A 116,312-nucleotide genomic window follows, 5' to 3' on the forward strand; every position below is an offset into this window, starting at 1 on the left:
AACTTTTCCTTATGAGAATGTTTGAAAACAATCTGTAACCTCAAAATACATGGTATATAAACGGCATTCTCCATGCAATGCCATAGTCAATAAAACTTTTCAAACTGTAACTTGGTTCCCTTTGACCAATTTTCCTTTTCCCAGCCTTCCTCTGCCCCCACCAGCCTCTGGTTACCACTTTTCTACAGGTTCTATGAGATAGGCCTTTTAAATTTTACACAAGTGCATTCACACTGTTCTCTATCTGCACTTGTCTCATTCCACTCAGCATGGTGTGGTCCAGTTACAGCTGTGTTTCAGGTGCCAGCATCCCCTTCCTTATAAGCCTGCAGAGACTTGGGGGGGAGGGGTGTACACACTCTCATGTGTACTACATAGTTTGTTCATCCACTGATGGTATAAGGATGGAAAATTTAGCCTAACTCTCCCTAGACTCTGCCCCCTAGCAGTGAGTAGGCAAAAGGTCACATTCGTGACAGGGAGGTTTAGGACAGCACCTGTGAGTGAATGAACACAGGAAATGAGCCTTGTCACACCACCCAGAAGCCCTAGTGAAAGCAGACTTCCTGAGCGAAGTGCAGGCTTGGATAGTTCAAATTGGTTGGTCCACACTGGATACTATGAGATGATTGGTTTGTGATGTGCGGGCTTTGTTGTAACCCTATAAAAGCTGTCTAAACCCTGCACCCAGGGTTCCCAGTCCTCTACCCCACGTGGAGTATGGCTGCTGGCCCCAGTGCACTGGAATATAAAAGACCTCATGCTTTTGCATTAAGACCGCTTCTCGTGAGTGATTTGGGGGGGGGGCACCTTTTCTGAGTCAGGGCGTGAGGGTCCACGCCCTCTGCGGGTCTTTCAATGGACACTAACTGCTCGTAGCTACTATACATAATGCTAAAATAAGCATGGGAATATAAAGAACTCAACTCCATAGCAAGTAATAATAATAACCTAATCAGCTGTGGGAAAAGAGCTAAACAGGCCTTTTACCAAAGGACAGGTGCTGTGGAAAAGAGGTTTTGCAGAGGTACTCAAAACCACTAACCATCAGAGAATGTAAATTAGAGCCACAATAAGATGCCTAGTAACACCTCTTGGAATAGTAGCAAAAAGGTGAGTGCTAGGTTTAGTAGTCCATAGTATAGTTCCAATACAAAATTTAAGACCATCCTGATCTACATTAATAATTCAGGGCTCAGCCACACCTTTAATCCAAGCACTCAGGAGGCAGAGTCAGACAGATCTCTACAGAGTTTGAGGCCAGCCTGTTCTACAGAGTGAGTTCCAGGACAGCTAAGACTCTGTTACACAGACAAACCCTGTTGGGAAGCACACACCCCCCCCACCCCACCCCAATAAAAATCTTCAAGGCTATACAGCAAGATCCTATCTCAAACAAAGCAAAGCAAAACTCAATAAAACAACAAAACCCCCAAGCACACACACACACACACACACACACACAAAATGGCTAGTAAAGCTGGCATAGTGGTATTCAATTCTTTTCATTTCAGCAGAGACAAGTGGATCTCTTTTGAGTTTGGGGTCAGCCTGAGCTACTTCATTCCAGGCAGCCAAAGCTACACAGTAAGAACCCTGTCTTAAAAAATAAAAAAGAAGCCTGGCCTTGGTGGCACACGCCTTTGATCCCAGCACTTGGGAGGCAGAGGCAGGTGTATCTCTGTGAGTTCAAGACCAGCCCAGTCTACAAAGCTAGTTCCAGGACAGGCTCCAAAGCAATACAGAGAAACCCTGTCATGAAAAACAAAAAAATAATTAATTAATTTTTTTAAAAATGAAAAAGAAAGAGACAAAAAAAGAAAGGCTGAGACAGGAGGATCATTATGTGTTTGAGTCTAGTTCATACTATGTAGCAAGATCTTGTCTTTAAAAGAATTGAGGAAAATAATTATGTACATCAAATTTGGAAAATAGTAGCAATTCCTCAAGAAAATAAACAAGGAATTACCAACATGATCATTTCCACAAATATTCTACTTCTGTGTATACATCCCAGTGAGGTGAGGTGCCTGCACGCTTCATGTTCAACATTTGTATGAAATCTTTGATAACATTTTTGTCTTCGTGTTTCTACCTTTGAAATGAAAGCCCTTGAAACCCCTTAAGCATGTCGTCCGTCTCAAACATACCATGAACTCACTCCCAGAGTCTTTGCTGCTTGAGAATGAATAGCTTTCTTATGACCAAGTACTCAGCCATCAAAAATGACAGACAAGGCAAGAAAATACTAAATATGTAAGAGTGCATGTTTTTGGAAGCAAGCATGATGCAGCTTAAGATCTCACAGTGATGCAAAACCTGTAAGCCAGGCAAATTTAACAATGTCAGCTTTATCGTGTGCGCCATTGAATATCAGAAGCTGCCCAAGAAACCTTTCAATCAGTCTTTTGACTATATTTACTTCTTCAATATGCCTTCTTGGGCAGTCATTTCGAGTGTGCGAGGGCCCGTGAAATAACTAGTCATTCAATAAAATTTCTCAAGTGCCATGGGATACAAAGTCCAGTCTTTGATTCTGGAAGCCCAGCTTCCCCCATCTGTTACAAGTTTGCACAACAACACTAAATTTTGGAGAGATAAACAAAATCACAACTTTATTATTCTTTTTTATTGTTGATTTATTTTTTACATTCCAATCCCAATTCCCCCTCCCTCCTTTCCTTCCACTCTCCCCACTCCCTCCTTCTCCCATCAGCTCCTCGAAGAGAGTAAGGCCTCCATTAGGAAGTCTACTAAGTCTGTCCCATCATCTAGTTGAGGCAGGACCAAGGCACCTCTCCACCCCCACACCCCTGTATTTAAACTGGACCAACTTTGTTATTCTACTATTAGAACAACATCAAGACAGACTTAATGCACGCAGCGTTTCTTATTTTGTTTTGTTTTTTTAATGTACACAGCATTTCTTGATGGAATCCTGATTGCTATGTAAATAAGAGCTATTATTTTTTTAATGAGCAAAGCAGGAAGTGGTTTGAGCCAGCTTTTCAAAATGGGATATGAAGGAATCTATAGGAAACTCAGCACCTAAACCTTTTTCAACATTAAACAGACAAGAAAGAAAATAGTTAAAGGAAAAGTTAAAGTCAAGGAGGAATCCCTGAGCAAAACCTTAAAGGCTTGGCACCCCATGATTAGACTCATTTATTTAATCTTTACCAAACACAACTGTCAAATTGCCAGGCCTTTCTTGCCATGTGATTAGAACTATGTGAGGTGGGAGGGCACAGCCACTTAAGCTGTCTTTACATACAGTTCCTGAGCAAGCAAGCAAGCTATGTGTCATAGTCACTGACTTCACTTCTTAATTTCCCACTCCTGTCTCATCCCCCACTCTACCTGGTTTCCAGGTTACCAGTCCTGCTACGCCTCTTTAAGTGACATTATCACTAAATCCAGTGGCCATTTTCCAGGAAATGTATGCTGCATTTTGACAGCACTGATTCCTCTCTCTTCAGATTCATTGTCCTATGTAGGAAACACTTGAAGTTCTCTTTATGACTGCCTCCCTTTTTGTCTGCCTCACCACATAGTTCAGGCTAGACTCTAACTCACCATCTTCCTGCCTCAGCCTGCCAAGTGCTAACATTACAGGACATCACACCCTGCTCTCCTTATACATTCCTGATACTATTTAGCTATTTCCTTCACGATCTTTGATAGTCCACCTTTAAGAAGTGATTCCATCTATCTTTTAGTAGCAGTGTACTCTCTTCAAGAAAGTTGCTTAGTCCCCTAACTTTAAATACTTTCTCTATACGCAAGACTCCTAAATGTATTATTTCTACTTCAGATCTCACCCTTGAGCTTCATAATTCAATTGTCTATTGGACACATACACCTGCTTTTCTGAGAGACTGTTGGTCACACTGTCTGTGGCCAGGCATCTGGAAAGCAGGAAGATGTGCCTGCTTTTACATTTGTATCACACACACACACACACACACACACACACACACACACACACACACACACACAAATCCTCCACCCAAGACCAGTTTCTCCAATATAACTCTGATCATATTACAAATGTAAGTTTTCCAATGCTCCTGGCCATTTGAAAAGCGAAGCTTGAGACTCCTAACATGACATTCGAGGTCGCTTATAATCTGGCCCTGCCTACTCCAGCTTTATTTCCAACATTTCTCTCTTTAAAATGATGGATGTTAACAATTTCCTCCCAAATACCTTGCTTCAGGTTCCACATCTTTGCTCACTTGAAATGGGTTTCCAGACTTGAGATTTTCTTTTCTTCTTGTCCTATGTCTGTAATTGTACTTACCATATGGAATGAAATATACCTGTTAGTGTATAGGTTTTCTGCATTCATCACAAAGCCACAAGATAACTCCTGGGTGAATTGATGAATGTACAATTAACAAATCTAAAAGGGTAATGACAGCTTAAGTAAGGTATCACAGGGCAATGTGTTGTTTAAAAGAAAAAATTAAAGCAAATACTGTAAGCTTAGAGGACAAGAGGCCGATTGCAGTTCATTAGAGGACAGTAATAATTTGGGGTGAAGGTGAGAACACAATAAAATTGGGAAAAAATTTACAAAAGGTACAGATGTAGGAAAAATGATGGCAAACTAGGACTCCAACTACCAGTTGATTCAGTATATGGAGCTATCCAAGTTCATTCAGAGAATTTTTCAAAGCCTGGATTGTGCAATTGTGCAGTCAATGACTACTGACTAAGTATGATGGCGGGAGGGAGGGGCAAGTTCTGAACCAAACACCAATGGATGAATGGATTTTGTGGAGACACTGCTAAAACTCTACCCCATACCACCTGCACTGTTCACACTCACTTCCCACTTCCCCCATCCTACCCAACTTTTTATTCTGTTCTAGAGTCAGCCCAGGCTATATAGTGACACCCTAACTCAAAACAAAACAAACAGAAGAAACTAAACATATAACAGAAATAAAAAAAATCTTTGAACTTGGAAGCCTAAGAGGTATCTTGACAGAATGCATACTGTTTTTACAGAGGACCCACTTTTGGTTATAGGCTTCCACATCTGTTGGCTCATAATTGCCTGTAACTCCACTCTAAATCTGTAAATCTGATCAAACTACAGCTTTAAAATTAGCAATGCTCCCAGATGTTTGAAAGTTTAAGACTCTCAACATGATAATGTTCCCCAAGATCTGGCCCTGCATACTCCAGCTTCATTTCTAACACCTCTTTCTTTAAAACAAGAAATTTCTAACAATTATCCTATTTAAAAAGGTGGAGGGGGCTTCACACATTAAGAAAAAACATTTAAGAAGTGATATAAAAGCCAGAGGGAGAGTAAATGAAATGGGAGGGCCAGCAAGATGGCTCAATGAGTAAAGGCTCCTCCCACCAAACTTGATGACCTGAGTTGAGTGTCCAGGACCCACAAGACAAACCACCTGGGGCACCACACACATGCCCACATTAACACACAAAATAAATAGAATGCAATTTTTAAAAAGAGAAATGAAGATAGGTGGTTGTGGTGCAGGACTTTAATCCCATCGGAGGCAGGCAAAGCTCTGAGTTCGAGGCCATCCTGGTCTATACAGCGTGTTCCAGGACAGCCAGGGTGACATAGATAAACCCTGTCTCAAAAAAAAAAAAAAAGTGTGGGGAGATGAAAAACTTAAAGGATTAAAGAACAGAATCTAGGCACCGTGTGAAAATGTAGAGACAGAAAAAAAAAAAAATGACCTGAGAACTAATCAACAAAAAGAGCCAAGCTAGAAGGATGATGACTGCCTAGACTCAGGGTCCACCGGGTACCCAACACAGGGATTGGAGAATTTCTCTATGGGAGACCAAGGTTTAGAGTGAAAGACCAAAAACTTGCTTCCTTATAAAGAGCCAAGAATCAGAAGAACACAGTAGAAGCCACAGGACAATGAACCAGGACCTTCAAAGTCTTGAGAGAATTATATACCCAGACAAACTGTTAATCATATTTGAAGGTAGATTTAAGATAATGTGTACTACTTTCAGGTCAGGGATGGTAGGCAGTTGTGCATTTGTAATTCTTTGGGAAGCTAAGATAACAAGTTTGAGGCCATCTAGCTGCACCTGCCCTCCATTCCCAACAAAAGAAAAGAATATTTATGCCTGGTGTTATGGTACATGCCAGGAACCCCATAGTGTTTTAAAAGATTATCTTTATAAATACTTTGATGAAAACAAGAACTATGGCCATACTACCACTCCTCCTATGATTCATCTTGTCTGATTAAAATAAGGATATTTCTCAACAGCCTAGGAACTTAGTTCACATTGTCACCTAAACATCACTTAGCTACAGACACACCTGATTAAGTGCAGTTTGGTAGATATGTGGAGTACATGCATGGGATGAAAACTTCTAAATACTTCAAAGTGTACTAGACACCCATGGCACATACCTATAGTTACCAGATAACTCAGATGGCTGAAGTAGGAGGGATTATTTGAGTTCATGAGTCTAAGAAGTGTTACATCCAAAGGAAAAAACTAAAAACAAAAACAAAATCTGGGGATCATATGTGATATGTGAGCAAAAGTAGTTGATATTTGCCTATCTGGTACTATCTGCCAAATTCTCTCTTTGAAAAAAAAAAGTTTCTGTTGTACCTATCACAGTGTAACAGTTAACCCCCACAGATTCATTACTTTTAAACCACAAACATTTCATCTCACAGTTTTGCTGGGCCAGCAACTAGGGGCTGATGTTGGAGCAGAGCTACATGACTCAGTCTCATGCTGTTGCAATCAAGACTAAGGTTGCATTCCTCTGAAGTCATCCTAGGGCTGGACATCTTCAGCCAATACAACAACTCACTTGCATGACTATTGGCAGGAGGCTCGGTTCCCTGATGACTGTTCTTTCCACGTGGGACTTTCTGCTGATGTGTCCTCATGGTATGGGAGCTGGCTTCCTCCAGAGGAAGTGATCTAAGGGAGAGTAGAAAGGGAGCCTCAGGTTTTTATAATGACCCAGACTCAACAGGTGTATGCTGCCACATGCCCTCTAATCATCAGGAGGAAGTCACTAGTCTCAGGAAGAGGAATCAGGTTCCATTTCCTAAAGTGGTGAGTCAAGGCTGTGCACACATTTTAAAATCACCATACCCATCAGCACTAAATTATAGGAGTGTTGACTAGAAGACTATGTATGCTTTATGACAGCTTAAATCTGTTACTTCTTTAAAAAATAATTTATCTATTTGTATTTTATTTACATTGATATTTTGCCTGCATGTATGTCTGTATGAGGCTGTCAGGTCCCCTGGAACAGGAGTTATAGACAGCGGTGAGCTGCCATGTGAGTGCTGGGAATTGAATTTGGGTCCTCTGGAAGAGAAGCAAGTGCTCTTAACCACTGAGCCATTTCTCAAGCCCTTAAATGTTACTTAATTTAAAATTTTGTTTTTACCTTTTTTTTTCCCAAGATGGGGACTCTGTGTAACAGCCCTGACTGTCCTGGAACTCACTTTGTAGACCAGGCTGGCCTTGAACTCACAGAAATCCACTTGCCTCTGCCTCCCAAGTGCTGGGACTAAAGTCATACACCACCACCAGGCTTAGATTGTGTATGTGTGTGGAGGGGGATGTTTTCTCTGCATATATATATATATATATCTGTGTGCATGTATGCAGTACCCATGAAGACAAGAAGAGAGTATCAGAACCCCTGGGACTGGGACACAGATTGTTTTAAGCTGCTATGTGAGTGCTGAGAATTGAACCCCTATCCTCTTCAAGAGCAGCCAGCCAGTACTCTCAACCATTGAGCCATTTCTTTAGTCCTCTGTTGTGCTACTTTTAATGACTCTCAAGTAAACCAATACTATCCTATATTTTCATATCTCTTCTATATTATTCTGATATTTAAATATTTGAGTATTAGTGACATTTCTTAGCCTGTTTTTGAGATTTATTCTTCTAACTGTGTGTGTGTTTGTGTGTGTGCACTCACATGTGCTCACATGCATGAATGCAGTTGCCTACAGAGTTCAGAGGAGGACACCAGGTGCCGTGGAACTGGAGTTCAGGATGTTGTCAGCCACAGATAGAAAGCTTGGTTTTGCTCCTAAATTGCTGAGCTAGCAAAACTGTGGGACAAAATGTCTGTGGTTCAAAGTACAGGACATATTTCTGAGCCATCTCTCCAGTACCTAGATATTTTTGTGAAATATCTCTGCTTAGCTGTCACAGTGCTTGACATACTCATTTACATATTTCTGTACATAAATATACATCAGTTCATTTATGGGATTACTGTGGGAAGTTAAAATTTTGTCAAATGAATAAGAGAAAAAAGAGGAATTGAAATGGTTGAAGAGAAAGACGTTAAAATTACATTCCAATTTATGCTCATGTATTTTTTTTTAACTCAGGGAATATACCTCTACTGTATCTTATATATATGGATTTTTTAGATTTATTTATTATGTATACAGTGTTTTGTCTGAATGTATGCCTACACAACAGAAGAGGGCTTCAGATCTCACAGAAGAGGGCACTGGATCTCATTATAGACAGTTGTGAGCCACCATGTGTTTGCTGGGAATTGAACTCAGGACCTCTGGAAGAGCAGCCAGTGCTCTTAATGGCTGAGACATCTCTCCAGCCCTGCATATGGATGTTTTGTCTGCATGTATGTTTGTGTACCACTTGCATATCTGGTGCTCATGGAAGCCAGAGTGGGGCACTGGATAGAACTAGAGTTATGGAGATCATTGTGACCCTCCTTGTAGTGACTTAGAATTGAACCCAGGTCCTCTGGAAGAGAAGCCAGTTCTCTTAACCACTGAGGTATCTGTCTAGCCCTTGTATGCTATACTTTTGTCGAACTGTACTGAATTGGTCTGCTTTTTATAATCTGCCTTCTTCTTCCTCCTCCTCCTCCTCCTTCTTGATGTTAAAGTTGACATATATTGGTATGGACCTACTCATTTGATCAGAATAGTTATAACAATGTGGGGAAAAGGATAATCCATGCTGAAGTGTCTTTATTTATTGTCTACTTCAAGACCCACATTTAGAAAAAAGTGCAACAGAACACTAACATAATATCCACACCATCTTATCCTAATACATTTGGAGGCCTATGTCACTCTGCCTGAGTTTTACAAAGATATCACAGCCCCTACTACAAAAAATTGAGACGGTCCTAGCAAGCTTGAAAGTTCCAACCTCAGTCACTGCAGAAACCTGATCTTGTGTTTCTCATCTCTATCACCCCTTCTTCCAGTCCTGCTGGCCAGCCTCCTTTCACTGCTACAAGTGAGCCAAGCTCTTCGTGACCTCAGGACCATGCATTTGCTGCTTATTCTGTTCAGAAGGCTCCCTGGATGTATTCATAATTCATTCTCCTCTTTACCCCGTAATACCACTTTCATTTCCATTGTAGCATTTATTACTTTCAAATAATTTTTGTGACTCATTGTTTATGCATCTGTACTTGTGGGTTTTCATGCCACCTTTAAGTAGGTACCATGAATCCAATTCAGGTCACCAGGCTTCCATGACTGGCACCTTTGCTCACTGAATCATCTCTCTGACCCCTACTCAAATCATTTTCAATCTCTTTATCAGAGCATAAGCAGGCCAGCACTTTATCGAGTGACTAGAAATTGCCTATTCTGTACATGCAGGTGACATCAAAGGCTGTATTTGTAGAGTGTATTCATTTATTTTTAGGGTACTGGAAGTTAAACTCAGGGCCTTCTGTATGCTAGGCAAGTACTCCTCCATTGTTATACTTCTAGCTGGCAAATAATTAAAAAGATAGAGATAGCTCAGAGAGTAAGCATACTTGTTGCCCTTTGTTGTTTTTTGTTTTGTTTTTCCAAGACAGGGTTTCTCTGTGTAATAGCCCTAGCTGTCCTGGAACTTACTTTATAGATCAGGCTGGCCTCAAACTCACTGAAATCCGCCTGTCTCTCTGCCTCCCAGGGGCGGGGATTAAAGACGTGCTCTGTCACCACTATCCAGCATACTTGTTGCTCTTGGCAGAGGATCTGGGTTTAGTTCCCAGTACCCACACAGTGGCTCACAACCATCTGTAACTCCACTTTCAGAGGATCATGTGGCTTCTTCTGATCTCCTCAGGCACCAGGTACACACATACATACAGGCAAGACATTCATATGCATAAAATAAAATAAATAAGATTAAAAAAATCACAGCTGCTTGTAATTCCAGTGCCAGGAGATCCGATGCTATCTACTGGCCTCTGTGCACACTTGCAATCCTGTGGCTTACACAGACGCACACATTTACACATAAATAAAAATAAATTATTTGGGTAAGAAAAAGGCTGTATCTGGAAAGGTAATGAGCTGGAAGAGTGCTTGCTTAGCATGCAAGAGACCCTGGATTCAATTTCCACACAGCATATATACCTGATTTGCAATGCACGCCTGTAGTCTCACTAGGAAGCAGGAGGACCAGAGTTCAAGTCCTTAGTTACATGGGTGAGAGCGGAGTCAGCCTGGGTTACCAAAAAGACACTGTCTCAAAAAACAAAAACAAAAACAAAAAAAACTTGTCACTTCCCCTTCCTTTTCAGTTTATTACAGAGCCTTTGGAGGTTCTAAGAAAGCACTGACCCAGAACAGGAAGCTACTCGATAGTCGCGCCCGGCCTTGCCCACTCTGGCCTGCAGGGGACAATGTACCGGGAGGCCTCCGTCAGCACTTTCCAGGCTTTTCGGCCGCTCTAGGCGACTCAAGAAACGACTTGGGCACCAGGAGTGAGAGACGAATCAACCGGAAGGGGCGGATCCAGCTGCGACCCCGCCCTCGGACCGCCTCTGCGCCCTCGCCCCGCCCCCTCCCCCGCCCGGGCTGCCATGGCCATTCCCGGCATCCCCTATGAGCGACGGCTTCTCATCATGGCGGACCCTAGAGATAAGGCGCTTCAGGACTACCGCAAGAAGCTGCTAGAGCACAAAGAGATTGACGGCCGTCTTAAGGAGCGTGAGTGAGCCTTTCCACACTCCCTCATGCCTAGACCCGCTTCCGTCTCTGATAGAGCGGAGGCTTCGGCAGAGCCCGAAAACAGCGCCCGGCTTGGCAAGGCCTGAGACCAGGGACAAGGCGCTTTGTCATCCCGCCCCGACCTGGGGTGCAGCACAGCCTCGACTATGGAAATGGCCCAGTCCCAGTCCGGGTGGCACAGTTCTGAGGTGGAAAGGAGAGGAAGTCTAGAGGAGTGAGGATCAAGTGGGCTGGGGACATAGCCCAGGTGCAAGGAAAGCAGGATTGGGGTCTGGGGACCCACGGACGCGAAGACGCTTGGGTCAGGATTTGGGACTCACTGAGCAAAAAGGCAATCGTGAAGCCTTAAAGAGAAAGGGCCAGGTGGCCGTAATAACCTTATCTTTCCTCAGGCTTCACACTAGGTGCCAAGTACGCCCACCTTGAGCATTTGTGTTTTAAAAAGCATGCATAGTTGAATTAGATGAGAAAAGACCTCAGCCTATAATGATTCGGTGAAGAATTGCGTTGGTTGATTTTATTCAGTATAGACAACTAGGTAGTAGTAAGCCCATGTAGTATTGAAAGATCTGACTCACACATTATCATTAATTTTGTAGTAAATCCGAAGGTGGAAGGATGTCATTTTGTGGTTTGATACGGTGGGTATGGAGCCCACATAAAGTGAAAGAGACGAACGTGAACATTTTAACGCAGCTATTGTTTAATTTAAAATGTTGACATTTTACTATTTCAGTAAGGGAACAATTAAAAGAACTCACCAAGCAGTATGAAAAGTCTGAAAACGATCTGAAGGCACTACAAAGTGTTGGGCAGGTAGGTCATAAAGTGAGTGAATAATTTCCCTCTTTTTAAAGCTGTTGGCAAAAGGTAATGTGACTTTTTTCTTTCATAGATTGTGGGTGAAGTGCTTAAACAGTTAACAGAAGAGAAATGTAAGTGGATTAACTTACTAATTAGTTAAAAAGCAAAAACAAAAATCCCCAAGTTCCTTCCCAACTTTTGGAATGCTTGTCATTGGAAGCTGTTTTAAGTTTTATTACATTTCTTTGTGTGAGGATGTGTCTTCATGTGCTATACCACACATGTGGAGATCAGAGGACAACTTGTGGGAGTTGGTTTTCTCCTTTCACGCTTGTGACCCAGAGACTGGACTCAGTCAGGTCAATGGGCTTGGCTGTAAGTGCCTTTATTTGATGAGCTATCAGGGTAGCCCTGAAGTGCCTCTTATTCTAGTGACAGCAATGTAAGAAGTTTGTGTTTTCCATAAGCTAGATTTTGTATTTACTGTTCTTGAAGGTCAGAAATAAAACGACACCCACCATAGATGTAGATATATTTGTTTTCTAACTTTGTTTTTTAATTTGTTCTTCTAGTCATTGTTAAAGCAACAAATGGACCAAGATATGTCGTAGGTTGTCGTCGTCAGGTAATACTTTCCATTTGTATAGGCTTTATAACTGAAAAAAAAAAGTACTCTCATGTAAGTCACTTAATTCTTAAAATAGACAGGTCAGGCATTGTACCTAAAACTCCCAAGAGTGGTTTGTTCAGACATAGCAAATGATTACCAAAGTCTGAATTCAAGTCATAGATTTTACTCCTGGAATTCCTTCATCCCTACTATTTCACATTGTTTTAGTCAGATATGACTACTTAAAAATCATTTTAGAACTAGGAAAAAATTGCTTTAATTTATTGTCTTTCTTGAAGAGGGTTAAAAGTGTTAGGCTATCTGTTATTCAACAATGTTGCTTATCAGCTCTACAGTAATTAATTTTATAGGAGGTCATTTAGGCCAGAATAGGCAGATTGAAATATCATTGAATTTCATTTTGTAGACATCAGAAAATGCCCGAAAGTAACTTAGAATGATCCATTAGCATTTGCAGTCTATATACCATTCTATTCTTTAGGAAGTGTTTTTAAGTGTTAACTGGAAGACTTTTTCTGAGTATCATATTGAGTATATGTTTTTGTTGTTGGTTTTGTCTTATGTAACTGGATCTTGTTATATAGCCGATATTGACTTTAAACTAATAATACTGAATGCCAGGGTAACAGGTATATGTTATTATGCCAAGTTCGGCTATTAAAACATTGATAATGCATGACACTAGAATAGTATTTAACATTGAGACTAAATCTTATCTTAGAATTTCAGCATAAAACTAGATAGTATTCTAATCAAATATTACACATCTGGGAGCTGGAGAAATGGCTTAGCAGTTCAGAGCACTGGTGCTCTTCCAAAGAACCCAGGTTTTGATTCCCAGCACCCACAAAGGGGCTCACAATTATCTGGAACTCTATCCCCAAATGATCTGACATCATCTTCTGGTCTCTGCACCAGGCACTCTTGTGTTAACACAATGTACATGCAGTCAAAACACCCATATACATAAAACATTTGGAAATATTACAGACCTAGGATCACGGATGTAGTTCAGTAGCAGATTACACGACAAGCATATGAAAGACCTGAGGATCAGCCCTAGTAATGTGCTTGGCTTTTTATAAAAGTGAGGGAGATGTGAGGTTGAGTCTTTCCTCTTGAAAATAAACTGAGCGATTTCCTTAGCCCTTACTTCATTTTGAGATAACTAAGAAAACACCATTCTCTCCTGGTGTTATTTTATGCCTGCCTGGCCACTTCTCAACCTTATCCCCAAACAACCACATTTACCTTGACAATGCTTCTGGGGCTGTCCACAACCTTGATCATGGTCCAAATGTATTACATAGTGTCTGGAAGATTTTGATGGGCCCTACAAAAGAAGCAGATGTTATTAGGCAACTCCAAATCCCTTACTAATCACTCCCACCCCACCCCTAGCCCTGATGTAATTAAGGTTTTGTCTCTAAAATTCAGCTTGGGCACCAAGAAACTTTCCAGAGATGAGAGCCCACTCTTAATCTGGCCATTAATAAAGGACTCAATACTTTAATTGATTTAGTCAGTACCATTATCAGTAACTATCTTGCGTGGATCATTTCAGTATTTTTTTAAAGGTATTCTTTTCTAAAAAATAATTTATTTAAATTTATGTGCATCAGAGATACAGACAGTTGTGAGCTATCATGTGGGTGTTGGGAATTGAACTTGGGTCCTCTGGAAGAACAGCCAATGTTCTTAACTGCTGAGCCCTCTATCTCTCTAGCCCAGATAATTTCAGTTTTAATGAGCACATCCTCTTAAATTTGTAGCTCATTGTAGACTCTTATACAAAGTAAGTTATGATTCTGAAAATGTAATGGCAAACAATTTTGAAACTATTGGAAAGTAACTATATTTCTGACAAATGTATCAGTTGACTATAATAGCCAGTAAGTTATTATGTAAAGGTGTGCTAATAAATTATTCAACCTAATGTATTCAATATAAGGTCTGTTGTATAAAAGTTGAGGTAGTTTGAGCTTTTTGTTTTGTTTTTTGCATTTCATAGTATTTGGTTTTGTTTTGTTTTGTTTGAGATTGGTTTGGTTTTGGTTTTTCAACACAGGGTTTTTTGTGTAGTCATATCTGTCCTGGAACTCATTCTGTCTTGAACTCAAGAGACCCTCTTGCTCCTACTTCCCCAGTGCTGGGATTAAATGCATGCACCACCACCATAAGCTTGCCTTCCTTAGTATGTTGATGAAAATATCTTAAGCGGAAACAATGGTTTCTTTATCTTTTATGATTATGCATCTACATGTTTAAGTAATGAGTCTTGAGAATTAAATTCCAAAGTCTATCCTTTCTTCAAAAACATGGCCACTTTAATGGATAAAGACGCTTGCCATCAAGCCTGACCACATGAACTCAATAAAGAACCCATAGTAATGGTAGAAGAGAACCAATTCCTGCACATTGCCCTCTGACTGTATGTGCACACTATTGTTACACACACACACACACACACACACACACGTTAAAAAAAAAGTTTAAAAAGCTAAAAAGGCAATTGTTACCTCAGGTTTTATGTATTAGTGATCTCTGACTTCATAAGAACACCCTTATAAGGATCACATAGAAATAACTTTAAAGTTATTTATTAGCTGTTCTAATTAACAGGGCATTTATAATGTGATATTTGTATCTTCTATGATGTATAAAAGTATATATGGCTTCTGTAGTGTTTTCCTTTTTAAATGTTCGTATAACTCTTTTTGTTTTATAAAACCAGCTTGATAAAAGTAAGCTGAAGCCAGGAACAAGAGTTGCTTTGGATATGACTACACTAACCATAATGAGGTTGGTTTCATAATTCTTATTGTTTAGTTTGCCTTTCATTTTCAGATGGAAGGTTTTCTAAAAAGACATGATTTGTGAATTCATCAAAGATTTTACTAATTCTTATCATTAACTTATTTATTAAATTAAATATCTTTAGAAGGTACTTACAAGTGCTTGCATAAGTAAATTGTTTATACTTACTATGTAAGCTGAGAGAAAATAAGTCTTTTGAAAGAAAGCACCTGTTTTTTCATTTTAGGTATTTGCCAAGAGAGGTGGATCCTTTGGTTTACAACATGTCTCATGAGGATCCTGGAAATGTTTCTTATTCTGAGATTGGAGGGCTGTCAGAGCAGATTCGGGAGTTACGAGAGGTGAGTTCTAGTTCTCTATCTGAGACTACTACACTACTGCTTTTAGGATTCTTGAAAAGAGAAACAGGATGCAAAACATTTTTTTTTTTAATTTGTGTATATTATATAATTGAAACTCTGGCTGAGAGTAGCAGTGAATTTCTAACTATCGACATAGTTAGTACATGTTATTTTGGAGATGTTTAGTGTTAGGAAAATTCCTTTTATGGCAAAAAAAGAAAAAGGAAGTAGGGGAAAGTGAAGAATAATTGATATAATCTAATGCCCTTGCCATTTATAGTTTTCACTGCCTTTAGTGTACTTAGGTTAAAGCACATAGGGCAACACACTATGTGGTTTTTCCATAAAGCTAGTAATGTTGACATCTCACTCAGTACAATAGGAATTATTGTTACCATTGCCTTACATGTTTTTATTTTATTCAAACTATTTGTTGCACTTTAGGAAAGTACTAGCTATAGAAGTGACTTAAAAGTTTTTAGGCTTTTTTTATTATTATTTAACATTTTGGGTTTCTCTGTGTAGCCCTGACTGTCCTGGAACTATCTTTGTAGACCAGGCTGGCCTCAAATTCACAAAGATCCACCTGCCTCTGCCTCTCAAGGCGAGAGCCACTGCCATCCAGCTGAATTTTTAAGCTTTTAAGGGATGAATCAGATTAGGATTGGCTGGTTTTATAACCCAGGAAGTTACATTGTCATGTTGATTTATTTTTCCTGTTGATAACCTAAGTATTTATGAATGACTGAGAAGGGTTGGTTGTAGTAGTTCATAGTGGTTCATAATTTTTAGACGTCAGCTCGTTAAACTTTCTGAAAAGTATAGGCTCCTTGGGCTATTAAGAGAGCCTTGCCAATAAACGTGCTTGCCATCCAAGCCTGGGAACCCGAGTTTGATAAACTAGAAAAGCAGAAATGACTCCATGAAATTCTCTTCCAGTGCCTACAAGTGTGCTGTGGCACATCACTCACCTCCTCCCCATTATGTGAAAGTGCACATGAACATGTATATGCATGGGTGCATGTGTGTGCACGCATGCGCACTCACACACACACACACACACACACACACACACACACACATCCACTTTTTAATCAGACTTTTTAGAGTGTTGGTGTTTTTTGTTTTTTTCACGCTTTCGTTTATACTAACCTTGCTTTCTTTATAGGCATAGTTGTCACATAGACATTATCTCTTATAGTTGGTATTATAAATAAATTGGACAGCCAGATCCTCTTTCTCTTCTTCCTCTTCCTTTTTCTTCCTCTTCTTCCTCCTCTCTCTTCCTCCTCTTCTTCCTCCCCTTCTTCCTCTTCTTTCTCTTCCCCTCTTATTCCTCCTCCTTTTCCTCCCACTTTCCTCCTGTTTCATTCTCTCCTCCTTGGAGACAGTATCTCCTGTATCTTAGGCTGCATTGGATTCACTGTATCTGAAAGTTACTCTGAACTTGTGATCCTTCTGCTTCCAGGTCCCTAGTACTGAGGTAGCCACTCACTACCACATTCTTATGCAAAACTAGATATAGACCCCCCCCCCCCAGGCCTTGGGGCATGTTAGGCAAGTCCTCTACCAACTGAGTTTATGTCCAGCTCTTCATTTTTCTTTATGTGAATTAAAGAGTAGAAAATAGAACTGATTTTTGTTTAAGGCTGTAATACAGTGCCAAGAGAGGAAATTTTATATCTTTTCTCTTAGTGACCATTTGACATAAAAAACATTCCTTGTTTTGTGACTATTTTATTGTATTCTGTAAATTATTAAAGATCTTTTTAGTTTTTGCTGATTATTATTTTATTACTATTATTATTTACTTATTTTACTTTTATCTGTTTTTTTTATTGAGGCAGGGTTTTTCTGTGTAGCTGTCTCTGCTTTGGTACTCACTCTGTTGACTAGGATGACCTCAAACTCACAGAGATTCGCCTGCCTCTGCCTCCTGAGTGCAGGGATTAAAGGTGTGCGCCGCCACCACTGCCTGGCTATTGTTATTTTTTAGTATGGCAGTTCAACTTAGGACTTCACATTTGCCAGGCTGGTGCTCCACCACTGAGCTGCACTCTAGTTCTTTTTCAGCTTGTCTTCTGAGACAGGGTCTCAGTAAATTACCCATTCTGGACTTGAACTTGCAGTCATCCTGCATTGGCCTTCTCGGTAGTATGTATTATAGGTATATGCCACTAAGCCCAGCTCCTCTGATTTCTTTATAGTATAATTTTTATTGAAGTGAAATGTGAACCTGATAATACACAGGTTTTACATATGCATTCCTAATACATTTTTATAAAGTATATACTTGTGTATAATCAAATAAATAGCTTGTTAAAACCAACCATTTTTAATTCTTTAGTTTTAAGTTCTTAAATAAAGCCAATACTATTTAAGTCATTTCTTATAGTATGGAAGTGTAGTTCTCATAGATTATATAACGTGGTATTAGATTTTAAATGTCTTAAAATATATTAAAATTTTTACTGTTTAAGAAACATGCAACTTTTTTTCCAGGTAATAGAATTACCTCTTACAAACCCAGAATTATTCCAGCGTGTAGGAATAATACCTCCAAAAGGCTGTTTACTATATGGACCACCAGGTTGGTATCAAATTGTCATTACCTCTTCAATAAAGGAGTAGATGAAGGAACAAAGAAGTAGTAAGATGGGAATTAATGTAGGGAATTCCAGTCTCCACTCTATTGAGAGTAAGAAAGAGGTAAGGGTTGTGCATCTGCTGTTCCCTCAGGCATGGAGAATCCCTCTGTGCCTTGTGCCAGTCCATGTAATTCTATACCATAGTCGTTAAACTGCAGTTAATGGATATGGATATTCCCAAGTCATTTTGATGGAGCCTTCAAGATCAGAGCTACTGTCGTCAAACTGATATATTATTTGGCTCTTTCCTAGTGTTCCTAGTGCCTAGTTTCCTAGGCATTGTAGGTAAAGTTGCTCAGCACTGGCATGTAACAGTGTTAATAGTCATTGCTGTTAAATACCATAGGCTTGCAGTATAAACAAAATGGCTGTTTCACTCTGAAAGTGTTGCTACTAGATGGGTAAAAATTAACTTTATTAAATTTGCAACCTTAAGTGTTATGTGTGATGAAATGGGAAAATATATAAAGTCTGTCTGTACAATTGCATGCTGAAAAGTATAGTTGTTTAAGAAAAGCATTCATTTAGTTATTTGAGTGCCATCTAAGTAAGAGGCTTTACCTGGAATAGCTTTTACTTGAAAGGACAGACTGCTTGTTGCTTACTGGTGATTAGATATTGGTTATTTAGGCTAGCAATTGATTATTTAGCCTACATTTTTTTTTTATGAAATGAATGGTACAAATTCATAAAATTTGAGTGTCATAAAATTTAAGATATCAAGTGAAATTAAAGTTTTTCAAAACAATTTATTTTAATGAATGTGTGTCTTAGGGTTTCTATTGCTGTGAGAAAACACCATGATCATTTACAATTCAGAGAAGAAAGGGTCACATTCCATTGCCGAGAGATATCAGGGCAGGAACTCAAACAGAGCAAAAATCTGATTGCAGGAGCTGATGCAGAGGCTGTGGAAGAGTGCTGCTTACTGTGCTTACATAGCTTGCCCTCTTTCTCTCTTCCTTTCTTTCCTTCCTTCTTTTTTAAGTCAGGCTTTCTCTGTATAGCTCTGTCTGTCCTGGAACTCATTCTGTAGACCAGGCTGGTTTCAAACTCAGAGATCTGCCATTCTCTCTCTCTGCTGGGACTAAATGTGTACATGTGTGCGCCCCCACCACAGGCCACTGCCACCACTGGGCACAAATAATTTTTTTTTTAATAAAAAGCTCTGTTCAGTACGCATAATCTGTATCATAAAAATATTTTTTATTTATTTCTAAAGTTCTGTATTATGCCTAAAATTGCAAGATGAGATGCTATTGCACCTAATTAGAATGACTCTTACCAAGAAAGGAGTGAATGGATATCTGGTGTTGGCAAAGATACAGAGAAAAGAGAAATTTGACATTACTGATAGGAATGTAAATTGATGCAGCCATTTTAGAAAACAGTATGGAGCTCTTCAGGAAATCAAAACAAAACTACTATGTAACCTAGTAGTCTTGCTTTTGTGTGGGTGTGGGTGTGTGGGTGTGTGTATGTATGCGTGCACGTACGCGTGCATGAGTGCAAGGTGGCTGAAGTCAGTATGTTGAAGACATTTGTACCCCCATGTTCATTGTAGTGCTATTCATGACAGCCAAGAGAAGAAAACCTCAAAATCCCTCACCGTATGAAATGATAAAGAAAATGCATTACGTACACAGTAGAATATGGTTTAGTCTTGAGAAAGAAGTAGAGTCTGTCATTTGTGTCACCATGGATGAACCTTGGGATAACACTTAAGTGAAGTGAGCAGGCCCAGAAAGACAATCCACATTATCTCTTTTGTGTAGGAGAGTTTTAAAAGTTGAACTTGTAGAAAATTGTTTATTTAAGGGGCTAGGGAATGATGGATGAGTTGAATTTACAGAAGATTACAAAAAAATATTAATTGACTGCTGCTTTATTAGGTATTTTCAGATTGATGAAAGAATGTTCTCACCACAAAGTAATAAACATAAGAGTTGATAGATATATTAATTAGCCTAACTTAATCATTCTACAATATATACATACACCAGTCTCATATTTTTAATGTGTACAGTTATTTCCCAATTAAAATCAGGAAGGATATTTCAAGTTAAAGTTTTAATATTGGAAGTATATTACTTTAGGATCTTAAGCAGAAATTCTATTTAGGATTTAGCTTCAGTTTTAGAAAATTTATTACCAACAGAATTATGTTGTCATTTTATATGTATCTGTGTATCTGAATGCCATAGGTGGACTTGAACTAGAGTTGCAAATGATTATGAGCTGTTTAATCAGGTGCTAGGAACTGGACTCTGGGCCTTGGGAAGAACAGCAAGCACTTTTACCACTGAGCCATCTCTCCAGCTCTAAGATGATATTGTTGAAAGGCTTTTAAAAATGATTGTGCTTTTAACCTATTGACATTTGATATTTCTAGGCACTGGGAAAACACTTTTGGCACGAGCTGTTGCTAGTCAGCTGGACTGTAACTTCCTAAAGGTAAGGGAACATTCTTTTATAATTATTGAAATGAAATGTATTTGAACTGTCTAATTTATATTACTATTTTTCTTTTAATCAGGTTGTATCTAGTTCTATTGTAGACAAGTACATTGGTGAAAGTGCTCGTTTGATTAGAGAAATGTTTAACTATGCCAGGGACCACCAGCCGTGCATCATTTTTATGGATGAAATAGATGCTATTGGTAAGAATGACATGATTTAAATCTTATCATCAATGTTTTTTGTGTTAGAGGAAGTTATTTTAAAATGGAAAGAACTAAAAGGAAAATAATGCCTGGTGGTGGCGGAGGTGGTGGTGGTGGTGGTGGTGGCAGCGACGGTGCATGCCTGTAATCCCAGAACTTGGGAGGCATAGGCAAATAGATCTCTGAGTTCTAGATCAGCCTGGTCTACAGAGTGAGTTTGAAACCCCTGTCCCCCTCCCCAAAAACGAAAAACAAAGAACCTCCTGCCTGGCCAGGAGTTATGACTTGTGCAAAGTTGGTAGCACAGTGAGTGGACATTCTCAAGGTACCTGTCTTCTCAGGACTTCTCAGAGGTTGGAGAGTGTGACCAGTTTTAGTAAATATCCTTGAGCAGTAACAAAATGAGAACTATTTCAAAGTCATTTCTCACTTAGTATAATTCTATTTAATTTCTACTTAGTATTTTTAACATGGGTACTATTACATTGTTTTATTAAATGATGGGCAGAAAGCAAAAGAGTAATGTGTTATACATTTTCAAATTTATTACTTTAGGTGGCCGTCGGTTTTCTGAGGGTACATCAGCTGACAGAGAGATTCAGAGAACTTTAATGGAGGTAATATTTGGTAAAGAGGATGTATATAAACAGTTACTAATGAAAAAGTAAAGATAGCATATTTGAAATTAAAAGTGTATATAGCAGTTTGGTTGAAGAATTAAACATGAAATTTGAAATGTTGCCAGGAATGAACACATTCATGTGTCATAATCCCTAGTAAGAAAAATTACTAGTCTGTTGTCTGGGACGATGATTCAGTGGGTAAGAGTGATTGCAAGGGTGATGATCTGAGATAAAAATCCCCAGCACTCATGTAAAAACTTAGCTTGGCATATGACTTTGTGCTAATTTGGTGATGGCGTTGAGGAACATATTAAGATTCTCAGCAGTAAATAAGTTAGAGTTATGCTTGTGGCTATTCTAAAAACTTCATTGCTCTTTACTGGCAAGTAAAATAGATTTTTTAAAAATACTTTTTATTCTTTGACAGCTTTATTATGCTACCCTTACTTCTTCATTTCCACTTCTTCCAAACACTCCTAACACCACACCACCTTCATATTCTCTTTCTGTTTAATAATTCAACAAGTCCAATTACTGTTTCCTGCTTGAGCATTGGCAATATACTAGGGGCCACACCCTTGAAGAAAAATTATTTTCCCAGCTGTCATGGGTTTCCTATAACGCCTCAGTTGTGTTGGAATTATTGACTGATTTGATCTTGGGTATGTAATCACAGCCACTCTGAGTTCATGCCTGCAATTCCATTTCACATCCAAAAGATCCCATTCTCCAACTCCTCTTTCCACCCCATCTTTCACAGTGGTGTCTGAGCCTGGTGGGGTAGGCTATTTGAATAATGGAGAAGATAGGTGATAAAATGCAGAAGGTACATAAAGCAAGATCCCATGGGCTGCAAATGGAAACTAGGTAGCACAGGTCATTCAATTTTAATTCTTTTTTTATTGTAGTGTTTGAAAATTACTTTTCACAAATTATAATGATCTACTCAGAAGACCAGTTTGCTTTCGCAATTTTAGACAGGCTATCTTCTGTGTAGCTTGACTAGCTTGGAGCGTCTAAGGACCAGTCTGACCATGAACTTAGGACTATCTTTATATACAGTATTTTAAACTTAAAATATAGTCTTAGAAACCTTAAATTGGGGTCCTGGGAGTATAGTGCAGTGGGTAGAGTTTTTGGCTAGCGTGTGTGAAGCTCTGGGTTTGGTCCCAGCTCCAAATAAACCAGTTTAAGTGACCCATAGCTATAATTCAGTTCTCTGAAGGTAGACTTAGGAAAATTCGAAGTTCAAGGTTATCTTAGCTACATAGGAAATTTGAAGCTAGCCTGTGGTACATGGGACCCTGTCTCAAAACAAAACCCAAAACCATAAGAAGTATTTTAGAACACAATTATTAGTGTTATTCATATAACAAATAATGTTATCAACTAACAGGCATCGTCTGTTAGCTAGTTATCTTAATTATTCATTAACTTTTGTTGTGTATGCATATACATGCATGTGTTTGGTAAAGTCTATGTCTTAATTTTTTATTTAGTTACTAAATCAAATGGATGGATTTGATACTCTGCATAGAGTTAAAATGATCATGGCTACGAACAGACCAGATACACTGGATCCTGCTTTGCTTCGTCCAGGAAGATTAGATAGAAAAATACGTGAGTTGCTTTCTTATCTGCTGTGTTTCTCTTTGTCTGTGTCTTACCCACCTTCCTCTCACCTTATTAAACCAACAACTGGAACACAAAGTAATTTCTTGTTATTTTCAGATATCGATTTACCAAATGAACAAGCAAGATTAGATATATTGAAAATTCACGCAGGCCCTATTACAAAGCATGGTGAAATAGGTAAGAAAGTAGAGTGTTTTTTTCATATATATATCTAGTTAATAAAGCACAGCACTATGGAACATTGCTCTTGGTCTTCTGTTTGTTTATGGTTTTTTGAAGACAAGTTTTCTCTTTGTTGCCCTAGCTGTCTTGAAACTTGCTCTGTAGACCAGACTGGACTTGAACTTAGACATTTGGCTGTACTGGGGTTAGAAACATGCATCACAATGTCTGGCTTGAACCTACCGTTATATTAAACAACCTGGTGGTTTTAATTGAGTAAATTTTTGCTGAGCATATAGTGAATGCACATAGCATATAGTGAGTTAGAAGTGCTAAGAATGGTGTGGCAGTGAATGAAACAAATTCTGGCTTTTAGAAAACTTTCATTATTGTCATAAAAAAAAACACATGAAATGAGTGAAATATATTACAAATTAGATGGAGATAAATGGTGTGGAGAAAAGTAAAGCAAGGGGAAAGAGATGGGAAGTATCAGGAGATTTTGAAATGGGGGAAACTGAAGACTTTACCAAGTCTTCATATGTATGTATGTAAAGTGTTTGTGTGTGTGTGTGTGGGTAGACATGTACTCCTCTGAGTGCAGAAGCCCATAGAAGACCCCATAGGTGTCAGGTGTTGGGTTCCTCGGAGCTGGAATTTCAGGTAATTGTGAGCTTCCTGATGTGGGTTACTGGAACCAAACAGATAATAAATAAATAGCCAGGCAGTGCTGGTACACGCCTTTAACTGAGAAACCCTGCTTTAAAAAAAAAAAAACTAAGTAAATAATAAATACCCTTTGCATATATACCCATAACATAACATATGAATAAATATATTAGGGGAAAATGAGAGCTATGATATCCTGTATGATAATTTAAGACATTTTTAATCAAATGCTGGCACTGTGAGTAGATCTCAAGGTCTGATTATGCAGGCTCTGGTAGCCCCGTCACAAGATATTTGGGAGTGGCGGCAGTAAAAACTCCCAAACTTTTTCTCATTGTGATTATGAGGAGAAACCATTGGGTTTCAAGGATTATTCCTCCCCGTTTTTCAAGACAAGGTTTCTCTGTGTAGCCCTGGCTGTACTGGAACTCACACAGAGATCCACCTGCCTCTACCTCTGGGGTGCTGGGATTAAAAGCAGATTCTTTTTCTTTTAAGATTTATACATTTGTTGTTTGTGTATGTATGTGCCTGCTTGAGTTTATATGTACTACATATATGCAGGTACCCTTGGAGGTCAGAAGAAGGAATCAGACCCCCTAGGACTGAAGTTACAGGTGGTTATGAACTGCATTGTGGGTGCTGGGGAACCTGAACTAAGGTCCTCTGCAAAGAGCAGTAAGTGCTCTTAGCCACCTCTCCAGCCCCAAGATTTCTTTTATGGAGTTCTGCAAAGAAGGCAGAAGAAATAAGAGCTGTAGCTGGATAGGAATTAGAAATGAATGTTTGTAGAGCTTTCTATTTTCTTCCTTCCTCCTTTCCTAAGACAGGGTGTCATGTAGTGGAGGGTTAGCTTAGAAGGTGCTGCTGCACCTCTTGGCCTATACTTTTCCAAAGCTGTGTCCTTACTTCTGGTTTATGAATGCTGGTGATCACACTCTGGCCTTTGTGCATGACAGGAAGGATCTCTTCCAACTGTTCTACATCCAAAGCCCCAGAGTTTCTTTACGATGAAAAGGTTTACCACATTTTCTTATAATGCTGTTAGAGAAGGCCTACAAGAAAAAGGAACTGATAGGGCATTGTGGAAAGGAGCTTGCAGTGACGTGGACATGATTAAGTGTTAACTAACTAATCACCCAAAGATTGCACATAGATATTTGTCTGTTATGGCCATGATCTGTTATTTCCCTCACTGATCTCTGTCAGACTCATAACTAGCACAAAGCTGAGCTCTTCAAGTCATGTTTATTTTGTAAAGAAGTAGAGACTTCACTTGTAATTATTACTGTTATTCCAGATCTGATATAATTTGGAATTAGCAAAGAAAATCAGAAAGCTAATAAATGCTCACTTTAGCATTTAAAGGTTCCATTTTGATAAAATGATGTCTGCCTTTAGTATATTTTACATTTGCTCTCCATGACTAAAGTACATTCATTTAATGTTACTGGACTCTTCAAAAATATTTGTTTGTTTATTTATTTTGGTTTTTTGAGACAGGGTTTCTCTGTGTAACAGCTGTAGCTGTCCTGGAAGTAGCTCTGTAGACCAGGCTGGCCATGAACTCACGGAGATCCTCTTGCCTCTGCCTCCCAAGTGCTAGAATTAAAGGTGTGTACCACCACTGCCCCACAGTATTTTGTTTTTATTGTTTTGTTTTGTTTTGTAGGCAGTGATTGAACTTAGGACTTTAGAAAGGCTAGTCATATACTCTACCATTGAGCCATGCCCCTACCCCTACCTTTTTGAATTTTTGTTAGAATACATTAATTATAAATAAGAATGGGTTTCATTGTGCCATTTTCATATGTGTATGTGTGTTTCTTTTGTATTTTGATCATATTCACCCCGTTTCTTCTTTTGTACCCTTTCCTTCCTCTAGATTTTATTTATTTTTTTATTTTGTTTTGTTTTTTGAGACAAGGTTTTTTTGTAGAGCCTTGACTGTTGTGGAACTCACTCTGTATACCAGACTGGCCTCTGCTTCATGGGTGCTGGGATCAAAGGCATGCATCACCATGCATGGATGACTATTATTTTATGTGCATGGTTATTTTATGTATATAGTGTTTTGTCTTCATGTATGTCTGGGTACCATGAGTGTGCCAGTGCTCACAGAAACCAGAAGAGGGAATTTGGAGCGCCTGGAACTGCGATTATAAACAGTTGTTAACCACTTTGTGGGTACTGGAAATCAAACTCAGGTCTGCTAGCAGACACCTTTCTAGTCCCTGACCCAGTGAGTTTCATTCATACAAAAGTATGAATACTTTTCCAGTGGTTTAAGCCACTGAATAAAATATCTCTCCCTCCTGTAACCATTAGCTGCTTATAGATTTGCAGGAAAGGGCCTTTATATGTGTGTCTGGAGTGGTGGTGGTTGAACTGAGGTCTATAGTGATGCTTTCTTCACTAGGAGCTTTTCTTCCTGCCATTCTTCCTGAGTCTTGGAGTTGATTACAGGTGTGTAATAGGTCTAATGAATGAGTCACAGCTTAGTAGTTACTTTTTTTTTTTTTTAACTGCTTAAAAGCAGGTGCCTTCAAATCTTTGTTCATTTTGTTGGTTTGTTTTTGACATAGGCGTTCTCTTTTGTAACAGCCCTAACTGTCCTGGAACTCACTCTATAGACCTGCTGCCTCCCAAGTGCAGGAATTAAAGCATGCACTACCATTGCCTTCACCTCTTGATGACATTTTTTTGTTGTTGTTGTTAAAAAATCAGAAGTATGTCTCTTTAGTTTTTATTTAGTTTTAGTTGTTAATGTTGCAAAATAGTAGCAAGGGTAATGCTAATCAAAATCAAATGAACTATTCCATTTAAGTTTTCACTGTGGGCAAAAACTAAGATTGGGTCTTTATTATTACTATTATCTTATTAACTTCTATTTTTCTTTTTCTAAACAGATTATGAAGCAATTGTAAAGCTCTCAGATGGCTTTAATGGGGCAGACCTGAGAAATGTTTGTACTGAAGCAGGTGAGACTACAAAGCATATTTTTACCACTGATAATGTAAATTTATCTAAAATCTTGACAGGATCTGTGTTGTTGTGTTTTGTGATTTGATATCAAGAAGCAGAATGAACAACAATAGTAGTCAATTTTGATTTCTTGTAAGGGGTCTTAGAGAAACCCACACAGTTCCTTTGAGGATTGTGGGGCTAAAAAAACATTTATTTACCAGCATTCCTCTCTTAGTGGACGAAATCTGCCCTTGGGGTTATCTCCTAAGCACTTTCTGATGGCCCACAAGCATGATGTAAGAAGACTGAATTGCAGGACTGTAGGCTGAATTGCAGAACCAGTTCCATGGATATTTGAAAGGTTTATTTTTAAAAGTTTCTGGCCCTGCAATTTGTTTAAAATGAAGTTCTTAAATACAAATCTGGATGATGATGATGATGATGATGATGATGATGATGATGATGATGATGATGATGATTATTATTATTATTATTATTGAGACAGGGTTATAGCACTCAGTGCTGATGTTGTACCACCTTTTTACAATCTAGGCATTATTCTACTGACTGCTATATCCCCAACCTTAAGCCTTGCTTAGTGACAGGTAATCATTACCAAAATTATTGAAAGTTGGTTGTTTAGTTTTGCATTGCCGGCAATCAAATCCAAGACCTTGCATATGTTAAGCAACATCCAATCTGTTGCACACCCCTAGCCTAGGTGTTTTGTTCTTCTGGAGAATCATTGTATATGCTGCTAAGAAACTTCAGCCTAAAATGTGTAAGTCTTGATAGTTTTGGATGTTTTTAATTAAGAATTACCATGGAGGGCTGTAGAGATGACTCAAAGAGTGCTGGCTGCTTTTCAGAGGATCTGAGTTTAATTCCCAGCAACCACATATTGGCTCACGACCATTTGTAATGAGATTTGGTGTCCTCTTCTGGCCTGCAGGCATACATACACACAGAACACTATACATAATAATAACTCTTTTTAAGGAAAAAAAAAAAAGAATTACCATTAAACAATCCAGATTTAAATATTCAGATAATTGTGTTATATGCTTCATTTAAAATGTAATGCTTACTCTACTTATGAAAAAATTTAAATGGAGAGAGTGACTTTATTGGATCAGAAGCAGTAACTATACATCCTCACATTTACTCCACAGAATTAAGATTAGATAGTTTTCTTCATCTTTTCTTTTGAGAGCAGGTCTTGACATGTTGCCCAGGCTGGTTTCAAATTTGCAATCCTCCTGTTTCAATCCCCTAAGTGCTGAGATTATTGGCATGTGCCACTGTTCCCAGCCTGGTTTTCCTAGGCATATATAATTCACATCAGATAAGCTGCAATTTTGTTTTGTTTTCCACAGGTATGTTTGCCATTCGTGCGGATCATGACTTTGTAGTTCAGGAAGACTTCATGAAAGCAGTCAGAAAAGTGGCAGACTCTAAGAAGCTGGAGTCCAAACTGGACTACAAACCTGTGTGATTTACTATCAAGGTTTTGATGGCTGCATGACAGACATTGACTTAATGTAAAAATAAAGTTAAGGAAAATAATGTATGTATTGGCAGTGATCTCATTAAAAGTGAATAAACATGTATGAGCAACATAATAGTATGTAATTTAGTAATTCTTTTAAAATTGATACAGAAAAAAGTTGTATGTTAATGTTGCATTTACTGCAGCAATATTTACAAAAGACATGTTGAAGCTTTTCATATTTGCTTTGTGAGCATTTTGTACAACATTCAAATGGTTTGAGATAGTACAGGAGAGCATTTATATTTTGTGTTCCTCATCCTGAAAAAAATGGAATAAAATGTTTTAGTTATCCTATATATATTCTTGTCTTTTCTAAGAGCACATTTATTCTAGTCTTTCTGGTTCAGTAAGTAAATGATTTGAGAGCGTGGTTGAAATTGAAAATTAAGATAGGTGTTTGAATTTTATTCAAACAGTACAAAGTCCACAAAATTGTCTTAGATGTGCATTTGTATCTGCCAAGAAGTACTTACTCTTCACCTACTGCAGTTAGGCTATTCAATGGTTAATTGTAACTTGTTTATGATTAGAAGTACTGTTTATAGTTAATTTTGTCAATGTGAAAAAACAATAGTTTCCTTATGATGGTGTTGTGTTCTGGATCCAGGAACAATCTGTATTACATAGATACATAATTTTGTATATACATGATTTCTAGGCTCACCAATGAATTCTATAAATATGTTTACTTTAGGGAATGTTAATGTCAGAAATGTTGAACAGAAATTCTGTTAGCTGTTGAACAACTCTTTTTGATTTCATGTGGTAATCAATTATATAAGGAAATCATCATTGCCTAAAGATTAACATTATTTGTAGTTAAGAGTATTTAAATAAAGGACATCAAACTTCAGTTTCTAAATACCAAAGGACTAACCATAAGTGACCTTGCTAGCTACCTAATTTTTTTTCCCCCTTTCTTTTAGAGACAGGTTTTCACTATGTAGACAGGTAATCACTATGTGGATTAGGCTTTGCCTCTACTCCCATTCTCCAGCCTCTGCTTCCTGAGTGCTGAGATTATAGACATTCACTACCATACCTACCATCTGATTATTTTTTATGAAAAATTACTAGCAGGGTATTCCATGTCTTCTATAATTTTTAAAGCTGGATATTAGTCTGTAGTACTAGAGAACATGGAACACTAATTATTGAACAATTCTTCTGTTTGAGCATCTATGAAACGAGAAGAAGAGATTGAGAGTAAATCTAAGTTAAAATGCCCATATAGGTCTGACACTTTTAAAAGGATGATTTTTAATAATAATTAAGTCCCAAGGTCTCTAGAAAGTACTCTTTAAAATACAATGAAAAATGGCGAGTGTTACACACCTTGTAGCCAATCAATGCTCCCTTCAGTAAGACCTAAGTTTCTCCAGAAGTTATAGCAGGGTCTGATGGTGCACACCTTTAGTCCCAGGAGGCAAGTAGAGCTTGTCAGTTTAAATACCAGCAGCTTCGTTGACATAGTGAGATCCTGAGGAAGTATTTTTTGTTCATGTTTTTTTGTTTGTTTGATTTTCGACACAGGGTTTCTCTGTATTGCTTTTAGGTTGACCTGGAACTTGCTCTGTAAACCAGGCTGGCCTCGAATTCAGAGAGATCAGTGGTGGTGCTTACAGCACATACCTCTGGTGGCTCTCTGTGAGTTCTGGGCCAGCCTGGTCTACAGTGAGTTCCAGGACAGCCAGAGCTACACAGAGAAACCCTGTCTCGGGAAAAAAAAAAAAAAAAGAAACTCTAACAGAAGCTGTCATACACTATCATGTTATATGTTGAAATCTAACTCAAAGGGAGAAATCTTAGTTAAGTGAGCTATCATTAGTGGTGACTTTTTCTATTCATCATTTTCTGGGTAATCTGAGTTGTTTACAACTCCGGAGTATTACTAAGAGACCACTTTAAATTGTTTTAAGGAGAAATATATCTCGTTTTCTGCGTAGTCTAACATGAATTTAAACTAGCTCTTCCGTTTTGGGATATAACTTCCCCCACGGATTGGGCAGCATTCCTTCTGAGTCCTGGCAGGCATTGTGAAGGGACTCAGCCCTGGGAAGGCCTAGTTGACTTGACAGCCCGCGGCCTTCACCCGGGACCTCGCCTCCCTTCCTCCGGCCGCGGCCCCGCCCCGCCCCGCCCCGCAGGAGGCCCCTCCCCCCGCGCGTCTGCGCGCTCGCGGACGGGCTGGGCGGAGGCGCGCTGACACCTGGCGGCGGCGGGGGCGGGCCGTCGGCGAGCGTGGGCTGCGATTGGCTGTGGCGCGTGGGTGGGGGCGGGAGGAGACGGTTATGGGCTCGTGCCTGGGCCGGATCCCGGCTGTCTGAGGGGCGCGAAGACCTGCGGGAGGGAGACGGCCGCAGCATGGCGGCCGGCAGTACGCCGCCCTGCCCTCCGCCTTCCTGTCGCAGCCGCCCGGACCCCGTGGTCCCCGAGTGCTCGCTGTGAGCCCGCCGTCCGCCTGCCCTCCTTCCCTCGTTGCCTCCGCCAGCCCGGGGGGCGGTCGGGCGCACCGCTGTCTCTCGCGCCGCGCCCACCCGCTGGGGCCCTGGGGCCATGGAGGACGTGAAGCTGGAGTTTCCTTCGCTCCCACAGTGCAAAGACGACACCGAGGTGAGTGCCCGTCCCGCCGCAGGCCGCCCCCGGGACCCCGGCCGAGCCACGACCCTGGCCCAACCGTCGTAGATGCTTCTCTCTAACCCTTGGTGGGCATCCGTGAGGTCCTGGTGGAGTACCCAACCTGAAGAGTACCCCTGGCCTCTCGCCTTCGGCGTTGAGGATCTATTGAAAACAGACTCATTTTTGATTGCCAAAGCAACACGCTGTGGAGTTGTTTTTAATCTGAGGTTCACATACCGGACACATGGCCCCACGTGTGGAATAGACTGGGGCGTGAACTCTGGAATTGCACCCACTTAATAGTTCCCCCAAGTCAAAACAAAACAAAACTATATCCAACTGAAAAGTACAAGTCACAAAACTAGCTTCTTTGAATTTTAAAACTTTTAGTCACAAATCATGCCCTTAGAGGAAAGTTTCTGTTGGGAGCAAAATACCTTGACCTCCCGATTCCGTAATTCAGAGTTCTTTCATCTCACCTTGATTTTTCTTTACCTAACATTTGCAGAGATTTCCCCCTTCTGATACAAATATTTTATGGTATCAGAATTAACTTGGAGTTCACTATAGGTTGTTGGGAACACGACAAGGATTCTTAGCTGGGACACTTTGTAGAGTTTTGTGTTTTGAGACCAGGTCTGCTACATTGCCTTGGCTGCCCAGGAACTCACTATGTAGACCAGGCTGGCCTCAAACTCACAAAGATCCACCTGCCTCTATATCCCAAGTAATGGGATTAAAGGTGTGCACCCTTTAGTCCCCCTAAGGTATTTGGGCCAGGGCATGGCTGCCAGATTCATGTATTTCCACTACTTGGGACGTGGAAGGAGAAAGATGAGAAGTTGAAGGCAGTCTCAGTTGTATAGCATGTTTGAGTTACATGAGACCCTGCCTCAAAAAGTAATTGCTATTTTTGGATTGAGTTTATACCAAATACTCAATTCTATTTAATGTCTTCATTTGATGTTTACTTTTTTGTGTTTGTTTTGTTGTGGTGGTTTTTGAGACATGGTCTCTTTGTAGCCCTGGCTGTCTTGGAACACTCTGTATGTGTGCAGCAGTCTGGTCTTAAACTCAGAGGTCCACCTGTCTCAGTCTCCTGAGTACTGATATTAAAGGTGTGCACCACCAAACCTGGCTTCTTTTTTTTTTTTTTTAAACGATTTTTAATTTTAAGACAAGGTCTTGTATGGCCAGAAATTTGCTGTAGCCAAGGTTGTCCTTTAACTCCTGATCTCCCAACTAAATTAGAGGCATTTGGAAGGCCAAGGATGTCCTTTAACTCCTGATCTCCCAATAAAATTAGAGGTATTTGGAGGATTCTCCCTTATTTGTAGTGTTGATGCTTGAGACTTGGATATATTTTAAGTTGAACCATAAAAAAGGAAATTGTACTGTGAATAAGGGGTATACTTTTTTTTTCTTTTTTGGTTTTTGAGACAGGGTGGTTTCTCTGCGTAACAGCCCTAGCTGTCCTGTAACTAGCTCTGTAGACCAGGCTGGCCTTGAACTCACAGAGATCCGCCTGCCTCTGCCTCCCAAGTACTGGGATTAAAAGCATGAGCCACCACTGCCTGGCTGAGGTATACTTTTTTGTCTTCAAATAACAATAATTTCAGCCAGGCTGTTGTGGCTCACACCTTTAATCCCAGCACTCAGGAAGCAGAAGCAGGCATATCTCATGTTAGAGGCCAGCCTGGCCTCTACATAGAGAAACCCTGTCTCAAAAAAAAAAAAAAAAAAACACACACACACACACACAATTTCAGTTCTACATGCAATTTCCTTTGTGTTGGAATATGATGGGAGAACCAACTCCCACATGCAGCCTTCCGATCGACCTCCACTAAGGCATTGGTTGGAACAAGAGCACATAGGAGCGTGTGTGTGTGTGTGTGTGTGTGTGTGTGTGTACACATAACGTGTGCACGAATGTGTGTCATAGTACATAGTGACCTGAGAATCTTGACTCCTAGTTCTTTAAGCTTTTTAAATATGCTGTAATTCTTCCCTCCCCTATTCTTAGAAGTTGTATTTAAAATTTTCACCTTTTATTGTGTTTATCGTATATTTATTCCCTGCAACAGCTATAACTTCTTACTGGGAATAATAGGGTATATCTAATTAACATCCATTTATAATTTCCCAGTGATATATGTAAGGCATCAAAAACAACCAACAATTTTCTTCCACACACACACAAAAAGTGTAAGTTAAGAAGAGAGATTTTAAGTTGAGCATGGTAGTGCACACTTCTAATACCAATATTCTCTACTCTTGAAGAAGAGGCAGGCAGATTTCCACCAGATTGAGACTACCCTTGTCTATATACATAGTGAGTTCCAGGATAGCCAGGGCTACACAAGAAATGGGGTGTGTGTGAAGGATTCTTCACTGCTTAACTTGACTTAAGTTTAAGCAATACTTATTTTATTTTTTGCTTGTTTGTTTTTCGAGACACAGTTTCTCTCTGTATTCCTGGCTGTCCTGGAACTTCATCTCTTAGACCAGGCTGGCCTAGAGATCTGCCTGCCTCTGCCTCCCAAATGCTGGGATTAATGGCATGTGCCAACACCACCTGGTTTAGACAGTACTTCAGAGAAGCTTTTCCTGTCTTTTGCCAACTTTTCTTACCCTTCTCTTTGTCCCAGACCACTTTAATCTCCCATACTACTACTTCTCACCTCTGTATATGTATGTATACATAAACACACACACATACACACATCTATATCCCCCCCCAAAAAAAAAACAGTGAATAATTGAAAGCCAAGCATGATGGTTCATAGCTGTAATCCCAACATTTGGGAGGTGACAAAAGGATTGGCACAAATACCATGCCAGACTGACTACTCTGGGCTAATAGTAAGTCCTATTCCAGGCTTACTTCAGCCTTGATGCAGGACACCACTACCACCCCCGAAGAGAGACAAGAAAAAGTAATGGGCTGACGATATCTAGCCCAGTGTAGGATTTTTGTTGTTTTTTAAAGACTTATATGGGCTTATCCTCAAGTGCAAGGTCAAGGGCCTTCATCTAGTAATTGCCTTGTTGGTAGAGACCCCAGGTAGTACATAGCATCATATTACAAGAGACAAAGAATGACACATGTGTGAGTGTGTATGTGTGTCTGTCTCTGTCTGTATAGCCGTTAGTCTGTCTTGTCTGTCAGTAACCTGCTCTTCCTCTTACTCAGGATATAGTCATAAGGCTTATGCTAATAACACTATTTAAACCTAATCACTTTTCAGAGGCCCCTCCAGCACTGTAGTTGTACTGATTTTCCACCTTTGAATTTCTCCTAATAGACATTTCAACACGTATTCCTTGGTGAATACTCTCAAACCATACCCAAAACATAACTAACTGTAGGATTAGGATAAGACAGCTCTTGAAGATTGGGATCTGATGATGGCAACAGGAATAGTTTCAAATGAAATTTTCTCTGGACATTTCTAGGTTTCAAAGATCCATGTTTTATTTTAGTGAGGCTTGATATTCTCCAAATAAGGTTATATATGTATTTGACCTGTGAATGGAAATGGCTTTCTATCCTCTTCCTGATATACAATTTGCTTTTCACTCTTGTGATTTATTTTTATCATTATTATTATTAATAGTAACAGGGTCTCTCTTTGTAGCCCTGGCTGTCCTGGAATTCACTATAAATTCACCAGGCTGACCACAAACTTAGAGATTCATTTGCCTCTGCCTCTTGGATGCTGGGGTTAAAGATATATGCCACCATGCCCTCCTATAATAACTTTTTTAACATAAATATGGAGACAGTGTATCATGGGTTATTATCTACAATCTTAGAAAGTTTGAAATGAGTTTGAATATTGGTTTTGTTTAAATGAGGTAAAGAACCAGGCGCTGCCATATGCCCTTGAGTTTAAGGATCTCTGAGTTTGAGGCCAGCCTAGGTTGGTCTACAGAGGAAGTTACAGAGGACAGCCAAAACTCACAGAAAACCTTGTCTTGAAAAACTAAAAGCAAAAAAAATTTCATCATATCATTTATGTTCCTTTTTTTTCCCTTTTAATAGCTTATCATTATTAAGTTATCTCCCTATACCTAATTAAATCTTTTGGGGAGGGGAAGTACTTTAAAGAAGTACTTTAGCTTTGAGTTCTAGCTTCTAACTAAATTGAAGGAGTTTGGGAAAGTCCACCACAAAGTAATACTGTACAGGCTACTTTGATATATATATAAATAGCAGATGTAGAAGAGGCTTCCTGAATGCTCCTCTGTTGCCTAGAGATAGATCTTGCAAAAGGAATTTAGTTCCTTCTCAGGGAGTTTAGTAAATGACAGAAACTTAACTTACTTACAGAGGAAAAGAAGTGGATAGCAAACCCAGATTTATCACAAGCTATCACCTGTTCTAAGAGTTCATTCACATCTGATTGTCTCTTAGAATGCGCGCGCGCGCACACACACACACACACACACACACACACACACACACACACACACACACACACACAAAATCTCAAAGCTGTTAACTATCTTATCTCAGACTCCTAAGTGCTGTGATTGCAGGCAGGTACCACCATGTGCTCAGCTTAAAGCTCCTAAATTATCACTTGTGTTGGATGTTTACTCTGTGCACCTAACATTTGTGTACCTTTTTCTTGTTAATCTATTTACTTCATAGTCTCCATTTTTATCATACCCTAGAGCAGTGGTTCTCAACCTGCGGGTGGGAGGGGGGCATCAGATATTTGCATTACAATTCATAACAGTAGCAAAATTACAGTTATGAAGTAGCAAGAAAATACTTTTATGGTTGGGGTCACCATATTATGAGGTACTGTATTAAGGGGTCACAGCGTGAAGAAAGTTAAGAACCACTGCACTAAAGTATAGAGAGATTTTTCTCTCCTACACAAGTATCCCTCAGAAGATCTGTACACTATTTTTTTAATTGATTAATATTTTTATGTACAAGTGCTTTGCATTTATACCTGCATGCCAGAAAAGGGCGTCAGACCTTATTACAGATGGTTGTAAACTATTATGTGGTTGCTGGGGATTGAACTCAGGACCTTTGGAAGGGCAGCCAGTGCTCTTGACTGCTGAGCCATCTCTCCAGCCCCTGTACACTATTTCTATATTGTTATTTATTTATTTATTTTCACGTTTTGGTTTTTCAACACAGCATTTTTCTATGTAGTCCTGGAACTAGCTCTGGAGACCAGACTGGTCTTGAACTCAGACATTTACCTGTGTCCACTGCCAAAGTGTTGGGATTAAAGGTGGGCACCACTACTACCTCCCCATCTATTTTATTTCTTTAACTACACACAATAGTTTTCATTTTACGTAACCCATTTCTTAAATTGCTTATTTTATAATTGTAACAAGTAACTTCAGGAAATGTTTGGCTATTAAGTGAGTTGAAAGTCTTTGGTACATACCTTTAATCCCAGAACTCTGGAGCAGAGGTAGGCAGGTGGGTCCCTGAGTTCCATGCCAGTAGGTCAGCCAGTGCTGCAGAATGTCAATATTAGGGATACCATCATTAAAAGACAGGACCTTTGACCTAAATTATTAAAACTTTTTTATGTAAAAGATAACCATTATCTACTGGTAAATGAAGAAGCAGGTAAATTTGAAGTTTGGATATATTGTCTTTGTAATGACTTGAAAATCACATGCTCTTCTATTCTGTTAGCCTCATTATTTATAATTATTAATTTTGTGCAATCAGTCTTGGTTTTAAGATATATTTTCCATAAGGTTCTTTTTCACATTGAAATGCTGAATAGAGATGTACTGATTGGGAGATCAAAGTCTGGCCAGGCAATGGTGGCACATGCCTTAATTATAGCTCTCAGGAGGCAGAGGCAGGCAGATCTCTTGAGTTTGAGGCCAGCCTGGTCTGCAAAGCTACACAGAGAAAGCCTGTCTCAAAAAAGAGAGCAAAGTCTGGATCCAGGTTATCTAGACTCAGAAGTAAGATTCTCAGGGCTGGAGAAAGGGCCCTGAGAAAAGTTAAGAGCACTTGCTGCTCTTGCAGAGGACCACCTACATAGTAGCACACAACTGTCAACACCAATTCCAAGAGATAGATGATCTCTTCTGGCCTCTGAGGGAACCAGGCAACACATGGTACACACACAAACATGCCAGCAAAGCACTAATACACATAAAACAGTAAAAATTAATCTTTAAAAAATAAAATTCTAACTCAGGTGGTGGTGGTGCATGTCTTTAATCCCAGCACTTGGGAGGCAGAGGCAGGTGGATCTCTGTGAGTTTGAGGCCAGCCTGGTCTACAGAGCTAGTTCCAGGGCAGGTAGGGCTACACAAAGAGAAACCCTGTCTTGAAAAACCAAAATAAAAGTGTCATGAATGTGGCTTAGGGTAAGACCTTGCCTCAGAGGTTAATTGCACTGGCTGTTCTTCCAGAGGTCCTGAGTTCAATTCCCAACACCCTCATGGTGGCTCACAACCATTTATAACTATAGTCCCATGGAATCTGATGTCTTCTTCTGGTGTGCAATTATACATACAGATAAAATACCATATGCATAAAGTTCATAAATAAATCTTCCAGGTTGCTCTCTATAAGCAGGCACAGGTGAATCTCTGCATTCCAGGTCAGCCTAGTGAGTCCAGTACACAGTGAGTTCCAGTACAACCAGGGCCACACAGAGAAACCCTATCTCAAAACAAAACAAAATTAATAAATAAATGAAAAATTTTGGAGCCCCTCAAGGGTGGTGGAAATCCCTCAAAGGCTGACCAACTCTGCAGACCCAGATCTAGCACTTTGAGTTGGTTCATCCCAACATTGCCATCTACAAGCTTCTGGAGCACATGGAGGAACTGGTCCTGCAGAACCAGATGTCATCATTGAATGCTGTGGTCCTGGGCCTGCTGGCTGTCTCCAGCCTAGAGCAGCCTGCCCTTTTTTGAGAGGAGAGGCAGTGGTACTGCTTGCAGGCTACAAGCACAAAGGTAGAGCAGAATCACTCTGACTCTGAGCAACAGCAGAATATCTATGATGAGTTCTGGCATTGGTCCAATATTTATGGTGTGACAGAAACCAGAGACCTTGAACCAGACCAAGAACTTATAGTCATGTTTGCATGTAAAGCTATTTGGGCAAAATGATGTGCTGTGTGACACACTGTAGTTTCCACTGTCACTATGAGGAAGGAATATAAAATGGGAGAGGTGGGAAAGATGGAGGGACAGAGAGGTGCACATGCAATGGAAAGGCTAACTAGAGATTCTATAGTGATGACAGGTGTGAGAGAAGGCTCTGTGTTACCACTGAGGGCCATACAGATGTCTGTTTCTACTACCAGCAGGAGGTAGGGGGGTCTGGATATGCAGGGACTTACAAAAGGCCATGCAGATGTCCATAGTCTGTGCTGTTGATGTTTGTGGGCCATGCTGCTGCTGCTGAGGGCCCTGTTGCTGTTCATGGGCTGGGTGCTGCAGGGGACCATATTGGTGTTCTTAGCCTGTATTGCTCCTGAGTCCATGTTGATGCCACTGAGGGCTGTGATGGCCTTTGGCTCATTTTTTGACAGAGAGCTGTGCTGATGTCCGTTGTCTTTACTGCCACCAGAGACCATGTGGATACCTATGATCCATGCCTTCTGACTATAAAAGGCAAGGAAGCTACTTTTTCAGTGGCATCAGTGACTGCAGACTTAGTTAGAAAGAGGGACATGGAAGATTTCTGTAACAATTACTACTCCAACCCCCCCCCCCACAAAGTGACAGCCTAGACAGGAACTGTTGAGAACTCTTGGTTTTCGAGACATAGTTTCTCTGTGTAGCCCCTGCTGTCCTGTAACTCACTCTGTAGACCAGGCTGGCCTTGAACTCAGAACTGCCTGCCTCTGCCTCCTGAGTGCTGGAAATAAAGGTGAACACCATCATCTCCTGGCTTTGAAGAGAACTCTTGAACATTGTGGTAATGATGCCGAAGTATAGCAATTCTGCAACTGAGGGCTTCTGGCATGGGTGCCAGTGGGGAAAGACTTGGTTTTCTTTAAGGGGATGGCTACTGGGAGTTTGAGCATGCTCTAGTGAGTATGTAGGCAACACAAATTAGTCGTGTTTTGTTTTCTTCCCTTTTTTGGTGGTGGTGGTGGGGTTTATAAAGTAGCGGATAGACCTGGGAGGACTAGAAAGTGAGTGTCATCAGTGTGTATGATGTGAAATTTCCAAATAAAATCAGTAAAAGTAATAAGTTGGGGGGAGTTTGGGACCTTTCATTTGCTTTACTTATTTATTTATCCATTCATTCGTTCGTTATGAGTAGTTTCCTTGCCGGTCTGGCCCCAGAGCTGGGCCAGCCCCAAATAACACACAGAGATACTGTATTTGTTATAAAGCTGTTGGCCAGTTACTAGTTTCTTATTGGCTAGCTTTATCTTAAATATTAACTCATTTCTATCAATCTAAGTATTTCCATGTGGTCTCATCATACCGGAGAGAGGGCCTGACATTCTGCTCTCTGTCCTCCATGTTGAATCTCCTCCCTACTCCTTCCGGAATCTTCCTTGTCTCCTAGTCCCACCTATCTTGCTTTCTTATTGGCCAACAGTGCTTTATTAACCAATACAAGAAACATTTTCAGAATGACATCTCCAATCATTTATTTATTTGTTTGTTTATTGAGACAGGATCTCACTACGTAGTCCTGGCTGGCCTGAACAATGTGTAGACCAGGCTGGCCTTGAAGTCATCGAGAGCCACCTACCTCTGTTTCCAGAGTGCTGGGATTTAAGGTGTGCATTACTATGCCCAGCTTGGAAGAAATCTTTAAAGTTTATAAAACCTTATCTGTGTGCATAAACGGTCATGTGTATGCACACACAGTCCTTTATCACTCTGCCTGTTCTCAGCAGGGTCACTGCCTCAGACTGGGTCTCATGTTTTCTTAGCAAAGCTAGAATCTAGGAAACTCAAGCAGTCCTTCTGTGTGTGTCTATCTCAGAGCTGGAGTTGAATGGATTTTGGGTTTTCTGGCTTGTGACATGAGCACTGGGATCAGAGCTCTGGTCCTGATGGCTGAGCCACCTTTCCAGAGATATTTTTGTATGTCATTGCCTTCTGTTTATTCTTGTGCTTGAAAAAAATGGGTTTTCTGAGTTTGTAGCACTGATAGTTAAGGTACTGTGCTGCTAATTTTATATTAGCTTGACACAAGCTATACTCATCTGAGGAAGTACACTGAGCAAGCTGTGAGGAGCAAGCTAATAAGCAGCACTCACTCCTCCATGGGCTGGGCATCACCTCCTGTCTCCAGGTTCCCCTCTGGTTTGAGTTCCTGCCTTGACTTCCCTCAGACAGGCTTGCATGTGGCAAGCACCTTTTACAAGCTTGCTATTTGCTGGCCATGGATCTTAATTTTTTGGTCACATCTTTGTGTTTTATTGTTGTTTACAGTATGTGTTTATTGTTGTTTACAGTATGTGAGTGTGTGCGTGCGTGCGCGCGCACGCGCGCATGTGCGTGTGCTTGAGTTGTGTCCAGGAAGCATTTGGAGATCAGAGAATAATTTTCAGGATTCCAGTCTCTTATCATCTGGTTTCCAAGGATCAAATTCAATTACTAGGCTTGAGTTATCTTACTAGCCCATGATATTTTTCATGATACTTATTTTTATTTTCTTGTTTTCCTTTTCAAGGAGTGGACTTATCCTATGAGACGGGAGATGCAGGTACAACAACTTTTAATTTATTCAAGACAACCCCCCCTATTATTAAATAACTAACACTTCACAAAGGAGACCTGCTGGCTCATGATCTGTAGATTTGTCATATTTACCTAGTTATGAATATTATATAATGTATATGTGCATTAGAACATCACATGGTAAATATGTGCTATTTGTGTCAATAAAATTTTAGTATGTGAAATGAATTATTTATCTATTTTGGATTAGATTCAAAGTCAGAACACTGCATGGATGTTCTAAAGGTGCCACTGCTCAAGTGCCTTACTTAGCTTCTGAGTTTCTTTCTCTCAACCCTTATGCTTTATCAAACCCCAACTCTGCCTCATTAAAAAGGGGAGAGAAAAAAACTTCCCTTTGAAACTTTTAGCTAAATGTGAGTACATATGAGAACTAACTTGATGCTATGGGGAATGTAAATAAAAGTAAAATGTAATTAATGTTTGTAAAATGCTGTTGAGTCCATTCCTGCACTCAAGATACTGAAGCAGGAGGACTGCCTGGAGTTCAGGGCCAGCCTTAGCTATGTTAATAATAGCTTAGTTTTGCTTTTGTTTACTGTGAAGACAGTTGGGTCCTGTTTTATCCTGTGCTGCTTGTTTTTGAGGTGAGAACAGGGTCTGAGCATGAGTTCCTGCTGACCTAGAACTATGTAACCCAGCTTGACTCAAAGTCTTCTGTGTTCTGGGGTTATAGATACATTCCACTATACCTGGCTCTTTCTTGTATTACTTCTGTTTTGACCAAATAAAAAGTTAGTGTATGTCTAAAGGGAGGCTTTTCTTTATGCCTGTTTTATTTTTAGGCTATAGCAGAGGGTAGAACCTAGAAAGGTTTTATTAATGTGAACATCAATAATATAATGTGCTGATTTTGTCCAACCTACTTATAAAAAGCATTACAGGATCTCAGATATCTGGCTTTTTAGAATAAAATTTAGATTAGGAACGTCTCACTTGAATTTATAAAGGCGCACCTGTATTTCTCATACCAGTTTGCTAAATGTGGCTGGGAAAAGTGTTAGTATTCAGGCATCTGTACTAGCCTGCTCTTGGGGTTCTGACAGGATATGCCGTCGGCTGTAACCACTAAGAACACCCCCTGTGCACATTCACTGCCTTTCCTTTTAAAAGGGCCCTACCCACCTCCCATCTTTCTTTTTCTCTCTCTTCCCCCCCTCTTCCACCACTCTTGTCCTAGGGACCAATCTCTGCCCCTACCTCTGCCCCGTCTCCTGCTCCTTCTCTCTCTTCCAATAAACCCCCTTTGTGAGTCCTGTTGTATGGCAAGACTTCTCTTTGAGGCATTTTTTAAAAATTAAAAACAAAATGCTCCTTGAATCAAGTTTTAACCAGAATATTGCAAAGCCCCTTCACACACAGTTATATGGTATGTATTTGCTACAGGTTTAAACTTTACATATGTATTTTTTTTCCTAGGAAGTTTTGCCTGGATTGTTCTTAGGCCCATACTCTTCCGCTATGAAAAGCAAGGTATGAACTTTAGCTTAGGGTCTCCAAGAGGCTTTAGTAAACCAACTTTTTATTGAGTAAGTGTTTAATAGTAAGAGTTTTATACTAGGGACTATTTATCTACAACTGTGTTCATACTACTTGTACCTACTTCCAAATTTTCTAGACCATTAATAGTTTTGATGTGAGCAGGGCGGTGTTGTGCACGCCTTTAATCCCAGCACTCTGGAGGCAGAGGCAGGAGGATTTCTGTGAGTTCAAGGCCAGCCTGATCTACAGAGTTGAGTTCCAGGACAGCCTCCAAAGCTATACAGAGAAATCCATTCTCAAAAAAAAAAAATTGATGAAGTAAAACAGTTACATCTGTTCTTGCCAGACATCTTCTGAATAATATTAGATAACATGCAAAGTATCAGAGGAGGGAATAGAACATTTTGTTAATATTTACCAAAATAAGAGTGCATGTTTTATAGTTTTTCTTCTTTTAGAAGACTGGAGTCTGAGGATCCATTCAGTTAGGAAAGCACTGTCCTGTAGTCCTGTGGACCCTACAGTTTGTAAATAGACTTTTTCAGTTGCTCAGTTAAAATCAGGGTGTGTGTGCGTGTTATTTTCACATATAGTGCTCTTCTTGGCACTTCCTAAGGGATTCAGCTGTGTGAATTCTTTTTGAATGTTACACAATGTGGAGCATTGTGTAGCAAATACTTCCCCAAGGACTTGCTGACTCAGAAGTCAGTTTTTTTTGTCTCATAGTTCCATGATATCATTTTCAGAGTCATCTTGAAATTGCAAGGTTTCTGATAGTTGAGGTGACCAGCAAGGAAGATGGAAAGGGTAGGTGGTGTAAAAGTGAATAAGCAAATATAGGTTTTGACTTCCTAGAAGATGGTGTCAGCAAAGCTGTTACCCCAGTAATGTAATGTTGACCAGGTGCTGGTTGTGCCCTTATTAGAATGTATAATCATGCCTGATTAATGGGTTTCACTATAACATTTTTGTGGGATGTATATACACTATTTTGATCTTATTCAAACACATATCTGTTACCATCCCATGTCCCCCACTAACTCCTGTATTCCTTCTCCCAACTCATGTCTGTGTATGTGTTCATATATCTCAGCCTGAGTTACTTTAATGATTGCCCAACTTTCTTCTCATACCACCTCCCAAAAAGTACCTGTCAACAGTAAAAAATAATAAAGATAAAGAAACCTAGAGGGATAAATCCCTTTTTCAATATTTATTTACTTAATGGCATAGCTCTTACTACATTCAAACACCATTTAAATAGAAGATAAAAGCGGGTGCTTTGGTATCTAGTTATCCATTTCTTTTTATAATTTTTGTCTGTATTTAGAAGGTAAGGTCAAAGTTTTTTATACATATAAATGCATCTATTGAAAGGTACAAATATTCTTTTGCTGTAACATTATAGAATTTCATTCTGATAAGGTTTGCCTTATGTGCCTTCAAAGCTTTTAAAGGAGATTTTGTTTTGTTTTGTTTTGCTTTTTTTTGTGTGTGTGTGTGTGTGTGTGAGATGGGGTCATTATGTAACTCTAGCTGGACTGGAACTTGCTATGTAGACCAGGCTGACCTCACTAAGATCCACTGCCTGTGTTTTAGTTTAGGATTTCTATTGTTCTGATGTAGCACCATGACCAAAAGGCAAGTTGGGGAGGAAAGGGCTTCAGTTGCTGTTTATCACTGAAGAAAGTCAGGACAGGAACTCCAACAGGGCAGGATCCCAGAGTCAGGAGCTGATACAGAGGCCATGGAGGCAAGCTGCTTACTGGCTTGCTTCCTATGGCTTACTCAGCCCACATTATAAAACCCAGGACCAAGCCCAGGAATGGTACCACCCACCATGGTCTGGGTCCTCCCCCATTGATCACTAATTTAGAAAATGCCTTACAGCTAGATCTCATGGAGGCCTTTCCTCATCTGAGTCTCCTTCCTCTCTAGCTTGGGTCAAGTTGATACATAAAACCACCCAGTACAGCCTACTTTTGTCTCCTAGGTGCTGAGATTAAAGGCTTTTGCCTCCATGCCCAGTTACAGCAGATTTCTTTGTGTCTTCTTACAGTTTTTCAAATTAGTAAAATTAAATAGATACAGAAACCCCATCTTGATCATTAAGTGTAAATTAAGGAATGGATGTTGAATTAATACAGAAGTATACAACATTGGGCTATTATTAATCCTGTCAAACACTGCTGAGTAATCTGTTAAACACTCCTCCTGCTTATATCCCAGGATATACTTAGAAAATAAAAGATAACTGAACTCTAATCTATACTTACAAGAAAATTTGCTGTCAAAATTAAAGACTTTGAAGGACAGGTTCCAAAACAGTACAGAGAAACCCTGTCTCGAAAAACCAAAAAAAAAAAAAAAAAACTTTGAAAACCAGGGCTGGAGAGATGACTCGGTGGTTAAGCCAGTCTTCCAGAGGTCCTGTGTTCAATTCCCATCAAAACCAACCTTTTGTAATGAGAGCTGGTGCTCTCTTCTAGCATGCAGAGCAGGCATACATAAAGACAAAACACTGTATACATAGTAAATAAACAAATCTTAGAAGACCTTGGAAACCATATTGTCTTAGTCAACTTGGACACCACTGATAAAATACCATGGCATGGATGACTTGCCTCCTACAATTGTGGTGCCTGCATTTCACAGTGTGTTCCTGGGAGCCTGACTTGGCTTTTGGATGGTATGTATCTTCTTGTTTTAGAGTCACATGGGGACAGAGAGAATAGGTTCTTTTTGTCATATAAAGGTCATGCTCCAACATGGGATTTCCATATCATGGCCTTGTTTATGTCTTTATAGTGCACATTTTCTTTTTAATGTTTTTCCCCACTCTCACATAATAGAATGGAACCACATAGCAATGACTCATTGGCAAAGCTGGATTTCTAGCTTAGGTTCACATGATTCTAACACTCAATGGTTTTAGCCACGATTGTTAATAGTACTGTTTTCTTGACAAGTTATCTTTAAGTCCTCATCAAGCTCTAAAATTAAATGTAAGTAGTGTGTCCATATTAAACTTTAGAGAATATTTTGTGTGTTTATCTTGAGTCTTTGAATTGTCTTGTGGATCACATCTGGTCGATTACCGTAAAATTAGCTTTAATCATCTGTACTTAAGGATTAGATATGAGTCCTGTCTCTTGTTTTTAAGCTTATATTATGGTAAGATGATGTTTTGTACTTTAAACTATTATTATTTCTCCCCATTTTTATAGCTACCTATATTACAGAAACATGGGATAACTCATATAATTTGCATACGGCAAAATATCGAAGCAAACTTTATTAAACCAAACTTTCAGCAATTGTTTAGGTAAGACTTATTGCTGTGATTTATAGAAAAATGTTAAGGTCAAAACATGTAATGTTTTATTATTGTCACTGATCTTTGAAGTGTTTAAGATTGAACCCAGAGCATCAAGAGTGCTAGGTAAGCATTCTGCCTGTCCTGTAATGTACTTGTTTCCAGTTTGTTACACAATGTAACTTTCTTCTGTACCCATATATGGTATATATACCATATATACCATACCCCTGGTATATTTTAATAGAATTTATTTTAAAATATTTAAGTCATGTTCATAGTTCTAGAGGGTTAGAAGAATGTACACTAAAATGTATGTTTCTGTACTCTTATCTCCTACTCAGTCCCCTTCCCCAGAGTCATCTGTTATCTCTTCATTGTGTGTCCATTCAGGAGCATACTAGCTAATTTCTATGGATCCAAGGTTTTACTAATTTTTTGAGTCTGCTCCTCACCCCACTCCCTACCCCTGCTTACACATGGAGATCAAGGAATAACTGAGTTGAGAGACTTTGTCTTTTGTTCACAGCAGCATATGCCAGGTTAGTTGGCCCACAGACTTTGGGGAGTTCCCTGTCTATTCCTCCCATCTTGCCATAGGAGTGCTGGGCTTACAGATGTGAGCTTCCAAGCCTAGCTTTACTTTTCAAGATACTGTTTTTAATTATGTGTGTGTGTTTCTGTGGATATGTGCACTGAATGCAGATACCCCTGGAACTGGACTTACAGGTGATGGTCACCTACCAGAGTTGGGCATAGGAATGAAATTGAAGTTATCTGCAAGGGCAGTCTGTTCTCTTAACCACTGAACCATCACTCTAGCCCCTATACCTAGCTTTCTAAAAAATTTTTTTAATTTTATTATTTTCACTTTAAGGTAGGTCTTGTGCCAACACAAAATAACTCCCATGTTTTATGTGTGCTTCTTGTTTTGCCTTGTTTTATTTTGTCTTGTTGGTTTTTGATTACTTGTTTTGATTCTCGTTCTTTGTGTATGTGGAAGGGGTGTGTGCCTATTTTTAAAGAAAAAACTTGTATGTATATGAGTGTTTTGCCTGCATGTATGTCTGTGTACCAGTTGTGTTATTGGTGCCCATGGAGCCTTGAAGAGGACATCAAATCCCCTGGAACTGAAATTAACAGTTGTGAGCTGATGCTGAGCAGTGGTGGTGCAAGCTTTTAATCCCAGTACTCAGGAGGCAGAGGCAGATGGATCTCTGTGAGTCCAAGGCCCAGCCTGGTCTACAGAGCAAGTTCCAGAACAGCCAGGACTGTTTCACAGAGAAACTCTGTCTTGAAAAACTAAACAAACAAAAGAGTATTATGTAACTAAGCAAGAAAAAAAATAGACGTGTGTTGATCTTAGTGATTACAAGAACAAAGAAGAGTACATGTAGAAGTATATTCTCAGTATTTAAAATATTTGTACTTTATGCATATATATGTTTTTGCCTGCATGTATATCTCTGTACCATGTATATACCTGTAGAGGTCAGAGGGCATTAGAGCCCCTGGAACTAGAGTTACAGTTGTGAGCTGCATTGGTGCTGGGAACTAAACCCAGGTCCTCTGCAAACAAGAGCAGCCAGTGAGTGCTCTTAACTGCTGAGCCAAGTTTATGTATTATATGTACATGAAGTCCTGAATCAACACACTTTAAGCTTGAGTAGTTGCTTCTGAGAAGGGAAATTCATGGTCCAGGATAGTAAGGAATCAGTTTTTCATCCTATATAACTTTTCCACTGTTAGAATTGTTTTCCTTTCTGCAAGTCAGTATGCTGCCAGGCTGGACTCAAAATGTATTTTCCTGCCTCAGCCTCCCATAGAGCTGGAATTATCACTGGATATTGCTGCACTGTGCAGTAGTATTTAAAAAAAAATTCTCCCTCAAGACAAGCTTTAGGTTTCTCTCTCTCCCCCCCCCCCCCCCCGATTTATTCTGTATATAGTCTTCTGCCTGCCAGAAGAGGGCACCAAATCTCATTTAGTAGTAGCTGGGAATTAAACTCAGGACCTCTGGAAGAGCAGCTAGTGCTCTTAACCTCTGAGTCATCTCTCCAGCCCAAAGGTTTAGGTTTGTGTACATCTTCTTGTCCTTGAACTCAGAGATCTGCCTTCCTCTATCTCAGAGTGTTGAGTATAAAAGCATGCGTCACCACACCCAGCCAAGTTTTTAAATATTTTAAATTTTTTTTTTCCTATTTTAGAGTTGTTTTTAACTTCAAGGAATGTTTGCATCTCAATTTTTAGGCATGCAGGAAATGTTTGACTTACTGCAGTTTAAGAGTTGAAGGTGTTGATGGCAAAAAGGTGGCAGGGAACTAAAATGATTCATGGGCTTTGACCTGGGTCAGGGATGGTAAAAAGTACTGGCTTTGAGCTGGCTGTGTTCCCTGTAAAGGCTTCTGCCCTGGTATTCACTGGGCTGCAACTTGAGTGTTGATGGTTCTGTCTTCCTCCTATTTTCAGAGGTAACTATGTTAACTTTAAGAGGAGTCCGGGAAGTACAAAACAGCAATAAGAAGGCTGTAGTGTATGTAGTTCAGTCATCTGTCATCAACAATTGGGGAAATACTTCAGAAAGTAGAAATTCCCCCCCCCCAGACTTTTCATGGGGTTCAAGGAGGTTGATAGTTGTAGTGGTTGCTGATGTTTGAAATGATACCATAGACCTGTCTGAGTACTATAGGTCACCTCTGTTGCCAGACCCTTGTGGTTTGTACATGGGCTTCTCTTGATCCTGAGCCTTAACATCTCTGTTAAGACCTGAGTTTTTTGAAGTTGTTAACCTCTAAAAGGGTCATTGAAAACCCATATTTTTTTTTCACAAATATACTAACCACAATATAATGGTGGCACCATATTTTGTTTTCTAGCATAAATCCCAGGATAAGAGTTCTCTTAGCTGTTTCGTTTGTTTGTTTGTTGCTTTATTGAAGGTGTGATTGACTCAATGTTTCGCCAAGCTTTTTAAAAAAATATTATTTTCAATTATGTGTAGCTGCATGTCAGTGTACCCTTGGAGGACAGTGGCATCCATCCTCCCAGGAGCTAAAGTTAGAGGAGTTGTGGGCTACCTGATGTAAGTGCTGGGAATTGAACTCTAACCCTCGACAAGAGCAGCACATGCTCTTCACTGCTAAGTCATCTCTCTACCCCCTTGTTTTTTGAAACTGGGATCTCAGGAACTCAGGGTGGTCTAGAACTCAGCAGTCTTGCTGCCTTGCCCCCCCCCCCAAATGCTGGAACTACATAATTGAGCCACCACACCATTTTATTGTTATTTAGTTCCCTCTCTCTTAAACATTAGGTTTTCTTTGAAATGTCCTAGAGGCAAGGAACACCTTCAGAACTCTAGAGAACCATCTTCTGCTCTTCAGATAGAAATGAGAAATAGGAATGAGGAATATATATACTTTTTGTACAAATTTTCTAGATCCTCTCTGAAGCTTTTTTCACTGTTTATGGTTTTTGTTTTAACTGGATAAACATGTTATACTGAAATCTCAGATCCTGTATTGCAAAGCTTTAAATGTCCTTAGACAACATAAATCTGTGACAACATAATCTCCTTAGAGATGTGATACTTTGAAAATTAGTTTTCATTTTTTGTAGTTATCAAAAAGTTGTCAGGGGCTGGAGAAGGTGGCTCAGTGGTTAAGGACACTTGACTGCTCTTGTGGAGGACCTAGGTTTAGTTCCCAGCACCCACATGGTGGCTTACAAACCATCATAACTCCATTCTGAAGAGATCTAGTGCCCTCATTGGCCTTCTCTAGTAATAGGCACATATGTGGTACCTTATATAAATGCAGGCAAAACTCATACATACAATAAAGTCTTCTTAAAAATTAATTATCAGACCACAGGCATAGTAGTACATGTCTTTAATCCCAGCACTGGGAAGGCAAAGTTCCAGGTCAGCAGGGGCTTTATAGGGAGAAAAAGAAAAGAAAATGGGGGAGGATAAACTTTTTTTTTAAAGGGTATAAAGTTTGGGAGGAGGATGTGGAGTCTCTAGGAGGAGGAGTGGGAAATGAATATGCTTAAAATATACTGTATGCATATATGAAATTCTCAAAGAACTAGTAATATTAAAAGTAATTACAGATCTTCACACATTAAAAATATATAGGAAGGTGGAGCTCACAGAATAAAGTATTTCTTAAAAAGTCAAACTGGGGGATGGAAAGATGGCTTAGCAGTTAACAGCACTGACTGCCATTCCAGAGGACCTGGGTTCAGTTCCCATCTCTCACATGGCAGCTCACAACTGTCTGTAACTCCAGATCCAGGGGACCTAACACCCATGGCAAAACACCAGTGCACATAAAATACTAAAAAAGAAAAGAGAGAGAGAATAAAAGGTCAAACTGTTAATATACAAATATCATATACATGAGTTGCTTGCATGAAAGATCAATATAATTGAAGATTATAATGTATCTTTTGTAATAAAGAGATAGGATTTTATTTTGGTTTTAAAACATTGTTTTATGTGATTTGTCTTGTTCGCTGACCATAAATATTTTGTTTTAGATATTTAGTTTTGGATATTGCTGATAATCCAGTTGAAAACATTATACGCTTTTTCCCTATGGTAGGTATCAGTATTTTAATATCACTTAAAATTTATGATATAGACCTATGTAGATTCTAAACCTACTTTTACTTCATTATGACTGAAAAAAAGGTTAGGCTTACTTTTAAAAGAAAGCACTTAAACTTTTAAAAACCAAGGGTTTTTTTTTTAATTTTTATATTTTTGTGTGTTGATTGAATATATGTATGTGTACCATGTGTACAAAAGCCCTCAGAAGTCAGAAGAGAGCATTGGACCTCTAGAACTGGAGTTATGGATGCTATGAGCCAGTATGGGTGCTGGGAATTGACCCCTGGTCTTCTTCATGGGCAGTGGGCAGCAAGCGCTCTTAACTGGATAGCTGTCTGTCCAGCCCCCTCACTGAGGTTTTTTGGTGGTTTTTTTTAATTGTTTTTTTTAATTGTATTAATTTTATGTGCATGTGCTCAAGCATGAACACCATTGTATGTGCCGTGGTGTGCATAGGAAGATCAGAGGACGGCTTTTGGAAGTCTGTTCTCTCTACCATGCGTCCTAGGATAGAACTCAGGTCATCAGGCTTGGTGGTAGGTGCCTTTACCTGCTGAGCCATCTTGCCAGTCCAAGAGTTTTGAATTTTAAAGATTAGGTGTTACTCTGTAACTCAGGCTGACATTGTAACATTGTCTCTTGCCCTCAGACTAAAGAGTTTATTGATGGAAGCTTACAAAATGGAGGTAAATAATATTTTTTCCTTACTAAAAGATTTATTTATTTTATGTGTATGAGTTTTTGCCTACATATATGTATGTATGCTACATCTGTGCCTGGTACCTGCAGAGGCCAAAAGAGGTCACTGAAGTACAAACAGTTGTAAGCTACCATGTGGGTGCTGAGACTCAAACCTGGTCTTTTGCAAGACCCACAATGCTCTTAGCTACCAAACCATCTCTCCAGACTATAAGTCTGTTTTATTTTTAGGAGAATATTTTGTTGGAGTTATCTTTCAGTTGATATTTTTTCTAAATGTAGGATAGGGAAATTCTACTTTTAATATAGTAGAGAATTTTCAGTGTTTCCCAGCTGCTTACTTCATCTTGTTACGTTTTTTAATTTTTTTCTAACACACTACTTTCAGTTTCTCTCAAAACCTGTTGTATTCTCCACATAATTAAAATACAGACTTAAACTAATAGCTAAATGGCATGTACATGATATAAAATATCTAAGGAAGACTGACTGCAACCTGATAATGTAGTTTTAGAATATTTTATGTCCGAACTGTGGTGTTTTCAGATAAGTAACTATTTTTTAAATTTTTTCAGGAAAAGTTCTTGTCCATGGGAATGCAGGCATCTCCAGAAGGTATGAAGGTAGATAGATAATCTTTGTCCCTTGTGTTTAGTGATGAGTTATTTTCTAATTGTTTCTCTATCTTCAGTGCTGCCTTCGTTATTGCATACATCATGGAGACATTCGGGATGAAATACAGGTAAGTAACCACACGCAAATCTAGTAGCGCTTCACCGTCACTTAAATGGACGTATAGAAATAGTTGGGAATTTAAGGCTTAATATTCTTTATTAAAAATATCATAATTGATTAGGAAAAACTGGAAAACTACTTGTCAGTAGGGAATTAGTTAAAACTCTGGATATAAATTTTGGTGTTTACTTTATTTCAGTTGATGTTATTAGGTGGTAGAATATGCCTGTAATCAGACAAAGGCTGGGCAGCACATTCAAGTCTACAAATTGAGACTGTGTCTAAGAAAAGAAACTTAAGCACACTCTTTTGTTAAGAACTGTGTAATGAGTATGTTTTTCCCTGCCACCTGATCCCACCGCCATGCCAGCCCCAAATAATACACAGAGACTCTGTATTAGATATAATTCTGTTGGCCAATTACTAGCTTCTTATCGGCTAGCTCTGTCTTAATTATTAACCCATTTCTATTAATCTAAGTACTTCCATGTGGTCTCATCTTACTCGAGAGAGGCCCCGGCATTCTTTTCTCTCAGTCCACCATCTGGGATCTCCTCCCTACTACTTCCTCTCTCCTCCTAGTCCCGCCTATCTTGCTTTCCTATTGGCCAACAGTGCTTTATTCATTAACCAATACAAGAAACATATTTACAGAATGACATCTCCCATCAGAACTGAATGAAAAATTAATTAGAAATTAGAAATTGTCTGTAACACCCATATATAAATCAGTATGGTTTTTCATGTCATCTTTTACAATCAGAGTACATAGATTTTTTTTAAAGAAAATAAGACTTAGGGACCTTCATAACAAAGCCCAACTTTACCTAGTCTTATGAAAGCTAGAAATCCTGTCCGTATTAACAACTCTATTATTTACCTCTTGGGGCTAGAAAAATGGCTGAGGACTTGGGTTCAGTAACCAGCACTAGGTGGTGGCTTACAACTATCTGTTAATAGTTTCAGGGGATTCAACACTGTTTTCTGACCTCCTGCAGACGCGCACACGCGCGCGCACACACACACACACAAATGTGTATGCAGAAAAGCTCTCATATACTTTGTGTGTTTGTTTTGTTTTTTGAAATGGGGTTTCTATGTGTAGCCTTGGCTGTTCTGGAACTCACTCTGTAGACTAGGCTGGCCTCAAATTCAGAGAGATCCTCCTGCCTCTGCCTCATGACTGCTGGGATTAAAGGTGTAATCACCTCCTGGTGCCTCTGATAAATTTAAGGAGAGTGGAAAACATTGCTTTCAATTATACACACATTGATGACTTCACTAGGCTCTAATAGATAGTTCCAACTCAGGGTCACACCCTGAATGAGTTTTGTGACAGTGCTTTTCAGTATGCACTTCTCTTACCCTCTCAGTAGTCCTCTAAAATCAGTATTATAATACCTATTTACCAGAGAGAAAGCTGATCAAGTTCCCTGTTAAAGGTGTAGCCTAGGAACTGTGAATTTAGTTGACCTCACTTGTATCCACTACAACATACCACCTCTTTATAGCATTAAACTCTATGACTATGTTTTTCTATTTCGGTAAAAGTTTCAGGGTGCCTTTTAATGTTGTGGTTTTTCCCCTACTGTATGGGGGGGATGAAACCAGGACCTTTCATGGCTAAGATCCTACAGAGCTCTGTCTCTATCCCCAGCCTTAGGGGAAATTACAAATAAATTTTTAATGGGAAAAATTAGATTATTCCATAAAATAGTTCTCTTACATTCATTTTTCTTTCTCTGTTCTTAGAGATGCATTTGCTTATGTTCAAGAAAGGAGATTTTGTATTAATCCTAATGCTGGATTTGTTCACCAACTCCAGGTAATGAACTTGTATGTCCACTGTCTTTAAGGTTTAAAAAAGGTCTGTGCATCTTAGGTATAGAATTTACTTTGTAAATACTTGATATTACTATAATCTGACTAAACTGATGATTATTCCAATTTGTATCTTTACTTGAATGGTTTTTTGGTTTTGGTTTGAGTTTTTTAGAGATAAGTTCTCTCTAATATGTATTTCTGACTGTCCTCAAACTCAGATCTGCCTGCCATGTACCACTGCACCCAGCCCTTAAAAGTATCATTCATTCCTTCCTTCCTTCCTTCCTTCCTTCCTTCCTTCCTTCCTTCCTTCCCTCCCTCCCAACCTCCCTCCCTCCCTCCTCTCTCTCCCTTCCTCCTTCCCTCCCTCCCTTCCTTTCCTTTCATTTATTATATATACATAGTGTTCTGCCTGCACGCCAGAAGAGGGCACCAGATCTAATTACATGTGATTGTGAGCCACCATGTGATTGCTGGGAATTGAATAGCAAGTACTCATAACCTCTGAGCCATCTCTCCAGCTTCTAAAAGTATTTTTTTCTTAAACTATCTCTGGTGGCTCTTGTCTGTAATCCCAAAACTCAAGATTAAGGCAGAAAGATTGTCATGAATTCTAGGCAAGCCTGGGCTGCAATTGTAGTTCCAAGAAAATGGGTTAAACATACATTGTTAAATATAAGATAGAGGATCCCCACCAAAAAGAAAACAGAAGATAAAGCTGATATACTTAGCATGTAGTTACTACCTTTAATTTTGAAGTTTGCTGGACGGTAAAATTGGGGGGAAGGGATCACCACATTTTCTACCTTATATAATATTACTTTGATTTTATTTATTTAAATTGACTTATAGGAGGAAAGAATACATTTGCAATGTGTGAGATCAGAGGACAATTTGGTTCTTTGCTTATAAGCATCCCAACCTACTAAGCCATCTCCTCAGTCCTCCTGGGTAGCTCTGGCTGTTCCTCGAACCCATCTGTAAACCAGAGATCCACCTGCCTCTGCATTCCAAGAACTGGGATTAAAGGCTTGCGCCACCACTACCTGGTGTGGTGTGTCTCAGGTCTTGCTGAGCTTGACACCTATAGTATAAGTTTCTTTGTTTTGTTTTTTCCTTGTATGAAAACATTTGTTTTACAGCATATTTTTGTACTTGAAAAAGTAGGATATGAGAAACGAAACAAAATCAAAATTTAGCAATATGTACAAATCAGATGCAAAGTAAGTCCTTTTAATACTATATTTTCAAGAAACCAAGTATGGTGTTCCATGCAATAAACCTATTTAGGAAACAGAGACAGGAGGATCACTGCAGGTTCAAAGTCAGCCTGATCTACATAGTAAGTCCAAGCCATCCAGGACTGTATAACAAGACTTTCTGAATGAATGAATGAATGAATGAATGAATGAATGAATGAATGAATGAATGAAAGAAAGAAAGAAAGAAAGAAATATAGAAATTAAACATATTTAAATAAATGTGTTAACAAGATATCTTGAACATATTTTTGGAATACACAGTCATTGGTCACAGAAAGTTTACATGCATAATGGGCGGCATATATGATGGTGGTCCCATAAGACTGAATGTATCTTATTACATAATGCCCTTGGGAATAACCATATCATTTTGGTGCAGGTGTTACTCTTGATGATTTTTTTGTTTATTTGTTTGTTTTGTTTTTTTTCTATATAGCAAGTATGTGCCTGGTGCCCTTGGATGCCATGGGACTGGGTTACAGGTGGCTGTGAGCCACATCATTGGTGCTAAGAACTGAACCTCAGGTCCTCTGAGAGAACAGGTAGTTCTCCTAATCGCTGAGCCGTCACTCAGCCCCCACAAGTCGTTACTCTGGTTTGTGGTGATGCTGTAGAAACCTTCCTGCCATAGCTGACACTCAGGGGGAAGGGTGCTTTCTTATGAGAAGATCATTCTGGCTAATATCTTCAATGAAGACTAGAGAAAATTGAGGGCAGCTGCCAGAAGCAAGCAGACCAGTTTAAAGGATAGAGAAATCAAGAGAGAACACTGGGGGCTGGGAGATGTTAAGTGAGTAAAGGCACTTGCCACCTGACAGTCCAAGTGTAAGGACATGACTCTGATCCCTGGAATCCCTGTAAAGTAAAGATAAAAGAGAACCAGCTCCATATTTTTGTATCCTTTCTTCCATTTGTGTGCTGTAGCAAGCATGCCCCCATGTGCACATACATACAAACAAGAATAACATGAAAAAGACTGGTTTAAACAAAAGTGGTAGCAGAAGGGAAAGAGATCAAGTATAGGGTTTATTTGAAAGCATTGCTAGCTGGCAGAACTTGATACTTGATGGATACAGGTTCTGAGTGGTGGGGATGAAGATGAATCTGCCATTTGATTGAACAACTCCAAGACAGTCATCATTGTTATAGAGGAAGGAGGAAGGAAGATGAAGGAAGGCCAGTCTTTACTCAGTGGCACAGTGGAAGCCAGCCAGGATTCTTTGAAATTATGCCTGTAAAACAAACAAAACAGCCATTTTAAAAGCAGGAAGTGCAGCATTCAGGCATGTAGGGGATGAGTAAATAAAGCCAGCAAAGGAGATGGCTAGTGATATAGCAAGGACATCCAGGTGGCCTAGTTTCAGAGATGTTAGGTAAAGACTGGAAAGGGAAGGAGTGATCCCCTATTTCAAAGCATTTGTAGTCCCTGTGGGGTGGGGAAGATAATCAAAATTGCAGTTTGTTCAGGAAAAACTGGGCAAAGAGAATTTTGTTTTTGATTCTTAGAACCACGTAATAAGATTACATGTTTAAGTTTTAGGTCCCTCTGTCTTTGTACTACTATAGAATTAGACCATTATCCTAATGCCCCAGAAGATGCATTCTGTCTGGCAGTGAGCTATTGAAAATACTTAATTTCTCTCTCTCTCTTTTTTTTTTTTTTTTTTTTTTTTTTTTGTTTTGTTTTGTTTTGTTTTGTTTTTTGTTTTGTTTTTTCAAAATGGGGTTTCTCTGTGGTTTGAAGGCTGTCCTGGAACTAGCACTTGTAGACCAGGCTGGTCTCGAACTCCGCCTGCCTCTGCCTCCTGAGGCTGGGATTAAAGGCATGTGCCACCACCGCCTGGCAGAAATACTTAATTTCTAATTATCAGTAACTGACAAGTTACCAGATAAGAACTATGAATCTTCAGTCCTTTTGTGAAAATATGGTACTAGCCCTTTGGCTGTAAACATTAGTCATTGTTTTAGGTATTTAAGAATATAAATATGTATATGAACTAACTGAAAATTTTATTTATTTATTTTATTTTTTAGGAATATGAAGCCATCTACTTAGCAAAATTAACAATACAGATGATGTCTCCACTCCAGATAGAAAGGTCCTTATCTGTTCATTCTGGTACCACAGGTAAGGGTGTTTTCTTTTGGAAAATTGAAAAGAAAGGAAATGGTGGGGGAAGGAGAAAAGAAGCATATGTTATACATTACATGTACTACTGAGAAACTTAGAATAAACTAGTTTAAACTGGGCTCGAGGGATGGCTCAGCAGTTAAGAGCACTGACTGCTCGTCCAGAGGTCCTGAGTTCAATTTCCCAGCAATCACATTGTGGCTCACAAACACCTATAATGAGATATGGTTCCCTCTTCTCATACGCAGGCATACTGTATACATAATAAGTAAATAAATAAATCTTTTTTTAAAAAAAAAAAAAAAGAACTTTACAAAAGGGTAAGCTGTCTAATGTACCTCTGACGTGTATAAACTATAATGCATAGCCAGTTATGGTAGCCATTTAAATATCACAAATCTACTCTTTAATTTTTCAGTTTGTTAAATTGTTTAACTGTTATAAAGATTAAAATAAATAGGCTGGGCGATGGTGGTACAAGCCTTTAATCCCAGCACTTGGGAAGCAGAGGCAGGTGGATCTCTGTGCATTTGAGGGCAGCCTGGTCTACAGAGTTAGTTCCATCCAGGACAGTTAGGGCCTGTCTTGAAAAACCAAATAAATAAATACAGTCTGGATAATTTGGATGACACTAAAAGTGTGGTTGCTAGGTGTGGTGGCATATGCCTATAATCCCTTACTGGATGATGGAGGCAGGAAGATACCTTGTCTCAGAACAAAATGGGAAAAAAAATGATTGTTACATAAAACTATATTTCAAATTCAACAGTGTAACTAATTTGAAATACCTCAATCTTTCACTACTACTATTTTGAGTTTTTGTTGTTGTTTTTAAGCGTTATTTTTATTTTATGTGTAGGAATCTTTTGCCTGTATCTATGTACCTACATGTACCATGTGCATGCCTGATTTCTGAAGAGATCAGAAGGTTGGCAGCAGATATGCCTGGAATTGGAATTATGTATAAGTTGGTATAAGCCACCAAGTAAATAATAGGAACCATACCTAGGTCTTCTGCAAGAGCAGTCAGTATTCTTAACTGCTGAGCCATCCCTCCCACTCAGTGATTGTTTTGAGATTGGGTCTCACTGTGTAGCACTGGCTGTCACAGGACTCGTTATGTACACTAGGCTGACCTGAAACTTACCTGGTAAAATGGCTCAGAGGATTAAAGTGTTTGGTACTGAACCTGACAACCTGTCTGGTCTCCTGGAACTACGTGGTATAGGAGTGAACTGCCTCTACCTTCCAAGTGCTGGAATTAAATGTGTGTGCCACCATATTCAACTACTTATTTCCTAGTTAACAGTCTAGGCAAACTCTCAAATTTTCATCTTCTTTTCCAAGTTCTTGCTGCTCATTTTTAACAGTTCTTGAAAGGTTAGAACAGGTTACATGCATATTGTTGAGCTGGCATTTAAGCACAAGTCCAGAACACACCATTCAGGCCAGACGATTATTTCTTGGGTTTAGCTTCCCAGATATCTTTGACTCTTTAACCTTGACCCTCTCTCTAGTCACTGTTTTTCTCTAGTCACTGTTTTAAATAAACACTATACTGTTTGCCAGAATCTTTAAAGCACACTTCCTTTTAAATGGTACTTTAAACAAAGGCTAGTTAGAGCAACAAGAGCCTCTTGACGAGATTATCCTGGTATATTTTGTACATTGTCATCAAGTTTATTTTCTTACTTGTTTTTGTTTTACCAAAAACTTCATTGATTATTCTTATAGAAGTGTATACCGGGAAATACAAAATGAGCATGCCAGCTTAAGAGAACCCTGTGGTTCTCAAGTAGAACAACAGATAGCAAAGGTTACCATATGTAGAAAAAGCCCTTCTGACTTTTCAGTTTGTATTTCATTGCTTCTCTTTGTGTCTACACTCCACAAAACTAAATGGATAGTCTTCTGCCGTGTTTTTCTTACTATAATGCATATGATTCATCTTCCCTATTCTTAAACATAACTTAGATGCTGTCTCAAATGAGGTAGGGTTAGGGCACTCTTCTCCATCCACCAGTTACTGGGGTAGTGTATGACTGTGCCTATATTTGGCCTTGGGGGATTTCTTTACACTGTTTCTCTCTACTTTTACTGTTGGTACTATACTTACATCTATATTATTCTTCTAGTGAAGCAGTAACTTGGTTAGAATTAGCAATCTAAATTATGTTGTGAGTTAGAACAATTCTAAATCTACAGCCAAGCTGTCGCTAGTCAGAGCACAGGCAACTGCCAGTTTAACTGTTCTTCAGGTTCCCCTCCCTAAGTCCCCTTTCTGAATGTAAGTAACTACAGGCACGTAGAGATAATTGTGATTTTTTTTGTAGAGTTGACTCTGGTGTAGGGAACAATTCAGATCTCTTTATCTGCTATATACTTTCCTTGATAAAGCTACAGCTTTAGCAGAAAAATATTTTCAGCTGTTTGTTCTTCATCATAACAGGATCTGTGTGAACAGAAAAACTATATTTAAAAATCATACAAACACTCACCTACTAGATGTGGTGTTCTATGACATGTTTATGTTGCCTAAAAAGCATAAAGTTGGTGGTAACCAGATTTAGTGTACCACTGACTCTTGAAGTTTTACTTTTCATGCTATTTGAAAACTGTTTATTATGTGCAGTACCTAAGACATTGTTACCAAAGTAACTTTACTTCATGATGCAACATAAAGAATTTATTGTAGTGTTTGCTGTGAATTCAACATGAAATTTTCATGACATATATAACATATCAGTTAGTTGAAGAACATATTTTTGCTGCCTGTAGTATTTCAACATGAATTCATGTGAGCTTTCACTTTTATATCAATGACCTTTAGGTAGTTTGAAGAGAACACATGAAGAAGAGGATGATTTTGGAAACATGCAAGTGGCAACTGCACAGAATGGCTGACACCTCTGAGAACTATTACATGGATATGAATTTCTATTTGGAAAGGAGAAAATCCTACTGATAATGATGTAAAGTGGGAAAAACACAAATAGTTTCTTTTCAATTATATGTTGCTTCCAGACATGTTTCTCTGCAACTTGTTGAGCAACACTTTAAGATGTTGGACTTCTACAGTAGATGGCGCTGATGGGTAATGGGTTTACTTAAAAAAAAAAAAAAACAAAAAAAACTATGGTTTTATTGTAAACCAAGAATTTTGGACTTGCAAAGAGGTATTATTGCAATAATGCACTTTTCATACTTGAAGTTTATTTGTATGATATAAAGTTATTACTTTAAGTAAAATGCAAGTTAGGGGGATTTGTTTATAAATTTTGGATAATTTATAACAGATTTCCTAATGTTTCCTAAAAACTCATTTTGTGTTATATATATTACACTTAAAGTCATTTTACAGTTGAGTTTTCTGATGGAGACTCTTACTAGAAACATTAACAAAATGTAGAACTCTTTCACATTTTTAATACAGTTCAGTAACTTAACCATTTTATTTTTTTTTAACTTATTAGTCCTTTAGTTTTAAATCATGACTTTAGCCAACTATCCTACTTTACTAATTTAATCCAATTAATACTTCCTTCCCCATTGCTTTCCTTATTCTAAACAAGAAAAAAAGTTGTAATGATCAAAGAGGTCTTACTTCCTAGAACTAGATACTCAAAAAATAATAGTGTTATATTTCCACCAGTCTTTTCTTTTTGCTGTTTGTGTAAGTCAGATGTTGACTTGGTCTTTTCAGAGTTGCCTAGCCCTTTTTATCTTTGTCCAGAACAGTTCAAAGTAGACCCTTTTAAGAAACCAAACCAATGTAGCACTGTTTCTTCAATATGAAACCCCCAAAAGAAAAGTGCCTTGTATCAAACAACAATTAAATCCTCATGACCTCTAAATTAGTACATAAGGCAGTGAAAGCTATTAACATTTTCTGTAATTTTTGTTTTTAAACCATAAATTAAACTGAGTCTGTGAAGCTTGAAGAATGTAAATTATTTGGAATGAGACATTTACTTCTTCATTTCACGTTGTCTTGCTTCTGTGAGGTGGTTCAGCTGACAGCTTTGCTTTGAAGATCCATTGGATAAAGCAATTTGCGGGTGGCTTCAGGGTATTGTAAATTACCATTTAAACTTGTTCTTAAATTAGTTCAAATTTACCCCATAATTTGCATTTGCAAAGTCACTTTATGGCTCTTTGGTTTTCCATGTTTTTATCTGTATGTATAGAAGTTGTTCTACAAAAAATACTTTGCTATTTTAAGTGTGATGTGCAGAAGAGTGTTTTTAACTTTTTGTATTTGATGACTTTAGGGTAGCACAAATACAGCTCCTTTATAGTTCACATTTTTCAGTCCCCTCTTGAGGTGCTTTACTGTTGGGAATGTTTCTTGTACATTTCCAGGGTACCATGAGGCACTGTGTGAGGTAGCATGTTATACTCAATTACTTGCTTTGCACTCCACATTATGGCATAATAGTACAGAGAGGGCTCTTTGTCCTGCACAGTGAAGCCTAAATATAAACCAGAATTACTGTTAACTTGAGTTAATTCCTCTTCAGATTTCGAATCCCATCTCCTACCTTTCCACCCTAAAGCCAGCATTGTGACCCACTATTCTATTGTGTCACTGGTGTGGTGGGCTAATGGAGTAAAGATTACATTGGGTGTTCAAAAATTCCTGTATACACATCATCACTGGACAGGTCAACAAAGATCTCTCTTGCAGTCAACTCATAATCTATGACTATGATCAAAAATTGTGCTTAATCTCCACAAATAATTTTTCAAAGTGACACATTTGAAATTTTTTTAAGTTTCATAAAATTACATACTCTTTAGGAGTCTGGCCAAAAATATAAAGTAGGTTGATAGTCATTTGTAACTGGTAATTTTCGATTTTTCTAATCAGTCATTTTTATGTTCTCACATAAAGTGCCTATCTAGCATGATATACTGGAGACAGTCTCAGACACTAGGGACTACCATCATGTTGAGCACAGATGATGTGAACGGATAAGGTTTGTTCTTTCATAAGAAGCCTGCAAGTTTCTTTTTTTCCACTGTATTTACTAAGTAGCTGACTTAGGTTCCATTCCCAGTGATGTTTTATATCAGTCAGCTATGGTAAACTTAACCAATCATGTCTTATTCTCTAAAGAAATGGAATGATACATGAATATCCACCCAGCTTCAACATTAAACATGTAACCTGGGTTCAGAATTAAAAGTAAATTTTTATCAAAACATGGGGAACTTCATTACTTCCCGTTTTGAAACAGATTCTGAAAATTTTGGAGTGGGGGGATCTGTCTTCTCTTAGTTTTAACTAGTTCATGTTAATTTCTTGTCTACTAGGTATTGACTTGTACCAACAGTGATAGGAATGTTCAAGTGTGATAACTTTGCTACCAACTTTCAACCACTTGTAGAGCAGAATATTCATTTGCAGGGTGTGTGGTTGTGCTTAATCTGAGTCTAGAAGTAATGTCAGAAAATGCTAAGCATGTCCTTTGTAAGAAAACATACAGTTCCTAATTGTTTCATTACTATGGTAATTCAGATTAATTAGAAGTATTTAAGTGCAATCTTGAATTATGAAGTTGAGGTGTATATATTAGGATCTCAACTTGATGTAAAGTAAATGAGCAGTTACCTGATGAATTTTTTTTTAAATAACTGGTTTAATCTATAATCCTAAAGCATAGCTTCACTTCAGTATGTATGTTATCTTTGTCCATTCAACAACACTCCAATAAGAGATAGGAAATAACTGAGACTTCCTCAAGGATTTTATTTATTTTTTTAATTAGGAAAATAAGTTTCTAGAGTCTTGAGTGATAGATATTCTTTGTCTTTCCCATTCATGGCAGCTTAAAAAAAAAAAAAAAAATCACTCAAATTATTCAGGTTTACATGTTAAGCTCTCTCAGAGGGAGCTACCATACCTCACAGTTTTCTCAATCAGTAACATGATACTGACATGTAATTGCAATTTACTATGCAGCAAAAAATGATTCAAGAAAAATAACATACAGTGTCTGTTTACCTGTGTATAGACAATTGCTTACGTTACTCTGCTTTTAACATTTGTACTCAGACAAAATGCTTCTGTATGTATAGGAATGTCGCAGATGCAAGATGCTGCTAGCCTGGGCACAAAGTATTAAAATTATTTTGTGAAGACTGGTGGTTGTATTAAAACTGTTGTGCCATTGTACCTCAACAAATGATTGAGAAGCTCATTCATACTCCTTATACCTCAGAACTTCTTTGTCTTCTGGATAAAAGTAATTCAGCTTTACTCCCACAGATTAGGAAGGATGAATGAATATTTAATATACAACTGTTTCTGTAAAGGGGGATTTAAAAGACCTCAAAACTCCATGGGATTATTGAAATACTTACCTAGAAGTTTTATCCCAGAGTTTAATGGTAAAAAATAAAGTACTGAGCTTTCCCTTTTGGGGGGGTTTATTTAGCATGGGTAAAATTTAATGAAGCCCTGTTATGGTTACAGTATTCTGAAGACAAAACTGTTATTTTCACTAGTGACAGGTCACTTAGTTCACTGAACTAAACTGTCAGAAATAAAGGTTGTCATTATGCAATAAAAGTTTCTATTTTGGGAAGTCAATCTAATAATTAGAGGGGTAGTCCAAGCCAACTGAAGTAAGTAACCCCAAAAATAACATAAAACTAGGCTGTTATGAGCCATGTCTTGACCTAAAAGATTCAAGGTGTATCTTCTACTACATTGTGAGTTCCAGCTAGCCTTGGGTTACAGGTCACCCTGTCTCTCTCTCAACAAACAAAAACACAAGACAAGATTCTAACATGAGAGACTAGTCATATAAACAAGTTTAATGTAGTAACATGGAATGCAAAAGATCAGAACCATTGTTAACAAATAATTCTACTTTAAAAAAATCATTAAAATAAATAAAACAGAACAATGATCAGAGTAATAGTACCATTATAATCACATTGAATAGAAAAGCTACTGTTGTTTAAGGATGTAACAAAGGTAGTACCACACATTTTGTGACTCAGATGCCCATAATAAGGAAACCAGGGTAAAAGTACCTCCACTGAGAGCTGCTCACTCACTGATGAGAAGAACCCTGGGTCTATAGGTCTGCCCGTGGATAATTCTAACATCATTTGACAAATGAGACAGACGGTCAGTGTAGTGTCTGCACAGAACTATACAAACACTTAGTAAAATAGTTATTTAAACTGTTGTGCCTTGTCACATTTTCATTTCTTTTGTTTCTTTAAAAGACTGTCCACATTGTGTGCAGTATAAGGTCAACAGTGTTTAGATGTGCAAATATCTATCTGGTTATAACAATGGATGTGTCCAACTCCCTGTAATATGAGAAATGGTGCAACCTTGTCTAGACGTATGAGACAAAAATAATTTTATGTGATAAGAAACAGCCTTATTCAATATATATACATATATTTAAAAATGAGCACAGAGCAGACTCTTTACTGCTCATACTCTTGACTACTAAGAAATGAAGACAAACTTTAGAAAAATACAATGCAAGAAAAGATTCAAGTTGAAAATATATTCCTTTGGTTAAAAATCATCCCCTTTAGGATCGTTTGTAGTCTTAACTCAGAGCGAGTCCCAGCAGCCACAGGCATGCTTGTGTGTCACTACACTTGCATACTACATTGGTTTTCCAGTCTACAGCAACAAAAATGAACAGTAAAGCCTTGGATCATTGTCTTGGTGGGGGTCTTTACTTTAAGAACCTCTGACACATGTAATTTTCTTCAGACACTGTATAACCAAACTTTCGGTAGAAGCCAACATTTTGTGGTAGACATTCAAGGGTGATCTTGTAACAGTTCAGCTTCTTGCTTAGCAAAGTGAGAGTTGATAATAACCTAAAATTATGAAAAGAGAAGTATGGGAGACAGTATAATCAAAATGGGCCTTGATGATACAGATTAGTGTTGTATACAAATAAAACTAGTTTTTATTCAGTATTCCTTTATTCAAATTATTAAGTTGATAAGCATTACTGAAACATTTTTATTTTGTTTCAAACACAGTCCCCAGCCTATTAATAACTAACTGGGCCTACACCTCTTTATTATAAGAGGAAGGGCGGGAGTGCGCCCATTAGTAGAGGTCAGGACAATTCTGTATAGTTTTTTCTTGTAGATGCTCTGGGAATCAAACTCAGGCTTACACTGCAAGTTAGCCTTTCACCCATCTTACCAGCCTCTAACCTTTTTTTTTTTTTTTTTTTTTTTTTTTTTTTTTAATTGTAAGAATTTATATATGAGGGGCTGGAGAAATGATTTTCCAGAGGACTGGGGTTCAATTCCCAGTACTCATATATAGCTACTAACTGTATCTCCACTTCCAGGTAATTTGTGCCCTCTTTTGGCTTCCTGGCCTCCAAAGGCACCAGACATGCATGCAGACAAAACACCTATATGCATAAAATTTAAAAAGAATTCACACACAGGGCTAGAGAGCTGGCTTTGCATTAAGTTAAGAACACTGTCTGCTCTTGAGTCTGACTCCTGATTTAATTTCCAGCACCCACAACAAAGTGACTCACAATCATCTGTAACTTCTGTCTCAGGGCATCTGATGCTGCCTACTGGCTTCTGGGGCACCAGGAACACAAGTGGTGCACAGATCAAAAAGAATTCATGTATGAAAGCCGGCCGTTGGTGGTGCATGCCTTTATTCCCAGCACTCGGGAGGCAGAGGCAGGCGGATCTCTGTGTTTGAGATCAGCCTGGTCTACAAGAGCTAGTTCCAGGACAGCCTCCAAAGCCACAGAAAAAGCATGTATGAGCCTAGGTATAGTGAGTGACACATTCATAATCCCATTATTTAAGAGGCTGAAGCAAGAGGATTGCTTTTAAGTTCAGGCCAGGTCAAATGAACTACACAGCATGTTTGAAACAAGCATAGGCTCAGAGTAAGACTTAGTTTTAAAAATACCAAGGGCTGAGAAAGCAATGATGGAGTGCTTGCCAAGCAAGTGTGAAGGTCTAGGTTCACTCCTCAATACTGGGTTTGGGGAACACAGCCAAAAGTTTTTTCTTTTTCTTTTTGGCTGTGTTCCCCAAACAAAAATACTAATGACTGTCTGTCTAATTATGAAAACATGGCCCAAATCATTTTTATGAAAGGCCTCTAGCTGGCTATGGTGACACACCTACACCAGAGTACCCAAGAAGGTAGAAGCAGGAGGGTCTGGAATTGAAGGTCATCCACTATATTTACACAAGACCTTTAGTCAAGACAAACCCAAAGTATCTTTGTTTCAGAGCCTGGGGATGTAGCTCAGTGATAGGTTTGCTTGAATTCCCAGCAAATACTGTAAGGCTGCAAGTGAGGTATCTTTGTTCTAAGTCTACTCCAACTAAACACTTCCCATGTTCACATAAAATGGGTAAGTAATAACTGTATTCTTGAGACAGTCTCATATAGCTGTCACTGGCCTGGAACTGGCCTTGTAGACTGGGTTAACTCACAGAGATAAGCCTGCCTCTGCCTCCTGTGAGCTGGGATTAAAGGCAACCATGTCCAGCTTTTCTCTAATCATTTAAAAAGCTATTTTTTAATGAAAATATTGGATCAGATAACAAGATTAGTCTGAATAATATGTGGATGTTGTATCATTTAGAAACAATCTTACAAAGCCCAAGGAATCAAAATGCTGGGTGGTGGTAGTTCCAAAAGCAGCCTGGTCTACAGAGTGGGTTTCAGGACAGCCAGGGCTACACAGAGAAACCTGTTCCAAAAAAACTAAAATCATTATTTAACTGAGGTTAAAACACCAAAGGTGCTGAGGGGGTTTCCCCTGTTGTGTGTACATTTAAACAGCTCTTGTCACATAGCCCAGGCTGGCCTTGAACTTGATGTGATCTTCCTGACTCAGCTTCCTGTGTGCCAGTTTTATAGTAGATACCACGATCACATCCAGCTGCATCTTTGAATAAGCAATCCTTTATCATTTTTTGGAGGGGGGAAGCTTCCTATCCTAAAGATTTTAGGCATGACTAGTTAAATGGATTCATATAGTCAAGTATTCCAAATACCTAGAATACTGACACATACTTTTATTGAGCAGACTCATGAAAACTCAGATTATATTTAAATGCAAGTTCTGCTTATAACCTGGCAATAAACCTATACAGATTTTAATCTGACAGAGGTGCTGGGTACTCAGTGTAACTTGCTCAAGTCTGAAATGCTAGTATTAAAAGCTAAAGAGGTTACTTTTCATAAGGCAAGCTTGTTCTCCATTACTCCAGAGGCTGCGTTTGAGATCAGCCTGGTCTACAAGGCAAGTTAGCCAGGGCTACACAGAGTAACCTGTCTCAAAAAATAAAATGGTGTGGAGGGGTGCTGCTAGTAACTTAACTCAGTGGTAGAACAGTTTCATTACTCGTTACTCTTGGTAAATGGAATAGGTTTTCAGTTCTCTAACTCTGGGGTAAAACAATAATTTTTCATTAAATTTAGTTTAAGATATAGAGTGAGAATGAGTTCAGAGTAAACAAAGGTCAGAAATAAGTTAATCAGGAAAACCTTACGAAATAAGTTTCTTGGCAAGAGAGACCAAACTGGGCAGGCTGTCCAGTTTGCCAGGGTTCCGTGTGCTTACTCACAGTTTGCCGAGCTGCTTCCCTCTGCAATCATCACTAACAACCACGTCTTCTACTCTCCCTCTCTGCAGAAAATCACAGTGGACAGAATGAGCTTCCAGCCTCTTATCCACTAAGCCAGCCAGTAACAATTACAATTACAGTCTTCCTCATGGAGGAAATAAAGCCAACTGTGCCTCAATCATTTTTTAGCTCTATCCCCAGCCCTTGCTCATCACCACAATGTAACCTTGGACATACAGTATTCCAACTTGCTGCTTAATAACAGTTTACCAATTTCAAGTGCAGAAACAAAAACTTGTAACCTACAGAGTGCCATTTATTTACTTATTTATTTATGGTTTTGAGAGGTGCAAGGTTTCTCTGTGCAGCCCTGGCTGTCCTGGAACTCACTTTGTAGACCAGGCTGGCCTTGAACTCAGAGATTCACCAGCTTCTGCCTCCCACATGCTGCTGGGACTAAAGGTGTGTGCCACCACACCTGGCCAGAGTACATTTCTAAATGTTCTTTTTTTCCTACATTCAGAGAGTGAGCACATGTGCGTGCTTGCGTGTGTGTATCTGTGGAGGTCAGATTACAATTTATAGTAGTTTTTTTCCTTCATCCATGCAGGTCCCTGATAGGAACTTGGATGGTTAGGCTAGGTGGCGAGCACTTTTACCCCTTGAGCCATCTCTATCTGATTTTCATTGGATTGTAACTTAGAAACTTCAGAAAAGTGTCTTCTGCTGAGGAATTCCAGCAATGGAAAATCATGGGAAAACTGGTTTTGCTAATGAAGATGATTTCATTAGAGATAGATCATCAGTAAGTACACTTTACTCATAAGCATTGATGTGAACACTTACCTTAGCACATGAGTGGATAAATTTATGTTCTATTATCAGAGTTGCTGTAGCAACAATTTCTCCTAAGGTCACATCTTCCACAACTGTGACATAGTAATCCCCAGACTTCTTCATATGCTCAAAAGATTCTGTGGAAATGTCAAAAAAAGTATTAGGTGGTAGACATTCTGTTTTATTAAATTCAAGTAAAGCACCAGGCTTTGTAGACAAAGGGCATCCCCCACCAAGGCTTGTCTGACATCATTTGAGTATTAAAGCTATTTTGCCACTTTTTTTTTTAAAGATTTATTCATCTATATAGTTTTTTGCCTGCATGTATTCTGCACATCAGCAGAGAGCACCAGATCTCATTATATATTATATATAATATATTATATATTGTGAGCCACCATATTGTTGCTGGGAATTGAACTCAGGACCACTGGAAGAGCAGCCAGTACACTTAACCTCTGAACCATCTCTCCAGCCCCCATTTTTTTTTTTTTAAAGACAAAGCATTCATTCATTTATTGAGACAAGATGTCACTATGTCACTCTGGCTATTTTAAAACTCAACTACATATAATAGACTGGCCTTGAACTCAAAGAGATCTGGCTGCCTCTGCCTCCTGACTCTAGGATTAAAAGTGTGCATGCCACTACACCTGACTAGCTTAAACTTCTAAAGCTACTATGTTACTGAAATATCAAGGAGTTAAAATACCAACAATCAGCACTGAGTGGTCCACACTTTTAAAGTCATCTGTTGTTACTTCATGGAGATGTAACCTAGAGGGAAAGCTTGTCCCTATGCCCAGAAACACACACACACACACAATCTGTTAGTAAAGTAAGACTCAGAGACCTTTTAGATGAGCAACACTATACTGCAGATAAATTGTACATGTTGCCATTTTTGTGATTAATTAAAATGTCAATATCCACCAATTTAATTTATACTCATTTAAAACTTAACACTCAAAGAACAAAACTGCAGGTTTTTACAAGAGCCTATAATATCCACGATCCATAGTCTTGATTTCAAAATATTTGACAAAACAGTTTTTCCAATGTTTCATGATTACATATTTATTCTTTTAGAAACAGGACCTTTGTTTGCTTTGAAAGCACGTTACAAAGATGACACAGATACATCCCCACTTAAGCAGTTTTTCCAAAGTTATACAACAAATAGAAGCAATGCTACATTCCTGAAAATAATGTTTAGCACTTTATATTACTGGAAAAGCTACAATTTTCATCTAATCTGATATATGTGCAAACCCAGGAGTTTAAAAGCCAAGTTCTGTAGCTCTCAGATACTGTTTATTTTCTAAGTTTCACTCTATACAGGTCTGAAGTAGGGGAAAAAAAAATCAATGAAGGAGAGTAAACAATTGTGGAGACAGATCTTCACTCAGCCTGATTGGAGAAATTACCTACTAAAGGAAGTTCAGAGGTAGAAAATGGGAACAGGCTGTTAGAACATTGCATAAAGAAGGAAGGTTCCAGCTCTCCCTGCCAATGATTAACTGTGATCTTGGGAATGACTGGTTCTCTCTGGGAACCTATTTTCTCTTGTCTCAAAGCAGGAAGGGGATTGTTAGACTAACTCTAAGACACCTGCCAGGCCAGCCTTAAAATCTAATCTAAAAGTAACAATAACAAAAATTTAAACTTAATTAAGAACAAAAGGAGAGTAGGAACATAAACTTTTGTTTTTTTAATTTGGTAATGAAATTTCTGTGTTTAACATAACCAACCATACAGGAGATAACTACAATAAAAGGACAGTAACTCTTTTTATTGCCCTCCAGTAATTACCAAATTATTGTACAAACATCTGGATTCCACAAGTGAGGATGGCTAGTTCCTAACTTGCACCTCTTTGAATGAGTGGGCACTGAACAGTTCTAACCAGTTATTCAGACAAGGTACCCTGTGTACTTACTCATGAACTGCTCGGGGCTGACTACACCAGTCTCTGTCAACTGACCCAGTACCTTAAAAAAGCCTAGTTCAAGTCAGGAGAAAAGCAAAAGATTAAAATAGAAAAAGAAGCAAAATGTTCACTGAATAGATTCAAAGAAATTACTTTTTCAAATCATGTTTCCATTATAATCTTTAATCACGTTTTTGTTAATTAAACATGCAAATTTCCAACGTTCTGTTGTATGCATTTATTGTACATAGTACTGTATTACATGAGGACATTTTCATACAAGTATCTATTGCATTATTTTAAAATTTTAAATTGTAACTTATTCTTTTTATAATCAGAATAGCAAATGACAGCCTCCAACAATATTTGTCTGCATAAGATTTTAGAATAATGCAGACCTTAATATTAGTAACTGCAGAACCAGCACATACTTTGTTCTTACTATTTAAATTTTATGTAAGGGATACTGCATTTTCCTAAATACTTAAAAGTATAAGATACTCACCTCCACTGAATATCATTTGCAAGCTAAAGTGTAACTAATATAACACTGTTGGGACAACTTTATAAATTTCTAATTTTACTAATGTTAATGCAGCTGGAGCATAATGGCGCAAGCCTTTAATCCCAGCACTTGGGAGACTGAGGTAGGCACATCTCTGTGAGTTCCAGGCTAGCCTGATCTACAAAGCTACACAGAGAAATCCTGTCTCAAAAACAAACAACAAAAACTAATGATAATGCTAAAAGTACATTTAGAACTCTGAGTCTTAATTTTTCTATATGCAGTAATTCCAACCAAATTTACTTCCTTCAAATACCTAAGAAGAAAACAGTGATGTAAAATGTTGATTTTTCATTACCAAAGTTTCAGAAATTATTCTGGATAATTTAGATAGTGGCCTAGATAAAAACCCCTTTAATTTCAAGGAATGTTATTTCTGCCTATCTGCTTCTTGGGGAAAACTCTGCCATGTGTTTATACATTATAACTTTATTTTGTTTTTGAGACATCCTTTTGGAAGGAATACTAGTGTACTGCATTTTAAATAATCACAGTGATCTATCTGGCCTCCATGATACACACCTTTACAACTGAGTGCTCCAGTTATTTTAAGAACAAAATCCTCAAGAGGTGCTCTAAGTTACCATCATGCTTATGAAAAAAGAAAGCATCGGTTTCAGGGGCTTTCACAAACTACAGTTAGGCCCATACCTTTATTCAAGTCAGCAGTACAGAGAGGCCTCAAAACCAGGCCTTCTCCAGGATTCGTTGGAGAAATGGCTGGAGAAAACGTGGCTGTATTCTGACTCCAGTCCACTTCTTTGAGCAGACTTGGGTCAAACATAGGCGTTTCATCAGGTTTCATCTTTCCAGTAAAATTTCAAATGTTAAGAGGGTCTATTAGTAAAGAAAAAGTATGCTTGATGAAAAAGTTAATTTCATCATATAAACAGATTCTATGACATTATATGAGCTATTTTACTTAGCTACCTAGAATCTACTACAACTGTGAACATGTAGGAAAAACAATTTTGCTATCAGATGAAAAATGGCTTGAAATTAAGAGTGAAATTAAGAAGTTAAACAAAAACTCGATTTTCCCAAAAGTCACTGAAGACATTTTATCCTTGTGGGCTAGTATCACTAGTGCAGTGGCTCTCAAAATGTGGGTAATGACCACTATGAGAGTCAAATGACCCTTGGGGGGGGTAGGCGGCACATACCGAATATTCTGCATACCAGAGGTTTACATTAATAATTTTATGGCTGGGAGTCACCACAACATGGAGAACTATATAAAAGGGTTGCACACAATATTAGGAAGGTGACAGCCACTTCACTAGTGCAACACTGACATCTTGTAGATGCTGTACAATGATAATCTTGCATTTTACTGGTAGGCTCAGAAATCATTTGGTATCCCTGTCACTAAAGACTCACTTGAGCATATAAATGTGGCTTATTTTATATGAACCATGAACAGTTGGGAAATTATTCAAATTACTTTATTATTCTTTCAGTCACAGCAGTATTTGTCCTTAGTCGTGACTGATACTGAGTATCTGCATGTTTTCTGACAAGTTTCCTAAAAGCCTGTTAGCTATTTCTAAACAGTGTAAGAATAACCAGTGGTTTCTGTTTATTTCTTTATGCTGTGCAACAGATATAGTTGTGCATGCTTGTAATCCCAGAACTCCTGGCACCGAATGAAGACGTGTTTTAGGCCAGCCTGGGTACCTTGTGGAATACTGTCTCAAAATGCACATATGACCAATGTGATATGAGACCATCTCAAAAAAAGTTTATGAAGCCATAATAAATTTTAACCAGGTAATAGTATCAGTTTCCTGAACATTTCTTTTAACTAGATGGTCCTGTTCTGTGAATAATCATAAAAATATGTAATAATAATTTGGTGAGTACTTTTTACTTGATAATTCTTTAGCAAGCAATAAAGATGTATCCTGATTTATCACCAGTATAAAATAAACAGACCAGGAAGTAGACAGAAACTTGGGCCAGCAGGAATAAATAGGCAACAAATGGCTTCACAGGTGCCAACATGGAGACTACCCAGTTTAAGGCTTGCTATTTCTATCAGTGAGCTCTGCATTCAATTCTGCACATTACCAAAGGTTATGTCACTGACTCTGCTAGGCAGAAGGGTATCACACCTCTAACTATGAGGCACTGCTGAATCCCTAGACTCTATTGTTGTACAAGAGGTAGAACAGTGCTTGGAATCTCTATTTTGGAAATGAGAATTTCAGACTAATCAAAAGCATATAAAAGTATTCTGGACAGAAATAAGAACCCACTGTCCAGTCACAAAAAAATGACTAATGTTTTAACAAGCTATTTACTATACAGAGGCAGCTACATATGGGTTCACCTGAACTCTCTTCAACAAGTAAAATCCTGGTGGAACTCAGGGAAGGGGAGGATGCTGGGAAAGGGAAGACATGATGTGACTGACACCAGATCCCCAAAGGATTATAAAAAAACTAAGTCATCAATAATTGATTTCCAAAAGAAATGCCTTAAAGCCTTAAAGGCTCCCAGAAAAAGCTACACAATCACTAAACCATATAGCTGAGGCTCAGTCATAAAGTAAAACCTGAAGCTCCCAGGTAACTGAACAAACACATGGAGATTTTTTTTTTTTTTTTTTTTTTTTTTTGTTTTTGTTTTTCAAGACAGGGTTTCTTTGTATTGCTTTGGACCCAGTCCTGGAACTTGCAACTTGCTTTGCAGACCAGGCTGGCCTTGAGCTCACAAAGATTCACTTGCCTCTGCCTCCCAAGTGCTGGGATTAAAGGTGTGACCCACCAACGCCCAGCACACATGGAGATTCTTAGGGAGTGGGCCTGCCAAGGGAAAGCATGCAAGCTATGCCCTTATCCACATGGCCCCACTCGGCAGTTCTCCCCCTGCCTCCCTTTACCCTTTGCCAAGCTAGTTTACCACCCAAGTTGAAAAGGCCATGTTAGATAAGCCATCCTCCTGGCAAAGGTCAGCTCAAGGATCTAGCAGAAATAGTCAACTTGTGATTGGCGGCAAGGTAAATTTCTAGCCACATCCCACTTCAGCCACCCATGTCCAAAGTCAGTGGGTGAGAAAGCACTTTATGAGGAAGCAGCATAAATAATGAAGAAAGAACTAAACAAACAATACAATCATTGCTTTCTAGGAAGAGGGATCTATCATGTAGCTTAGGTTGCCCGCCCACTCTTTGTTGTCTGTGTGCATATGTGTAAGCATGGTTGCATGTGTGTTGGGTAAATGTGCACATGTATGCCTGTGAGTGTGGAGGCCCAAGGTTGACATGAGGTTCCTCCTCGATCTCTGTTCACTTTATATACTGAAACCAGTTCTCTTCCCAAACCCTGAACTCACTTTTTAGGCTAGTATAAATAGCCAGTTTATTTCAAAGGATTTCTGTCTCCTGAATCTGCCATTACAAGCCTACTACTTCTTTACATGGGTCCTGGCAATCAGTCAAAGAACTCTGGTCCTAAATCTTGCACTGCAAATGATTTGCCTCTCAGCCACCTCCCCAGCCTACCTCCAACTCTTGATTCTGTTTCCATGTTCCCCGCACTGATATTACAGGAGTATCCCACCATATTGGACTTCTTAAGCAACTTTATATTAGTTTCTAGCACCCATTACTAAATAGTCCAGTTAAACACAAAAGAGCTGATTAGTAGTCAAACTTCTTTTAAAACAGGAAAAAGCCTATCTTCCTAGTCATAAAGATATGATTTATGATGCTGACAGAGGTCATGCCTCATTACAATCTAATAAAGTTCGGGGAGGTGGCATACACTTGTGATCTAGTGCCAGGGAGGCTGGGGCATGAACACTGGGAGTTCAAGGCCAACAGGGCTATCACAGTGACGCCTGTCTCAAAAAAACAACACACATGCAAATTAAGGAAATTGGAGTAAACATGGAAAATTCTTTTTAAAGTTGGTTTTAAGATATCCCCATACCCACCCTACACCCAGAGGGGCCAATTTAAAGGTAGCTCTGAGTACATAAAACCTTCATTCTTTGCCTAGCAGTAATGGTGCAGGACTTTAAATCTCAGCACACAGGAAGCAGAGACAGGTGGATCTCTGTGAGTTCAAGGCCAACCTAACCTACAGAGTGAGTGCCAGGATAGGCCCAAAGCTACATAGAGAAACACTGTCTCAAAAAACCCAAAACAAAATAAATTAAATAAATAAATAAATAACCTCCATTTTTTTAGCACTTAAAGGCTCATCACCAGCCACTAAAGTTTGGTTAAATGAATACAAATATATAAAATGTAAACGCTAATTAAATGCTAACTCGAAGCACTTTCCCCAACCTGCTGTGCTTTACTGCTAAATTAGCATTCATTTATAAGGCATGAGTATTACCTTGGCCCTAGTCCGGTAAATTTCTGGTCAATGAATAACGTTAGGGTCTCATCTAGCAATCATATTTCACAAAGTCGCAAAGATAGCCGCATTGCCACGAGTAACAACACAAAAGCCATACACCAAACTTCATTTATAATTGCACAGAGGGGTTACTTTTTTCCCAGTTGAGTATTTTTTTTAAAGACAATATCAAGTTTGGCTTCCCAGCCTCTGCATGAGATTGGATACAAACAGGGAGCAGCTGCTTCCAGGAAAACAAAAGGGAGCAACAAGTACTGAACACTGAAGACCAAGATTTACAAATTTCTAAACATGATATACAGCCATATCAAAATGTCTGTGGTAGATGTCAAGATGGTAGATAGCTCTCAAGTATCTTCAATGCATGAAGTGTTTCATGTTAATGTATTTGATCTACATCATCTTTTTTTTCTTAATCTCCAATTAACCTAGTTGGTTAGTTAGAGCACAAAGTTCACAAGATCAGCCTAAAAGTCGTGAAATGTATCATCAAGCGAGTGGCCTGTGATGAGGGTCCTCTCTCCCATTGGGCTCTACCGCAGAAAACTCAACAGATAACAATCTTTGCTTCACGGTATTTGTTTCTACCACACTAAGCCTGCCTTAAAATGTCAATCTCCTGAGACCCATTCTTGGATTAATTATAGGTTAATTGTCAAAACAAAACGAATCCCCGTTTACCTTTACAAGAACAAATTTTGTGTTAGCCTTACATAAACATTAGTTCCTACACACAATAGAAATCACAGTGTTTTTAGGGGTCCAAGTCCCAGGTCCCCCACAGTCTACGCAGGTGGGGTTCTTGAAAGCCGGAGCGTGTCCTCAGCCGCTCTCACCGTTGGACAGGTAAAGGGGAACCCAGGGTTAGCGCCCTTTCAGAGCTACGGCAGCAGACAGGGTGAGGACTGTCCCCAAGTCCCATGCCATGGTCCCTAGGCCCTCCAGGACTCTGCCCGACCGGATCGCGGGTACCATGCTTAGCGCCAGGCTCCTGGGCAGGGGCATCCCGATCTCCTCGGTCTGCAGCCCCAAGGCCGTCCCAAGCCTGCCATTCCTCCCGTCCCAGCCCCGGGTCGCCTCACCGCACCAGAGCGATCCACGCTCCCCTCCAGGCACGTCAGTCTCCCGGCCAGTCACAGCGCCGCATCCGGATCCGGCTGCAGAGTCAGCCCCACCCCCACCCCCACCCTCATCCCCACCCCCGTACCCCCGGGCCTCAGCCGGAACGGCTGGGCAAAACGTGGCGGGACCAACGCCTCCGCCCTGCCCCGCCCTCACGCACCAGCTGCGCACGCGGAGGCCGCGCCACGCACACCACTCAGGGACTCGGGGGCGGGGCGGGGCTCTGAGGCGCAACGAAGGTCGATGGGGGCGGGGCTCCGGAGACGGGGCGGGGCTCCGCGGTCTCCTAGGCGACTCTGTGCTGCTAGGACCCGAGCAAGGCTTGCGTCACCAGTTTACCTTCCAGGAGCGCCCCTTGCTCGCTGTGCCCTTGTGCCACTTGTCACTCTCACTCCTTATCTAAAAATAAATTCCTAGGCGTATAAGCAGCGCATTGAGATGACCACTGTGGTTCCTCTGATCCTCGGAGCCCTCAGGCTCCTGCCTCATTGCTCCCCTCTGTCTTCTCCCCTCACATGAAGTCCATTAACCAGGATTTAGGCTCACTGAGGATCACAGCCCCTGATTCCCAAATGTCTGAGACATGGCTCCTGTCTTTTAGAAACTTGAATTGGGGGCCACTCATCCTACCACGTCTGGACTTTTGTTTTTTTTTTTTTTTTTTTTTTTTTTTTTTTTTTGACAAGGTCTCTACATATCCGTGGCTGTTCTAGAACTTACTACATAGATCAGGCTGTCCTCGGCCTCCTCAGCCTTCCAAATACTGGGAATAAACATGTGTGCCACCATGCCTGACTCCCTCATATTTTTTAGGGTGAGCATTGTGAGCTCTGCCCTGCAGCACTTCGCAGCATCGGAGCATTTCCGCTCTCTCTGGAGAAGTGATACTGGGTTACAGTGATACTGAGTTCTCCAGACACTGAAGGGCAGCTGTGGAGGCCAGGCTGCTGTGTAGTCATATTACAGTGCGCAGCCCTCAAAGTGCTTGGTACTGGGAAAGCTGAAAAATCCTGATTATGAGAAGAAAGGCTCCCACCTCCGAAATGCTTGTCCTATGTACCATTTATCAAGTAAGGAAGCAGAGATCTGGAGACCCTAAGGAGTTTACAAAGTCACACAACTGATAACTCTCGTTAAAATGACAAGGTATTTATTCTCAAGGCATAGCTTCAAAGAGCACGACAGATTATCAACCACGTTGTATTTTCTTTCTTTTTGAGATTTAAATTTAAGGGGCTGTTGTTCTTGTTTTTGCCAAGATAGACCTGGGCTGCTGGTGCCCTGTCTTAAAAACAAAAAACAAATAATAGTACCTGGTGTGATGGTCCACACCTTTAATTCCAGCACTAGAGAAGCAGAGGCAGGCAGTTTGAGGCCAGCCTGGCTATATAGTGAGTTTCAGGACAGCCAGGGATACCTAGATACACACACACACACACACACACACACACACACACACACACACACACACACACGGGGGAGGAAATGCCTTGAATAAACTAAGATACCATTTGACTTCCTCTCTGAACTCATGAAAATATTTAAGTTCTTTAATTGTTTACTACATTATGTTGATTATTTAAGCTCTAAAACATTAAAGAAATGCAGGATAAGAAGCCATTGGTCTATATAACTTCACCTGCAGAGTGAGGATCATGTGAATAGCTTTATAGATATCTCTTCAGATTTCTTGGGTTGTTTCTGTATCAGGCTTCCATTGAACTTGTGGCCTTGAACAAATTTACTCCTCAGTGGAATGTCTGGCACCAGCTGGTCTCCCCAGAAACAGTGCTTTAACTTGTTTGTTTCTCTAATTCTTGTAACTGGCAACTAAGCTTGATGTTTTTCGGGACATGCTTATTGTGTATGCACTCGTTTTAGCTTTCTAATTATTTGCTATATTCTATGTGCTTGTTTTTTTTTGTTTGTTTGTTTTTTTGTTTTTTTTTTTTTTTTTTTAAGATAGGGTTTCCCTGTGTAACAGCGTAACAGCCCTGGCTGACCTGGAACTCACTCTGTAGACCAGGCTGGCTTGAACTCAGAGATCTATCTGCTTCTGCCTCCTGAGTGCTGGGATTAAAGGCATGTGCCACCACTGCCAGACTCAGAAACTTTTCTTGGTCATATATTTATGATTCTTCTAGTTTTAAAATGTTCTTACATTATATGATTTCTGTTGTCATAGAAATCAGCTGCATCACATAAACATTTTAGTAATTTCCATCATATTTGGCTAAAATGACTAAGAAGCTCAAGAGCTACATGGTGGTGACTGAGACAGAAAATGACATCAGCCTGGGCTGAGCCCCAAGCATTGACTCAGCTCCCACTGGACTGACTACACTGTGGAGTTAACTCCCACATGCACAGGGAGTGTCATGGAACAGGATGGTCACTTAGTGAGGAAGAACTCTTCGTCACAGACGTGTTTGTCACCATTAGTAACACAACTAAAACAGCGTCTGAAGGAAAATACCACTTGTTGAGGAGTTATATTAAAAAGGTTGTGGCAGGCAAGGTGCATGTATCTTAGTGTAAAAATGTCTGTTAGCAGTGTGAGGGCCTGGGCTCCATCCCCAGCATGAGCAGAGTGGGGGTGTGGGGTGTGGAAGTGATCTAGACAGGTTGAACTTGATGATACTAGTAACACTAAAATCCTGTTTTGTTTTCATTATACAGTTGGAGAATGTTGTCATCTTAAGAAGGAACAGTTATTGCACTAAACTACCATCTGGCTGTGGGCAGTTTTAGGGTTTAGGATAAATAGTTTCATTGGCAGGACAGACTTTGAAGTCAAACAGAGAAAACACAAGGTTTCATGGTGACTCAAAGTCATCCAAACTCCCTTGAGAAGAGAAGCAATAGTTTTAGTCTCTGAACCTTGATTTTTTTCCCCCATTTGAAAAATGGAGATATAGTCTGTGTTTGTCAGGGTTCTCTAGAGTCATAGAATTTATTATATATATATATATATATATATATATATATATATATATATATATCACATACACTTATTGTAATGACTTACAGACTATTTCCCAGCTAATTCAACAATGGCTACCTGTGAACAGAAAGTCCAAGAATCTAGTAGTTTTTCAGTCCCACAAGGCTGGCTGTCCAGCTGCTCTTCTGTATGTGCTGGAATATCCCAAAGAAGTAGACTCCAATCCCAGGGAAGGAATAGATGTACTAGTAAGGTGCAGGAAAGCAGGCAAAGAGCAAAATCTCCCTTCTTCCCTGACTTTATAGAGACTTACAGCAGAAGGTGTGGTCCAGATTAAAGGTGTGTCTTCCCACTTCAAGATTTGAATTAAAGGTGTGTATCTTCTAGCCTTAAGCTTGAGATTTTATATGTCTTCCTGTCCCAACATCTGGATCAAAGGTGTGTGTCTTCCTATCTCAAAGGTCTGAACTAGAAGAGGATTCACCCACTCCAAACCAAACAGAAAATCTCTCACAGGTGTGCCCTCCATTTCTGGATTGTAGTTCATCCCAAATATAGTCAAGCTGACAGCCATGATTAGTCATCACAGTCTACCTTCCTTCTATATTTTATTGGGAGATTCACAACAAGAACACAGACCTAGCCTTTCTAAAGAGAAACCTGAGTAAAAAGAGAAAGAAGAAATGCGAATAAAGGAAACAAGCTACTCTGTTAATTTCTAACCCTCCTCCCTGGAGAAGAGTCCCTTCCTGGTCTACATGAGATCCACAGCTCTGCTGTATCCCCTGCTCATGCTTCAATCATCTTTCAATCTAACTGGGGATAAAGACAATGCTAGAAACTAACGATTCTAAGGGTAATAACATAGGTGCAGTTCCAGCCCTTTGCAAAAGGCAGGCATCTACAAACACACCAAGTGACAACTAAGTATCAAATACTTGGGACACGGGATGTGAGTCGGTGAAGAGTGCTGATCTAACGTGTCAGGCCCTGGTTTGAGCTCAACTCTGGAAGATAAAACCAAAAAATGTTGAGAAGTACCAGATGCTATGGGAACTATCAAAAGGTATTATGTGACCAAATGTGGAGGGTAAAAGTAGGCTTTAGAGATCTCAAAGCCTGGTCTGGTGGTTTCTTCCTGGAATCCCAGTGCTTTGATGGTAGAAGCAGAGGATCAGACTTTGAAAACTAGTGTTATCTGCATAGTGAGTTCCAGGCCTATCTAAAGTACGTGAAAGCCTGGAGAGAGAGAGAGAGAGAGAGAGAGAGAGAGAGAGAGAGAGAGAGAGAGAGAGAGAAGAAATGAGCTGGCTAAGGATAATTCTGATTCCTCACGTAGTTGAGGATAGAAAAGAGTTGAAATATGAGTTGAATTTGAGGTACTGAAAGGAAAGCCAACATGGCTGCCTTGTAGAGAATCCTCACCCAGAGTTCATAAAACTGATTGTTGGCCTTTATTCTGGAGTTAAGGGAAAGCACTGCAGCTTTTGTTTGCTTGCCTTGATGTGACTCCTTATCTGTTGGCAGGGACAGTTGCTTGAATTATGTCTGTGTAGCTAATGTGCATGCCTAGTATCCAAAGAGGCCAGAAAAATGTGTCAGATCCCCTGAGACTGGAATCATAGACCTATGTGGGTGCTGGGAATCAAACCTGGGTCCTCTAAAAGTGCAGCCAGTGATCTTAACTGCTGAGCCATCTCTCTAAACCACACGTACCTTTTCTATACTTCTTTTCTCTGCTCTCAGGTTCAATTCCCAGTACCTATATGGCAGCTTACAATTGTCTGTAACTCCAGTCCTGGGAGGTTCAACTCCCTCTTCTGGCCTCTGTGGGGATGTCATGCCCCAGTACGCATATACACATGAGGGCATAACATCCATGCATAGAGAGCTGGAATGATGTCTTAATGGTTAAGAACATTTACTGCAATCCCAGAAGGCCCAATCCCCTCATCTGGTGACTCACAACTACCTGAACGTCAATTCCAATGGAGTCAGTACCCTCTTCTGGTCTCTGTGGGTAATATACTCATGTGTTGGGTCAGAGCAAAAATTAATAAAAAGAAGAGGTAGAATACATGGCCTCACTCAATTCCCAATGTGGACAAAAAGCTGAGCCAGGTACTTGCTCGGGGTAGAGAAGAAGAAGAAGAAGAAGAAGGAGAAGGAGAAGGAGAAGGAGAAGGAGAAGGAGAAGGAGAAGAAGAAGAAGAAGAAGAAGAGAACAATCAAACAAAAGTAGGAACTCCAAACAGATTCCACCCCGATTTATAACAAGCAGCTCTGGACTGAGTATGATGTGTCCCCTTGACCTTCTGCAGTTAATGGAGTCAAGAGGGCCTAAACCTACTTCGGCCCTGGTGTTTCTAGATGAGGCCTGTAGAAAGTGATTCAGATTAGAAAGGGCCTCTAGTAGAGTGCCATGGCTGAGTCCTGGTCACTTTAAAAGAGGGATAGGCCAGATACAAAGACACGGACATGCTTGCTCCCTTTCTTTTGCAAATATGATGCCATGTGCCACCTTAGAATTCTACTAAGAGGGCAATCATCATAACCAGTACTGAGGCAACACCAATGCTAGGCCCTTGAATATCCAAAATCATTGGCTAGCCGAGCAACTAACCACACACACACATACACTACACACAAAAACATCACACACATATACATAAACACACACAAACACACACCTATACCATACACATGTATAACACACACACACACACACACACACACACACACACGGAAAATATTATGGCATTGGAGTCAGGATTTTTTTTCTTTAAGATAGCATCACTATATAGCCCATGTTGGTCTCAGATTCCCTGTGCAGCACACAACAACCTCATACAAAAGTGCTTACTCCCAGTCTCCCAAATTTGGAGTTACAGGTGTGCACCATCAGTAGAAATCAAAAGACAGAATGGAGGGGGAGAGTGGTGGGTGGGGGAGTGGAGAGGTAGTGGGGGGTGAGAGGGGTGGGGTGGTGGTGGAGTAGGGGTTGCATGCCTTTAATCCCAGCACTCGGGAGGCAGAGGCAGGCAGATTTCAGGGAGTTTGAGGACAGCGTGGTCTACAAATCGAGTTCCAGGACAGCCAGGACTATTACACAGAGGAACCCTGTCTTGAAAATCAAAAGTCAGAATGATATTGAAAGTGATGATCAAACCTGGAGGCTTCATGCCTCTCGATTTAACCCTGTATAATCAGAAATGCAGTAGCATAGCACTGCAGTGAACAACTGTAATCCCTGCACTAGAGAGGCTGAGGCAGAAGGACCATAACTGTGAAGCCAGCCTGGGTTATATAATGAGGCCCTGTCCCAGAAAACCTTTGGTAGCTGAGGGGCACTGGTTTCAGTATACACCTAAGATGCCAAAATCATGGCCAGTGAGATGGCACAGTGGGTAAAGGCACCCGCTGCTAAGTCTGACAACATGAGTTCAATCCCTGGGACCAACATGGTGGAGGGAACCTACTCCCATGGATTGTCTCCTGTGATGATCACATAAACATACACAGAAACACACACAAAATAAATCAATGTAGTAAAAAAGAATGCCAAATCCATGAATAACCAACTCCCTTATATTTGCATATAGTTATATTTGCACAACTTATTTCACTAGTATATTTTAAATCACTTTAAGAGTACTGATGATGTCTAATATAATACAAATGTTATGTGAATATTTGCTGTATAATACCATCTACAGAATAATGACCAGAAATCTATATATATTTAGTACAGACAATTCCAAAATATTTAAAAATTGTAATTATTATTAGTGTATTTGTGTGCATGATGTATGCTAGTGTGGTTGTAGTATCAGAGGATGAATCTGTGGAGTCAATTCTCTCTATCCATCTTTATGTGGGTTCAGGGGATCAACACAGGTCTCCTGGCTTGCACCATAAATGCCTTTACCAGCTGAGCCAGCTTGATGGCTCTCAGACATACATTTTCAAACTATTTTTAACGTGTGTATTTGTTTTAACCCCAGGATATGAAAACCAAGCTACTGAAAGCTGTTGTGTATATTATTTTGTCTCTGTCCTCCACCCATGGCATGGAAACTCCTACATGCCTCATAATTTTCTGAGAGATACAATAGGAGCACAATTTGTTATAATTTGGTTCTTGTATAAACTTTCTAAAACTTCAGGAGGATGCTATTCTACCAACTCCCTTTGGCTGACATCTATCTGTGTGTATTCTAATGAGATGACTTATATGACAAGCTATAATACTGATATAATAGTTCAGCATGGGACTAGCCTCCTGAATGAGAGGGTGAAGGGTTGGAGGCTTCAGCCCATTCAACCATAGGAATCAGGGATGGGACCTGAAGCTCATACTCTGTTAAACCTTTTGGATATGAGATTGCTGAGCTTCTGGGCTCGTGCTAGGAGGGCTATCCACCCCAAGTCAAGCAGGACAAGAGTTCAATTGCTCAGAAACCTTCCACACATTTATGTTACAGCTTGAGTCTGAAATGGTCTCTGCAGGCTGTGTGAAATAGGTCAGGAGTAAAACTGCAGGAAGTGTGCCCATCTGAAGGAAGTCTGAAAGGACTTAGAACGTATCTTTGGAGGCTTAGTGGCTTGCCCTAGGCCATTTCTCTCTGCTTCTTGTCTGCCATGGGGTGAGCAGCTCCTGACACACACTCCTGCTGCTGTTATATCATCAGGTGAGTATCTTTGTTGAGTTCAGAGATGCACTTTATGGCTTCTCTTTGGTATACCCAAATGGACAACATGACTATGACCGGGTGTCGTTATTGAGTAAAATAAAATCTACTTGAACACAACCACTGTGGCTCCATGACTATGGGACTGATAAGGAAGAAGGTCTAGCTGATTCACTTCCAGGACAGTTGGCTACAAATAATATCATTCAGATAATATACTGGTAGTATATTATAGTATCAAGCAGGATACAATTTAAAATTTATGGATTGTTTATGTTTAGACTTTTCTTTTCTTGTTTGTTTCCCCAGACAGGGTTTCTCTGTATTGCTTTGAGACCTGTCCTGGAACTAGCGCTGTAGACCAGGCTGGCCTCAGACTCATAGAGATCCACCCGCCTCTGCCTCCCAAGTGCTGGTTGGGATTAAAAGCATGCACCACCAACTAGATTTTCTATTTAATGCTTTTGTTTTGTTTTTTGTTTGTTTGGTTTGGTTTTGGTTTTTTACCATGGTTAACCAGAAATAACAGAAACTTCAGGGAGACATCTGTATCCATCAAGAAAACGAAAAGAATGTTGGGTGTGGGGGTGGTACACACTTGTGATCCCCGCACTCCGGCACAGAGGCAGGAGATTGCAAGTCTGAGGTACCTTGTAAAACACCATCTCAAAAACTTTTAACTAATTAACTAATAAACGAACAAAAACAAATAAAGCAAGCTGGCACAAACCTGTAATCTCATTGTTTAGGGGGTGGAAACTGGAAAGTCAGGGCTTCAAGGTCATTCTTGACTACGGTAGTGAGCTTGATGTCAGCCAGAACTAAATGATACCCTGTGTCACACAAAAGAAGCGAGGCATAGCAGTATCTAGACATCTCTCATCCCAGCCCTCAACAGCCAGAAGCAGGATTGCTGCAATTTTGAGGCAAGCCTGATCGGAGAGTTCTAGAGCTAAGTCCTGAGATCTTTGTCTCAGTATATACAGTCTGTGTGTATGTGTGTAAAATCTGAAACAAGAAAATGTAGACAGCAAGCTGCACAGAACCGAGAAACAATGGCTGAGGGTGACAAACCTCCAGCAGAGGATTCAGGAGTAAGGCCCAAAGCACACGGGCACAGGGCCTGTGGCATTAGCCGAAGCCTGTTTTCAGTGAGATTAAGCAGGTTCCAGTTTTATTTTAGGTTTTCTCTAGAGTCGCCTGGGCAAGAGTCTTACAGGTGTGCGGGGTTTACCCAGGAGAGCGCTTGCAAGGATTTGGATAAGAAAAAGGAGCAGACTTAAGATGGAAGAACTACATGATATGTTTCCATAGAGCTGATGCCACCAACTGTAGTCTCTCAGGCTTGTCCTCAAGAAGCCCGACAGGATAGAAGCCCTTGAACTTTTGCACCTGAACCTTCAAAACTCACCTACTAGAGAACGTTTAAAGAGAATTAGTTTCCCTTGTAGGTGCTATAGCTAGTTGGTCTGTGACAGGCTCACTTTCATCACCAGCCAGCTCATAATTGTAGTAATGGGTAGCAGAGCTCACAGGGGTCCATAGAATAACAGCTGCCATTCAGTGAGCACAGGCCAGTTTTAGATGGTGTTTGGCCCACACAAAGTCACTTTTGTTATATTGATTACATTAGTGCTGAAACTGAGACTCACTAAATTAAGAAACTTGACCAAAAGTAGTAAATAGCAGACTGGATTTCAAAATCAGGTCTGGAAGTAAAAAGAAACACGCACACACACACACACACACACACACACACACACACACACACACACACACAACCCACAAAAACCAACCTCCAAAACCTCTTAGAAGAAAGGATTAAGATTCTTAAATCTCTCCTCAGCCAATATACTTATTTTATTTTTAAGTAGGTCATATAGTCACTTAGTACACGATTCAGACAGGTAGACAGGTGCACACCTGTCAACCCAGCACAGGGGAGGCTGGTTCAGAGGATGGCTATCAGAGGATGGCTATCAGAGGATGGCTATCAGCCTCAGGCCAGCCTGACTGCACAGTGAGACCCTGTCTCAGACAAAACTAGGCAGAAAGAGGTGCCAGGAGATGGCACCGTTACAGGAGCGCTTGTGGTTGCTGCAAGAGCGCCTGTGGTTGGTTGCAAGGACCTGCTTTCAGCTCTCCAGAGCTCATAAAAAGGGTCAGGTGTGGTCCTGCAACCCCAGCGCTGGGGGCGGGGTGATGGCAGGGGAAGACAGACACAAGAGGATGGCTGGGGCTGGTAAGTGGACAAGTGATAGAGCAGGGTGCCACACACCAGAGAGCAAGGGCAAGCAGCAATCCAAATAGGCACAAACACTACAGCATACACCCCATCCCGCAGGACTCCCTCCATACAAATGAGTATTCACTAAAGACTGTTTTTCCTCTCTCCTTCCTTCTCCCCTCTCCCGGTCCTTCCCCTTCTCCGCCACTCCATTTCTCCTCTCCCTCTCTCTGGTTGCTTACAACCCACTCCCTTTTCAGAGTGTACTCGAATTACTCTAATGCTGTAACCCTCTACAAATGTTTCTGTTAAATCTAAATAGTTTCCTTCTTAACAGAAATGTGTGTATGCACACTTTGTTCCCTGCACTTAACATATTTTGGAATTCACAGCTACAGCCTTGTAATCAGCTTAGCCAGTGTTTGAGTCTCTCATTACTAAGCATACGGCTGGAAGAGAACACATGATACATTGTACTAAGATGTGATTACTGTTCCCCCTGCCATGCTTGTTTGCTTCCCACAGAATAAACAGGAAAGGGAATGGCTGAGAATGAAGCGGCAGGAGGTAACAGAGTTCTTCATCAAAAGATCTTCCTTCTTTGAGTTTTTGCATTGCCTTGCCTCTACCTCAGCCACAATTCCAGGTGTGTTTCACAAAGTGAATGCAGCTGCTGTCCCCTTGTAGGTTCTTTGTTCATGTTTGCACTAGGAATATAAGCACTCAGTCCATCCTTTTAATAGTGTGGGCCATCTGGCTCCAAGTTCCAGGATGAGAGATACTGCTATAAACGTGACTGACAGGTCTAGGCCCTGAGCTCCAAACCTCACAGTCCCAAGGTCACTGTCACATACAGTACTTGACTGCATTCAGTCTAATGGATCTCTCTAAGTGCTACTTTCCTGCAGTCAGTTACAGTGTAACAATCTTGAGGGCTAGGCTGGAGAGATGAGATAGATGGCTCTGGCTACTCTTATAGAGAACCAGGGTTCAATTCCCAGCACCCATAACTCTAGTTCTAGAAGATATGATGCCCTCTTGTGACCTCTGTAGGTACCAAGCATGCATGTGGTTCATAGACTTACATGCAGGCACAATACTCATACACATGAAATAAAAATAAATGTTTCTTTAAAAAATCTTGAGGGCAGAGGCCCCATTTCTCCTCATTATGCTGAAGCCAGGCAGGTATGCATTAGTAGATATCAAAGAACAGAAGACAAATGTGATGATCCTGAAGTTTCCTTGTGCACTGACAGAGGCCACTTCAATTGGAATGTCCAATATACTCCTCTATCAATGTCTCAGTTAAAAGAAGTGAGAGGTGCCCATTTGGCAGAGCCATTTTATTCTTCTACCCTAACCCTCCTGAATCAAAGCTATAGCCAGAAGGAAAGCTGCTATTTAAGTGCAAATATCCATTCCAGAGGCAAATTATTATTTTTCTATTACTACATTTTATTTTTTGTGCATTTTATTGTGTGTGCATAGCCGTGACACACATGTGGAGGTCAGAGGGAAATCTGGGTCTCTCCATCTACCATGTGGGTCCCCAGATTGAACTTACTTATTTAGGTTGGTGACAGGTACCTTCACCTGCTGAGCCATCTCACTCACTCCAGATACAAGTTATTAAACCTCTTTTTCCTTTTAAAAGAAAAAATTGGGCATGGTTATCGCGCTTAAATAAGGATCAGGATAAACAAATAGGCCGAATAGATGTTTATTCAGGGAGAAATAACTTACAACCTAGACAGATGAACACCAGGGAATTCTACCCGATGCTCTCCTGTCCGAGTCACGCCAGCAAGACAGCTCCCCCCCCCCACTCTCTCCGACCTCACTTCCGCCCATCGCTCCACCCCCAATGGGCGTGGTCAGTGCCACAGAACTATCTCACTACACTTTTAGTCTAAAGAAAAGATTTAGGCTTAATACAAAACTATATACAAAACAAGTGTGCTCTAAGAAAAGAAAAATCGAGAACAAAATGACCTACATATCTAGTCCTAGGGTGAAGGCAAAACAGAGTTTACAATAGAGTTGTCCTAAGCTGGAAAACGTAAGTCTAGTACCTAATATATCTAACTAGGAAGAGAGAATAATAGTTGTGATAGTTTAATCTTCAACCTCATCAAGACCTGAGAAGGAAAATAACAATACTAGTTTAGACAATAAGTGCAGATGGACAACTTCCAAAAGGTGCAGCAAGGACAGAAACAGCAAGCCACCTGGACAGCCACCCTAGGTCTCACAGCCACGTTGGTACACCCAGATTTGGCTAAGGCCAAGAGAACTTGACAGACCACAACAACAGCAGGGAGGTAGAATGGCTGTCTTACCCTGACTTGGCAAGGTCCAGCAGTCTTCTATATTTTTCTCCTGCAAGCACATAGGACTGCATGTTCAAATCAGTGGTCAAGGTGGGGGCAATTCTTTGCCCAACGGGCCATTAGCTGAGGCGAGAATGAACTCCAGCAGGAGCAACAACAGTATCCAACATATTTTCTGGAAAGTGCATGGTGCTGTCAGGAGCAACAGTGTCTCATGTCAATGGAGTACTAATATTAAAACATTTAAATGCCATGTTCTGCATGTCTATGAAGTGATTGAAGATTAAGCATCTATATCTGACTAATCTCAAAGGTACAGGAAACATGAGTGAAGATAATCTGTAAAACTCAGGAACTTGGCTAAAAAACTGATTAAAACTTCCCTGAGTAAAGCAGGAACAAATACTTAAACAATATAACTATATATACCTATACATACATATAAATCCCTAAAATAGAGGTAGAGTAGAAATGTCAAGACAAGAGGTAGAACTATAAAGGGCAGCATGATAAATATCCCAAATTGTATCAATATACAAAATATCTTGAATACAAGAAAAGTATACATGCATAGAATATGGTAAAAAATAATGTGCATAAAACATCGTAAGTGGAAAGATTTCACATAATATAACAAAATATAAACTCAATTTTACATAGCTTACCAATATAAGAATACATAACAATGTAAGCTGTAAAATACTATCTCATTCTTACTCAAATTCACAAGAAAATAGGCTAATCTACCTATATCCCATCTAAACCATACCTTTCCCAACCATTCCCTATTACTGTCTAAAAGATAAACCCGAGTGTAAGCATCACCTTCCATACCCAACTCTAAATAACTAAAACCAACCCAAAGACGATGACTATTATCCCAAAATTCCAAGGGTAGGGAAAGGGGGCGTCGTTATCTTAAGGTTACTTCCTGCTGAAATGGGACGATGATTGCTCCAATGGATCCTGTAGGAAGAAAATTTTTAGCAACCAAATTTCTCAACAGAACTGGCTGTGACATATGTAGCTAGTCACTGTGTGGCAGAAAATTCTTGACTGTAGTTCTATTTGAAACTCTGGCCAGGGTGTAATAAAAAGGTGCACCATTACAGCTAGCTAGTCATGAGTTGTCTCGAGCAAAACAGTCTCAAACCGGTTTTAGGGTGATGTTTGTAGTTCAGATGCATCAGGTTGAGTCAGGTGGAAACGATGATGTAGGGCCCCATCTTCTTTCCGGAGAGTTCAAAGACTGCTGTTAGGAATCGTTATTATTCCTTGTGGAAAAGTTACACATCAATATTAAAGTAAAATTTTCAAGTTTTAAAGTATGCATTAGGGAAAGACAACAATAAGCATTAAAAAGTATGTGAGAAAATTAGGATTTCAGAGAGAAAATTGCGTATAAGAAATGAGTCCCCAGATTTTGTTTTCTTCTGCCTTACACCAATTGGCTTCTTGATTTAAGGCAGAAACCATGAATTTAATCTTAACAACTTGCTTGAATTTAGAGAAGGAAAGCCAATCCAACTCCAAAGCCAGCATTGGTTTACATAAATTGGGACTTCAGGAATACTAGATAGTAGAGAGAAATAGATTTCTGTATAGAAATAGTTTACTACAATTAAATATTTTTTTTTTTACCATATATCAGATTCTGCTTCATTAAGTGATTGTTTCTGAAGAGCTGTCTTCTCTTCTGTAGGTACCTACATGTTCAGTGTCTTTTGGCTGTTTGAAGATAGGTTTTCTCTGTTTTCCTGTAAGAACAAGAACAGAACACTTCCCCTACCTTTGAAACACATCCATTTGCCATATTTCATTCCTATTTATACCTTTAGGGTTACTGCCTGGTGGTAAAGGAGTTTGGTTATAGAAGAGCAAGTAGGACATTTCCTTACTATTTCCTTGGCTTGTTCCCAAGTGATAGAAAAAATCCTTTTTTAAATCTTGGCTGTTCACGTGGTGTTTCTTATGAAACTCTGAGGCTTCTAGCACACTTCCTATCAATAAAAGATCAACTTCATCATTGCCTTGTGCTAGAGGACCTGGCAGACCCATATGGGATCTGATGTGTGTTATATATATAGGATGAGTCCTCTTTCTGATAGTATCTTGTAACTGTATAAACAATGAAGTTAATTCTGTATTGTCAGGAATAAATTCTGCAGTCTCAATGTGTAAAGCGACTCTCTCTGCATATTGAGAGTCAGTAACTATAAGACTGGCGGCGGCGGGCAGAAAAACCATACTTCTTACAAATGGCGCCCACATGACTAATAAGAACTTAAAATTTAACAAAAGCTTAAAATTTAACAAAAGCTTAAAAAAGGGTTTTAGAAACAAAAGAACAGAGACAAGCAAGGTTTCTTGGTAATAGCATTTTTCTCGGTTGGACTCTGACTTGCGAGAGACAAGCAGATTGCGCAGCTCCTTTAAGGGAAATTTCCTGACTCAGCTTAAGCGGCAAAAAACCGCAAGGCTTTTAAATAACCCTGCTAACAGTTTATTGGTGTGTATGAGAGATGGCAATGGCAGTGACCACATCTCCAAGCCGGCAGCATCCTTGCTGTATGTCAGCAAGCAGACCAAGGTGGTGACCACAGCTCTCAATGCTGGCAGTAATATAGCTGCTGCCATGTTTGGTAAACCGCCGCAGAAACAACTATAATTTCATTTTAACAATGTTGTTGTTTACCAAATAAAAGACTCGTGGCCAGAAAAAAGATAAAGATTTACAGTAAAGACAGATTCATATTAAGAAAAACCTCTAAAGGTTTACAGTGTGTTTTAAAAAATAGGTAAGCTTGGGAGAGAATAAAAAAATGGTTTTAAAAAGACAGAGAACAGCTGGGTGTGTTGGCACACGCCTTTAATCCCAGCACTTGAGAGACAGAGGCAAGCAGATCTTGTGATTTCAAAGTAAACCTGGTATGCAGAGCAAATTCCAGGACAGATAAGAGACACACAGAGAAACCCTGTCTCAAAAAATAGAAAGGAAGCAGAATAATAAAAAAGCCACAGATGGAGAGAATCTGGATACTGTACGGTATTATATTGTCTTTGTATTGTTTGACTGCTGAGGAAACAACTGTTAAAGGAAATGTTGATGGATTAATTCAATTTATATATTTTAAAAATACTTTGACTCCAAAATTTAAGTCTAAGGACAAGTTACTGGGGAAAAGGATTTCTATTTTTGTTTCCACAGAAAATAAAAAGCTGTGGATTCCTTCCAGACTAATGTGGTTTGATAAAGCCAGGCCCCCTGAAACAGAGTCACTGGTGATCCAAAATTCAAAACAGCTTGGACAAAGCAGCCTCGCAGACTACAACCAGGATTTCTGTGTCTTCTTAGGATTCCTCTATGACAGCACCCTTTACCAGCAGGAAGTAGTTTGGAAAGAACAACGCCCAAATTCCTGAATATTGTTTATAAATGTTTGTTTTCATTTAAATGGACTTGGTTATAAATGGTTAATGATCACAACCAATATCCTTTTAAAGGTAAAAAGTGAATTATGGTATAGATATGAATACTTTGTTTTGGAATGGATTTTCATTTATTGATACAATTTAAGTTCAATTTTGTGATGTGTATATTTCTCCTTTTGTTTAGGTATTGTGTTTATATAGCTCATTTAGAAATGTAATGTATAATGTAGTACAGATTATAGATAATTACCTATGATAGTCAAAGCTTAGAGTTAAGTTAGCTAGGTTTTCAAGATACACAGAGATGTATTTGAGATAGATAGTCATTCTTCAAACCTTTCAAAGACCTACAGAATATGGCATTTAAAATCGTTTAGGGTTTTCGTGACAGTGAGACATAATTGCTCTTGGCAATACCACCTGCACCTGAAAGGAAGATGGACATTGAAGAAACTCGTTACGGAGTTTGCTTCCAATATGGCAAGACTAGCCATTTGGGCAAGATACTGCTCTTGTCTGGACTGTTTGACTTTGTGATGTATAAACTGGACATGCAGGACCCACAGAAAAGTGACTGGTGATTCAAGATGGACATTGCTACAGAGTTCCTGCTTCTTGGAAGAGTCTGCCAGACAGTCTGCAGGACACAGAGAAAAATGACTGACAAGCTGCCAATAAAAGAAGACAGTTTAATGTTCCTGCTTTACTGAAGAGTCAGCCAGACACACTATGGCCTATGGGCTGAAGATGGAAGATTACAGAAGAACTTCAGGTGACTGACAAGGCAAGATGTCTCTGTCATTTGTAGAGTTTATATACTATCCTTCTGTGGTCTTTGAAGGAGTTGAAGACAGCTAGTTATGGTTATAGTTTTCCTTAGTTAGGCTTAAAGATAAGTTACATATAGGACTTTAGACTCACAAATATAGGATAGATGATAGAATAGTTTTTTAATCTTGCTAAATGTTAATGGACTAAATATTGTTAACTGTGATTCTTGTTTGATAACTGTTGTGTTATATATTTTGCTATGTTAAGCTTAAAACCCTTCTTTTTATTTAGACAGAAAAGAGGAGATGATGGGAGATGTCATTCTGTATATGTTTCTCATACTGGTTTAATGAATAAAGCACTGTTGGCCAATAGGAAAGCAAGATAGGCGGGACTAGGAGACAAGGAGGAAATAGGAAGTAGTAAGGAGGGGTCAAGATGGAGAGACTGGGGAGACGAGATGCTGGCCCTTTTCCCCTTTTCCCCGGTAAGAAGACCACGTGGAAATATTAGATTAACAGAAATGGGTTAATACTTAAGATAGAGCTAGCCGATAAGAAACAAGTAACAGGCCAACAGAATTATATCATATACCGAATCTCTGTGTATTAATTGGGGCTGGTGCAGCGGCAGGACCAGACCAGGCAGCGGGAGGAAAAACCGTACTCCTTACACAAGGTAGCTCAAATCTTTAGTCCCAGCACTCAGGAGGTAAAGGCAGCAGGTCTCTATGAATTCAAGTCCAGCCTGGCCTACATAACAAGTTCCCGGCCAGCCAAAGCTCCATAGTGAGGCCCTATCTCAAAAAAAGCCAATAAATAAATGAGTTAAATTCCATTAAAAAGGAAAGAAGACAACTCTTCCATTGTCCTTTCTATTTCTTTTATAGCTTTCTTGCTGTGATAGTAACACAAAGACAGATATGGTAACCCTTCTGCCATCCAGGCTTGCACCTCGCTCCTAAGCGCTAAGCAAGCTGTCAGTACTGAGCTACATCCTCATCCCCCTTTTGTTTTTAAAGATTTGTGTGTGTGTGTGTGTGTGTGTGTGTGTGTGTGTGTGTGTGGTGATTTGTGTGCACCTCATGTGTCTACAAGCTTACAGAGGCCAAAAGAGGGGGGTCAGAGCCCCTGGGACTGGAGATACAGCCCATTGTGAGTATAGAGAACAGAACCTGAATCCTATTCAAGAGCAGTATGTGTTCTTAACCACTGGGCCTTCTCTCCAGACCCCAAGCCTTCTTTATACTTTTTAGTTTAAGACAGGGTCTCACTGTAGCCCAGGAAGGCCTTGCATTCCTGAGCCTCCTGCTTCAGCTTCCTGAGGAACTGGGACCACAGGCCGCTCCAGCAGCTGCGCTTGCAAGGGCAAAGTCTAACATAGACAGCGGACGTGAGCACCAACAGCTAAGAGGCAGTCTGCTTTTGCCTGTCCCAAAGGGTAATTTGGCTGAAATTATTCCTTTCTTTTTTGTTTGTCCATTTTTGTTTTTGAGGCAGGGTCTTGTGAACTCCAGGCTACCTTGAACTTCTGATCCTTTTGTGCTATCTCCAGAGTGCTAGGATTACAGACTTGTGTCACCATGGCTCTGTGATCCTGAGGTTTAAGTTCATGGCCTTGTCCTAGCACGTGCTAGGCAGGTGCTCCACTACCAAACTGAAATACATCTCCAATCCATCCCGAAGCCATCACCACCTCCTCCTTCTTCCCCCCCACCCCCAATCTTCCTACAATAATTTCTTAGAAAGATTCTGGTCTTATGATATTAATATCTCCTAATAAACACAGTGATGTACACTAGTATTTTCTGATTTATTAGCTCTTCAGCCACCGAGTAGCCCTCAGTGTTTTCTTTGGGGATTAATAAAGCACAGAGCTAGTCAATCTCAGAGCTCCTGATGATGAAGTCTAAGAATCTGCATTTCTGATAAATGTCTGCAGGAAGCTGATCATGCTCCAGGATAGGTGTGAGAAGCACTGTTCAGATCATAGTAGTTTCCTGTGTCCCAATGTAGAAGGGATGGGGATGGCACAGTAACCTGCGGGAGCAATTGGAAAAGGAAAACCACTATTTCCTTTTCTTTTTTTGGGTGGGGGAGTTGGGGGATGGAGGCAAGGTCTCATAAAATTCAGGCTTGCTTCAAAGTTGCTAAGGCTGAGGATGACCTTGACCTGATCTTCTTGCCACCTCCTCTCAAGTGCTGAGGTTAATGACACTGATAAATATTAATAGAAGATTTTGTAAGACATGATTAGAGAGCATGTTTCTTGTCATTTGTTTGATGGGGGTGTTGTTTATTTTTTGAGACAAGGTTTCATGCAAACCAGACTGACTTCAAACTCAGTATGTAATCCAGGCTAGTCTCAAACTCCCAACCATCCTCCTGCCTCAGCCCCCCCAGTTGAGATTGTAGGTACGTGTCACCACAAGCAGAAGTCATGTTCTTTTAACATAGTCACATCCAGAAGGTTTTCAAGCACTTGGGTACTGTATGAGGCTTTTTGACCTAAAAATCTATCTATCTTTTGTTTTGGTTTGGTTTGGTTTTTGGACACAGGGTTTCTCTGTACCCTTGGCTGTCCTGGAACTCAGTCTGTAGACCAGGCTGTACTCAAACTGGATTTCTAAAAGTATTTTAATCCACATGTTTGCATATGTGTCTGTGTGAGTGTATGCCATGTATGTGTGGAGGCCTGCAGAGACCACAAGAGGATGGCAGGTCCCTGGAGCTCGAGTTACAGGCAGTTGTGAGCGACTTGATGTAGGGGTGCTAGGAACTTATCTGGGATCCTCTGGAAGGGCATTTCTGGGTCACCTCTACAGCTCATCATTTAAAACAAAAACAAGGAAGATCACAGTGCATCTTGATCCCTTTACCAATTCAAGCATAGAACATACTTTGTGTCCACCTACTTCTCTACACAGTTAACGCCCCCACACTGTCTTAAACCAAGTGTCATATTGTTTGGGGGGTGGGGAGGTTTCAAGACAGGGTTTCTCTGTATTGCTTTGGAGCCTGTCTTGGAACTCGCTCTGTAAACCAGGCTGGCTATGGACTCACAGAGATCCACCTGCCTCTGTCTCCCGAGTGCTGGAATTAAAGGCATGCATCACCAACACCCGGCCCCATGTGTCATTTCTTACTTGATGGCATTAGTACTAGAAGTAAGCCAAAGTGAAAAAGGAATAAACTATATAGTTAAGCACTTATTATTATTAAATATTACATATTATCATGAGTTGAATATATGATTTTGAGCCAGGTATGGTGGCTCACAGTTATAATCCTAATGCTTGAAAGATGGAGAGAGGAGAGTTAGGAATTCAAGGTCATCCTAATTTACATATCAAATTTGAAGACAACCTGTATGGCACAAATTCTAATTGGTATTAATCATAAAAACCCGGAGTCAGATGATAGGGGCAGAAAGCTGAAAGATCAGAGAAGCAGAGCAGCCAGCCACTAGTTCTTACCTATACTGGATCCTCAAAGCAAAGGGGGTGACCCTGTCCCTATGAGTCCTCAGACTGCCCAGACTGTTTAGACTGTCAAGACTGCCATCAGTTCCTGCCTTATACTCCTCTCTCTGCCCAGCCACATCCCTTCCAGACTCCACCTCCTTCGTTCTGGGATTAAGGATGTGAGCCACCACCCCTTGGCTCTGTTTCTCTTTTAGACTAGATTAATTTCATGTAGCCAAGGGTGGCCTTGAACTCACAGAGATCCATCTGCCTCTGTCTCCCAAGTGCTGGGATTAAAGACCACCACTGCTTGGCCTCTATGACTGTGGCTAGCTTTGCACACTGATCTTCAGGCAAGCTTTATTTGTTAGATCATAAACAAATATCACCACAAACCTGTGCTACTTGAGGCCCTGTATCAAAGAAAAAGTATACGCATAAGTATATACACATATGTTTGCATGTATATAACTTTAAGGACCTTTTATGGTTCTAGTAATTTTGTGCTGGATGTTATACTGTTGTTGAATATTTTTATTTTGTTTCCTTGTAGAGTTTTGAAAGGGTTTTTTTTTTTTTTTTTTTTTTTTGTTTTGTTTTTGACATACAGATTAGTAGTTAGGTTATTTCTAGGTCATCTAGATAATTTTGAAGATTGGTTTTTTATTACTGTTTTTCATTGAGCAGGGTCTTGCTGGGTAGCCCTGACTTCCTGAAAACTTGTGATCTTCCCACTCGAGCCTCTGAGTGTTGTGATTACAGGCATGTGCTATAATGTTTTGGCCACAAATTTGATGCTTAGGCTTGGTTGCAGACTCCTGGGGTAGCCTTTACTGCACCAGAGCTGGATTGATAAGCTTTCTGCAGCAGTCTCTATGGCGCTGTGATATCTCTTCTCTGCTTGGACAGAATCTGAAACCCCTGTGGCCCTCTGCGTGCTCAAACTCGCAAAATTTCACTTTAGGACTGCAAAGATGGTTGTTTAGCTAGAGACTCAAAAGTCTCCTGTATAGATCCGGAAACTTTCTCTGCATAGCTTTATCCTATCCAGAAGGGGGAAAAAATCAAAACTCTAGGTGTAGAAGTGTGACAGTTCCACGACAATGTAATGACAGTACCTCTGAACCTTTCATTGTGGTGCTGGGAATCAAACCTGGGTTCATTGCAAGGTCAGCGACATTCTTAACCATCTCTTCAGCTCTCTTCCTTATTTTTGGAGTGTGTTCCCTGTGTCCCAGGCTGGTTTCAAAGTAGCCTTTCTTCAAACCTAGGTAGCTAGTCTCTGGTTTTTAACACCCAGAAGCACAAGCACGTGGTACTCTGGCTCTAGCACTGTGAGCCATGATGGTCATGGACTCACTTTCTGGAGTCATGAGCCCCCAAATCAAATGTTCTCTTTTATAAGTTACCTTGGCCATGATGTTTTGTCATGGCGGTAGAAAAGTAACTAAGACACTGGCAGATGATTGCAAAGTTGGGTGACTATTTAAGCATCTTGCTGTTAGTTGGATGGCAGCCCTGTGCAAGATTGCTGCAATCAGTGTTTAGCATGGAAACTCTGAGTTGAGATTCTCCTCTTGTGTCATGAAAATCATATTTGTGATTTAAGGCATTTTTCTCAATCACCTGTCTCTTCTAAAATACAAATGTGTTTTTTATAATCCACAGAAAACTGACAAGAAAAAAAAAATCAGAAACACTTCAGACCAGTAAATGACACCAAGAACTACATTCCCACCAGAGAGTATTTATCAACTTGGGTATCAAAATTTGGTGGAACTATGGTTCTGTGTTACCCCTATTGTGATATCTTGTCAGAGATGGTAAGGTTCAAATATTGTTGCTATTTATATCTATATCTTTATGTGGTTATAGGTTTGTAAAATTCCTCCCCCCCAAAAAAAAAAAAAATCAAGAGGAGCTGTCTGGATACTAAATCCCATGTTTGGTGCATATGGTACTGGCTAGTTTGTTGTCCAAATTTAATACACCCCATATTCAAACAAAATAGGAAACCCTTTCTCCCTTGATGTTAAGAACCATGTAAAATATTGAAACAAATGTTGGACTGGAGTGATGACTAGGGAAGGCAAGTTTTTGCCTTGCAAGCATGAGGACCTGAGTTCCAAACTGCAATAAGCTCATAAAGGTGGGTATAGCGGGGTAAGTATTGGGGAGGCACAGACAGGAGGATCCTAGGGCTTGTTAGCTTCCCAATCTATCTCTAGGACCAACGGGAGACTGCTTCAAAAACATAACAATAAACAAGTAAGGTGGAGAGTGATGGATGTTGGAAACTAGCAGTCTGCTGACTCTGCCCCCCGATGTTGGGCAGAACATGCATGGCCATGTCATCGCTATGTCATTCATTACGGAGCTGCATAGGGACTCTGTTTCCCTTTTAAAGCAAGCGCGCTCCCCTCTTTCTCTCTTTTTTCTCTTCCTCTCGCTCTTCCTCTCTCCCTCTTCTTTGTTCCCTCTCTTCCTCTTTTTTGCTTGCTCTCTTTCTCTCTCTCTCCTGCTTTCAGTTGGCCACCAGCTACTCCCCCTTTCTCTCCTCTCCACCAATAAACTCCACGTGGGCGCTGAGTCTCGTGTTTGTGTTTCATAGGTGATAATTGTAACAAAAGAACAACAATGAAGGAAGGTATTTGACCCAGTGTCTACACGCTTGCAGTCAGGGATGTGCTCACTGCATACACATGTATGCACACATGCATTCACATGCACACATGTACAGTGAACACAGTACAGTGAACGGCTGTATAATCAACATAAACTGAGTTTGTTATACTGCACCCCTAGCTTTAGTAAGCTAATGCTGAACTTTTCAAACTTACACACTGGAATGTCTGAGGAAGTCAGTGAAGCTGTCTTGGCACATTGTCACAATAACTCCACATCACACTTCCATATACCTTCTCCCTTAGACTGGAAAAGCATACCGTCTCATTGATCTCACAGTTCTTAGTCACAGAATTATCAAGGTTTTGTGACCATAATGGCAGATCATTAAGATACATCAAAGTATTCAGAGATGAACACTTACTAGTATTTTACAATACAATAAGACCAAATCTTGTGACAAACAAGAAGCCATGCACTTTGGGACATCATAAGTGTCCAAAACTTGAGAGCGTCAATGACAACATAATCATTGACAGTGTGTAAATATAAATATTGAATAGATCTTGATTTTTGAAACATCTGAAGTGCACATCCTTGGGACAATAACAAACATTTGTTTGCTTAGATCTGGTAATTAGGGCATTGTTTGTTTTCTTAGGAGTAACCATGGGGCTTTGAAGGAGGATGCACCTGTTCTTAAGTGAAGATGTAGGAAGTGTTTAGAGGTAAGATGTCATGACAATCTACAACCTATTTACAGTGGTTCAGAAATAAGGTTAGAAGTCAGGCATGGTGGAACACGCCTTTAGTCCCAACACTCAGGGAAGCAGAGGCAGGCAGGTCTATGAGTTTGAAACCAGCATGCTCTACATAGTGAGTTCCAGGAAAGTCAGGGCTAAGTAGAGACAACCTGTCTCAAATGAACAAACAAACAAACAAGAAATAGGGTTAGATGAAGAAGAATGCTAATCATAGCTAATAAGAGTTATAATAGTAATGGTTAAATGTAGGTGCCTGGAGAGTTCTATTCATTATGATATGTTAATAATGGATAATAATAGTTATAAAGATTAGTAGTAGTGAAATGTATGGCTTATGGTACTTGGGACTGAACCCAGGATCTCAGGCATGCTTGGCAAGCACTGTGGCTAGACCTACACCCCCAGTTTACTCCCTTCCTTTTAAATTTTCGGGATGTTTAAATTTTTTCTAGAGTAAAGTCTTTGGGAAAGATTTTCATTAGTTTTGTTCTTCCCTGTAAAAAACAAGTTATGATTATGTAATTCCCCAAAGGGAATCCCTTCCCAAAATATGAATTAGAAATTGGAGCCTATACAAATTTGAAGAATTTTCAAGCAGATTTTGTGTATATGTGTGTTTCTTTTGAATCATTGTTCAAGGGTAAACAGAGATCTGAGGCAATAGCTTCCTGACCTTTGTCATAACAATCATCAAGTGCCACTTACCCAAGCTCCACTGGACTTTATACATTTAAGTTTACCAGAGACACTGGCTCTCTGAGGTCTCCAGCAAGCTCCATCAAGTTCACACACATGCTGTAATATGACACTCTTGGGTTTGTGAGAACAGATTCAGGATGCAGTTTCCCTTGAGTTCCCAGTTCCATTGGAAAGCAAACCATGTTGAAATAAAGAGACACAGAGAAACTCAGATGTATAAACTAAAGCAATGGAGTTCCAAAAGGGAGCATAGGGAGAAAACTATCACCTGCACATGGGAGACGAAGCTGTACTAATAAGCTGTGTGTTCACAACAACTAGACATCCACAGGTCTCATGTGTTTATGTAGATTACATCTTTTTTTTTTTTTTTAAGTCTAAGTAGATTCAAGGCACTGCAACTGCAATTTTCTGTTGCTATTCTCCACATTCCTAATTCAAGCATTCTTTCTCTGAAGTGAAGCCAGGAACAACCTTGAATATCTAAGCAAGGGGAACAAATAGTGGCTGGAGGTGCTGGAGAGAGAGAGAGGCTCGGAGGTTAAAAGTGCTTGTTGCTCTGACAGAAGACTTGAGCTTGGTTCCCAGCATCAGAGTCTGGTTGCTCACAGCTGTCTGTAACCCCAGTGCCAGGGGATATGATGCCCTCTTCTGTCCTCTGTAGGTACCCATACATATGGCATATGAGTGTGCATGCATTTTCATCATGTCTGCCAACAAACCTGGATAAAGAATGTGTCCCAGTATTGAGTAAGGGTGACACCTGTGGCACTCGGTGTCTTAGGAATGTTCCTAGTATTCTTAAAGGAGGCTGAAGAAAATACCTTTTACTGGAGAGATGGCTTAGTGGTTAAGAACACTAGCCAGTCTTCCAGAGTTCCTGAGTTCAATTCCCAGCAACAACATGATGGCTCACACCCATCTATAATGAGATCTGGTGCCCTCTTCTGGCCTTAGGGATACATACAGACAGAACACTATGCATAATAAATTAACAAATCTTAAAAAACAGAAAATAGCTTTTAGTTTAGAGTTAAATATTGAGAGAGAGAAAAAGACAGTCACATGGGAGTCAAGAGCTCTTGTAGCTGCTATAACCAATTTATTTTTTAAAAGGTTTTTCTATAACCACACACCTTTAATCCTAGCACTTGGAAGGCAGAGGCAGGCAGATTCCTGAGTTCGAGGCCAGCCTGGTCTATAGAGGGAATTCCAGGACAACCAGAGCTACATAGTGAGTCCCTTTCTTGAGTGCTGGGGGAGCTTTGTGTGTGTTATGTCAGTAATTGAGAGAAATAGACAACACAAATTCCAGCCTAGTAGTTCTATCTAGCAAGTTTCAGGCTAGCCACAGCTACATAATGAGACCTTGTATGAAAAACATAAACAAAAGATACAGCCTATATGAGGTGGGAATATAGCTTAGTGCTAGAGCATTTGCATTCATTTCAATAGCACACAAATATACACAAATTTTATCTCACATGACAGATCTATTAAAACTCTGACATCTATCTATACCTAGGTAGTCTTTTGTGAATGTAAAATATATTGACATCACAATTTGGTTTTAAAACTAAAAACATTAATTTTAAAATATTTATTTATGTATGTATTTATTGTATCTGTATGTATGTGTCATTCAGAGTTATAAGTGGTCGTGAGGCACATTATATAGGGACTAAGAACTGAACTTGGGGCCTCTGGAAGATGGTGTATGCTTTTAACTCCCAAGCCACCTCTCCAGCCCCTAAATATCATCATCATCATTACTTCTGACAGAGCCTTATGTATCTCCCAGGTTTTCGTCTCATTTGTATGTGGCTGAGGATAGTTTTGAACTTATGATTCTCCGGTCTCTGCCTCTCAGGTGCTAAGATTACAGGTGTGTGCCAGGGTTCTTGGTTCACGTGGAGCTGGGCATTGAACCCAAGATTTCATGCACACTAGGCAAGCTCTCTACCAACTACATCACTAGTTCTGAAAAAAGTGAGACTATAGGGAAGTGTTTCTTGATACCTCTAGATGGCGCTATGTGTTGCTTTTTATTTGTATGTTTTGGTTTTGTTTAAAATAAGCACAAATCTACTGAAGAACAAGCTTTTGACAATTTTTAAAGTAAAAATGTAGGGTTAGGAGCTGGGCTTGATGGGGCATGCCTGTCATACCACTGCTCATCAGGGATAGGCAATAAAAACGAGAATTGAGTCTATATTTATTGTCTTTGTCTCAAAAAGCCAACAGAGGAAAAATAGGTTTGGAGATGAACTACTAATATTATTATATTATCTATTCATCAAAGTTTGGTCATTCTATAATGTTTTAAAAAGTATTTTTGCTATGTTGATTATGTGTGTGTAGGTGTCTGTGCACATGACTGCAGGTTCCCTCTAGTATTGAAATTCTCTAGGAGCTAGACTTGCAGGTGGTTGTTAGCTGCCTGTTTTGGGGAGCAGGGCTGGAAAATAACCTCAGATTCCCTACAAGAATAGTGCACAAATTTAACCACTGGGCCATCTCCCAGCCCTAATAGCATTGCTCTATTGTGGCAGGTTTAAGAATTTATTTTATAGATTCATAAAATTTTCCTTAGAAAATTCTGAAAGAAAATGTTTCTTTTGGCATAGGTCATCATTTCCTGGACACCAAAATTACTTTATTAGGCACTCCTAATGAATAAGGAACACAAAGATGATTTACTAAAGGAGAAATACAAATGCAGATAATTATATGGAAATACATGCAAGTTCACTAACAATCAAATCAACACTAAAGACATAAAGAATAGGTCTTGTAAAGCAGCCCCCTTCAGGGAAGCTAAAGCAGTGAGAGGCACTTTGTGCATGCATGGAATCCCAGAACGAGACAGAGAGCGAGGAGATCTTAAAATGACCAGACTTTAGCCTGGTATTTCAGCTTCTAATATCCTCTCTAAATGAAGTAATCAGAAGTATGAATACACTTATGTATAAGGAGATGGATTGTAGTGTTATATACAATTATTGCATATATTAGTGTATGGCTTTACTACTTGGCAGCCACAGGAAAAATTCATCCAGAAGATATTGCATTTCTAAACATTTATGCACCAAATACAAGGACACCAAAGTTCATAAAAGAAACACTGCTATACTAAAATCACATATTGACCTTCATACAGTGATAGTGGGAGACTTAGATACCCCACTTTCGCCAATAGGGACAGGTCAGACAGACAAAAACTAAACAGAGAAGTGCTGGAGTTAATAGAACTTATGAATCAAATGGACCTAACAGATATCTACAGAACATTTCTTCCAAACACAAAAGAATATACCTCCTTCTCAGCAGCTCATGGAACTTTCTCCAAAACTGACCACACATTTGAATACAAAGCAAGTCTCAACAGATACAAGAAAACTGAAATAACACCCTAAATCCTACTGGGCATCATAGATTAAAGCTGGATACCAACACCAACAGAAACAACAGGAACTTTACAAACTCATGGAAGCTGGACAACTAACTACTGAATGAAAACTGGGTGAAGACAGAAATTAAGAAGGAAGTTTAAAATTTTTTTGAATTGAGTGAAAATGAAAACACAACATTCCCAAAACTTTAAGGAACACAATGAAAATGGCAAATTCATAGCATTAAGTACCTATAACAAAAACCTGGAGAGATCTCATATTGACAGCTTAACAGCACATTTCAAAGACTGAGAGCAAGCCAAGAGGTGGTGGCGACACACACCTTTATTTCCAGCACTCAGAAGGCAGAAGCAGGTGGATCTATGAGTTCTAGGCCAGCCTGGTCTACAGAACAAGTTCCAGGAGAGCCAGGGCTGCACAGAGAAACTGTATAAAAAACAAAACAAACAAACAAACAAAGAGTAAACTGCAGTAAATAAACTTAGGGCTGAAATCAATAAAAAACAGAGTCAGAAAGAGAACAATACAAAAACAGAATTGAATTTTTGAGAAAATCAATATGACCGGTAAACTTTTAGCCAAATTAGCTAAAATACAGAGAAAGATGCAAATAAATAAAATTAGAGATGAAAAGGGGATGATGATGGGGGATGTCCTTCTGTATGCTGTGAATATATGTTTCTCTTATTGGTTGACGAATAAAGGTGCTTTGGCCAATGGACAGCCAGGATGTAGCCAGGCAGGAAGTAGAGATGGGGTTACCAGACCCACAGAGAGGGAATCATGAGGGAGATGCCATGTAGCTACCAGGAAGATAAGACGCCCAGGCATTCTTCAGTAAGCCAAGACCATGTGGCGATACAATAATTTAGAAAGAGCTAGCCAAATAAGAAGCCTAAGTCATTGTCCAAACAGTTTATAATTAATATAAGTCTATGTGTGTTTATTTGCCACTCAGTGGCTGCAGGACTGGACTGGACCGAAACTTCCGTCTACAGAACATCACAACAGACACCAAGCAAATCCAGAGAATCATAAAGACATACTTTTAAAAATCTGTACTCCACCAAAATAGAGAACGTAAAAGAAATGGATAAATTTCTTGATATAGTCAACCTACCAAAGCGAAATCAGGATCAGATAAGCAATTTAAACAGAACCTCTCATGATACAGAAATAATTAAAAATCACTCAAGCAAAATAAGCCTAATTTCATATGGATTCAGTGCAGAATTCTACTCAACTATCAAAGAAGAATTTGCCAATAGTCCTCAATTTATTCTGCAAAATAGAAACAGAAGGAACATTGCTCAGCTGGTTACCCTGATAACTAAATCGCATAAAGACCCAACAAAGAAAAGAAAATTATAGGTCAGTTTCCATTACGAACATAGATTTAAAAATTCTCAATAAAATACTTATAAACCAAATTCAAGCAAATATCAAGATAACATCATGATAAACTAGGCTTCATCCTGGATATGCAGGGGTCCTTCAATGGGTATAAATCAAATGTAATCTATCCCAAAAGTAGATTGAGAGGGTCCCAGGACGAAGGATTCCCATCCTTAACCTATAAGCTATCTCCAACTGATGATCACTTACAAAGGAAAACTTAATTTTCTCCAATGGAGTCTCACTGGGTATACAAACCACAATTAAGGGCAGGCTTCGTGCACAGCAGTAGATGGCCAATACAAACAGTAATAGCTGGGTATGATAGTGCATGCTTTTAATACCAACAACTGCAAGGCAGAAACAGGTGGATCTCTATAAGTTTAAGGTTAACCTGGTCTACAGAGTAAGCAGGACAGCCAGAGCTACTTAGTGAGACCCAGTTTCAAAACAAACAAACAAACTCAGTGGCACTTTTGGAGACTTTTTTTTTTTGTGGTCACATAGTGCTTTGTTTGATTTTTGTTTTTTTCCCTCTTACTGGTCTTTTGCTTATATATTATGGTTCTGATACTGCATTTTACGGGATTTAATTGTGTTTGTGTCTATTTATGCTTTTGTTTGTTTTGTTTTATTCTGGTTTGTATTATTGTTATCTTATTTTGCCTGTTTGTTTTCTTTTTATTTTTTGAGACAGGGCTGCTCTGTAACTTTGGAGCCTGTCCTGGAACTTACTCTGGAGACCAGGCTGTCGTGAATTCAGAGTCCAGTCTGTCAAGTGCTGGGACCAAAGGCATGTGTACCACCACCACCAGACTCCCAGTTTGTTTCCTAAAAGGAAAGAGAGAAGACATGGAGTCAGATGGGTGGGGAGGTAGAGAGGATCTAGAAGGAGATTAGGGAGGGGAAAACTGTGACCAAACTACCTTGTATGAAAAAAAAAATTACTAAAAATGTCAAGCCAGGTGGTGGTGGCAGACACCTTGAATCCCAGCACTCAGGAGGCAGAGGCGGTGGATCTCTGAATTAGAGGCCAGCCTGGTCTACAGAGTGAGTTCCAAGACAGCCAAGGTGACACAGAGAAACCCTGTCTTGAAAAACAAAGCAATAAAATCAAATCAAAGGGTGGTGGTGAAGTGATGGTTTAGAGGGTGAGAGCTCTTCCAGGGGACCTGGGTTCATTTCCCAGCACCTACACAACTTATAACTGCTTGAAGCTCAGTTTCAGGGGATCCAACAGCTTCCAACAGACACACATGCAGGCAAAATATGAATTACACAAAATAAAAATCAATTATAGAAGAATACCAAGAAGGAGGCTAACAGTGGACATGATGGTGTTCTAATCCCAGCACTCAGGAGCTGAAGCAGGATTGCCAGTTTGAGCCAGCCTGGAATTCATTACAAAATGCTGTTTCAGAATACAAACAAACAGCAATAACAACCAACCAAAGGGCTAGGATTTGTAGATGTGATATTATTTCCATTAGATAAAACCACTTCAACATTAGGAAGAAAGAATGAAAACCATGCGCATATATTAATGCAGGTTATTCATTTAGAATGAGTATAGGTGCCTTTACATGTTTGACAAAATATAAGTAGTTCTTCCACAGACAGAAAAAATAGTTATTTTTTAAATGAAGTGAGGTTTGAAGTGACTTTGAACCTGTCATTGTGCCTGTCCCCTGAAGCTGAGACTTTCAAGCCTTACTCTTTTTCCTGGTAGTAAGGGGACAGAATGCCATCAGTGTTACTTCAGAGACAGAATTCTTGTGGACACTCAGACTGAGAAACGTGTGTGTGTGTGTGTGTGTGTGTGAGTGTATGTGTTGAGTGTGTGTGTATATATGTGAGTGTGAGTATATGTGTGTGTGTATGTATGTATGTATGTGAGTATGAGTGTGTATGTGTGAGAATGTTCATGTGTGGATTATGTGGAGGCAGAGGACAACCTTAGTTGTCATCCTCTGGATGCTGTCTTTTCATTGTCCTGGAGCACACTGAGCAGGGGATACTGGATGACCAGCAAGCCCCAGGGGTCCTTCTGTTTGTCTCCTCAGCACAAGGATTATAAAAGTATGCCACCATGTGCAGCATTTTGGTGTGGGTTCTGGGGCAAACTCAGATCCTTCCATTTGAAGGCAAGAAATTTCCTTGTTGAACTCACTCGCAGTCCTACATTGGGAAATGTTTACAAACAAAAGTTCAAAGTTTATTCTTATTTTAATTTTGAGACAGGATCTCATTACTCAGCCTTGGCTGGCTTTGGGCTTGCTATGTAGTTGACGTGCTACATGCAGCTTTCAATTTTAATTTTCTACACTAGAATCCACACGGAGTTTTCTTTTCTTTCTGTTGTTTGTTTGTTTGTTTTGTTTCACAATAGGGTTTTTCTGGGTAGCCTTGGATGTCCTGGAACTCAATCTGTAGAACAGGCTGGCCTTGAACTCACTGAGATCTGCCTGCCTCTGCCTCCTGAGCACTTGGATTAAAGTCATGTACCACTCCCATCCAGCCACACCAAGTATTTTAATTACTTCAAATCCATGAATTTGGTTCCTCCTCAGTTCATTATAAAATTAGTTACTGGAAATATTCTCAGTTTAGGTGAAGTCACCTATTTGCAAGCATAAATGTTAGCTCATCTGAAGCTTCCTCCCTCTTTCATCCAGGTTGTCTGTTTAGTCGTGCAACTCATAGACACAGTCAGTGTCTGGGCTAAGACGTTTGGGATTAGGCTGCAGTAGACTTTGACTAGTCCTAGGAACTGGTCAGAAAGACAGCTAGGAACTAACAGGGTGGCATTCTACCTGGCAACGATTCTATGCGGTGTTTGGTAAATGGTTTATCCAGTTTCATTGTTTATAAAATTAAGCTGGCCTGTGACTCATGATCTGATGGGGTAGCGGGTAACACAGTGTTGAAATGAGACTGTTCCATCCAGTTATGGAACAGTTTTGATGCTCTGGCACTCAGGATCTCTTTAGAGCAGTGTCTAGAGGAGGCTCTTCCTAGGCCTCAACTTTTCTCCCGGGCCAGTGTTGACTTCTATTTCCTTAGTGCTATGGTCTGGATGCTTGTGTCCCTTCCAAAGTGTGCTGAAATCCTACTCTGCTATGGATATAAAGAAGTAGACCTGTGGATGATGAGTGAGACATGAGATCAAAGCCCTCTCAAACAGGGCCTAGAGAACTCCCCTGCCTCTCTCCACCATGTCAGGATGTAGCTAGAAGGTGCTGCCATTGAAGGAGAAAGGGGGCCTCCAACAGAGTCAACACTTTGATCTGGGGATCCCCAGCCTCTGTAAATATATATTTATAAACTACCATTTGATGGGTTTGTTTGTTTTGTTTTGAGAGAGGATTTATTAGTCAGGGTTCTCTAGAGAAACTGAACTGGTAGAATTAATCTATACGTATATAGGAAGGAAATTTATTAGAGTGGCTTACAGGTCCAGTTATTCCAATCATGGCTATCTCCTGATGGAAAGGCCAAGAATCCAGGAATTGTTCAGTCCGTGAGGCTGGATGTCTGATCTAGTCTTCAGCATACACTAGGATCCTAAAGAAGTAGGTTCTAATGCCAGTGAGGGAACACAGATGCTAGCCAGAGTGAGGGCAAGCAGGCAACAAGCAAGTGCTTCCTGCTTGCATGGCCTTTACATAGGCTGACAGCAGAATTTAAGGCGATCTTCGCACCTCAAAAGATCCAGAATTAGGGTGGGTCTTGCCATGTCAAATAACTTGAACAAGAAAAACCCCTCATAGGTGTATGCCATTGGGTTTTAATTAATTCCATATGTAGTCAAGTTGACAGCCAAGAATGGTCATTACTGAGAGTCTCATACTGTCGTCCAGACTGGTCTCAAGTCCTGGTAGCCATTTTGCTTCAGCCTTCCAAGTGCTGGTATTACAGCTGTGAACATCATGTCCTGCCTTGATGTAGCAGAATATACTTGCAGGATATGTTTGAAAGGACCCCAAACAGGATACTTTATCCAAAATACCTACCCCATCTCCTGCTAATCCAACATGATTGTATTTAATTTTGGCTCCTGAAAAAGCCACGCGTTCTTTATGATGACATTTTCAAAACATTGAAAAAAAAATCTAACCTGAAAAGAATAAAAATGCTAGTAGAGCATATCAAATTTAAATAAGAACTGTGGTGAAGCTTTAAGAGATAGACTTCCAAGTGGGCTGAAAAAAGTTAAGAGTACTTATTGCTTTTGCTAGGACCTTAGTTTGGTTCCTAGCACCTACATGGTAGCTCACCCCACCTATAACCCTAGTTCTGCCCTCTGCAGGCACTGCATACATGTGGTGCACTTAAATGCATTCAGGCAAAGCAATCAGACACATAAGAAAAGAAAGAGATTTCCAGGGCCTGCAGATAGCTCAGTAATAGCCACCAAGCCTGATGAGCTCATCCCTAAAACCCACACAGTAGGAAAGAACTGACTCTTGCAAGTTCCCTCCCACATGCCCTCTATGACACATGTGTACCCCTCATGAATAAATTTTAAAAATTATAACATTTCCAGCTGGGTGTAGTAGTGTATGTCTATAATTCCAGCACTCAGAGGCATGGGGAAGGCAATTGTGTGTTTGAGGCCAGTATTGACTATACAATAAAAGCCTGTCTCAGAAGACAACAGTAACAATATGAAGCCCAAACATTAAAACCCACCAAAATGTTCACATTTAACTTCTGTGCATGTTCTGTTTCTGGTGTGTCATGCTTAAATAGCCCATTACAGTTACTATTCAGCCACAAGTAGGTCAAAATTTACTTTGTATTTGTTTTAAAAATTATTCACTTCCATTTTTGGTGATCAAGAAAAATCTTTATGTCTAGGGGATTAATTTTAGTAATTGCATTTATAGACCTTAATAGTAAGATAGACCAACTTTTTTTACTTAATACTTTTATCAAATATTTGGAAATTTCACATCATGAACCCTGATCACAATCACTTTCCAGTCTTCCTAGGTCCACACACCCCACCCTTGTGACCTCTTCCCCTATCCCCCCCCAAAAAAAAAGAAAAGAAAAATAAAAAAGGAAAGGAAGAAAGAAAAAACAAGTCCAATTCGTGTTGCCCATATATTCACTAAAGCATGGTTAAACTCCCCGTGGCCAGCCCCTTAAAGAAAACTTAGTCTTTCCCCACCCACACCCATGCCAGAAGCCATCAATTGACAGAGCTATACTTCAGCATCTGTGGCACAATTTTTAAGAGTTCCTTCTTTTCAATGGCTTTCTGTCTAGGCTGTAACTTTTTGGGGGGTGTGGTTGGGGTGGAGTAAGGGTTGTCATAGAAAGTTTTCTGTGTCCCTCTTTCTCATCCCTGAGTCTGCAGTCATCTATACCACTTGCCCTTTACAGTCAGTGGGAACATGGGTCATGGATTTCCACATGGCTTCTGGTGTCAGCACCAGTCATATACCTCAGCATGGTCTCCAGTTGCAGTACAGAACATAGATATCAACATGGACCTTTGCCACAGCGTGGGCTACAGACACCATTGTAGTCCTAGGCAGCAGCACAGGCCAAGGACATCAACATGGCCTCAGCTGTCAGCACAGGCCACTCACTTCAATATAGACCATAGCACTGACCACCACAGACATCCACATGGCCTTCAGTGGTAACATGGGCTGACATCATCATGGCTCCCAGTAGGACCATAGACCCAATGTGGCCCTCAGGGCAGCACTGACCTCAGATATCAACATTTTTTTTTAATGATAATTTTTTTTATTTAAATTTGAAACAAGCTTGTTTTACATGTCAATCCCAGTTCCCTCCCCCCCCTCCTCCCCTGTCCCCCAACCCCTATCCCCTTCCCTTTCTGCTCTCCAGGGAGGGTGAGGCCTTCCATGGGATCTTCAAAGTCTGTCATATAATCTGAAGCAGGGCTAGGCTGAGAGAGTATCCCCCTATGTGGAGTGGGCTACAGCCCAATTTTTTAAGCAATATTTTTAATATGTGGGAGATTTTCTTTGTCTTAGACTTGTAAACTATAAACAACAAACTGACTTTTCTAAGTTCTTAGAGTCATTCATGTTCACAAACATAATGATGCTTTTGACTTTTAACATAAATTTATCATTAAACTTAGCTTACTTTAATTAGTGATAGAGACAGAGTAGACTGAGAAAACAGAACAATAAAGTTATTGTTTATTATATACATAACATTATTTGCCTGGGGCTTGTATAGGGATAATCACAGTGTATTTATTCTTAGCTAAGACAGAGGTCTGGCCAACACATTGTTCTAATTTATTTGATCTGTTTCATTGATTTTTCTGATTCCCTTCTGTTCTTTTGTTGGTTTTTATTCATATTTTTATTTTTTTTGAGTCCTATGTAACCCAGGCTGACATCTTTAACTCTACATGTTTCCAAGGCTGGTCTTGAACTCCTGATTCTTCTGCTTCCATTGTTCAAGAGCTGGGATTATGGGCAAGCATTACCACACCTGGCTCTTCCTATTATTCTTTAGAAGTATTCTCTGAAGCTTTGGGTGTACATTCCTTTATTACAGTGTCTGTTGGCTACCACTGTGCTCTGGAGGTTGTGAGTGAACTTAAGCCATGCAGTTGAATAAGGCAAAGTCTCTGTGGGAGATGGAGACAGTTACAGCATCATAAACATAAATGTGCTCAAGGTTCCCAGAGATCACACTGGGTGGAACACCTGATTCTCCTAGGGGTACCTGAGGCCACAACAGTTACCATGAGCTAGAGGAGAGAGACACATGTGTGCTGTGCTTGACTTGAAGGACCCTTGGCACCTAAGATGTTCTAGATTATGGCTCTGATTAGAATCCATTGAGGTTACAGAGAAACTTGAAAGTGTCTTCCTAGGGGCTGGAAAGATGATTCATCAGCAAGACTGAGAGCACTGTTTGTTCTTCCAGAGGTCAGGAGTTTTATTCCCAGCATGAGTACAATGGCTTACTACTGTCTGTAATTCCAGTATCAAGGGATCTAACACCCTCTTCTGACCTCCCAGGGAATTAGGCATGCACATGGCACACAAACATACAGACAAATCGCGTGCACACACAACGTAAATCCAAGTCTTCCAGGAGGACAGAGCAGGGGGTGTAGCACAAAGATGTTTCCATCAATTTCTCAGGAAGGGTGAGGCATTCAGAAAGGTTGGGTGATGTTGGTGTGTCAGGGGAGTTGATGGAGGAGAATATAAATTTGCATGACAGCAGTAGCTGGTACTTAGATGGCACACGCCATATTGTAAACAGTTAACAGACACTCATTTAACACTATTTCCATCTCCATTTGGATGGTTAGAAAGAAGTGTTCCCCCAAAGGGAATAGCACTATTAGGAGGTATGACCTTAGTTGGAGTGGGTGTAGTGTTGTTGGAGGAACTGTGTCACTGTGGAGGTCAGTTTTGAGGTTTCATATATGCTCAAATCACACAAAGTGTCTGTCTACTTCCTGTTGCTTGCATATCAACATGTAAAAGCTCCTTCTCCAGCACCATGTCTGCCTGCACACTGCAGGCATCATGAAGATAATGGACTAAACTTTTAAAACTGTAAGCTACTACCTCCATTAAATGTTTTCCTTTATAAGAGTTTCTCTGGTCATGATGTGTAGCATGAATAATAAAACCCAGAGACAGATTTTTGGGGTTCAAACTGAAGATCAGAAAAGCAAAGCAGCCAGCCAGTAGCTTGTACATCTACCAAGGCTGAAATAGAGGTCCTGTCTTCCCTGTGACTGGAAAATGAATCTCTTATGAGACCCATTGCTTCTTTCTTATATACCTTTCTGATGCTGGGATTAAAGGCATGAGCTTTGTTTTTCATTTATACTGATTCACCCTCATGTAGCCCTGGGTAGCTTAGAACAGAGATCCATCTACCTCCGTTTCCTGAGTCCTGGGATTAAAGGTGTTTTCCCTGGTGCCTATCTGGGAATGCAAGGACTTTGTGCCCTTTACACAGAAGCAACAAGTTGTGGCACCTGAGACTAGGTTGTAAAAGGCATTGGGCCTCCTTGTCCCCTCTCTAATGTATTATCCACCCTGGTGGAAGCTAGGGGCCTTACCTAGAAACACTGAAGCAGCATCATGGAGAGATTCCCACTGTAGGAAATGACACCTTTCTGCTAAGCCCATTTTGGAACTTCAGCCTTCACTATAGGACCTTTGGAAAGGTCTTTTAACCTCATTGTCACCTTCAAAGTGGCAGCTGCTCCAGCCTTGACTGTCCTCAGGAGACCCTGACTAAGCTTCTCCCAGGTTCCTTGTAGTTCAAATTTTAATTAGTCTTAATAATAACACCACCCCAGTCAGATATTGGGGTAAATGCTGAAAGATCAGAGAAGCCAAGCAGCCAGCCACTAGTTCTTATTTCTACTGAATTCTCAGACCAAAGGGACAATTCTGTGCTTATGAATTCTCACACTGAATGCAATGAGCTTCTGTCTCCTCTCATGTTATATTCCTTTCTCTGCCCAGCCATATCACTCCTGTCTCCACCTCCCAAGTACTGGGATTAAAGGTGTGAGCTGCCACCACCTGACTCAGTTTCTTTTTTAGACTGTATCAATCTCATGTAGCCCAGAGTGACCTTGAACTCACAGAGATCAACCTGCCTTTGCCTCCCAAGTGCTGGGATCAAAGGTGAGTACCACCACTGCCTGACCTTTATGGCTAACTAGTGTGACTAGCTCTGCATTCTGATCTTCAGGCAAGCTTTATTTATTAGATCATAAACAAATTAACCTCAAAGACAATTTTAGCTATTTTAAGCTACCAAGTTTTGTGGTAATTTATTATGCAGTGCTAGATAATCAATATTCAGCATTAACAAATTAAGTTGTGTTTCTAAGCTCACATAAATCATATGCTATGTTAGATTTCTAGGCAGCATAAGGAGACAGAAGGTAGAGAGAAACCAGAGTCTGACCTCAACAGATTTATTAATGCACACAGCAAGGGGCAGCCATTCTTCCAGGATAAAAATCTGCCTGAGACCCTTTATAGGAGCAGGTGAGAGTTTTGGGAATGAGGGGGTTGTTGCAGCTTCAGGGGGCTACATGTTTCTCCTAGAACCCCCAAGTCCTGAAATCATTTGCCCAAGGTGAGACAGACTATCCTTTCTGGGCTGACTATAATCTCAAGCCTAGGCACTCAAGCAGGTTGTAAACTTGAAATGCGAATCCAGGCCTTCAAATTGCAGAGTTTGCATGTTTGAACTTCATACAGTCTTACCTGGAAAGACATTTTGCTCCCTCCCAGGAAGAAGTCATGAATATATTATGCATTTATTTGCATTCACCCACATGCATGTATAACGTCTTAAATGCACATGTTAGAACTTAAACACTGGGAACCTGTGAAAGCAATGACACTTCAGAAAAGGCTCAGTAGGAAGAAGCTATGGTGTAACAGTGTCAGATGCTAGGAATAACCCAGATGGCATGGAGAGGGCTTGAGGTACAACATCAGACAGAGAGGGTTAGACAATGTTTAGAAGGGGGATTTAAAAAGTTTTGTGGCTGTGTAAGTAAGTATTTGTGGTGTTGGTTATGACAGTGAAGGAGGGGTCATTGCCAGGACTTCCAGAATTGTGTGGACTTTAACCATCATGGTGGTGGGGTGGTAGGCTGTGCTGGCAGGTGTGGGGAGAGAGGGAGGGGTGCAGCTGAGGTACCATGAGACAGTCAAGACACATCTAAGACGTGGCATCCCAGCTTCCCCGAGCAGCTTGCAGAGGCGGAGCTGAGATGGGATTTGAGACACATCGTCAGTTTCTAATGGGTGGGAATGTCATGACATTGACTTTTCTGAGAAAAATGTATGCCAGGAGACATGGAGATGTCTCTCAAAGGAGGCCTGGGAAATCCTAACTTTGAGGTGTGGTGAGTAGAGAGAAGTCAGAGAAAGGAGGGCCAGGTAAAAATGACATCAGAAGAGCTGAGCTTCCCAAGGGAATGTGTTACTGGAGAATCAGAAGTGGTCTCAGCAGCTGAAATGTGCCTATTGTCACTTGAAAGACACTCAGTGCCACAAAGAACCTCATAGAAGAGAAAGTGGGAAATACACTTGAACACATAGGCACAGGAGACCACATGGAACACCAATAGCACAGATACTGAAAGCAAGTTAATAAATGGGACCTCCTGAAACTGAGAAGCTTCTGTAAAGCAAAGAATACGGTCAACAAGACATTCAGGGTCCTTAGAGAATGGGAAAAGGTCTTCACCACATCTGACAGAGGGCTGATCTATAAAATATACAAAGAAAACTCAAGAAACTTGACATCAAACTAACAAATAACCCAGTTAAAATGAGGTACATATTTAAACAGAGAATTCTCAACAGAACAATCTCAAATGGTGGAAAGACACTTAAGGAAATGCTCAACATCCTTAGTCATCAGGAAAATGAAAATCAAGACCACTTATACCTATCAAAATAGCTAAGATCAAAAATACCAATGACAACTTATACTGGAGAAGATATAGGGAAAGGGGAACATTGCTGGTGGGAGTGCAAACTTGTACAGTCACTGTGGAAATCAGTATGGCTATTTCTCAGAAAATTAGAGATCAACCTGCCTCAATACCCTGCAATACCACTGTTGGGCATACACCTAAAGGAAGCATATTCACACCACAAGGACATTTGCTCAACTATGTTCATAGCAACATTATTCATAATAGCCAGATCTTGGCAATGACCAGGCATATAATAAATGATTGTTGAATGAGCAAATACTTCCAAATAAGTTATGGGGTAGCTCAGGCTGTTGCTTTGTTTATGCAATGCATACACAAGTCATGAGACTGCTGAGCGAGTGAGTCCCCTTGACTCATTACATTGCCTCAGCTTTTATAGGAAATCTGATGTCTCCAATGGTGCTACACATTTTTGCCTCTCCAGTGGACAAGTAAGATTCATGGGCTTATAGTTCCAGAATGTTCTAAAACTGAGTTTAAAAACACAATTTGAGGTGTGTTTAGTTCTTCTGGGCTTCAGCAGCCCCCTTCAGTGGCACACACTTCTAACTCCAGCTGTTCCAATGGCAGTTTCCTGTCCAGCTGGGAGTCATTATTTTCAAAACTTGTACTGAGGTAAAATGGAATCATGTCAGCACTTACCTTTCTTGCTAATTAGCCATGGAGATCAGAATCCCAACAAA

At 39.9% G+C, this 116,312-nt stretch overlaps 3 protein-coding genes across 5 annotated transcripts; 2 read left to right on the forward strand and 1 right to left on the reverse strand.

The window, feature by feature from the left end:
* Positions 1–10,815: 10,815 nt before the first annotated feature.
* Psmc6 (proteasome 26S subunit, ATPase 6) lies at positions 10,816–28,585 on the forward strand. The gene is made up of 14 exons (XM_051177048.1): positions 10,816–10,982; positions 11,740–11,819; positions 11,899–11,938; positions 12,380–12,432; positions 15,173–15,240; positions 15,482–15,596; positions 18,099–18,186; positions 20,637–20,698; positions 20,781–20,904; positions 21,463–21,524; positions 23,030–23,150; positions 23,262–23,342; positions 26,906–26,977; positions 28,340–28,585. Exons 1-14 carry the CDS (start codon positions 10,856–10,858, stop codon positions 28,456–28,458), a joined length of 1,212 nt encoding a protein of 403 aa, XP_051033005.1. The 5' UTR covers positions 10,816–10,855; the 3' UTR covers positions 28,459–28,585.
* Positions 28,586–30,796: 2,211 nt separating this feature from the next.
* On the forward strand, positions 30,797–63,068 carry Styx (serine/threonine/tyrosine interacting protein). Its single transcript, XM_051177049.1, has 11 exons — positions 30,797–31,128; positions 40,796–40,828; positions 42,283–42,336; positions 45,573–45,670; positions 50,201–50,261; positions 50,923–50,959; positions 51,548–51,587; positions 51,664–51,714; positions 53,460–53,532; positions 56,828–56,921; positions 59,755–63,068. The coding sequence occupies exons 1-11, from the start codon at positions 31,072–31,074 to the stop codon at positions 59,826–59,828; spliced, it is 672 nt and encodes a 223-aa protein (XP_051033006.1). The 5' UTR covers positions 30,797–31,071; the 3' UTR covers positions 59,829–63,068.
* A 660-nt stretch (positions 63,069–63,728) lies between these two features.
* Positions 63,729–76,554, reverse strand: Gnpnat1 (glucosamine-phosphate N-acetyltransferase 1). Of its 3 annotated transcripts, none has more exons than XM_051177053.1 (6): positions 76,526–76,554; positions 71,522–71,707; positions 70,315–70,377; positions 68,385–68,512; positions 67,539–67,600; positions 63,729–64,784 (listed from the first exon to the last, which is right to left on the reverse strand). In XM_051177053.1, exons 2-6 carry the CDS (start codon positions 71,673–71,675, stop codon positions 64,637–64,639), a joined length of 555 nt encoding a protein of 184 aa, XP_051033010.1. In that variant the 5' UTR covers positions 71,676–71,707; positions 76,526–76,554; the 3' UTR covers positions 63,729–64,636. The 3 variants fall into 3 exon arrangements, with proteins under 3 accessions (XP_051033010.1, XP_051033009.1, XP_051033008.1); XM_051177052.1 differs by lacking the exon at positions 76,526–76,554 and adding an exon at positions 76,331–76,440; XM_051177051.1 differs by lacking the exon at positions 76,526–76,554 and adding an exon at positions 76,326–76,426.
* Between the last annotated feature and the right edge of the window lie 39,758 nt (positions 76,555–116,312).

This window comes from Phodopus roborovskii, unplaced genomic scaffold (genome assembly GCF_943737965.1).
Source record: "Phodopus roborovskii unplaced genomic scaffold, PHOROB, whole genome shotgun sequence".
NCBI lineage: Eukaryota > Metazoa > Chordata > Mammalia > Rodentia > Cricetidae > Phodopus > Phodopus roborovskii.

Excerpts from the sequence above, each read along its gene's own strand:
- Gnpnat1 (XM_051177053.1), bottom strand. The coding sequence starts at position 71,675 with ATGAAACCTGATGAAACGCCTATGTTTGACCCAAGTCTGCTCAAAGAA. Across the intron at positions 70,378-71,521 it reads TACTGCTGACTTGAATAAAG|GCTTTTTTAAGGTACTGGGT; the intron begins GTATGGGCCTAA and ends GACTTGAACTAG. Across the intron at positions 68,513-70,314 it reads CAGCCCCGAGCAGTTCATGA|AATCTTTTGAGCATATGAAG; the intron begins GTAAGTACACAG and ends ACATTTCCACAG.
- Psmc6 (XM_051177048.1), top strand. The coding sequence starts at position 10,856 with ATGGCCATTCCCGGCATCCCCTATGAGCGACGGCTTCTCATCATGGCG. Across the intron at positions 12,433-15,172 it reads TCGTAGGTTGTCGTCGTCAG|CTTGATAAAAGTAAGCTGAA; the intron begins GTAATACTTTCC and ends TTATAAAACCAG. Across the intron at positions 15,597-18,098 it reads AGATTCGGGAGTTACGAGAG|GTAATAGAATTACCTCTTAC; the intron begins GTGAGTTCTAGT and ends CTTTTTTTCCAG.
- Styx (XM_051177049.1), top strand. The coding sequence starts at position 31,072 with ATGGAGGACGTGAAGCTGGAGTTTCCTTCGCTCCCACAGTGCAAAGAC. Across the intron at positions 53,533-56,827 it reads GATTTGTTCACCAACTCCAG|GAATATGAAGCCATCTACTT; the intron begins GTAATGAACTTG and ends TTTATTTTTTAG. Across the intron at positions 56,922-59,754 it reads TGTTCATTCTGGTACCACAG|GTAGTTTGAAGAGAACACAT; the intron begins GTAAGGGTGTTT and ends AATGACCTTTAG.